Source organism: Pelodiscus sinensis, chromosome 1 (genome assembly GCF_049634645.1).
Source record: "Pelodiscus sinensis isolate JC-2024 chromosome 1, ASM4963464v1, whole genome shotgun sequence".
In the NCBI taxonomy this organism is placed as follows: Eukaryota; Metazoa; Chordata; order Testudines; family Trionychidae; genus Pelodiscus; species Pelodiscus sinensis.
In genome coordinates this window covers 217,700,408-217,844,586 of record NC_134711.1, presented here as the reverse complement: position 1 = coordinate 217,844,586, position 144,179 = coordinate 217,700,408, and the positions used below count along the sequence as shown (strand labels likewise).

The 144,179-nt window shown below is 40.3% G+C and overlaps 2 long non-coding RNA genes across 2 annotated transcripts; one reads left to right on the top strand and one right to left on the bottom strand.

Moving 5' to 3' along the window:
* Positions 1 to 37,748: 37,748 nt before the first annotated feature.
* LOC142827024 (uncharacterized) lies at positions 37,749 to 38,648 on the bottom strand. The gene is made up of 2 exons (XR_012901366.1): positions 38,515 to 38,648; positions 37,749 to 37,974 (listed from the first exon to the last, which is right to left on the bottom strand). It is a non-coding gene; the product is annotated as an uncharacterized LOC142827024 (long non-coding RNA).
* A 6,210-nt stretch (positions 38,649 to 44,858) lies between these two features.
* Positions 44,859 to 131,037, top strand: LOC112544282 (uncharacterized). The gene is made up of 3 exons (XR_003087610.2): positions 44,859 to 44,979; positions 91,717 to 91,798; positions 130,601 to 131,037. It is a non-coding gene; the product is annotated as an uncharacterized LOC112544282 (long non-coding RNA).
* The last annotated feature ends 13,142 nt before the right edge of the window (positions 131,038 to 144,179 follow it).

The following is a 144,179-nucleotide window of genomic DNA, read 5'->3' as shown; positions in this document are numbered from 1 at the left end:
TATTTTGAGAAGCGTGTTTCCAGATATGAGCATTATGTATTTTCTTAATCACTGTATATTTCCATATTTCAAGACTTTAAATTAAATCCAACCTAATCTCGAGGAGGCCTAAAAAAATCTAATTAATTCCTATTTTAAAACTTTTAGAGAGGGTGAATCTTCAGTGGAAAGTAATAGAAATATCTGGATTTTTCCTGTGAAAAAATAAAAAGACTGACTTTTGACTTTGGAGTAAAAAATCTTGAGTCTACAGGTAACTGGGCAGAGAAAAGAAGTACAATGTTCAGAGTCACTGATATCAGTTAAATCTCAATACTCTGTAACATTCATGGCACAGATCAAACATATTAAGCCCTGAGATGATTGTTTACTTACACTCACATAATGAGATTCCAGTGCTTATGCCTGTATAATTCTACAAGACATTCTGCAATAAGTCCCATTTTCCAAATCAGTGCATGATGTCAAAATGAAGTTTCTTGTAATGGAAATTAAAGAGAGACAGACAGACAGAGAGGAATGTAGAAAAAAATTTGTCTTGTGTAAGATTTTTATACTATACAAAACCTACAACATGATTCTTCATTATTTGCAATTCAGCTCTCATTGGAGGGCCTGGTTGCTTGCTGAATTGCATCTTACATCAATTTAAAAAGAAATAACCTTGAGCATAATGCTCTCTGTTGTATAATCACAAACCTAAACCTGAGGAAATATTATTGTTTTTCTCTTATGTAAAGCAGTGCTGCTGCTTAAGACTGCCTTTATATTTTTATTTCACGTAGACAAAGTAGTGGGATCCCAGAACCTTGAGCTTTTTACCTATATAATAGACATCTATTCTCAAAAAACTTAAAAATAGCAAATAGTCTTGCAGCACCTCAGAGACTAACAAAAAATGTAGATGGGATCATGAGATTTCGTGGGTACAACCCACTTACACGGCTACCCCTCTGAATCTTTTAAACATCTATTCCCAAGCTATCATGAACAATATGGTTCACTGGCTCTTTTTCATTCCTTTGTTCCAAAAGTCTAAAACAATGTCACATTCATGCTGAAATAAAATTTGCATTCCTTAGTGCATAATATAGTAAATCACATTTCAGAACAAACTGACACTTAAAAAAACAGCCTTTCCTTTAAATACAGAGGTGGATTAAGACTAATTGGAGTCTTATCAATCAGTTATTTCCCTACCCCAGGGTGTTAGCAACTTTTCCTGCCTTTCCTCCAACAGGCATTTTCTTCTAGTCAGGTGTTCCCTTGATTCACTTTTCCTCCCACTTGAGTCTGGCATCTCCCACTCCCACTTTCCCAACCATTTCTATTGAGGTCCCAAGCTTGCAATCCGAAGCCTGGATTAGTAAGAGAATATAGTCAGGATCATATATTTTGAATGGCCCATAAAAGTCTATTAATCTACTATGAACCATTTGTACTGTGTGTCTATAATACATATTCCCACCATAAACAATAAAACATTGTTGACTTTGAATTAAGGCTATCAGACTGCATATTCCAACCATTCAGACTGTAAAATGCAAGGATATAATGAGTAAGTCACATGATGTGACATTTATGCTCCTGTTCTTATCCTCAACTACTTCTCTTCCACTAGGCACAGGCCACACCTCCACTTTCATATTGATTCTAGCTGTAGTTTTCAACAACTTATCTGCTTCTGTCTTGCTATTGATGATATGTGTTTGTGTCATATGTACTCTAGCAAACTTTCCTCAACATTAACATTGTTGTTTATAACATTTTCCCAGATTTTGATCTTCCCATTTCTTTAATCTATCCATCTTTTTTTTTCTTTTTCATTTCCTCACTTGAGGTATTTTCTCCTTTTATATATTTCTCATCTTCACCCCAATTTATCTTAGGATTGGTCCACACTACATGCCCTCCCCGCATCAATCTGAGATACGCACCTTTGGCTACACAAATAGTATAGGTGAAGTTGACATTCTTAGATCTATTTACCATTGTTTCTTCCATGCAGTCAGGTTGGCAGCTATCCAGTCGACTCCACCTGCTCTTCTCATCCTGCTGTAGTACTGGAGTTGATGGGAGAGCAATTGGAAGTCATTTTATTGAGTCTAAGCAGAAACAATAAATTGACTACCAGTGGATCAATCACTGCAGTGTCAATCCACCGTATAGTGGAGACTAGTCCTTAGTCTCTTCTTCTCTATTTTTGTCTTTCTTTATTCCCCATCCTCAATCTCATGGGAGAATTATTTTCTATGTTCTCTATTTTACCTCATATTCTTCTAAAATTGTCCCCTCGGTCTCTTCCCTATTTGTCAGTCTTTGCACACAGACACCTGTCTTATTCTTCATCACCATACAACCACCCATCTATTTATTCATTCACTCCTATCCCCAATATCCCCCTAACTATCTTACTATAATGCATTAAATGAGGGAAAAATTTGTTGTGGCTTATGTTGGTGATGACAAAGAGGAATGTGTTCTGCTAATGGACAAGTCCTCGCATGTACATAAGCATGAAATGTTTAGCCTGCTACATTATCCCCATGTGTCTATCAAACATACAACTAAATTAGATTGTGACAGGATGCCTGGTTGTTCACTGTTTAGCATAGCATTTCATAGCATAGCAACTATTAAGATTGGACTTGAGGTTAGTGCCATATCTGTCTTTGACAGCAGGGCTGCTCTTCTTTAACTGAAATTATTCACTGAAATACTCCCTTCTTGCTTGTAGTCTGAGTTGTATCATTCATCCTTCTAGAAAATTAAAATGAAATTCAGATAAAATACACATAATTTACAGTATGATTACAACCTCCAAATATCTTCCCACATAGTTTCTTCAACATTTAAGTTCACCTAATCTGGTGAATCCATTTAGCCAAAATGGGTAACAGCAAAGAGAGCATCTTGAGAAAGGTAAACTGGCAATACAAATTCATGTTTCACTTTAAGTTACAGGTCTAGATAGAACATTTTTCTTGAATGATCTAGTTCCCTCTTAATTTTGAACCACTATAAGCTTTTCTCAATCTGTGCTGCAGATGGCAAGATGCTCTTATTTACTCTAATGTAAAGTATGAGTACCTCTGCTGACATCAGTGTTGTTGAGAACTCAAAGAGGAATCTGGCCCAAAGTATGTTATAAGATCATAACTCATCATCTAGCCTCTTATTGTTGTAATTTATCTATCAGTTTGTTCATTGACTCAGAAATGCATACTGTTTTCATATAATTTCTAACTGTAGTTGCAATAGACTTCAATTTGGCACCATTGCCTTCTAAATTATACTGTCAGTTTATAATTAGAATATTCAATTATGTGAATGTAGCATGTTTTCTTTTTTCTAAATTCTCTTTCCACAATAGCCCACTTGAAAATGTGTGAGGACTGCACAGTTGCACTATTATCACTTACAAACCAGGTAAATATGTATGCAGATGGCCAGGTAGGTGAGTAAATGGACATTTCAATATACAGTTACTCAACTAGAGCATGTAGTTACCGTAACTGCGTGTGGGCAGATTAGAATATTAGGTTTGCTTGTTGCTACACACAGTCAGTAACAAGAACAATGGGGCCATCTCAGTTTGTTTGATTGGATCTGCTACCTTTTTGTAGTTCTCAACAAACACATAATTCTCCACAGCCATTAGATCCAAGGATTTTCAAATCAATCTCTATTCCCGTCAGACATTGAAAAATGTTACCTTTGAATCAATATTAGCTATGCCCCTGCCATCTTTCCTGAATTGGAGAGCACCCTTTCATATTTGAGTTGTTTTTCTCTCATGCATCTGTCTCTTTATTTTAAATCTGAGTGGAGGGAATGTAATAAAAAATGAGTCAAACAAAGTTTCCTCAAAGGAAAATTCATACAATACTAGGTCAAGTGAATGTGTTGTGTTTGAAAGCTAGCTGCTCACCACAGATGCTTCAGATACAGATGAAATGACCTCATTCACTTTCCAATAATGGCTTTTGAGTCTCCAGAGAATCAGACTTATGTCAAGGCCCTGGGATTGTCAAAGCATTAACACAATGGAACATCTCCCAATAATAACTATTATTGTCAATGTTCCTAGCTGCAACTATCAGAGTAAAATAAGGCTCATAAATCAATTTAAACAAATACTTCAGTGTTCTTATAATCACAGAGAAGTGATTAGGTCATTTCTATTCATTCTCAAATTTGGATTAATATTCAATGAGAAATTGACACTAAATCAGATCCAACTTTGTGTCATTCTATTTATTTTTTGCCTTTTTCTTAGTTACAAATGTGAGTTATAATCCAGGAAAAATTGAAATACAAAGAAAATACAATACTTTCAAAAATACATGTTATTGATTTCTTCAAAGAAAATGTGCTTTAATACAGAGGGTATGAAATAAATATATTTGAATTGTCAAAAATGATAATGAAACTCTAATTGGTTTGAAATATGATTATCTGGATGGCCCAAGGCTAGGAACAGTGTCATGGGAAGGTACTTCTCCCATCTCAGCCTTTGCTGAGTGGAACAGAAGATGGAGTATATTTTGTTGTTCTCTACACTTTTAACATTTATTTTCAGAACACTCTCAAAAGCAGTCTAGTAGGATATACAAACGATGGTTTAAATTTCAGACGGAAATATCAGCATTAGCAGCCATCAACACTCTAAACAGTTATATGAGAGCAGAGTTATACATCCCAGAATAAAAGAGACACATACTTGATCTTGCTTTGTGGTGACAAAGTTTTATACTGAGAAACCCATATACTAACAACTCTGTTTTGGTTAGTCAACTTTCAGATGACTTTTTGTTCTTAACCTGTTGAGAATTCTTAAAAGAAAAAAAATGTATAAAAAGTTTTTGAAGGAAAACTTGGAGTGGTTATCTCACCTATATTATGACCTTATGCTCTGCAAACAAAAGACAGATTTTCAGGCTTATAGGCTAGAGTATTAACACTTCAGTATCTAATACTCTGCCCCAAAAGAGAAAGATTCATTCACTCAATTTCCCTTTATTTTTAATATTGTGTCTTATACTATGTGTTTTAAAAACGGTTTTATCTTAGGATATTAAAATTATTTTTGTGTATGATTGATTAAAACATATTTTTAAAGTGTATATTCTATGCAAGAGGTACAGAGCCAGAAAGGAGTTAGGCACCACATGCAATTAATTTGAGATGAGTCTCCAAAATTAATTTTAGTGTTTTCCCATTATTAAATGGCACCACTGAGTTTGGCCAAGAGTGGATTTAGGAAAAATGTAGATTAAACAGTTGCTTTCAGCTTTCGGAATGCATCCAGAATCTGACAAATGTTTCATTTTTCTTAAATTTTCTAGCATAGGCTCAGATAAGTCAACTGTGAAATGATAGCATTACCAACTCATGAGAGCTCCTTTACTTTTCTCCAGCTGTGTTTGGTTAAAAATTGCACTGGCTACATCTGTAACACCCCACATGCTAATAGCTATTGCTGTCTACCTAATGTTAATATGAACATATGTTCTTTCAGTAATAACTCAGTGATTGAAGTTTACATTTATCTGAAGAGAAACAGACACCAAGAATTTCATGGGAGTTAAAATGGAACTAAAGTTGCAGAGATAGCATATTGCACATCTACAATACAAGACTTTATTTCAAAATCATGTTGAGCTGGATGACTTTTTACTCTGACTTATGGTAGCCCTCATTTCATGAGGACTAAGGAAAGTTGAAGGAAGAGTGTTCTTCCTTCGATTTCCTGCTGTGTAAACAACATCAAAAGCCGAGTTAAGCTATTTCAACTTAAGCTATGCAATTGACTTAGCTGAAGTAGTGTAGCTTAATTTGACTTTAGTCCTGTTGTGTAGGGGTGAATTCCTGGCATCATTATCAATACCAAAACTCCAACTGATTTAAATAAAACAAGAATTTCACCTTAGGAATAAAACCATGTCAAATAAACCTTTCTAAATTCCTTTGAAAAAAGCTCCTGAACTCTTTATGCTGTTTGCCTTAGGCCAAGAGGTGACAAATCAACTTGAAATGGTCCATTATTTACATTGATCAAAATAGCTTTAAATCATCACAAACAGGGGCTTGTTAATTATCCCTTCTCTCTTTTAATTTCAAAACAGCAAAATTAATGCAGATGGAAGGCACTTCATTTCAGATAAGATGAATAATAAGATTTCTTGATTACTGAGTCACAATACAGGGACTTAAAGGGCCACACTTCTGACGGCCTACCAGGTTACAAATGGGATGTACAGCCTCTCTATTGTAGGTTGCCTGGGGGTGCTTCTACACTTCAGGGCTTAACTTGAAATAAGCTACACAAATTGAGCTACGTCAATTGCATAGCTTATTTCAAAATAGAGCACTCATCCTCTGACATCCCTTATTCCTCATACAATGAGGGTTGCAGGAGTCAGAGTAAGAAGTCCTCTAGTTTGACAGTTGTTTGACACTATTTTGAAATAACTGCCTGCTGTGTAGACGCGAACTAAGTAATTTCGGAATAGAGCTAGTATTTCGAAATAGTGTTGCAGTGTATATGTACCCCTGTTCTAATCTTGCGCATGTCAGTAATCATTAAACATAGATACCACTGGATTGCTGCTTAGTTGGTGGACCCAGTCAGTTTCCTTCCAGACACAGGTCATATCCAAACTCACCACCAAGCCTGGCATCAATTGATGTTCTTGTTGACTTTTCCAGCTGAAATTGCCAAGCATTGAGTAAGTCAAGCCAATTAAGTTATCCTTTCATCTACAGGGGTGGTGTCTCCAAGTTTGGGTTCAAGAAATTAGGGAAACCAGAGCTGCTGTTTCCTCTACTTTTAATAAATACAGGATGTAAGAGATTTGAATGATCAATCATGCACTGCATCTGCTAAATATTAATGAATAGATGCTACACAGGGAGGAATTATAGAGAAATTTCTAAGGGCATGTTTTACTCACCGCTCTGGAAATCTACATTTTGGCACTTGATTTATCAGGTCTATACTACATTTGATTTATCAGGTCCAGCCAGCATTTGTACTCCTCACAGTTGCAGGCATAAGGGAAATGGATAGGAGCGTTTGCATCCATTAGCCTCCCATAGTGGGATGGCACCAAGCTCTTATTAAGGTAACCAACTACAGCTATATATTTTACCTAGCTAGAGTTGCATACCTTAAGCTGATCTTCCAGGTCTAGTGTAGTCCTGGCCTAAGTGATTTTCTCTCTCACCATATGCAACTCCTTCTGAGTTCAGTCTTCTGTTTTTCAGTGTACTAATGGGTTGAAGTAATCTCCCAAAGGAAATTAATCTTTAACTCTTGCTTTAAAATGGGATCTGTGAGAGCTGTATGAAGCTGACATTTGGGCATGAAACAAAATTCCAGTTTTCAGTCTCCCCAAAACTTTGATGGCAGAGCTGAGGAAAAACAGAATTCCCATCAAAGCAGAAATTCAGAGGTTTCAAAATTTTATTTGAAAGCTTTCAATTTTTACATTTTAGTGTTATATTGTGTTTTAATAATTAAGTGGAATTGAAAGATCTAAACAAATATTTTGAGTAGAGGTGATGGAAGAATAGCAATTCTGTTTTGCAACAGCTTTCAATGTTTTGAAATTTATTTTCATTCTACTTTGGAAGAAATATCTTTTTGCAAAATAGAATTATATTTAAACATGTATTTTTTATTTTTTTTAAAGTCAGATTTTCAGTTTGGGCTTCTCTCTCAATGATTGGATAGTCTATTGTGGACCTCAGAAGCCTCTGTTTGGGAAGGGAACAACTTGAGCAATATCAGCAAAGGAACGGTGTATCAGATATCCTCTCTCAGCATAGAAGGTAGCCTTCCAAGTAGTTCATGAGCTGCCAAAGAAGTTAATGTAGCCTGAACTGACCTCATAAGTCCAATGACAAATTTGTTTTGCTATTTGGCATGAGGTTTGCATCATTAAAAATGTAAAAATGCTCACTACACTGGGAATGGAATGCTGATTGATAGTGATCTAATTAATTATGAGAGATAAGTTGTTCCTCCCACCCCCAAGAACATGAGCAGTTATAAAGAAAAAACTTTTGAAAGCCCAGACCAAAACAGCATTTTAAAATACTTTTATTTGTTTTCCTTAAAGATTTCTCCATTGACTTCATTCATTCTGTCTTCTTGTGCTCAGTGCACTTGGAGGCCTTTTTGTTTTCTGTAGACAGTTTTTGATCACCATGAAGAATTTTTTCCAGTGTGTTGCAGCTCAAATTTATGTTCTTTAAAAAAACATGTTAAAGAAACAGGGCTTTTACTTCTTGGGACACTTTAATGCTGGCAGATATAATTATGGTGTTTAATGAAATATTTATTGAAAACAAAATCCAGGATTTTATTTTCCTAAAATAGTTATAGATGTGCACGCTTTGTGGCAATCACAGCTATTATTCAAGAACTATGGAAAACAACCTCCCACACATGAAGGAACAATCAGTTCATGCTGAGGAATTATAAAGGCAAAGGACATGACTGCAATTTTTCTCCATGGTACGGAAGCAAAACAAATGGAGTCTGGCTTCCCTTTGTGTGTGTGTGTATAACTCCCAGAGGAACAAATGTGATTTATTTGCCTCTGTAAGACAAGATGAATAGACACTTTTTGTACTACAGGTTGGACCTCCCTGGTCCAGCACCCTGGGGACCTGACCGGTCCTGGGTGAGGGAATTTGCCTGACAATGGGAGGCCCCTGACACCAGCCCGTCAGCCCGCTGTCCCTCCCTGATTCCGGCTCCTTTGGCCTGGCCAGGCTGCCTGTTAGCCAGCCCCAACCCCAGCTCGACTGTCAGGTGACACGTGGGCCTGGCTATGCTTCTTCTGCTGGGCTGCCAAAGCCCCGGCCCAGCTTCCATATTTGGGCTGCTGTGGCCACAGCCTTGGCCCCGTCATTACTTCCCAGGATACTGTGACCCTGCCACCACCACCACTCATGTGGTCCCAGAAAGATTTCCCCTCCCAGTCTGCCATGGTCCCAGCCCCACTGCTGAGTAGCAGGCAGCCTTGATCGCTCTCTGCCACTGCCCAGGCTGCCCCAGCACTTCCGCTGCCCAAGCTGCTGCGGCCCCACTGCTACCAGACTTGCTGGGCTGTACTGGGTTCCTAGCTGTTGGTCCCCTGCTCCGGGGCTCTCTCATCCAGGAACATGCATGGTCATGCCAGACCACGGATGTTGCCAGACCAGAGAATCCCAAATTTGGCAGGTGCAACCTGTATATGGTAGACAGTTTGAATATGCTTAGTTTGTAGGTATGCTTAGTTTGTGTAAAATTTTTGATCCGTCTTACCTTAATGCTTAGATTTAGCAAGCAGAAGATTCTCTTTAGTTTAGTAGTGGGCCAAGGAAGCAGTGTTCAAATCTGGACATTCATTAAGACTGTGTTAATGGTAGTGCTCCAATTCAAGTCTCAACCAAGGTGAAGTTTCCAGAGCAAGCATGAGTTTCACCCCGATTGGTAGAAATAATATAAGATCAGCTAGGTGGCTGTGAAATGTCTGCAAGGTTGACTGGTGAAAAATTCACAATTTTAGCTAACCTCATGAGATTGCCATTCTCCATGAACTTATCCATGTTTTTAATCCAATTATATTTTGGCCACCACAACTTGCCATGACAATAACTCCAACAGGTTAATAACATCTGCTCTCAAATACATACATGCAATAATATTGGTGTGAACTAGGGACAGGAAGAAGGGAGGAAGTATATATCCCATTGTTTGGGGGTTGTATCTTACATTGCATTGCTAATATCATTTTACCATGTAAATATATCTATGAGCTGAGAATGATCAACTGTGTGACACTGTGTTGAGTTTCAAGCTGCTATTGTCACTTTTTTGTGCCTAAGATCAGGTATGCCATCAGTTTAACATTTGATGCTTGCATTATTAGGAGACTGCATCCTATACTTGGAATAACATGAACTCTGTTAGCCAACTGTCCACCCCCTATGACTATATTCTCCAGTTGTGCAGCTGTTACATGTTTTGTCAAGGATCATTTAATATCTAAGGTAGCTTGATTTAGAAAAATGTAAACATAAAACACAAAACAAAACTAAGGTGCAAGATCCACATAGACAGTAAATACTGTAGTATTTCAGAATATGCCTAACTCCATGAACACAGACCAAAACCCTAAATCAGGAAGCATATTTGTTTGTGTCTGTTATAAAACTAACTAACTAACTAACTAACTAATAACGGCCGTACTGGATCAGACCAAAGGTCCATCTAGCCCAGTACCCTGTCTGCTGACAGTGGCCAGCACCAGGTGCCCCAGAGAGGGTGGACCGAAGATAATGATCAAGCGATTTGTCTCCTGCCATCCCTCTCCAGCCTCTGACAAACAGAGGCCAACAACACCATTTTATCCCCTGGCTAATAGCCTTTTATGGACCTAACCTCCATGAAATTATCTAGCTTCTCTTTAAACTCTATTATAGTCCTAGCCTTCACAGCCTTCTCTGGCAAGGAGTTCCACAGGTTGACTACACAATGTGTGAAGAAAAACTTTCTTTTATTAGTTTTAAACCTGCTACCCATTAATTTCATTTGGTGTCCTCTAGTTCTTCTATTTAGGGAACTAATAAATAACTTTTCTTTATGCACCCTCTCCACACCACTCATGATTTTATATACCTCTGTCATATCCCTCCTCAGTCTCCTGTTTTCTAAACTGAAAAGTCCCAGTCACTTTAACCTCTCCTCATATGGGACTCGTTCCAAACCCCTAATCATTCTAGTTGCTCTTTTCTGAACTATTTCCAAGGCCAAAATATCTTTTTTGAGGTAAGGAGGCCACATTTGTACACAGTATTCAAGATGTGGACGTACCAGTTTTATACAGGGGCAGTAAGAGATTCTGGGTCTTATTTTCTATCCCTTTCTTAATAATTCCTAGCATCCTATCTGCCTTTTTGACCACTGCTGCACACTGTGTGGAAGTTTTCAGAGAACTGTCCACGATAACTCCAAGATCTCTATCCTGATTTGACGTAGCCAAATTAGCCCCCATCATACTGTACGTATAGTTGGGGTTATTTTTCCCGATGTGCATTACTTTACACTTATCCACATTAAATTTCATTTGCCATTTTGTTGCCCAGTCACTCAGTTTGGTGAGATCTTCTTGGAGTCCCTCACAGTCTGCTTCTGTCTTGACTATCCTAAACAGTTTGGTATCATCTGCAAACTTTACCACCTCACTGCTTACCCCTTCCTCCAGATCATTTATGAATAAGTTGAAAAGGATTGGTCCCAGGACTGACCCTTGGGGGACACCACTAGTTACCCCTCTCCATTCTGAAAATTTACCATTTATTCCTACCCTTTGTTTCCTGTCTTTTAACCAGTTCTCAATCCAAGAAAGGACCTTCCCTCTTATCCCATGGCCATGTAATTTACATGAGAGCCTTAGGTGAGGGACTTTGTCAAAGGCTTTCTGAAAATCTAAGTATACTATATCTACTGGATCCCCTTGGTCCGCATGTTTGTTAACCCCTTCAAAGAACTCTAAGGGTATGTCTACACTACCACCCTAGTCGGAACTAGGGTGGTAATGTAGGCAACCGGAGTTGCAAATGAAGCCCGGGATTTGAATTTCCCGGGCTTCATTTGCATCTTGACGGGCACCGCCATTTTTAAATGTCCTCTAGTGCAGACTCCGTGCTGCGCGGCTACACGCGGCACGGAGTAGGTAGTTCGGACTAGGCTTCCTACTCCGAACTACCGTTACTCCTTGTTTCAGTGTTGACTTTTGTCCAACAAATTAAGTTCTTCTACATGCTTCACAATTTTATTCTTTACTATTGTTTCGACTAATTTGCCCGGTACTGAAGTTAGACTTACCGGTCTGTAATTGCCCAGATTGCTTCTAGAGCCCTTTTTAAATATTGGTGTCACATTGGCTACCTTCCAGTCATTAGGTACTGAAGCTGATTTAAGGGATAGGTTTCAAACCACAGATAATAGCTCAGCAATTTCCCATTTGAGTTCTTTTAGAACCCTTGGATGAATGCCATCCGGTCCCGAAGATTTGTTAACATTAAGTTTTTCTATTTGTTCCAAAACCTCCTCTAATGACACTTCAATCTGGGACAATTCCTCAGATTCATCACCCACAAAGAACGGTGCAGATTTGGGAATCTCCCCAACATCCTCAGCCATGAAGACTGAAGCAAACTAACTGCTACTACCATTGTATTTGGTCTTTTCTAAAAGCATACTGTGTTGTGTGCTCACACATACAATCCTGAGACATTTGCTATTCATTTAGCAAGACCTTCTAAGTGCAATGCTTTTGCTCAAAACATAACGGTGCTACCTTAATTAAATCACTACCCTGCTTGATCTCAGAGGAGAGTCCCAATACAAACAATGAAGCTCTCAACAGCTCTCTCTCCAAAATGTTGATGAAGGTAAGTGGGGGTGACAGCTCTAACAGCAGTAGGTTTCATAGGTCCCTAAAGCAAATTCTGGAGGGAAATAAGGGCTCTTTTACAGATGACTTGTTCCTAAGTGCTGTTCTTTCAGAAGCATTCTATACAGCATCTTATGAGTACCACATGAAGAGACAGCTGCTGTGACCATTACAGTAGCTGTGTGTGTGTGGTGGGGGAAGAGGGGAAGTTTCAGCCCACTCTCCCATGTTTTACTGAACAGAGCTGACAGTTTGGTTCATCTTCCATTTTATGTGAAAAGCCTGCCCTTTGAACCCCTGTGGGAGATAGAGGATTTAATTAATCTGAAAATTTGGAAATTTAGTCATTTCATGTGCAATTTGGAAAACAAGACAACAAAAACAGCAGAGGCAAACAAAGACTATGATGTGAATTCAGGAACTTGTTTGCCTCATTTTCACTGCAAGTGAAATGGCTACTGCAAAACAAGTTGCCATATATGGCATAGAAAATCATTGTACATGATAAATAAGCTCTAAGAGTGAAATCCTGGTCCCCTGAAGGTCTCATTGGCTTCATTTGGGGGGAGGACTTTTATCTAAAGTTTTCTTTTAACTTTAGCTGGAAGAATTAGAAAGCTCTGGCCCTAGAAGAAATAACCGAGGGTATGTCTACACTACCACCCTAGTTTGAACTAGGGTGGTAATGTAGGCAACCGGAGTTGCAAATGAAGCCTGGGATTTGAATTTCCCGGGCTTCATTTGCATCTTGCCGGGCGCCGCCATTTTTAAATGTCCGCTAGTGCTTCCTAGTCCGAACTACCATTACTCCTCATGAAACTAGGAAGCCTAGTCCGAACTACCTACTCCGTGCCGCGTGTCGCCGCGCGGCACGGAGTCTGCACTAGTGGACATTTAAAAATAGCGGCGCCCGTCAAGATGCAAATGAAGCCCGGGAAATTCAAATCCCGGGCTTCATTTGCAACTCCAGTTGCCTACATTACCACCCTAGTTCCGACTAGGGTGGTAGTGTAGACATACCCCTAGAGAACTAGTAGTGAAAGAGAGATGCAAACACATTAGTTCTAAGTCTTGGGCTACGTCTAGACTGGCCCCTTGTCCAAAAGAGGCATGCTAATTTCTAACTTTGGAATAGGGAAATCCGCGGGGGATTTAAATATCCCCCGCGGGATTTAAATAAACATGGCCGTCGCTTTTTTTCCGGCTTGGGGAAACCCGGAAAAGAGCGTCCAGACTGGAGCGATCCTCCGGAATAAAACCCTTTATTTCAGGTAGGAATAAGAGATCCTCCGGAAAAGGGCTTTATTCCGGAGGATCGCGCCAGTCTGGACGCTCTTTTCCGGCTTTTCCCCAAGCCGGAAAAAAAGCGGTGGCCATGTTTATTTAAATCCCGCAGGGGATATTTAAATCCCCCGCGGATTTCCCTATTCCAAAGTTAGAAATTAGCATGCCTCTTCCGGACAAGGGGCCAGTCTAGACGTAGCCTTGGAGTCTGGTGAGAAATTTCTGATCTTCCACCCACAGTATGCTTACAGACTCTCGTAAGAATAAAAGATAAAAACCATGTAATTGATTTGGTCTTAGCATGAATACGGTTGTACAAGCCCAGAGCCTGGTTTAAACAGTGGTCATGAAAAAACTGGTCTGGTCTACCCTAGAGAATTGAGTTGGTTTAACTATGTTGGTCAAGGTGATGGAAAATCCACATCCCTGAGTGGCATAGTTTAACTAGTGAAAGTCACCCCGTGGAGAGTTCTAGGTCAATGGAAGAATTCTTCCATTAATCTAGATACCAACTCTCAGGAAGGTGGATTACTTACATTGATTGAAGAGATTTCATTATTTGGAGATACTTGATCACTGCTCTTATTTCATTCTTCTCCATTTTTTAGATCTTCAATTACTAACACACTTCAACATATCTTTATACAAGTTTCATGAAGATAAAAATGACTGCTAACAAAAACATGAAAATATCTGTAGAATGGTCACCTTTAATAATCTCTTTAGCTGGCTACGCCAGTTACCAGTGTATAAAGACTTTCAGCAAACTAACAAAAAAATGTAATCTGCATGTATCTCTGTTAAAATTCATACTACTCTATAAAAAAAAAGTTGCCAGTTTGTCATAGCCACCTTTGATCTGTGAAATCTGTTGGGCCTTAGTACACCATTAATTAGGTCAGGCTACATACCGGGTGTGTCTAAACTACAGGGTTTTTTTGAAAAAAGTAGCCTTTTTTCAAAAAAACTTCACCTGTGTCTAGACTACAGCCATGTAGTAATCAAAAGTAATCAAAAGAACGCGGCAGTTTTTTCAATCACTGTAAACTTCATTTTACGAGGAATAACACCTTTTTTCAAAAGTACTCTTTCAAAAAAGGTGCTATTGAATGCAAACTGCTTTTTCGAAAGAGAGCATCTAGACTCTTTCGAAAAAGCTGCTTGCTTTTTCAAAACATTTGCTTGTTGTCTAGACGCTCTCTTTTGAAAGAGGCTTTTTCAAAAGATTCTTTTGAAAAAGCCTCTTTTGAAAGAGGCTTATACTCTAGAAATACCCAGAGAGTATGACTACACAGCAGTGTTATTTTGGAATAACTGATGCTATTCCTAAATAACACAGTGTGCATCTACACTACAAGCCTTTATTTCAAAATAATGTCAAGCTGGAGGACTTCTTATTCCAACTCATGGTAACTCTCATTTCACAAGGAGTAAGGGTGTTTTTCCTTCAACTTTCTGCTGTCTAGACAGCGGCAAAAGCTGAATTAAACTATTTCAACTTAAGCTACGCAGTTGATGTAGCTGAAGCTGTGTAGCTCAATTTGACCTTGCCCTGCTGTGTAGACATTCTTACTACATAACCCAGCAGTGAAAGAATAAAATAAGACACTAAGAATACAACAACTTTTTATTGACCATCATTTTATTCCAATAATTTCAGTATTTCATTATTAATAAAATTATCTGCCACATGATCACATGGCAGGAGCAGATGACACGAGTAGCTTGCCATCTCTGTCATCTTTGGCATTAGAATTTTCAGTACTTTAGGATGGACTTGGAAAGTGATAGGAAGAAAACACAAGCTTAGATCCAGAGGACAAGATCCAAACTTACATCTAACCTCCCTGATTTCATTGAACCTCCCTGATTTTTGTCTTGGTTTCAGTCAGGCTTGGATAACACATTTTTCCTTACAATGGAGGCTTCATTTTTCATTTTCATTTTATTTTCTAACCTCCTAAGTGGCTTCACTTTTTTGGACAGGAAAGGGGAAACAAAACCATCTTCATTCAAGATATCCTTGAAGTCAAGAAAAATACCTGCCATCTGACCATACTATACTGGTACAGCATGACTGACTTACTAGCACTCTTGAAACTAAATTTAGTTTTAGAGCTGTAAGTATTCTTGATGAAACTGGCCAACTTCATTCCTAGCACCAAGTTGAAACATCTCCCTTTTATGCTGCATTTCAAAAGCCCATTTCAACATTTTCCCCAAAGAAAACTCAAGTGCCAGTTTTTTGACAGTACTACAAAACATTTTATATGTTTAAGTCATAAAAAAATTTATTCAGAAGAAATCCAGAGATTATAAATGTGCATTGAAGCCTTCTGACCACTTGGTGTCATTGTTTACTCCACCATGCAACAGTCAATTCTTTGATTGTAAACATCCCTGTGAATACCAGGGATGCAGGTGGATTTGATTGTACCTCAGATCACCAATTTTGAGCAGCAATCTGTTCACTAAAAGCTAAAATTAAACCATTGTTGCTTTGGAACTTATCCAAAACTACAAAAGAGAAATTTAATGATTTCTTTGAATGTATAAGTTAAAGTTCTTTGTATGTATAGATGACTAGTACTTATTCAATATGCTTAAAAACTAATCAAACCAAGAAAACCTTCTGTTTTTTCAATCAATTTTACTTCTTATGGAAGGGGATGATAATAGATCACAACCACTGAAAACTGCAGTCCGCATGCCAGACACACAGTCAGAGAAGTCAGTTTCCACACCTCCATTAGAGTGCTTCATTATTCATTTGTAGATGCCAATCCATAATGGTTTATAAAATGTTGTCACATTTAAAGATGATTGTGGATTTAGCTGAATTAGTGTTGAATCCATGATTTTTGACAACAGCATGGCCCAGGACAAATTGTGCTTAACTTCATGTCAGCTAGTCATGATTAAAATGTGAGGTCCTCAGCGTTTAATCACAGTTGGCTGGAACATGACGTGCCCTGCTTTATGTTGACCTCAATGTCAGAATGTCACATCAGCTAAATCAATTATTTACAACTACGTCCAAACATATTAATATTTTTTCATTTAGAACAGCCCGTACGGTGAAAGGAGAATTCAATCTCTGTCCATTTAGTCCTTGTTTTCCCTGCTTCAATCGCCAAACATGACTACCAGCATTGTACCAGATCACGACAGAACATCAGACTCTTGATCTGTCCATTTCATGACAGTTACAAAATTAGTAGTGCATTAATCTCCATCAAAGTCATCATTTGCCAACCATCAACACATAGTAATCACAAATATACTCATACTTAGAATAAATTACTTCAGTCCTTCAGTTCATTTGCTTACTTATGGTGTTAACTGTTGATTTTTTTTAATGGCTGTGACAATATAAACCCAACAGACTCTGGTCATCAGCAGGAGGGATTGAACCTGCAACATTAGGGGCTAAAACCATGTGCCTCTACTGCCTGAATTACAAACCTTTTCCCCTGTCAGTGAACTCAGGGCCTCTGGGTTACAACAATATTTCATTGTTATTTCCAGGATGGTGAGATACTACATTACCATCAGTCTGGATACAAAATATAGTTTTCACCAAAGCAAAGAACAGCCAGAAGGTTGATGGAGCTTTGGTTTTAAGAAGATGAGAGGAAAGGATGGGTAAGCATCATCACTCTGTTACAGAATCAGAATCAAGGAACAGTGAAGTTAGTGACTTGCCCAAGGTGAGTGGAAGAGATAGGACCCAGGTCTCTTGATTCTTAGTCTAAAGTCCTATTTTGCAGGACCAATGGTCTTCCATTTTGAAGAACAGCAATAAAAACACCGATTTTGAGAAAAGAGTCTATAACCAGAGATTAAACAGAACTTTAAGAGTACGGAAGAAGGAAACAAAGAGCAAATTCCAAGTACATTGCCTGAAAATCCAGCCCCAATAGATAATCCAGCCAATAGCCTGCATGTCTGCATATTTTGGTTTATTCTCTTCAAAATGTAAAACGATCTATCTATTAAGAAAAATATTACATTCTAAATAGTTTCCCTTGTAAAAAATTTCCCTAAATTGCAAATGACTGGCTACACACCAGCATTTTCTCTCTCTCATCTGAGACGGGTTTCATGATGCACTATCATGAACAGTTGGGTTTTTTTCCTTTTCAATACATACATATACATATCATTTTACAAAAAAGTATCATGCTCAGATCAGGGAGAAGGTGGAATTTCTTTAAATGCACAAGCTGTATGAAAATACTTAAATAGTTTTCTATCCCTCTATTCTTGATTCCTATACTTCATTTTGATTATCTGAGCACAGTTTTGAAGCCCGTCTTTTATCTATATTTCTTAGACACTCTTAATGCTCCTATCCCCTTAATATCTAAAGGCATTAGAAGTCTGATACATTCTTGCCCTGTACTTTGTGTTGGCCTGAATCCACTTAGCCCTCACTTTGCACTGCTGAGTGTGGCTACACAAGGTATAAAATAATAATAAATCAGGCCCCACATACAAGAACAAAAACCTCTTCACTATCCCTCTGTAAGATTAGTCTCTGAATTAGATGTAGGAAGACTGAAAAGAACCTTGATTGTATGACAAGTCTTCTAGCACTCCTAAAACAAATTTCTAGGTGTTCCTTATAAGATTGTTTGGACCTAAAAAACCCAAACAGCCTTCCAACTCTATGTGGGTCTCCTCTTTGTGTAAGGAGCACATCCAGCCACATCCATATCACCATTCTGGACTTCCAGAATAATTATAAACAATCTCTCCTCTGATGATTGCAGTGCAACAATCTTAAAAAATGGCAACTAAATGGAACAATGCCATACAAGAACATTAAGACAATAAGCAAAGAATAACTATGACTAATATGAGCTTTGGTTCCCCAAACCGGAGCTTGGTGAGGACAATTAATAAAAATTCCGTGATTTCAATGTTATGTCATATCTGTTTCATCCAGAAGATTCACTGATTAATTTAAAGAAACAAAAATTTACTATGAAACTCAAAGGTACATAGATATAAAAATAAAAACAAAATAGACAAAATAAGTCTTAGCGCAGAAATATTAAAGGCCAAGTAATTAAAAAAGAGCAGAAATAATTTCCACTATTTTCCAGTTCAGACTGACATGAAAGAAAACATACGGAGGTATGAGATGAATACTGCACTCAAATCAGAGATAACCAGAACATTTGATTCTGCATTTCTATCAGCCAGATATATTCAGTCATCTCTGAACCATTGTGCTATCAGATAAGAATTCACTAAATGCATCATGCTGCATCCGACCTGAGACTATGAGACTGAGGGTGTCCCACTTCATCAGCAGCCCATTCTTCTGGGATTCAAACATTGCCAAAGTGGACAAATGGAAGAAAATGATCTCTATAAGCATTTCAGTCAAATTCCCAATGGAATTCCCACCTCACAAAACAAACTTTAAGACTATTCAGGGGGTAGCTGAATTAGTCTGTACAGGATAAACTTAAAAAACATCAAATGGTCAAATGTTTTGTTAGTCTATAAAGTGCTACCAGAGCATTTGTTGTTTTTTAAGTTTATTAAGACTATTGGTAGCAACAACAGTTGCTGTTTGTACATTCTAACAATTTTGCACTACTTTAAGAATATATTCTTATCTGTAAAATCCTATGAATGCATATGAAAGCTCCTACAGAGCTGTTCACCATTACATTTCACTGTTCTGCTGCTGAATCCTAAGCATGGCATGTGCAAGCAGTTAAATATTGCTCTCTTTAATTTTTCACTCATCAGTTCCATTAAAAGCACACAGGAGACTTTCAGTCTGGAACTTCTGTATATGAGGAAGGGATGTTTTTCCATGCCAGTTCAATGCATTTGTCATGGATAGTGATTGAAATACCAGGCCCTTGGAAAGACATGCCCTTTGTAAATGTGTTTTTTTAAAAGTATGAATAGAATCATAGAATACCAGAACCAGAAGGGACCTAGACAGATCATCAAGTCCAGTCCCTTGCCCTTGTGGCAGGACCAAGCACCATCTAGATCAGAGGTGTGCAAAAGGGCTTCTGTGGGCCTGATCTGAGCTGTAGAGGTCCTGCTGCCCCACCCCCAGGCCAATCAGGGCCTAAGGACAGGGGGGCATGCAGCTCTTAGAGTCAACCATGATGGTTGACTCTAAGGGTATGTCTACACAGCAAAGTTATTTCAAAATCACTTTCCTAGCGTCTACACAAGCCAACTGCTATTTCAAAATTAATTTGAAACAGCAGAGGGCTTACTTTGAACTAGGTAAACCTCATTTCACGAGGAATAGCACCAATTTCAAAACTGCTATTTCAAAATAAGCACTGTGTAGACACTTATTTTGAAATAGGAGGCTCCCAGCCCTTCCCAGGGTGCCCTGCTGGCCGCCCTGGCCACAAGGTAACTTCTGACCCGTTCCGGCTGGCTTAAATGTGATTCAGCATCCAATCAGTGTGGATGCGCTATTTTGAAATAGCAAAAAGCTATTTCAAAATGCAGTTTGTGTGTAGATGCATTATTTCGAAATAAGATATTTCAAAATAACTATTTTGAAATTAGATATTTCGCAATAACGCTGTAGTGTAGATACAGCCTAAGTGCTGCGTGCCATAGGGAAGGAAGCGAAAGACTTCACGCTCCCCCCTACACCCAGGCCAATCAGGGTCTGGGGGCTGAGGGAAGTGCATGAAGTCTCCTGCCCCTGCCTTCGTAAAGATTGCGTGGTGCTTAGGAGTGCTGCATTCTCCTTGTAGGACAGGGGCAGGACAGGAGGAGACTTCATGCACTCTCCGATCCCCAAGCCCTGATTAGCCTGGTGGCAGGGGAAGCATGCAAAGTCTCCTCCCACCTTACAAAGGGCTCGGAACTTAGAGTCAGCCTCCAGTTGCTTCTCAGCTGGGGGGTGACTAAAAGTGCAGCGCTCCCTTTCAAGGCAGGGAGCAGAATTTACGTACTCCCCTGCTCCCAGGCCCTGATTGACCTGGGCGGGGGGGAGGGAGGGAAGTGCTCAAAGTCTCCACTACCAGGGGCACAGGCACCTGGAGGGAACTGCCAGCAGTTCAGAGCAACTGGTGGTTCTCTCAGGGGGTGGGGGGAGAGCAAAGACTTCATGTGCTTCCCCACACACAGATCAATCAGGGTTTGTGGTGGGGAAAGCATGGAAGTATCCTGGCCCTGCCACTTCCACCTGAGGCCCCTACCCTTCTGTGGTGGCCTGGAGCCACTTCAAAAATTTCTGAAGTGGCCCCTGGTCAAAATTTATTGCCCACCCTGATTTAAATCATCCCTGATAGATGTTTCTCCAACTTGCTCTTACATATCTCCAGTGATGGAGATTCCACAACCTCCCTAGGCAATTTATTCTAGTATTTAACCATTCTGAGAGTTAGGAAGTTTTTCCCAATGTCCAACCTAAACCTCTCTTACTGTAATTTAAGCCCATTGCTTCTTTTGCTATTATTAGTGGCCAAGGAGAACATTTTTTCTCCCTCCTCCTTTTACCACCCTTTTAGAATCTTGAAAACTGCTATCATGTCTCCTTTCAATCTTCTCTTTTCTAAACTAAACAAGCACAGTTCTTTCAGTCTTCCCTCATAGGTCATGTTCTCTAGACCTTTAATCATTTTTGTTGCTCTTTTCTGGACCTTCTCCAATTTCTCCACATCTTTCTTAAAATGTGGTGCCCAGGACTGGACACAATACTCCAACTGAGGCCTAATCAGTGAAGAGTAGACCGGAAGAATGACTTCTTGTGTCTTACTTACAACACTCCTGTTAATGCATCCCAGAATCATGTCTGTTTTTTATGAGTCACACTGCTGACTCATATTTAACTTGTGGTGCACTAGGACTTCTAGATCCCTTTTCTGCAGTACTCTTTCCTAGACAGTCACTTCCCATTCTGTATGTGTGAAACAGATGGTTCCTTCCCAAGTGGAGTACTTTGCATTTGTCCTTATTAAACTTCATCCTGTTTACCTCAGAGCATTTCTCTAGTTTATCCAGATCATTTTGGAGTATGACCCTATCCTCCAAAGCACTTGCAACCCCTCCCAACTTGGTATCATCTGCAAATTTAAAAAGCGTACTCTCTGTATCTACATGTCTGTGTATTCTCATGCATGCATGCAAGCATGCACACGAATGAAAGGAAAGACTAATAGTTGAGTCCAACTATTGCTTTTGATTCACAGATTTTATTTGATTCCTGCTATGTCCCTTATAGGCTTACATATCTCAGAAAAAGCTTCAATGAGTACTATTTATTTAGCACTAGCATTGTGCTAGGTGCTTTATTACGATGAACTGAAGATTTGGATTTAGGGCTGGTGAACATGATTGATTAGTACTCTATTAGCATGTGATTTCTAGAGTATGCTAACATATCTAACATTTATTAACCTGAGGATTCCCTGCTGGTGTACACTAAAGATTTTCTAGTGTATATTAATGGTAGTGCTTGAAACAGATGGTTAAGTAGCCATTAATTATTATTAAGGGTGCAAGAGCAAACTATTCAGCTGTGTAGAAAAGGTAGGACGTATGGCAAGAGACCACCCTGGCTTAACTAGGAGATCCTAGAGGACAGGGTAAGACCATTTAATCAAAAGGGGAAAAACAAAACAGAAAACATGGACATAACAGAAGTGCTTAATGATTTCTTAGTTTCGATTTTAAACCAAGAAGTTTGATTGTGATTTGACACCAAACATAGCGAATGCAAGTGAAAATAAGATAGGATCAGAAGCTAAAATAGTGAAAGAACAAGTTAAAAATTACCTAGACAAGTCAGGAGTCCTCAAGTCACCAGGGCCTGATGAAATGCATCCTAGAATACTGAAGGAGATGACAGAAGAGATGTCTGAGCTATTACTTATTATCTTTGGAAATTCATGAAAGACTGGAGAAATTCCAGAAGATTAGAAAAGGGAAAATATAGTGTCCACCTATAAAAGGGAAATTAGGACAACCCAAGGATTTCCAGACCAGTCAGTTTAACTTCCATACCAGGAAAGATAATAGAGCAAATAGTTTAGATCGCAAACATCTAGAAGATAATACAGTGATAAATAACACTTTACTAAGGCTTCAGATGGTCTTTCTAGACCGTTTCATTAACACACTAGGGCCGTGTCCAGACTCAGGGGTTTTTTCCGAAAAAGTAGCCTTTTTCCGAAAAAACTTCACCTGTGTCTAGACTGCAGCCGCGTTCTTTCAAAATTAAATCGAAAGAACGCGGCTTTTCTTTCGACGGTGATAAACCTCATTTTACGAGGAAAAACACCTTTTTTCGAAAGTGCTCTTTCGAAAAAAGGCATTCTTGAATGCAAACAGGGGTTTTTCAAAAGAGAGCATCCACATCCAGACTGCCTTTCAAAAAAGCGGCTTGCTTTTTCGAAAGTTCCGCTTGCAGTCTAGATGCTCTTTTTCGAAAGAGGCTTTTTCAAAAGTATCTTTCAAAAAAGCCTCTTTCAAAAGAGGCTTGCAGTCTAGACATAGCCTTGGGAAATAAAATCTAGATAGAGATACCATAATGTTGGTGCATAACTGGTTGGAGAACCATACCAGAGACTAGTTATCAATGATTCACTGTCATGCTAGAATGGCATAATGAGTGGGTTTCTATAGGGATCAGTTTGGGGTTCGGTTCTGTTTGAGATTTTCAATGATTTATATAATTAATTATATAATTTATATAATTAAAGACTACACTTACAAAGTTTGTGGATGACACACTAGAGCAGGGCTGCTGACACGTGGGAATTAAGGGGGTGATTACACTGAGCTCTGGGAGAATTAGACGAGTCTGGAGCTCCCAGCCACTGCTGCTGCTGTGATAGCAATGGCCTATTTGTATATAGGTGGACTATATAAACCTTCTTACTATAGATCATACACAAACATTGTTTCCAATGATTTTTGCTAATCCTAAGTTTTTGGTTCTTAAAGTTTTAATATAAAATATTCACTTCCAATATCATTGGGGCAAACAAGGATTCTCTGTGAAATTTCTCATTTGGAAAAATAACCCACAAAGTTCAGTGGCTGATGCTATAACTTATGCGCATCCCCTTAAGCTTAATGGAAATGGTAGTTCTTATCTTGAAAATAAATGTGCTAGCAGCCAGTGAAATCCTTGAATAAGCTGCTCAAAAAACCCAACGTCCTTGGGTTTTATGCTCTTAACTGGGGACATTAAGAGTATACATCATGGATTTCCTGATTATATATCATTTTCCTTCTAAGTTCTATAATGTTCTTATAAAATAAATCAGTCAAAGCGAGTATTTATCTCTTGTATCATCTGGATGAAACAGATGCAAATGAAAACCAAGTTCTATTGTAGACCCTTAATTGTTTTTTAAGCAGGAAATTAGTTTAAATGTAGAATAGCACCTACATTTGATGTGCATTAAGGAACAATCAGACTGCAACATGCCATTTGAATCCCATATAGAGAAATGAGTGCAATGGCAATTTAGGGCTTTAAATTATATTCTGTTTTACTCCCACTGTCTTGTTGTGTCACATTGCCTTTACAGTGGGAGTCCTGCTGCATAAAGCTGTCTTATTCAAAAGCTTCAGACTGCAAAGCTTTATCTGAGGGGGAAGGGAACAGAGATTATGAAGGATAAAAGGATGATCCTTCATATCAAGTCTTTATGGCCTTGAGGTCACATGATGTGACCTGCAGATGTTTTTAGTTATATATGCAGCAGGGCAGAAGACAGTATTGAGAGAGTATGTGTTTTCTAGTTTCACCTGATAGAATGAGAAGAAACTAGCCCAGTTTTCTGGGTAGCTAGCAAGCATTTGGCTTGCTTAGTTACCAGATTTTAAGAAGGGCTGTATACATTTATAACTGATAACAATATTTGCAATTATGCAAACTGTGGATTGGGGAATGAAATCTGATGCTTCAGTGTGAAAAGTGTGTTCCTCTTTGGATCAGGAAATTGTACCCTCTGTAGCATTGCATACCCAGCTGCATGTAGTGTCGGGTATTTTTACTTCTCTCTCAAACTCTAGGGCTACGTCTACACTGCAGGCTTTTTGCGCATGAACTGTTTTGCTCAAGAGTTCTTGTGCAAAAGGTCTTGCACAAGAGCGCATCCACACTGCTATGTGCTTTTGCACAAGAAAGCTCTGATGGCCATTTTAGCCATAGGGGTTTCTTACACAAGAAACCCTGTTGCCCATCCACACTGCCTTCTTGCACAAGAGCTCTTGCTCAAGAGGGCTTATTACTCATGGGCAGAGGAATAATTCTTGTGCAAGAAGCCCTCTGTTCTAATGCCTTACTGTAAATATACTTGTGCAAGAATGCGCGTGCAATGTAGACTCACTGCAAATTTTTGTGCAAGAAGGGCCGTTCTTGCGCAAGAAGCTTGCAGTGTAGACGTAGCCTAGGTGTTGGATATGGCCAGAGGTGGGATACTGGTCTAGAGTTGACAAGTTTCCAATGAACTTATCCATTACAACATAAATAATATAACAAATAAGGACTTAAGTTTTTAGTTTAATAGAGTATTTTGCTATCTATCAAGATCCTCAGACATTTAAAGATAAGGGCTGATTCTCCAAATTTTGCTAAGATCTTTACAGCATATAAGCAGCATGAAATGGCCTTAAATCTGCTAGAGATTGCTGGAGGTGAATTCCTGCTGTCTAAGGGGACTATGCTGCCTCCTGTGGCCCCACTTCCAACCCACTTCTGGGCGTAAGGGGGAGTAGGGAGAACGTCAGGAAGTGTCATGACAATGGTGCTACATTTTCATAGGAACCATCTTCTTAAAAAAACCCCAACCACTTTTCCTCTACCCTTTCTTCATATTCTATAAGTGTGTTCATATTCTATGAAGAGAGGTTGTCTTCCGGTATTCCACAATGGTTCTTCTGATGTTAATGAGCTTTCATTTGTTGGACAAGAGATAATACATCCTGTGACAGAGTCAGGCCAGAGGGCAATAGGAGAGTAGTCCTATTGGAGTCCTATGGGGAGGATCCACAGAACCCGAAACACCAAATGATTCTGGGGGACAAATAAAGAGAAAACAGGCATGAGTGTGGAGGTCAAAGGACTAACTGAAGGGACCAGGTAGGAACACTGAGCAGAGAACTCTGGACAGTGCCCACTGTCCCTTGAAATCCTTATAGAAGAGTTGTCCTATTGGAGTCCGGGAGGTGGGCGGGCCTGCCCACATCTAAAGGACCTCCCCCCAGCCTATGGGGAGGACCCACAGAGCCCAGCACACTGAATGATTACTGGGGTCAAATAAAGGGAAAGCAGGGACAGGTGTGGAAGTCACACAGTCAGAGGGAGCCAGATGAGGACATGGAGCAGAGAACTCCGGACAGTGCCCACTGCTCCTCAAAGTCCTTACAGGAGAGTAGTGGAGGGAAAATATATTAGCCCCAGATTAAATAGGTCTCTGTTCTCAGGGAGACTAACAAGGGCTTATCTGAACCACCAAGAACCTGCTAGAATCAGAGTAAGCAGGCCAATTAAAACACCTGGAACCAGTTAGGAGGCTTCCAGACTCAAGGGACCCAGACTCATCAGAACACCTGGGGGCCAATTAAGAACCAGTTAAGGCTTCCCTTCTCTTTGCTCAGAGTGTGAGGAAGGAGCTGATGAGAGGAAATGTGGTGGAGAAGGAAGTGTAACAGCTATAGGAGAAGAACTTGTGGTAAGGAAGGTACTGGGGAAGTGACCCAGGGATTTGTAGCTGTTCAGTTGTTACCAGAAACATTACAGATTGCTGCTATTACAGGGTCCCTTGGCTGGAATTTGGAGTTGAGGGCAGGCCAAGGTTTCCTCCTCCCCGCCCCTCCCCTCCCCATACTCTTACACACCAACTCCCGATTTCAGTACTAAAGAGACTGGTTTTAGTACAAGGGTTTGTCCTACTCTGTACCACTGGGAGGAGCTGCAGAGACTAAGAAATTTGGTTTCCTCCCCCCCCCCCCCCGCACCCCCTTCCCCTTGTTGGCCAGTGATATGAGTAGCTCAACAAAGAGCATGCTGGTGTCCCAACTGAGGGCTGCAGTGAGCCTCTGAGGCAAGTAATCTGGCTGAAAGCACAGAACCCACCAAGATTAAGGGGGTGGAAGCTAGTATTTTGTGTATAGTAATTATTTTCTCCTGTTTGGTCCCTTTTAATGTGGGACATGAATATTACAAATGTGATTGATGAATGCAGCAACTTACAAGTTATTGTTTCATTTACTAATTTTATATGTATTATTCTCATAGCAAATTGGCCAATTTATTTAATCAGCTAAAATTAGCATGATAAATTGATTGATTAATCAGTGTTTTAATATCATATGCTGCACAGAGCCACAGGAGACACATTAAAGTGCCACGTGCAGCTCAGAAGCCTCAGTCTGAATAGAGAAACACAAGAACAGTCATACTGGGTCAGAGCAAAAGTCCATCTAGACCAGTATTTTGTCTTCTGTCAGTGGCCAATGCCCGGTGCTCCAAAAGGAATGTTGGGAACAGATAGCTAGAATGTTGCTCATTCCTAGATTTTGGCAAACAGACTAGGGATATCCGCCCCACCCATCCTGGCTAATAGCCATTGGTGAATCTGTCCTCTATGAATGTATCTAGTGGTTTTTTTATTTTTTTTTTTGAACCCTGTTATAGTCTTGGTCTTCACAGCATGCTCTGCTGAAGAGTTTCATGGGCTGTCTGTGTTGTATGAAAATGCTTGTTTGTTTTAAATGAGCTGCCTATTAATTTCATTGGGTGACTCCTAATTCTTCTGTAAGGAAGAGTAATTAACACTTTATTGTTTGTTTTCTCTGCACCCATCAGGACTTTATTGACCTCAATCATATTCCCCTTTTTTATCTTTTCTAAGATGAAAAGTCCCAGTCTTATTAACCTCTTCTCATGAATAAACTGTTCCATACCCCTGAACAGTTTTGTTTCCCTTGTTGGTATCTTTTCCATATTATAATTTTGTTTTTAAAATAGGGTTGAGCTCATCCACATGCAGCATTCAAGATGTGGGCCTACTAGGGATTTACATAGAGAAAGTATGATATTTTCTGTCTTATTATCTATTCTTTCTTTATTGATTCCCAACATTGTTTGCTTTTTTTTTTTTTTTAAACTGAAGCTGAAAATTGAGTGGATGTTTCCAGAGAACTTTCCACAATGACTCAAAGATCTTTCTCTTGAGTGGTAACAGCTAATTTAGACACCATCATTTTAGATATATAGTAGAGATTGTTTTGCAATACACATTAATTTGCATTTATAAACACTGAATTTCATCTGCCATTTTGTTGCCCAGTCTCCTAAATTTCTGAGATCCTTCTGTAGCTCATCACTGTATGCTTTGGATTTAATTATCATGAGTAGTTTTGTATTCTCTGTAATTTTTCCCACCTCACTGATTACCCTTTTCCCACATCATTTATGAATATGTTGAATAGAACTGGTCCCAATGCAGAACCTTGGGGAACACCACTATTTACCTGTCTCCAGGCTGAGAACTTATAATTTATTTCTATCCTTTCTTCCATGAGAAGACCTTTTTCCTCTTAAACCATGACAGGTTGCTATGCTTAAGAGCCTTTGAGAGATCTTATCAAAAGCTTTTTGAACATGTAAGTACACTATCTCCAGTTGATCCTTCTCATTCACATGCTTGTTGACTCCCTCAATGAATTTTAATAGATTGGTGATGCATGATTTCCCTTTAAAATATCCTGTAGACTCTTTCCCAATAAGTTATGCTAATCTATGCATCTGACACTTGTTCTTTACTATAGTTTCAGCCAGTTTACTCGATATGGATGTCAAATTTGTCACCTAAAGAAAAAGCTCAGTTTCAGAATTGCTTTTACATCCCCAGCCATAAAGACTGATACAAATAATTTATTTAGTTGTTCCCTGGGGGTCTGGTCCTCATTGAGCACTCTGTTAGCATCTTGATTGTCAGTGATCCCATTGTTGAGTAGCAGGCTTCCAGCTTCTGGTATGCTGTGTCCCCTCCCTCTTTTTTTGTTTGGTTTTTTGTTTTTGTTTTTTCATAATCATATTTTTGTACTTAACTTTGCTGGAGTTTATGTTCCTTTCTATTTTTCTCATTAGGATTTAACTTCCACTTTTTAAAGGATACCTTTTTGACTCTCACCACTTATTTTACTTTGTTTAGCAACAGTTGCATTCTTGATTCTCTTATTTGTATTTTGGGTTATACATTTAAATTGAACCTCTAAATAGTTTGCATGCATCTTGCAGAAATTTCACTTTTGTAACTATCTTAATTTCTATTTAACTCACTTCCCCCCCCCCCCCCCAAAAGTTTTTCTTAATTAAATGCTACTGTGATGGGCTGCTGTGCCATTTTCCCTGTCATGAGAATGTTTATAAATATATTGTTTTCTGTTACTAAGAGGTCATACTATCAGATGAGATCAGATCCTGTGCTTTACTTAGCATCGAACCAAGAACTGCCTCACCTCGTATGGATTCCAGGACCAACTGCTCCAAATAGCAGTAATTGAAGATATCAAGAAACTTTCTCTGTAACTTGTCCTGAAGTGATGACAAACTCAGTCAATATGGGGATAGTTGAAATCCCCAATAATTACTGTGGTTTATTATTCATTTGCAGCCTTTCTAATCACTAAATATTTGAGTCACTATCACCATACCGGCTCATGTGGTTGGGAGTATCTCTCTAATGTTATGATTTTGTTGTTCAAACATGGAATTATTATCCATAGAGATTCTATGGTACAGCTTGGTTCACTGGCCTAGGTAAGGACTGTATTGCAAGATAGGACAGATAGCAATGCTCAAATAATCTAACTTCTACCTTGAATGGCCATTCCAAATTAAGGACCCAATTCAACCAACCTTATCTTGCAGAGTAGTTGAAAATCCCACAGAGTTCAATAGCACTAATTGTTAAATATTACATACTCACTCAAAGTAGGGTTGCCAAACTGGATCCTTATAATAGCAATGCATAGGGTACCCTGTTCATTCAGTCTATGAAGTCAATCCTTTAAACAGTCAGGAGGTCTCATTTTTGAACAATCTAACAATGAGAAGGCTAAAAAAATACAGTCCTAAATGTGCTCTGATGAATGAAGTACAGTTGATACATTTAAACAATTTTACTGATTTAGGTAAATATATTCATTATATCAAAATAAAGAAGTCTGTAGACTAGGAATGAACCTGAAATGTACCCTCTGTCACTCTAAATTTTTCTGGTATTTGTTGTAAGATTATGAGATGACGCTACATTTGATAATCAAAGCTCATCAAAAATCTAGTCTGACAAAGAGAATAACAGCTAGCTGAATGTCCACACTCTTATCAAAATAGATTCTAGAATAGAAATACCAGAAAAATTGCATATGGTTGCAGAGGAAATTGTTTAGCATTTTGGAATGTTTATATGAATTACTTTGTCAAGTGCAATTTTATTTTGATGTGTCTGATCTTCATCAATCTGTCACTTCATTCATGGTATGAAGCATAAAGAAAATATTTGGAGAGCAAAACCCTATATTGGTTGATAAGCCACTTTGCAACATATTTCACAGATCCTTCCCATTTTGATTATTCAGATTACTCCTATTGTTGCTTTTAATTTATAAAGTTTACAAACTACCTGATTTTACTAGAAGGAGTATATTTGAAAAAGTTTAAGTGTGTCAACCGTACTTCATTTATCAGAGCACAGAAGGCCTTATGTAGTTATTTTTTAGCCTTTTCATTGTTAGATGTCTCTACAGCGAGACCCCTTCCCCCTCCGACAGTTTATAGTCTAGACTTCATAGCAGGCAAAACGAATCAAGGGGCCAGATGCATGGATTTAGCTCTAGGCCAATGAAATATCCCTCTTCAAATATCCATGCCAAAGAAGATTTTCATCAACCTATTTTCATCAACCTAATGTTCTTTCTTTCAGAATGTCCGTTATGTCAGCCAGCCAACTTGTCGAAGTTTTTGGGCTCAGAGATTTTACAGTTTACTAAGGAAGTGTGGATGAATGAAAACCTAGCTTCACTGAAGTCCAGCGCGAAACTTCCATTGACTTCAATAGAATTAGGATTTCACCTAAATTTTTAAGTATTTTAACCCTCTTATCAAAAATATTCTCCTACACAAAATTTCTTGGTCACTTAGTTGGCACTGGCTACGTTGTGGCCTTTCCAGTCAAGTTTATGTATGTGCTATTTCTTTGGACATACTTCATCCCTATATCTTTGGCACAAGTCACAATTTTTGCTGGGTTAATTTTTCCACACAGAGGGTATGTCTACGTTACAGAGTTTTGTCAGAAAAACAGCCATTTTTCCGACAACTTGAGGAACGTCCACACTGCAATTGCATTCTTCCACTGGAAAAATCAAAAGAACAGAGGGGTTTTTCTGGCATCGATAATTCTCATTATATGAGAAAGAAGCCTTTGCAAAAAGGCATGTGTGGAGGGGGAAGAGGAAGTTCTTTCAGAAGAAGAGGAAAAAGCAAAGGTGCCCTGGTGGCCATTCTGTCCATTGCAATCACAGCTGGCTGCTCTCTTTTGAAAATGCAGATTGCTTTTTTTTGATGCACTTTTGCAGTGTGGACGCTCTTTCAGAAGAAGTCCTCTAGGTTTACAAGCCCAAATTTCTTCCTCCTAGGGAGCAACTTTAGAATCTATCTTTCTTGGTCTTCATTCCAGACTCCATAACCATCCCCTTCTTTCATTGTCTTGTAGACAGTAATTGCAGATCTCTTCTGAAAAAAGCTTCTTTTTCCGAAAGAAACCTATAGTCTCAACGTAGCCTAAGATTATTTCTGCTTCTATTAATTGTTCTATGATGTTTTGTGAATCACATCATAATACTATTTTAGAGCTTTAGAATGTTTTGGTATGGAAGTTATTATGATTTTGCAAATAAAGATCTCAGAATATAGCAGTGTAGCTTCACGGCAAATGTTAGATGATCTCATAATGACAGTTTAGTCAAAAGGTAACAGTTTGGCATTCTATTGGAGTGGACAAATTGGAGTAGTGCAAAGATAAGCTCATCAACATGTGGAAGCAGGAATAGGGGATTTGTGTGAAGCCATCTTAGGGTTTCTCAGTAGCAGAGCAAGAGTCAGGCTAAGTCTGTGGCCTGACAATGTGAGAGCTGTAATAAGATGCTGCCTTTGCCTTGCTTTAGGAGAGAAAGATTGAATGCTGACTGAAGCATCAATCTTGAGATAAAGAAGCATCTGTGTGGAACTAAAATAACTGTTGGCCATTGGTGTTTAATGGGAAGAAGACTAATTGCTTACTGTTATTATATGTAATGGACAGTATATAAACTGCTTCATAATTGCTTGTATTCGAAGATCTGTCTTGAGGGGTGCTCCCCACCTGTCTGAATCAGTTTTTCCCTTGCTGCAGCTCATAATAAAACTGCCTCTGGCTACTTGTTGATTATAAATGCAGAGTGAAGGCTTGTTTTCTTCCACAAGGACAACATTGTTAGACACTACAACATTATACTGGCATGTACAGAAGTTATAACAATGCGTAAAACATAATCCAGTGCTACTCATGATCACTCACTAAACTGATTAGTGACCTGACACTTATACCTCAAAGTAAATATTGAGAATATAGCTAAGCTGTTTAAAAAAAATAGCTAAATGAATATATCTGTCACGAGGTTTTACTACCATTGAGCTTCTTGTGGTTGTCTTTCTGTTTGCAACTCAGCCCTCCTACCAGCTCATTCTATTCCTTCCCTTCTAGAATATCAACATTCGCCTATATGGGTATGTCTACACTACAGCACTAATTCGAACTAAGCTAATTCGAACTAGTGCGTCTAGACCTAAAAACTAATTTGAATTAGTGTTTTCCTAATTGGAACTAGCATGTCCACACTGAGTGTTAGGGCTGGCTGGAACCAGTGCCAGCAGAGCATCAGGTTAGGACTTAGAGTATGGAGCTGCTGTCTCAGGCTAGCCAAGGGCTGTGCTTAAAGGGACCCAACCCCCACCCCGGACAGACAGTTCTCAGGGTTCCCCGCTTGCTTGTCTACTTCGATGAGGGATAGCAAAGCAGTCCTTTTCTTGGAGTGCCATGAGTGCCCACACTCGGCACAACACAGCACTTGGCACATCACAGCACTTGCCGCAGGCTGCCATCCAGGGGGATCAATCAGGAGGGCTGTCAGAATTCAGGAGGCCCTGCAGGAGAGCTTCCACTCCGAGGAGCCCTCAGAGCCACCCCAGTCCTCCTCATTAAGGGGCTTGTGCCCCATTCCTCGCTCACCTCCTTCCATTTATTCCTCCCTAGCCCCCCTTCCTGATTTTAAAAAATAAAGGACATGTGAGTTCAAAAATAGAAAGGCTCTTTAGTTAACAAAACTGGGAGCGGGGGGATTAACCTCTGGGGAGACTGGGAAAAGGAGGTGGGAGAGGGGAAGAGAGAAGGTGGAAGCAGGGAGGAAGAAACCTGGGAGGAGGGAGCTGGAAGTGGGAAGCCAGGAGAAGGAGGAGGGGAAGTATAAAATTATGATATGCCATATCTTCAGTACTGTGTACAGACACGGTCTCCTCACCCCAAAGATGTTTTGGCCTTGGAAAGGATTCAGAAAAGGGCAACTACAATGATTAGGGGTTTGGAACAGGTCCCCTATGAAGAGAGGCTAAAGAGACTGGGACTTCTCAGCTTAGAAAAGAGGAGACTGAGGGGGGGATATGATAGAGATCTATAAAATCATGAGTGGTGTGGAGAGGGTGCATAAAGAAAAGTTCTTTAGTTCCCATAATATAAGAACTAGAGGACACCAAATGAAATGAATGGGTAGCAGGCTTCAAACTAGTAACAGAAAGTTGTTCTTCACAAAGCAAAGAGTCAACCTGTGGAACTCCTTGCCACAGGAAGCTGTGAAGGCTAGAACTAGAACAGAGTTTAAAGGAAAGTGAGGTAAAGTGATGGAGGTTGGGTCCATGGAGTGCTATTAGCCAGGGGGTAGGAATGGTGTCCCTGGCCTCTGTTTGTGGAAGGCTAGAGATGGATGGCATGAGACAAATGACTTGGTCATTGTCTTCGGTCCATCCCCTCCGGGGTAGCTGGTTTTGGCCGCCTCCGGCAGACAGGCTACTGGGCTAGTTGGACCTTTGGTCTGACCCAGTACAGCCATTCTTATGTTCTAAGCTCAGTGCTCAAGGTCAGGGTTCACATGTGGCCTTTGGTGGCCAGGCTGGCAGCTATCCTGCACTAGATGGCCACTTTTCTGTGCCTAGTGCAGAGATTGTGGATGTTGGAGGCCTTCCCCTCCCCAAACCTGGATGAAGTCCACGATCTCCGCACTAGACCAGGTGGGCGCCCGCCTCTTGCAGCTCCGGGCAGGCTCCTGGGAGCCGTCAGCCTGGTCCTGGGACGAGGCGGAGGGCTGAGTGGCAGTGGGTGGCTGGCTCATCCCGTGCCAGGTGCAGCATCTGCTGGCTGGGTGCTGGCAGGCTTGCACCTAGCACAGGCACCGTAGCCAGACCACTGCCCTTTAAGGGCTCCAGGGCTGGGAGGGGGCAGAAGAGTTTCCCTGGCTTGTCCCAAAGTGGCCCCCAGGGCAAGCTGGGAAGGGCTAGCCTCCCACTAGTTTGAATTAAGTGGCTACACAGGCCTTAATTCAAACTACAGTAAAACTCCGATGGTCCGGCATCTGTTGGTCCAGCACTCCTGATGGTCCGGCACCATCAGGAACCTGGAACTGCTCCGGGCAGCCAGACCATTGGAGCTGCTCTGCCCCCAGCTTCCCTGAATCAGCAACTGCTAAAACTGACCAGCGGCTGAATTGGGGAAACCGGGGGCAGAGCAGCTGGAGTGCTGCCAGGTAGGTCCCATAGCGCTGCCCCTCGGGGCTGCGGGACCCAACCCGGCGGCACCCCAGCTGTCGCCAATTTAGCCGCTGCTGAAACTGACCAGCGGCTGACTCCAGGAAGCCCGGGGCAGAGCAGCTCTGCCTCGGGCTTCCTGGAGTCAGCTGCTGATCAGTATCAGCAGCGGCTGACTTGGGGACACCTGTGGCAGAGCGGCTGGGGTGCTGCCAGGTTGGTCTCGCCACGCCAAGGGTCGGCGCTACCGGACCAACCTGGCAGCACTCCAGCTGCTCTGCTGCAGGCGTCCCGGATTCTGAAACTGACCAGCAGCGGCTGAATCAGGGATGCCCGGGGCAGAGCCGGACTATCGGAAGGGGGGGCACCCCCCCACCCCACACCACCCCAGGCCCCTTCTAGCCCCCCTTCTGATAGTCTGGCAAATCTGATAATCTGGAACCCCCTGGGTCCTAAAGGTTCCGGATTGTGGGAAGTTTACTGTACTTAATTCGAACTAGGCGTTAGTCCTCGTAGAATGAGGTTTACCTAGTTTGAATTAAGCACTCCGCTAGTTCGAATTAAGTTCGAACTAGCGGTTTGTATGTGTAGCGCCTAGGAAAGTTAATTTGAACTAATGGCTGTTAGTTCATATTAACTTTGTAGTGTAGACATACCCTATCAGAGGTCCTCATGCCACTCTAGCGAGTCGTCCAGTCCACACCCAGCTCCTGAGCCATTATCCAGGCCTGCATAATACTCTGTGTTCCATTGCAGGGATCCTATCTCTAGGCATTCTGATCTGCTTGGTCACAGATCCTATCACTGTTGTCCTTTCTCTGTCTTCTGGTTCCCACTACTCTAGGTTTAAAAGCCCAAATTTCCTCCTCCTAAGGAGCAGCTTTAGTCTTTCTTTCTTTTTGTCTTCATGCCAGACTCCATAACCCTCTCCTTCTCCCACTTTCTCCTAGAGGCTAATTGCAGACTGCAGTTCTTTTCTGTTCAAGCCCTGTTGGCTTTATACAGGCTTAGGCTTCCCCTGTCCAGCTGGGTTTCATCATCAATTAACCTTTCGGGCTTTGCCTCTCCACCAGATGCTGCTTGCTAATTGTCCTGACAACCTGATCGACTTTGAGATGAACACCACATCCTAGACTCTTTCATGTCTCAAAGGAAATGACATTTGGTTTCGGATGGATTTCAAGGTGCAGTGAAAAGCAAAATCAGTACCCTCCATTTAAGGAGCTGAACCCTTTCAACATTGCAGTACTTAACTTTTAGGTTTCCCCAGAGAAATAATTTCAGCAAAACAGCTTTCCAGTTCAGAATACCCTCAGGCCAGTAGTTAAGGTACACTCCTAAAAGGTGGGAGAACTACCTTCAATTCCCTTCTCCTCATCAGAGAGAGAAGGAACCTGAATATGTGTCTGTTACACCCCAGCTGACTGCTCTAACCTAAACACTAAGGGAAGTTGCACCCATGGCTATTTTGTGAGTTTACTCTGGTCATTCCTACCAGATGAGGCCCTGAAGGTGAGACAGGCAGTCTGTTAGGTGGGAGATAGATGTTATGTCCATGGTGTACATGCAAAGAGCTTGGAGAGGGAAAAAAAAAAATCAGATACTCCCTCAAAGGCTATAAGAGATGCTACTTATTCTTAGAAGCCAGAATTTTCACATCACAACCAAAACAAAGGAAGTTGTTCCTTAAGACAAAGAAGCTAAAGTCAGCCTGCCTTGTTCTAGGGTTACTTTTTCCAGACTGGCTGCTGCACCAACACCTCACTGCTGAGCTCCATGCCTGCAACTCTCTAGAGCCAGCTTGCATTTCAAACACAGTCCTTAATACATCACAATAGGTGCAAGAGCAGCTGGACTGAAGTGGTTGTATGGAGACTTACTACAGCTGCTTATGTATGTTGGTCATTTCATCAACAGATTAGGTACCTAGGGAGTTTCAGAATCTGCCAGGGTAGGCAGTAGCTGAATGGGGATTTTGGGGATCTCAGTGGTATCTAAATCATGGAATCTAAATATTGGACTTAGGCACCAAGTAGCATTTTTCAGCAGTTTAGCTTTGGTACAAAATTTTCACAGCGTTCTGGAGTCAAATACCAGATTATGTTGATCAAAAGTGAAGTATAATCTTTCTGGAGCAGGAAAAGAAACTTAAATCCTGAAGGTGTGAGGGACTGGATTTCTCAGAAGACTGATAATGAGATGAGAACTTAATTCCTAAGTTACTGATTCAAATTAATTCCAGGGAAATAATGACAAAGTCATTAGTATTTGTTTACCTGATAGCTGAACTATGACTACATGAAAAGACTATTTGTCTCAAGTGGATAATTGCACCCTTCAGTGAAACACAGCCAGCATGTCCGACTGTAGATGAAATCTTCAGTACAATATCAGTAAAAACGCATGGTTAAAGGGACATAAGTTTCTTCCATTCCTTAAAAGAGTATTTCCAGCCCAAATCATGACACTTTGAAAAAGCAGGTCCTACTTCTGACACTTCTACACCTGTTTCCAGGTGAAACAGAGGACTTTACTTATTAAGCTGTCAATCTGGCACCTTGCATGAACACAACATTTATAATGTCTGGTGAAAAACAAAGAAAGAGACTTTGTACCAGATTTTCAGGTGTGTAAAGTGTCTTTGCTCTGCTGAATTCTATTGGACTATGCCAATGTACAAGAGCTAAGGATCTGACCAAAAGCTTGTTTTCCTTACAGATACCACAGCAGTAAACCAATGACAACAAATGAAGAAAATATGCCACATGAGCAAGTAATTTTAAATATGTCCATAGATAGTTTCTCAGTTTTTATCAGAGACTCATTCATTGGGCCAGAGTTGCTTCCACTGATGTCATTGTTGGCTTTGCCATTGATTTGAGAATAACATTAAGTTTGGGCCCTTTTTAGGGATTGTCCACAGAATTACAGATCATTTTAAATAAAGGTAAATACAAATTCAAATCAAAATTTAAGTCTTCAGAAAAAATACTGTTACGTTAGACTTTTGTTTTCTTTTCTAATTATATTTCACTTTCCCAACTTTATTAAATGAATGAAGCAGATAAACACCTACCCTAAAAGTAGAGTTTAAGAATTAGCTTGTCTCCTTTATTAAATGGTACCAGAATTGCTGAAAATAGGAATACAATTAATTATTTTATTACTTCACCTCAGAAGTTATTTTCAAATCATTCCTTTTCATGGAGTTTCAAACAAAGCACAACAACAACAACAAAAGGATCCATTCATCCTGCAATATGGCAGCTGTTACTGGAGACCACATCAATTGAAACGAAAGAACAGTTCAGGGTTTTGTAAAACCATTCTTCATTTCTATGTTTTCTGTTCAGCTATTTCAACTACAAAAGTCTGAAATAACAACCATAAAAAATGTAATAGTTAACAAGTCAAGCCACTTGGCACAACATCAAACAAAACACTTCAAACATTCTTCTCTGTGCAGCTTTTGCCATCTTATCAAGGTCTCCAAAAGATTTTGCATTTATATGGTTATGATTTTAGGGTGGATTTTTTTGTTTTGGGAGAGGTCTTTTATTTTGTCAAGTTGTTCCTAATAATAAGGAAAGCAATAGTAAGCTTTCCTAATAAGCAAGCATGTTGAAACAGTCAGTAAGGGAAAATAATTTTGCATACGCCCTATATTATGCTTCACAGTTAATATAAAGAACAAATATTAACCACACTACCTACACTTCTTACAAGGCTTTTACAAACACCTGTATTTATGACAATTTTTCCCTTGGGCATCTGAAAAAACAGAGCAGCGAGGAAAAAGAAAAGGCTGTAAAGTGAATAGAAGATTAATATTATATTAATTATGCAGCATCTGCTCTTTGTGAGAATGCAATATAAAATAAATGTGCATGAGAAGAAATACTACAAATTTACCTTTGCCATCCTGTGAGAAGGCGACATAAATAAAATCTCCCATGAATTTTTATATTAGTTTCATAATAGAGATCAGCAAAGTCAGGAGAGAAACATAAGTGTATTTTCTCTTATCAAAGGAATATTGAGCACCTAAAAAAAAAAAGTCCTTCTACAGATAACAAAATAAAATACCTGAACATTATAAGGTCAAAAAGCTGCAGATACTTAATGCAAACATGTCATTATGCTAGAAGTCTGAAGATTTTTTTTTTTTAACAGCTTAGGCCATTTTTATTAAATATAAATTATTATTTCCATACCCTACATCATCACAGTACATGAAGTGTTTTTTTTAACTCTAGTAATGAATCATAAGCACAAAGACAAATCCTGAAGGCACTTCAGATACCTGGCTAGGCAGGTTCTGCCACTTAAAAAGGAATTTTAATCAATGTGACCAGAAAGGAAATGAAGACGATACTACAGGGCTACGTCTACACTGGCCCCTTTTCCGGAAGGGGCATGTTAATTTCAAAAAAAAAATTTAAAAAAGCCGGAAAAGAGCGTCTACACTGGCCCCGATCCTCCGGAAAAAGCGCCCTTTTCCGGAGGATCTTATTCCTACTTTGAATATAGGAATACTTTGAAGTAGGAATAAGATCCTCCAGAAAAGGGCGCTTTTTCCGGAGGATCAGGGCCAGTGTAGACGCTCTTTTCCGGCTTTTTTAAAAGCCGGAAAAAAGCGGCGGACATTTTTATTTAAATGCCGCGGGGGATATTTAAATCCCCCGCGGATTTCCCTATTACGGCTTCTGAAATTAACATGCCCCTTCCGGAAAAGGGGCCAGTGTAGACGTAGCCCAGATGTAAAGACCGAGATTAAGTCCTTGCTCTCTTGAAGTCAATAGCAAAATTCCCATTGATTTTAGATTTTCACCTTAAGTAGTTTGTGGCAATAAAGACAAGGCCAGATACAAACCTGTGTGAATTGGCATAGTTCTAGTGAAGCCTTTCATTCTCTGTCTATATTCTGTTCATCAACAGTAATTTAATTTTATGTTCATACTAAAAGAATTCTGGAATTCCAGAAAGCTATCCAAAAGTATAGTATATAGAGCAGTATAAACAAGTCATTGTCTATATGAAATTTTAGTTTGTAGTAAGTTGGCTAGTGTTTTTTCATGTAGCCGCTGCAAAACAAGGCAAATACCTAGATGGGTTGGTGTACCCTCTGGAAGGCCAAGGGCTACTCCCAAGGGTACACACATCCTTGGTTGAGAACCACTGTGTTGCATTGAACAAAAATATATGCTTATGGCAGAAATAAGCCTCGTTCCATAATGTTCAGATACTTTTTTGTGATTTCTTTTGTTTTCTACATGTAACCCCCTCTATTGCATATTGTAGAGCAGTCCTGCATAATTGTCCTAAAATTTACTAGTCCAGATATAAAATAGACTCCTTCATGTTTACCATGATTATGATGGTCATGCAACAACACATTTACTTGCTTTGCATGAATTAAAGAGTAAAACTTTAGAAGACTGTTATAGAATGTCTACTTTATGGTTTCTTACTCCACCTGGTACATAAAACCATGGCAAAGAATGGTATCCAGCAGGATTTGCATGATGAGAAACAGCAGGTGATCATATGTCTGGAAGAAATAATATTTTGTTTTGGTATAGATTGAATCTTTCATACTAAAAGTATAACAAAAAAACTTTAAGTTAAAATACTAGTAGTTAAGTGAATATGTAGGCAGGTCAAGTGACCACTATTCTGTTAGTAATACCAGAATATACAACAATGGACATTAGACTCTGTTTGAGTGAGTGAGAGAGAGAGTGTCAAGATACCAGAGTCATTGTTGACTTCTTGAAATGTCACAGAATTCTATGATTTCTATGAGACACAAGAACATAAAATCACATCTGAATATACAGCACCTTGGACAGCACTGTGGCAGTCTGAAACCAAGGTCTTCCATGGATATTTTCTACAGAGGAGCTGGAGGTGTAATTTCCAGTTCAGGCAGCCATGCCCACATTAGTTCTGGTCAAAGTAGAGTGATAAAAACAGCAGTGTATCTTTGCTGCATAGGCAACAACATGGACTAGCCCCACCAAATACACACCTATAATTTCCAATAGAATTAGATTTGGGAGTAGCTAGCCCTTCCTTGCTGTTTGTGCAACTGCAACTACACTGCTATTTTTAGCTTCTTAGCTTTTTTTTTTTTAAGCTGCCTGAGCTGGAAATTACATCTCCAGTTCCTGTGTAGAAATAATATGTATCAGTGGTGAAATGCCTATAAATAAGCCTAGGCAATCACATTTCTAGAAAGTAAAGTCCTAGGTTCCTCCATGGAAACAATATCAAGCTTCCTTTAGACTGCAGTAACTTAAAGATCTGGGAACCAATGGGAGGTCAGCAAAGCATCCCAAACTGCCCTTCTGTGTTTTAGTCTCCAGTTCACCATTCTTCTACTTTAGAGAGATTCAACCTGTACTTCAATGTATTACTAGTCTCGCACTCTCTGGTCCAGCAACATCCATGGTCTGGAATGATTTTTGTTATCTGGATATCCATTTATCATGAGTGTGGCCAAGTTTCCCATGGTTCCATAAAGTTTGTGGACAGCCACCAGTTCTGGCTCTCAGTGTTCTGTGCTGTAATTTAGCTCTAATTTTCCCCTAAATGTCTTCTCAGGCTACGTGCACACTGCAGCCTTTTGCCAGCAGAGAGTATGCTAAATAAGCACCCATTAGCACTTGTTATGCTGTCATTTGCATATTTTCTGTTGATGCTTTTTGCACGAGAGAGTTTTGAGCAAAAAAAAAGGAGCGTAGAGATGTCCGTTTTGCACAAAAAGCCCTTTTTGCACAAGATCCTTATGATTCATAAAAGGAGGTATAAGGATCTTGTGCAAAAGGGTTTTTTTGTGCAAAATGGACCCCTCTACACTCCTTGTTTTTGCGCAAAAAACATAGAGAATATTCAAATGACAGCAAGACAAATGCTAATGAGCACTTCATTAGCATACTCTCTGCCGGCAAAAGGCTGCAGTGTAGACATAGCCTCAGAGTCCAGCTAACAGTGGAAGTGTTGGCAATGCTGCTGGACAATACTGATCTCCCATGGTTCGGCAAATTCTCTGGTTTAGCACCTATCAGGTTCTCGGGGTGCTGAACTAGAAAAGTTCAATCTGTAGCACAGTGGTGAACAAAGTTCCAAAATGGAACTGCTCTGGTTAATTTCCCACAAAGCTTCTGTCCCATTTAGGAACCATAGAATTGCTGTCTGCTTTTGCTCAGAATTTGGACTAAAAAAATTATGGCAGCTTGAATCCTGTCATTTCTTCCACTTTTACATAAGTATAGCTCCAAGGTGAGGTTTTCAAAAAAATTGCACACCCTTAGCTTAACTCCACATGCATTAAAATCAGTGTTAAAACTCCTGTTGACTTTAATGGGAACAGAGTTGGGTGAATACTGTGTGAGTTTTAGATCATCATAATATATCTCAGTGCAATGACTACTAATTAGCACCAGTATCACTAGTAAGAGAATAAGATACAAATCTTGATCTCACCACTGCAGTTGAAATGAGAATGCTGTATTGTAGCAGTTGTTCCTTCAGATCTTTTCCAACCCAAACTTGTTTTGAAATAATTGGAAGTTTGGGCTGATTAAAGTTGTGGAGTTCAGGTCAGAAAAAAAAGCAGTACTGAGTAGAGAACAAAAAAGAGCATAGAGAGAAGAGAGAAAGAGAGAGAGAGAGAGAGAGAGAGATTACCTAGTTAATTGTAAGCTTCCCTATTTATCCTTTAAATTCACATCAATATTTGCAATGGAAATATGATTCACATACATTCCTACCTCCCTGCTGTAATTAGAATATCTATTTTAGGGTCATCATTTGAAACATATTTAACCTCATTTTTGTAGGCCTATATTTGGAATTCCCTCAAATTAACTATCTGCTACCAAAAAGAATAAAAATATTTAAAAGGGTTTTCTTCCTCTCTTCTGTTTTAAAATATGTCAGGCTCTTTTTAAAATGCTTGAAAATTGTAAGATGCTAATAAAAAGGAATTTAAACTTTAAAAGGCCCCAGAAAAGTTTAAGTTGCCATTGATAATCCTGTAGACACTTATGTGCTTGAATAAATATAATGAATAAGAGGGCTTACATGCATAAAGGTTTGTGGTTTCAGGGTAAGTCTCCATGTGTTTTGGAGTTTGTTTTTGTAAAGTAGCTTACTTTTTATATTTAAAAAAAAAAGCCATGCATAGAGCTGAGTATAGATCAGTGATTCCCAACCTTTTTATACGGGCAAAACCCGTTCGCAAACTTGCAGCAGACTGGCAACATTTTCATATTTGCATGTTCATTATGCAAATAATAGGTATACAAATATGCAAACAAAACATTTCCTGTTTACCAAAATATGTACCCCGACTCCCTTATAAACTCCAACCCTGACTCCTGCAGCCTCCCATATTATTTTATTCAGCCCCAGCGGCCAGAGTAGCTGCCTACCAGATGGAGCAGATCCCAGCCATGCATCAGGTTCTGTCCTCCTCCACCCCGCAGCAGGTCCCAGTCCCCTCCAGCAGGCCTCAGCCTCCCCTGCCATGCTGCCACTGCAGGTCCCAGCCTCCCTGTCAAGTGGCAGGCTCCAGCCCCCTCTTCTGTCCCAAGTAGGAGCAAAACCCAGCCACCCACCATGTGGCTGTGGCACAGGCCCCACCCCAGCTGCCAGAACAGGCCCTGGCTACTCACCACATGGCTGGGGCTTCCTCCCCACCCCCGGCACAGCAGCTATTCTCCACACGGCCCTGCCAACCAGCCATGTAGCAGCTGTCAGAACTGGAACTGGAGCTACAATAAGGCTGCTCCAGTAGGGACAGCGTCACTGTAGCCCTGGCTTTGGCTTCGGCTTCGGCTCCAGCCCACAGCCCCACTCACCCAGCTGCTGTATGATGAAGTGGGCAAAAGGGAATTTCCTTATGGGGAACCCCAGCAGAAGGGTCTAATCAAAAGCAGGGGACATGGCCGGGCAATGTGCCATGGCCCATTAGTCAGAGGTTCGCGGCTCACCACTGGTCCATGGACCGGTGGTTGAGAGCCACTGGTATACTGGTATAAATCAATGGCATTCCATTGTAGTAAATGAAGCTATTCAGATTTACAATAGCTAAGCACTGGCCAAGAGTTTTTGCATATTTTTATGCCATTTTCACCAGAAGCTGAGTTTTCTTTAGTGATCTCATATGCTGGGAGACCGAATTAATGGGAAAAAAGATATGTAGGTACAAATTTGTGTATCCTGAAAGCGTACTTATGTGATCCAGTCTGTAGAACTTTAATTTAGTTGTGTTCATAGGTTCCTGAACTTCTCAAAAATACATTTGTAAGACTTTGGCATTTTAAACTTTCTTGAGTGACAGTTACTATTATTGAATTTGTGAATGGTTCATTAGAAAACACATTTCTCCCCTTCAGTATTTTTTTAATGCTTTTTTTAGTTGTTCTAGCTTTGGTTTTCTAATATATTCTCTGCTGTTCCCACTATGGATCATATTCCTAAATTCTTGGCACTGTGTAGGTTGAGAACTATTTTTTATACATAGTTGGAGTGATTACTTACAGCCAAGGGCTTTTTGAAGGATTCTAATTTACTCAGGAGATCACATTTTGGTCTGAGCACTATCAATGAGATCAAGAACCTCTGCTTGTAGTTGTGACTAGGCATATATTTGAACTGAAGACACAAACTGTGTTAGTTGGATAATTAAATTGTCCAAAAAAATCTGCATTTTTCAAAATAACCTGGAGGATATAAAAACAATTCTTTACCATCACTGAGTTTGGTTTGTTGTTGTTTTTCTCTTGCTTTCTGTACAAAGATTAGTGTATATATAACTACTGGAAGCAAAGATATATTTATTATTCCATCATATGCTTTTGATTACTGATATCTGGGCATTGTTAATGGAAAAAAAACCCAAGCCCAAGTAACTGCAGTAAATGGTTTTAACATTATTTAAACTCTGTGCTTTTTGTAGCCAAAGTTGTATTCGTAATATACTGTTAGTTTGAATGAGAATGAATTTAATGTGTATAAGTTTGAAAGACATGATGACAACAGGTCTTTTATCAGGTAAAGAAAAATGGCCAGATCATAAATACTTTGTGCACCCAAAACTTCCGTTGCAGTTAGAATGGGGGGGAGGGAATTATTCATTATTAACACAGTTATTTCAGCAGTGAAAGTGCTTTGCTCCATTCTTTCTTTAAAATATATTTGTTGTTGTTTTTTCTTATGCACAACTTCTCTGCACATTCATTACTCATAGACTGAAGCTACCCACCTGTGAACTTTGAAGGCAGTAAAATGTTGTTTCCAGAGGCTCCAGGAGTAAAGTGCACCCTTTTGCTCAGGCCACCAGATCTTCTGAGTCCAGCAGTGGAGCAGGTAAGTGATTCAGCTTCTCCAGACTATTTCATTTGAAAATATGTATTGTGTCAGGCTGCTGGCTAAGCTGGCGCTGTGCCACTACAGCCTGGCTGAAAAGGTCAATTACAGCTAGACGAGCAAGCCCTGGCCTGAAAGGCTAATGGAAGCAGCTGTGGGCCTCATTAGCCAGAGGGCTTTATAAGGCAGCCAGAGGGGACGTGGAGTGGTAAAAGTAGAGAGCGAGTCTGGGTGTGCCTGCCTGTGCCAGAAGGTGATGGTGGCTGAGTTAGTTGCTGGGGAAAAACAAGCTCTGTAAATAGAAGGTGGTGGGAAGTTGACATAAGCAATAAAAAAGACACAGGTGATTGCACAAGAGAGGGCCTCCTGGTGATTTCTGGCTGAAGAAGGGGTGCCTGGGCAAGGACCTTGCCATAGTATTTTATTCTATTTTGTGTAGTTTTAGGCTACATCTAGACTGGCATGATTTTCCACAAATGCTTTTAACGGAAAAGTTTTCCATTAAAAGCATTTGTGGAAAAGAGCATCTAGATTGGCACAGATGCTTTTCCACAAAAAAGCCCCGATCGCCATTTTCGCCATCAGGGCTTTTTTGTGCAAAACAAATCTGAGCTGTCTACACTGGCCCTTTTGCGCAAAAGGACTTTTACCCAAACGGGAGCAGCATAGTATTTCCGCAAGAAGCACTGATTTCAGACAGTAGGAAGTCAGTGTTCTTGTGGAAATTCAAGCGGCCAGTGTAGACAGCTGGCAAGTTTTTCCGCAAAAGCAGCTGCTTTTGCGGAAAAACTTGCCAGTCTAGACACAGCCTACATATATAGCCTTGCCCCCTCCTCCTCTGGAGTGGATAATTAGCAGCATGGTTTTTTCAGCCACCTGAATCTACCACTGTAGTGCCTCTTTCCACACTTCTTTGTCTCCAATCAGGCATGACAAAGCTGTCCAGAAAACATCAGCCTTAAATCTCAGTGGTGTTCCCTCTGTCAGGCAGCACTTACAGGGTGAATTATGCCCTGCCTGTTGGCAGGGGGCTGAGAGAACAATGGATTTCAGCTTGGTGGTTACTGGCAAGCAATGGGTTTCAGCTTGGTGGTTACACCCATGAATAGCCATTTTTCAACCTAACTGGATCTCTTATGCATGCAAACTTGTCAATGAAGAGTTATTGGGAAGAATGTTAGAGAATTTACTTACTGACATTACTGAGGGGCCTTAATCCTGACTATCAAAGCCAGCATCATTATCCATTAGTTGCTTCCAGCACCTTGGGTATCCAATTTGGGAGAATCTGCAGCACAGGATTCCAAAAGAAACCTAGATAATGTTTCCTTCCAAACCAACGTAATCCTCAACATGAGACAGACAAAGAACATTTACACATTTCCATTGCGAGGCTCTTCCTTCTAATCTGTCCTTTGCATACAGAATCTTAAGTGGTTGGCAGTAGTCACAGGTTACACATAACACACATATACTCATGCACAAACAATGTCACAATTGGTACCTTATCCAAACAAACTGAGCCATTCTTTTGGTGGATGGTGCTTCTGAATTGGTTCCCACAAAGCTCTAGTTTTTAAAGCTTTGCCTTTATACGGAGGAACTTCCATTCCTTCCTATCATTCTACTATAATCATTAAAGTCTACTTAGCCTTTCCCTCCCTGCTTGATACTTCCTATGAGCAGTGACTGAAGAGACAAGCTGTGCAACATAGTGAAAAACTTCTGGCCTGATCATTTTTTCTCAGCAGCTTTTCTTCAAATTCAGCCCACACTCATAGTCTTGTAAATAATAAGAATATAAATTAAACATTTTCTCTAATGGGAGACTAAGACATATATTGTCTTAAGGCTAAAAATTGGTTCCTGAGGTGTTTCTACAGCTGGAAGAACTCTTCTGGTGGTCTGAGCTGAAAAGGAGAGCTCAGTCCTGAAACCTCCAGCAACAACATTGGCTCACCTCTGAATTCCATGATTAATGAATTTGGAGAGCAGAAACAGAAAGTAAACTATCATGATTTTATGAATGCATTCACTAGCCTGTATTATAATCGATAGGTTTATTTCACATTCTCTTATATATTTTTACATCAGTGCTTATTGGATAAATACTGCTCGTCTCAGTAGTTCAAAGCACAACTTAATGGTGAAGGATGCTATAGGGATCCTTACGTCCAACTGTCAGATGGTTTAAAATGGAAACCTTAGTGCCCATAGGTCTCTCCTACCATTCCCCCATTCTTCCCCTCTCTTTACCTCTAAACTCAACAGAGGTGGCTGCACTGACCTGAATTTTTGGTCCATGTGATCAAGTTGGTTAAGTAAAGAGAATTTGACCCGGTTCTTTATTCATAAAAACAGAAAAATTGAATAATTATCCTTGTTTTTAATTATTAGTGGAGAATGATTTCCATCCTATTATGATTTTTAAAAAACCCTCTATCTGTAACCAAACAAATAAGCAAGTCCATTTAGCTGTCTGTCAAACAAAAATGCTTTGATTAGAATAACTGCAGTGTAAAGAATAAGGACATCTCAGAGACAAAGAGGTGACAGATAAGCATATTCAGAGAGGTGTTCTTATAAGCCATAAAAAGGATAACTTATTACACAAAATGAATTATAAGGAATATAAAGACTTGCTGATTTTCTCCTTCCCAGGGAGATGCTGAGCTGTACTTGTTGATATATGATATATGGTTCTCTGTGTGAAACGAGGTTTGTTATCTCATTCCAGTTTTTGTGGAGTACAACATCATATGAACAACCACCACAACTAGCATTTATTGACATCCTTGTAAAGCAAACTCATTGGAGAAGAAACCCAGACTTGAATGAGTATGAATAGGGAAGACAAATGTACATAGGTACTCCTGGAAATGCTCTCTTGTGGTCAGAATAGAAGCATATTGTTGGAGCATTAGAACAAAAGTTAAAGGGAGGACTTCTGTGTCCAGAGCTATAATTGAGCACCCGTCACAAGCAGCTAATTCAGAGCCAGAATTCTAGCTTATTTTTAAATAGCTTTGTTGATCTAAAAAACTATTCCTTTTTCATTGACACTGTTCATTTTACTAAGTGTTTTCTGGATACTAAGCAGAACAAATCAATGGTTTATCTCTAGTCAGAAGAGAGTACTGGGGAGAAGATGAGTGATTTGATTAGGTGCAAATTACTTCTCATAATGGAATGCTTAGAAGATAGAACCAGGTTTCAGGTTGCACTCTGAGTGGAATAAAGTTAGGGTTAAAGGTGACCAGCAAAGATTTTGGTGAAAATTAAAATATTGTTTTGTAAGATCCCAGAAGAGGAAAGAAGACTATTATAGATGCTGTATTAAAAGTTAATGAGTGCTATCTTTTAACAAAAATGGAGGCAGTCATTAGCTCCTTCAGATGCAGAGAAATGTGATCTGAAATGAGACTGAGTGACAGCACTTTTTTTCTTCTGGAGGTCTTCCGTCTACTGTATTTGGAAGAGTTCTATGCTAGTCGATTACTCTCTCCCTCCATAAAAATAAAAGTTTAAAACATATTTCCAGTCAGTCTGCCTTTATTCCCAACCTGCTTGTTGACTATTGGTATCTTTAATAGTTTTTCTAATGCAAGGGATGAGAGCCACCTGTATGGGAATTTTTTATTCACTAGTACAAAAATTTCTGTATGGTTTTAGCCTTTGAATAGCTAATGAGGATTTCAGTGATGTCTTTAAGACTACAAATTACAGCCTTATTACAAGGGCAATTGCCTTCCCCCCCTCCCCCCCCACCACCATTAATAACTTTTGATTTACGGTAGTTTGGCTTTCAGTATGCCTTTGATTGTTACAGACAGCCAGAACATGGAAATCTCTTTCAATGAGAATGTTAGCATTTATGAGGTGGAAAAAAATCACCATCCTGAATCAGGTGAAAACAGCCAAATTTATTTAGCAATTGAATGAGTGAAGAACAAGAGATTTCCAGAGAATTTTCAGTTTGGGAAATCAGAAATGTAATTTTTGGCATACCAGCTGCCTGCCTGGAAGGTGTAACAGAGAGAAAGTAAATCTGACAACAGCCTTCTGTTAAAAGTAGTGAGGAAACCACCCTTTTGGTTATCTGGACAAAGAAATCCTGTCAGGCTGATTGACTGCCTTATAACCTTTTGTCTATATTTAGGGCACACCCTTTGGATATGAGAGACTCAAGTTCAACTGTTTCCCTCTCTGATGTGGAGAAATGATATGAAGTTGGATCTTCCATCCCTACAGTTTCTCTCTCTCTCTTTCAATCTGTTGCTCAATGTTTATTTACCTATTTATAAACAGTAGAACAGCTTCAGCAGGAAAGATAAGTGGGCTGCTGAATCTGAGCCTCTGAGCTGCTTGGGAGTGTCAGGACTTTAGCTGCTGAACGTATGTAAAGTTGCCTGAGTTACATGCCTCAGAGATGATAACAATGGAAACCTAAGCATTCCTAGGGTTGGCTGACAGAAGAGCAGGGTTTTTGTGAATACCAGTGGTGTTTAAATGCTGGACTTAGAGCCTAAAATGGCACTAAGCTTCTAAAAATACTCAGCTTGAAAAGTCCTTTCATTAAAACTTCATTCTTTACTTTGTCTAGGTAGCAAGTTACAGTATCCACAGTCACTACAAAAATCAGAGTTCTCTCTCTCTCTCTTTCTCTCATATTCCCCAACAAGTAAACAAACACAAAAACTCTTCAAAACATTTCTGAAATACACTAACCATTCTATTATTTTCCCATCCTGTCATATTCAAAGGCAAAACAACTGCTGTTAGGAAGACTGGGATTTGTTTCTGAGACTTTATCTTGAAGGGCTGTGCCGTGTGATTATAGGGGAAATTATGGGAAAGGCCCCTTCAGAGTTTTTCTTGAGGTATTTCCCAGTACACCTCCCCCCCTCCAAAAAAAAAAGATGTAGCAATGGTTGTCAAAAATGTATCTAATGTAACAAGAGAATTAAAGAAAATTGCTACGTGGACCAAAAAGTGCCAAAATATCACAAGGAAGGTGATTCTCACTGTTCTTCATTCCCACATGGGAACATGAATTAATAAAAACCTTATTTATTAACTTTTGAACTCAGGTATCAGACATTCAAATGGTGTAACTAAAGTTCATATCCTTATCCAATCATTTGTGTTCATTGCATTTACATACATACTACCTTGGATTTTGGAATTATGTTTTTTTTCTAGTTTTGCTGGGGGCTTATACATAATCCAAAAGTTTGGATAATTACATGAATACATGTGTGTCTGTTTAAACTCTTTTGGTAGATTTAATTTAGCTTTCTTGTTTTACTGCACCAATCCTAACTTTCTATGGTGCATATTTTAGCAATGTGACTTTTCTTTTTTGAGTCTTCATATTGTCCTATGGTAGCACTTTCATACTTTTGTTGTATATTGGGGTAAAAAAGTGTCACTAGGGGGGTAGTGAAGCACTGGAATGGGTCACCTAAGGAGGTGGTGGAATTTTCATCCCTAAAGATTGTTAAGGTCAGGCCTGATAAAGTCCTGGCTGGGATGAACTCCTGAGGAGCAGCTAAAAAAGGAGTTTTTCAAGATGAAGGAGGAGTGATGATGTGACTCAGCTAAGTGGTTGTCTGCAGTGTGTGTGTTCATGGTGTACTTTGCTGCTTCCCTGAGAACTTTAAAAAACCTGCTGCTAAGCAGCCAAAGGAGCTAGCAAACAGGAGCCGCTAACAGGAGTTTTGTGGGGGAGTTTAGGGGAGGAGTTTGAAGATACTCTTGACATTCTTTAAACTTATTTAAACTAAACTAAAGCCCAAACCATCTGATTAAAAATAACTATAAAAAAAGGAATTAACTCAGAGTAAAAAGAGAATGCAGGCAGAAACCCAGCAGCAGGGTGAGGCTATCCAGTTTATTGTACCCAGTGAAGCATGTATGATTATCTTCCCTATGGACAGGTGGTATATGTGTGCAGTCAGTGCAAGGAACTCCTGGCCTTCAAAGCCCATGTTGAGGCTTTGGAGACCAGGGTGGCTGAATTGGAGGAGCTAAGGGAGTCAGAGAGGTTCATAGATGAGACTTTCTGGAACACAGCAGAATGACCACATCCCTGGTCACACACATCAGCCTCTGAGCTTTTGAGGAGAGTGAAAGGCTCAGGGAAGGAGAACATCCAACTGGAGCGGAGGGAAATGATCCCATAGTTGGGACCCTCCTTCCAAATGATGTGGTATCCTCTCGTGCTGAGGATACCGCTACAGTAGAGTGAACTCCAGTAATACAGGTGTTAGTAATGGAGAATTGGATCACTATAAATAAAGAGAGCTGGATTTATGATGACCAGGAGAACTGCATTGTGACTTGCCTGCCTTTTGTGAAGTTTGCTGATTTGACATAGGGAAGCATAGGAAAGAGATCCTGGAGAAAATGATGAGATTTATTAGGAGGTGGGGACCTTTTGAAAAATGGGAATCCTATACAGGTAGAATGGGCTCCACTTAAATCAAAATGGAACCAGACTGCTGACACTTAAAATTAAAAAGGTTGTACAACAGTTTTGAAACTGAAGGCTGGGAGAAAGTCAATAGGTGCAGAGGAGCACATGGATCAGACCACAACATCCCTTAGGGGCTGACCTATTAATAGGGATTTTCTATGTCCTAGTAAAGAGGAGAGAGAATGGAAGATGATAAAATATGGGTAAGATCTGATGAGAAACAGTCAAATGAAAAAGAGCCCTCGTCAATCACATCATGTAATGGCAGACAGTGAACTAGAGTACCTCATATGGAGTGAGGATGTTGATATAATAGGCCTCATGGAAATTTGATGGACTGGGGATAATCAATGAGACACAGTAATACCAGGGTACAAAATATATCAGAAAGTATAGGTGGTACTGGTGGGGGAGTGAAATACTATATGAGAAATAAAGCATAGAATCAAATGAAGTAAAAATCTTAAATAAACCAAACTATTCCATTGAGACCCTATGGATAGTAATTCTATACTCCAATAATAACTGACTTTAGCAGTAGAAATGTATTACCAACCACCTGACCAGGATGGTGATAGTGACTGTGAAATGCTAAGGGAGATTAAAAGGGCTATCAAGATGGGGTGCAAAAATAAAGTTTTTTGATACCTTAAATAGCTACTTCATGGAACCCACAAGGAGAAGCAATGCTGGATTTTAGTCCTAAGTGGAGCACAGTATCGGGTCCAATATATGAGTATAGCTGGACTGCTTGGAAATAATGACCATAAAATAATAATATTTATCATCCCTGTGACGGGAAAAACACCACAAAAGCCCAATACTATGGTGTTTAAATTCAGAAAAGGGAGCTACACATAAATAAGGCTAATTAAACAAAAATTAAGAGGTACAGTGCCAAAAATGAAATCCCAGCAAACGGCATAGAAACTTTTGAAAGATACCATAAGAAAAATTCAACTAAAATATATATCCAAAAAAACAGAGAACTGAAGAAGTTCCGCCATGTCTTAACAAATAAGTAGTGAGAGATAAAAAGGCATCATTTAAAAAGTAGAAATTACATCCTAGTGAGAAAAATAGAAAGGAGCATAAACTCTGTTAAATAAAGTGTAAAAATATAATTAGGACTGCCAAAGAAAGAATCTGAAGAACAGCTAGCAAAAAACTCAAAAAATAATAGCATTTTTTTAAGTATATCAGAAGCAGGAAGCCTTAAATAACCTGGAGCCACTGGATGATCAAGATGCTAAAGGAGCACTCAAGGAAAAAAATTAATGAATTCTTTGCCTTATTCTTCACTGATGAGGACATGAGGGAGATTCCCAAACTTGAGCCATTTTTTAGGTGACAAATCTGAGGAACTGTCCCAGATTGAGGTGTTGTTAGAGAAGGTTATGAAACAAACAGGTAAACTAAACAGTAGTGAGATACCAGGTCAAGATGGCATTCACCCAAGAATTCTGAAGGAACTTAAATGTGAAATCAAAGAATTAGTAACTGTGGCTTGTAATCTATCTTTTAAATCATATTCTGTACCAAATGACTAGAGGATAGCTAACATCATGCCAACTTTTCAAATGGGCTGTAGAGGTGATCTTGGCAATTACAGGCGAATAAGTCTAACCTCAGTACTGGGAAAATTGGTTGAAACTATAGTAAAGAACAGAATTGTAAGCCATATAGATGAACGTAATTTGATTGGGAAAAGTCACCATGGTTTCTGTGAAGTGAAATCATGCCTCACTAATCTTCTAGAATTCTTTGAGGTGGGTCAAAAAGCACATGGAAAAGGGAAATCCAGTGGATATCGTTGTAGTCTCCCTACTAAAGGTGCCTCTGCTTATTTTCTAGGAAGATCCTGTATGCTGCAATCTAGCCCCAGAGACTACAATTCCCATGAGCCCTTGAGGAAACCAGGAAGGAAGGGGTTTTTTTGGAGTGAGGGGTGGATCTGGGTTTCTTTATGTGTGTGGAGAGAGACTCTCAGAAGTCTGTGGACTCTTTTCTTTGTTTTTGGAAAAGAGGAGCCAGGCTGCTGTGGAGGAGTTTTAGCCAGTCCAGGAACTGTTAGGTTGCAGCTACAGACTTGGATTCAGAGCCTTTGGGACTGGAATCTAGCAGGCTGCTTCTGATTGCCCTTTGGTTATACCTGAGGCTAGAAGTACTACTCTGCACCGAGCACACAGAAGGAGACTAGAATCATTCACTCCAGTTGCAAAATCTTCAAGCATGCCCATGCAAGTGAGCGTATGGTACTGTGAATCCTGAGGAGTGCATACTCTGGGGTGTGATAAACAGGGGCAGTGCAAATGCCAGATAGATACTTTCCTATTATTTCTGTGTACTTTGTTAGTGTTATTCACTGTTAATCTGTTAAACTCTGTTTCTTTAAGTAGTTAAGTAAAGGTCATTCTTTCTACTGTAATCTATCAGATGTATATTATTTATGATTTGTAATTGTTGTTCTGGAGCTAGATCCAGATTATTGCTGGAATAATTTTATTCCTGGAGGCTCCTAAGGCACACCATTAAGTGTATACAGGGCCAGCCAGGTGGAGGCACTGCCGTTATATGTTCTTTATGAGCAAGGAACATCACCACTGGGGTACTCAGGATCTCCTTTTATGTTAAAACCATCAGGCACCCAGGAACATCTGTGAGTGTGACCAGCTCCCGAGTAACTCAGGGAGGAAAAAGGGGGTTACATAGTGTACTTAAATTTCCAGAAAGCCTTTGACAAAGACCCTCACAAAAGGTTCTTAAGCAGGGTGAGTGATCATGGGATAAGAGGAAAAGTCCTCTCATTAACTGATATCTGGTTAGAAGATAGGAAACAAAGGGCCAGGAGTAGAGAGTCAGTTTTCAGAATAGAGAGAGGTATCTAGTGGTGTCCCACAGAGGTCCATACTGAGATCCATCCCATTAAACAAATTAATAAATGATTGGAGAAAGGAATAAAAAGATAGCAAAATTTGCAGATAATCCTAAATTGCTCAAGATTGTTAAATCCAACACAGAACATGAAGAGCTTCAAAAAGATCTCACAAAACTAGGTGACTAAAGAACAAAATGGCAGATGAATTTCACTATTGACAAATGCAAAGCAATTCATATTGGAAAATATAATCCCAAATATGTATAAAATGATGGGAACTAAAATAGCTGTTACCACTTGTGAAAGAAATTTTGTGTCATAGTGGACAGTTCTCTGAAAACACCTACTAATGTGCAGAAAGTAGTCAAAAATGCAAACTGAATGTTAGAAATAATTAAAATGGGATAGAGAATAAGATAGATAATACTATAAATTCTTTATAAATCCATGGTACACCTGAATCTTGACTATTGCATGCAGATGTGGTCATCTAATCTAAAAAAAGGTATTTTGGCATTGGAAAACTTTCAGAAAAAGACAACAAAAATTATGAGGGGTATGGAACAGCTGTCATATGAGAACTGGGATTTTTCAGATGGAAAAAGAAATGACTAAAGCGGGGTTATGATAGAGAGCTATAAAATCATGATCAGGGCTCGACAAATAATGTAATCTACTTGCCTGTGGCGAGTAGATTACAACCTGGAAGAGCCGGTGCAGAGCCCTGATCATGACTGATTGGAAGAAAGTAAACAAGGAAATGGTATTTACTTGTTGCCATAACACAAGAACTAGGATGTCACCAAATGAAATTAATAGGTAGCAGGTTTAAAACAAACAAAAAGTAGTATGTCTTCACATAACACACAGTCAACCTGTGGAACTGCTTGCCAGAGGATGTTGTAAAGGCCAAGATTTTAACAGTGTTCTAAAAAGACCTCATGGAGGAAAGGTCTATCAATGATTATTAGCCAGGATTGGCAGGAATGGTGTCCCTAGCCTCTGTTTGTCAGAAGCTAGGACTGTGTGACAGGGGGTAGATCACTTGATGATCACCTATTCCGTTTATTCCCTCTCAAGCATCTGACATTGGTCACTGACATTCCAGCCCTCATCTTCTACGATTCAGTTAAAGTATGATTATGCAGCCTAGACAAATATTCACTACTTATGTGATTAGTCCCATGTGTCTAATGGGAACCTTTCTCTGAGAACCCATCTGAAGGATCAAGCTTCACTTCTCCATTTCAGGAATAAGTCCTTTTATCTTCACCATTTCTTCTCCACCAGTGGCACATCCACGTATGATGTGAAACAAAGAGCTGCAAATAAAATCACATTAAACAATATTTCCTTATAGTCTAAAACAGTGTTTCTCCAACTGTTTCTGGACGGTGAAGGGTAGCCAATGGAAGCTGCAAGTCTCCGTGGCTATGAAACCTTTAGATAAACAAACCAGAGCAGCCCATTAGCAGGTTTCCACAAAGTGGGCCTGAGAGTTACTTTGAAAAACATTGGCCCATTTTGAGAGAGACTGATCTAAAAAACAGCAATAGTGAGGCATATTTATTTTCTTATCCACTACAGTACTGATCAGAATTCATTAAAATCTGAGTCTGAGAGTATAGATCCATGGATGTGGATTTTCAGCTGTATGAGTAGTATACTTACTACTGAATCTGTCTTTTTTGTGTGTGTGTGTAGGCCAGAGTATCTTTTTGGTTAAGATATTTATGCATAATTTAAGCTAATATTTATTTCTCCAGTCCTTCATGATTTTGAACTCTTGCCAGCCTTTTCAACTGCCTTTTTGGTTATTTCTAATGGTATTAATCAATGCATCGCCAGCTCAACAGTTTGGAAAGATGTTCACTAAAAACATATAAACTCAATAACCACAACAAAATATTTCACAGCATTCTTCTGTGGTTTGACAATGGAAAGGCATGTTCTATTTTACCACATACAGATTTAATGGAAATGAGCTTCATCGAAATGTATGAGAACTAGAATCAGATGCATAGCTATTATCAAAGCTTAATGTAGAAATATGGCCATTTAACATTGATCTTAAACACTCTGTCTGGACCAGAACGAGTCTGAGAGTTTCCAGCAAAATAAAAAAAGGCCTATCTTGGTTTAACTGTGCAGGAGATCAAAAAATAGCAGTAACTTCTCCAGTTCTTTTGACGTGGAGACCTTTTTATAATGTCAATTGTTTGATTAATAAAAAATCTTTATCTATTGTATTCCTTTGCATTGTCACTAGGAAAACACTCCAGATTTAAGAACTTATTTTATTCATTTGTTCTAATGTAAGCAAATGTGAACAGATACTAAAACCACAGAATAATACTTAAACTTCAGAATAACTTCATCTGGATTTTTCTTTGTTTTTAACTTTTTAGACATTATGTGATTTATTTTAACAAAAGCCTTCAGCATTTTTATAAATTAAACAAGAGGAAACAAGTACAGATTTAACAAATTAATAAGAACAATAAAACTAATAATGTTTATATTTTGGTAGAGAAGCAGAATGTGTTTTAACTTTTTTTTGATGTCTTCTTTCATCAGTTTATAATGGAATAGGTTTTTTGCTCAAAAGGTATACAAAAAAATGTAATGCCACATGAAACAATATGACAAATAATCAAAGCAATGTCAGCTACAATAATGGTACTGTTTTTAGAGTTATTATATATTGTTGTTATTTATTATATGTTAGTAGCCATGAGTTCCAGTGACAATCAGCAACTGTTTTATGTGAAGTGCTATGTAAACATGGAAGTAAGCACAGTTTCTGAGTTTGAAGAGTTTACTATCTAATGAATATAAAGAAGAAATAACAAAGTAAAATTTTAAGTAAGGGAAAAATAAAAGTTTCCCATCAACAGTAAATAAAGTATAGGGGGAGATAAAACAGAAGGATTAGAAGATACTAATTTTTAAGATAGAGCTTAACATGTAGTGTGGGCAGGATTTTTTTTTTTTTTTTTTTTTTGTCATAAGAAAATAAGAACAGTGACATTGCGTCAGACTAAAGGTTCATCTAGCCCAGTATCCTGTCTTCCGAGAGTGGCCAATGCCAGATGCCCCAAAATGAATGAACAGGACAAGGAATCATGAATTCATCCCCATTCCCTGCCCTGACAAAACAGAGGCTAGGGACACCATACTTGCCCATCCAAGCTAATAGTCATTGATGGACCTATTCTTCATGAATTTATTTTGCTCTTTTTTTCAACCCTCTTTTTTTGTCTTCCAATCAAACTTCCACTGATAAAGAAAAATGGGTGATAGGAAGCAGAGATATTCAGAAACCTTCACAAACAAATCAATGTTAATAAATAGGTGGGTAAACAGCAATGAATTTAATATTGAGCTGAACTGATGGATGAAAAGACAGGAAGGCCCCCCCCCTCACTTTTTGAAGAGAGACTGTAGCCTGGCACCAACATTTTAGCTACCCTGAAGATTTCACAATAGCATATTAGAAGATAAAGTTGCAGAAGTAAAGCTGATGAAGATGTGAATAAGTGAGCCCTTGCAATGTTCCACAGGTGATGAGAGAGAGAGAGAGAGAGAGATTTCAGACGAGGGAGATGTCCAGGAAAAAGATGCTTCAGAGCTGAGCATGATTCCAACATCAGCTTTTCAGCCTAAGGCATGTTAAAGCTAGTGCTTGCATGTCTGTCATCAAAGTAAATGCTGTATAACACACATTCACAAAACCTTATTGTCTCCTATTCCTGTATTCAACTAATAAATTACGGACAAAGAATTGGCATTAAATAGTTTGTTTTCATAACTTTTTCAGTGTTTTACTTCACATGATATTTTTTTTCAAAGCATTTGTTGAATTTAGCAATTTAGTTTTTTAGAAGAATCAACAATCTCAGTTTTCCTGCTTCCCAGGCAGATAGGGCTCATGCAGCAAGCATGATAACATAATACAACTCTCCCCTCCAAAACTCCTGGGGGTAATTTATACTTAAAGGATAACTTTATCTTTGGAGAGTGGGGGATAGCTATAAAATAGGGAAATATAAAAAACACGATTCAGATACATTTATCTTTTTAAATATGTGCACATGTCTCTCATTGACATTTACAGGATATTGGGTACTATTTTAAGCTCAATGGAAGCTTTGTGTGCACATGCAAGGACAGAATTGAACCAAAAAGTGTAATCATTTTTGTAATGGATTTTCCCTGTTTCTAATGTTTTATATTTTTATATAATACAGTTATATGATCACAGCCATGTATACAAGAACAGCAGAGCCAAGGGGCTGGTCAGGAATACTATGGAAATATTGGGTGGGGGGAGAAGGTTTGAAATCTATATTTCCATTCTCAGTTTCTCAAAGAGGCAAGAGTAACAGTGGTGGAAACTATTGTGATGCCCTTTCCTAACTTAGAGCTGGCTCATCCCACTCCTATCCCGTGCTTCCCTGCACCACATTCAGAGGAAACTTCCTTCCCTCTAGTAGTGTAAGCCATCTGGAATGTGTTCATACAACCAAGTGCTTGTCTGCACAGTGTGTTTGTCTGTGCTACAAGCATGTGGATCCCAGTGCTCTCTAGAATTCTACATGCAAACTGGCTCATGTTGATCCTGCTGCTGCACATTAAAAGTTTCCTACTATGGATTAAAAAAGTACTCCTTGAAAGTGGACTGCACCAATGCATACTGGGGAATTTTTAGTGCAACCAGCAGAGTCCACATAGGTCAGTCAGTGCATGGCACACAGGTGCATACTACAATACACACCCTCTAGTGCAGATCAATACACCTCGTAGCAGGGGCACTGGGACAATACACCTCGTAGCAGGGGCACTGGGCTCTCAGTGGGGGTGCTGAGAGCCATTGAACCAGGTACATGACTGAAAGCACTTCAAGCCAGGGTGTGCGGAAGCATCTCTAGAACCTTTAGTTCCAGCACTAATGCCCTGTAGACAAGCCTCAAGCTTCAAATTAAACGGAGCTATATGATTGCCTGCTTTTCAATCATACAATGAACTTCTATCCCAAGGATGACAATTGCTTTTGCAATTTTCCCTGTGTTCCCTGGAAATCAACATTCCGCTGATTTAAAAAAAAAAAAAAAAAAAAAAGGAAGGAAGGAAGGAAGGAAGGAAGGAAAAAAAAGACTAATATCACTAATTCATTGAAGCAAAAATCTGTACTAATATAACTTAGGAGGCAAGTAGCAATGCCAAGATTATGCAGAATTTATCCAATAACAAGAGATGGGGCTCTTACGTATTCTAAACTAAAGGTAAAATACAGAGCATATTACAACTTGGGACTGAGCCACCAACTTAAGTTCAAAGACTGAACTCCCACCATCATGTCTATGAAAAGTTTCCTTTGAGACATTATTTCCTTCAGTACCTTAAGGTATGTCTACATTACAAGTTACAGCAGCACAGTTGTAGTGCAGACACTTGCTGTAGCAATCGAAGGAAGTTTTCCATCACTGTGGTAAACCCACCCATTCAAGAAGTGTAGTTAGGTTGACAGAAATATTCACTGATCTAAGTCTGCCAGGGTATGTCTACACTACAAAGTTAACTGGCTACAGTGTTTGTGCCAGTTGCAAGCCTGCCAGCACCCAGCCAGCAGACCCTGCACCTGCCACAAAATGAGCCAGCCACCTGATGCCACCCAGCCCTCCCCCTCTTCCCGGGACCAGGCTGGCGGCTCCCAGGAGCCTGCCCGGGGCCGCAAGAGGAGGGCGCCCGCTTGGTCAGGTGCAGAGATCGTGGACCTCATCGAGCTTTGGGGGGAAGCCTCCAATGTCCACGATCTCCACACTAGCCACAGGAACGCGGCCGTGTACAGCTGCATGGCGGCCAGCCTGGCCGCCAGAGACCACCAGCGGAGCTGGGAGCAGGTCCGCTGTAAAATCAAGGACCTGCGGCAGTCCTACTCCCGGGCCTGCCAGCCAGTGGCCAACCTGGAGGCCTGCCCCCACTTTCAGGCCGTGGACCGCATCCTGGGGGCTCACGCTGTCCATGCCCCCCGGGTGGTGATCGACCCCGGGTCAGAGGGACACGTCCCTGACACCGAGGAGGAGCCAGAGGACACTGAGATCCAGGAGCCTACCCAGGACCCCGAGGAACCCCACAGACCACATTGCCTGTGTCGTCCGAGGCTGGGGAGGGCTCCACATGTGAGTACCATCATGCTCCCCTTATGTGTACGGGAGGGTGGGGGGAGAGGGAGCCCAGGGACCGTGTGCCTGGGCCTTGCCCACAATGGAGCAGCAGCTGGGTGTCATGCAGGGGCCTTGGCCTTGCAGAGGGGGGCTGGGTTTCCCCACCTTATCCCCAGGGAGAATTGACTGCTGCTCTTGTTTCACCACAGCTGCAGCACCTGGGACTGCAGGGCGCACCACCCCGCCTGCAACAGCCACCCGCGCCCGGGCCAGCAGGCGTGCCAGGAACCAGGAGGACTACCAGCAGCAGCACCTCCGGTTCATGGAGCAGCTGCTCCGCAACCAGGAGCACTGGGTCCAGGAGGACCTTCGGCTGTGCCAGCGGAGTTTGGAGGCACTGGAGGAGCAGGGCCGTGCCCTCAGAGCCCACCTCCAGACCCTGGTCAACCCGTTCCTGCCTCCTCCTGCTCCAGCTCCTGTGGCTGCCCCAGCTCTCGCTCCTCCTCCCACCCCTGCTGCCCCTGCTCCCCCTCCCGCTTCTTCCACACCCCCTGTCCCTCCTTGCCCACCCTCCACACTCATTACCCCCCGATACCCCCGCACCCACAGTGCTGCGAGAAGGGAGAGCCAGCCCGACCCCCAACCCTGAGCTTTCCCTTCCCTTCCTCCCCTTCCACCCCCTTCCAGCTCCCTCCTCCCAGGTTTCCCCCTCCCCTCTCCCACACACACTCCTCCCTCCCACCACCCCAGTTACGTAAAATAAAAAGAGATTTTTTTTGCCAAAACAGGTGTCTTTATTTGACCTTAGGAAGTGGGGTTAGAGAGGGGAAAGGGGAAGGGGGGAGGGTGGAAGAAGGCCCCAGTGGGGCATGCAGGGAGAGTTCAGTCCTCCTCCTCCACATGGAAGCTCTCCCGCAGGGCTTCCCGGATCCGGACGGCCCCCCGCTGGGCTTCCCAGATGGCGGCGGTGCAGGGCTGAGCATAGTGGCCAGCCATGCAGTCAGCCTCAGCCATCCAGGCTGGCAGGAAAACCTCCCCCTTTCGCTTGCACAAATTGTGCAGCACACAGCATGCTGCCACCACGGGAGGGATGTTGTGCTCTACGAGGTTGAGATGGGTGAGGAGGCATCTAAATCGGGCTTTCAGTCGCCCGAAGGCCCCCTCTATCACGATGCGGGCCATGGTCAGCCTCGCACTGAGGCCTGGCAGGAGGGGTTGAGGTGCCCTGTGTAGGGCTTCATCAGCCAGGGCTGTAGGGGGTAGGCCACATCCCCCACCAGGCACACGGGAATGTCCACGTCCCTGATCCTGATGTGGCGGTCGGGGAAGAAGGTCCCGGCCTGCAGCCTCCTGCACACGGAGGAGTTCCGGTACACCCTGGCATCATGTGCCTTGCCGGACCAGCCCACATTAATGTCCGTGAACTGTCCCCAGTGGTCACACACGGCCTGCAGGAGGACGGAGAAGTACCACTTGCAGTTCACATACTGGGAGGCCTGGTGTTCCGTGGCACGTCGATGGGGATGTGCGTCCCGTCGAGGCCCCACTGCAGTTGGGGAAGCCGAAGGCGCCGAACCCCCGGATGATGGCATCCGGGTCGGCAAGGCGGACCACCCTGCGGAGTAGCACACGGTTGATGGCCTTGACCACCTGCGGAGAGACACAGCAAAGCGCCAATCAGTGGGGCCCCCGGGTGGCTGGGACTGTTCGTGCCCTGGCAGTGCCCCGCGCCCCACACCCGGAAGCAACCCCCCTGGGCGGCATGTAGTATGGCCAGGAGAGACCGGCCCCTCCGGTGCGGGGCACTTTCGCCTCCTCCCCCTAATCCCGCCGTTTTCCCTGGGGCGGCCCATCCCCTCCTTGCAGCCCCCCTTTGCCCCTGGCCCTGTGGCCGGCGAGTGCCGTACCTGCATGTGCACTGCTCCAACGGTGGATCTCCCCACGCCGAACTGGTTCCCGACGGATCGGTAGCTCTCTGGCGTGGAGAGCTTCCAGAGGGCGATGGCCACACACTTCTGGAGGGGGATGGCGGGCCTCATGCGAGTGTCCCTTCTGCGCAGAGCAGGGGCGAGCCACTCGCAGAACTCCAGGAAGGTGTCCCTCTTCATTCGGAAGTTCTGGGTCCACTGTTGGTCTCCCCAGCGCTCCAGGATGATGCGGTCCCACCAGTCGCTGCTGGTGTCCAGATGCCAGATGCGGCGGGGCACGCCGGCGCCCGGGCACCACCGCAGCTTTTCCATGGCCCCCAGAGTGGCCAGGCGGAGAGACAGGGGGCTGACGTGCACCAGGTGGTGCCAGGCAGCCTCCAGCCATTGCTGGCAGGCTTGCAGCAGCAAGTCCAGAAACTGCACCAGAAGGTGTAGGGAAAGCTCTGGCTCCATGTTGCCACCTGCGGCGATGTCCCCGAAGGGAAGCACCGAGACAGAGCGGGCACAGACAAAAATGCTTTGCTGTCCCTCGGCAAGGTAGGCAAGCAAGCGGAAAAGCTGAGAACCGGCTGTCCAGGGGGGTCCCTTTAAGCACGAGCCTCAGATAGCCTCAGACAGCAGCCACACAAAGCAACTACTGACCTGATGCCCTGCCAGAACCGGTTTCAGCCACCCTTAAGTTCTCCCCAGAGTCCAATCAGTGTGGATGCACTAGTTCAAATTAGCAAAACGCTAATTCGAACTAGTTTTTAAGTCGAGATGCGCTAATTCGAATTAGCTTATTTCGAATTAATTAATTCGAACTAAGTTAGTTTGAATTAGCGCTGTAGTGTAGACATACCCCCAGAGAGGTGAATTTTTTACTCCTGGAGCAACATGGCCAGATCTATCCAAATGTAAGATGGAGACTAAGCCTTAGTGGGACTAATCTGTTAAAGCAATTATTTATTTAACAGGTATAAGCAAAAATGTAAACGTTAGAGCATTGTATATCTCAAATGAAAACTCTGAGTTAGCACACAAGAAATATGCCAAGCATATCAAGAAATGATTTTCAGAAACTATTAAATGACAGTTTACTTGACAGTAGGATGAAAAACTACTCTTGATAATGTAGAATTGACACTAGACATATAGGAACAATACATAATATATTTAACAATATGATTTCATTCTCCTGATAATGAATTAAATCTGTTGACATCATCATTATATATAGGACTGCCCACTCTGTTTGCATAATAATATATACTGTTGTGATGCTGAATTGATGAGCACTGTTATGTAAATTATCAGATTACAAATAAATACTAAGGACAAACCATACTTGAGCTTTATGATGAACATTAACCAGTATACTTGGTCTGATTCTGGGTTCCGGGGCAGCAATTTGATGTCACTGTAATTCTGTTGAAGGTACACTCCTGCCATGAGGGCAGGAAACTGGACTCAATGACCTCTCGAGGTCCCTTCCAGTCCTAGTATTCTATGATTCTATGAAAACTGCTCTAATGGAGTGAAGGATCGATCCCACTATATGGCTATGTTACAATTTCGAAGGTGGATCAGATTTTGATTCAATTTACATTTATGTGAATCTACAGTAACTTCACCGATAGCAATAGAAATGTATGTTGTTGTAATTGACATCAGAGTCTGCTCCAATATGTCATAGCTTATCTGCTTCTAAGGCAAATTCAATCCTTGGATGCCTACATTATTCCCATTGTCTGAGTTCTAGCTAATTTTAATTGCATAACATCAGCGTTTGTACATCAATTCAGGCTAGCATGTGCCAAAACCTCTTAAAGGTGCAGTTCCCCACATCCATTCCAACTATCTGATGACAGGATTCAGCCCTTGCTATTTTTTAAGGCCCAGTTTTCTAAAATATTCATGCTGGCATCTAAGTTTATAGCAGATGACGTTAAATCGGGATCAAATTAAAAAATTTCTTTCTCAATCTACCTAATTTGTTTAATTTACTTTGAATTTCAGATGCAGAATGACATCAGAAAGCACAAGGCTGTTTTTTTAAGAGGTCCCTTGATTAACACAAGTTACAGGAGCCCTTAACATACTAAGACATAAAAGGATACCCCACAGCTCACCTTGCTTTATCTTGGGTAGTAATGCAATGGGGAAAAAGGGGAGCTTTCACTATCATTTTATTACCCAATCAGTATCAGCATCTGCTCTGAAATGAATTCTGGGGCCAAAAGATGCTTAGCATCAGCTTCCCAGTTTCTCTGGAGAACTTATGAGGTCATCTTCCCAGCACCGTGGCACTTGGCTGGAATGCTACACTTCTCACCATTCTTGTGGTAAGAAACCTCCTTCCAGAGTTTATTAATAATGCTTCATGTTATTAATGGGTGCACACCAAAACCACACAAAATACTCTCTTCCCAAGTATAGTGAATTCAAGCTTTGTTTAGCCATGAAACTTGGTAATCTCAATTTAAATCTGTTGCGAAGAAACGAATGCATATCTCTCATAATGTGTCTTTATCAAGTACATATTTTTTGAATTATGGTATTGATTTTAATATATTTTTAGAGAAATATAAAAGTTCAGCACTGAATGCTTCAGGCCCCTGCTTCAGCAAAGAAATTAAGCAGATGCCTGACTTTAAACACATCAGCTGTCCCATTGAATTGAATGAAATTACTCATGCACTTAAGTAAGAATTGTGTTTAGGAGGCTACATGAATCAAAGCCTAGTTTAATTGTTATATCTAAGACTCAATCCTGAGGTACATTTCTATTCTAACTAGCCAACTACTTAAAATTAATTTTGAAAAAGATAGTTGGACAACAGATTAAAGTAAATAATGATTTTAATAATCGAGGAAGAAAGTTGCAGTGCTTTTCATAGAATCATAGAATCATAGAATAATAGGACTGGAAGGGACCTCGAGAGGTCATCGAGTCCAGTCCCCCGCCCTCAAGGCAGGACCAAGCTCTGTCTACACCATCCCTGACAGATGTCTATCCAACCTGTTCTTAAATATCTCCAGAGAGGGAGATTCCACCACCTCCCTTGGCAATTTATTCCAATATTTGACCACCCTGACAGTTAGGAATTTTTTCCTAATGTCCAATCTAAACCTCCCCTGCTGCACTTTAAGCCCATTACTCCTTGTCCTGTCCTCAGAAACCAAGAGGAACAAATTTTCTCTTTCCTCCTTGTGACACCCTTTTAGATATTTGAAAACCGCTATCATGTCCCCCCTTAATCTTCTTTTTTCCAAACTAAACAAGCCCAGTTCATGAAGCCTGGCTTCATAGGTCATGTTCTCTAAACCTTTAATCATTCTTGTCGCTCTTCTCTGTACCCTTTCCAATTTCTCCACATCTTTCTTGAAATGTGGCACACAGAACTGGACACAGTACTCCAGCTGAGGCCTAACTAGTGCAGAGTAGAGCGGCAGAATGACTTCACGAGTTTTGTTTACAACACACCTGTTGATACAACCTAGAATCATATTTGCTTTTTTTGCAACAGCATCACACTGTTGACTCATATTCAACTTGTGGTCCACTATGACCCCTAGATCCCTTTCCGCCATGCTCCTTCTTAGATAGTCGCTTCCCATCTTGTATGTATGGAACTGATTGTTCCTTCCTAAGTGGAGCACTTTGCATTTCTCTTTATTAAACCTCATCCTGTTTACCTCTGACCATTTCTCTAACTTGCTAAGGTCATTTTGAATTATGTCCCTATCCTCCAAAGAAGTCGCAACCCCACCCAGTTTGGTATCATCCGCAAACTTAATAAGCGTACTCTCTATCCCAATATCTACATCATTGAACAGTACGGGTCCCAAAACAGACCCTTGCGGAACTCCACTTGTTATCCCTTTCCAGCAGGATTTAGCACCGTTAACAACAACTCTCTGACTACGGTTATCCAGCCAATTATGCACCCACCTTATCGTGGCCCTATCTAAGTTATATTTGCCTAGTTTATCAATAAGAATATCATGCGAGACCGTATCAAATGCCTTACTAAAGTCTAGGTATATGACATCCACCGCTTCTCCCTTATCCACAAGGCTCGTTATCTTATCAAAGAAAGCTATCAGATTAGTTTGGCATGACTTGTTCTTCACAAACCCATGCTGGCTATTCCCTATCACTTTATTACCTTCCAAGTGTTTGCATATGATTTCCTTAATTACCTGCTCCATTATCTTCCCTGGGACAGACGTTAAACTGACCGGTCTGTAGTTTCCTGGGTTGTACTTATTCCCCTTTTTATAGATGGGCACAATATTTGCCCTTTTCCAGTCTTCTGGAATCTCCCCTGTCTGCCATGATTTTTCAAAGATCATAGCTAAAGGCTCAGATACCTCCTCTATCAGCTCCTTGAGTATCCTGGGATGCATTTCATCAGGACCTGGTGACTTGCTGACATCTAACTTTCCTAAGTGATTTTTAACTTGTTCTTTGTGTATCCTATCTTCTAAACTTACCCTCTCTCTGCTTGTATTCACTACGTTAGGCACACCTCCAGACTTCTCGGTGAAGACCGAAACAAAGAAGCCATTGAGCATCTCCGCCATTTCCAAGTTCCCTGTTACTGCTTCTCCCTTCTCGCTAAGCAGTGGGCCTACCCTGTCCTTGGTCTTCCTCTTGCTTTTAATGTATTTATAAAAGGTCTTCTTGTTTCCCTTTATGCCTGTAGCTAGTTTGATCTCATTTTGTGCCTTTACCTTTCTAATCTTGCCCCTGCATTCCCGTGTTGCTTGCCTATATTCATCCTTTGTTAGTTGTCCTAGTTTCCATTTTTTATATGACTCCTTTTTTATTTTGAGATCATGCAAGATCTCCTTGTTAAGCCAAGCTGGTCTTTTGCCATATTTTCTATCTTTCCTACACAGCGGAATTGTTTGCTTTTGGGCCCTTAACAACGTCCCTTTGAAATACTTCCAACTCTCCTCAGTTGTTTTTCCCTTCAGTCTTGCTTCCCATGGGACCTTACCTACAAGTTCTCTGAGCTTATCAAAATCTGCCTTCCTGAAATCCATTACCTCAGTTGTGCTGGTCTCCCTTCTACCTTCCTTAAGATCATGAACTCTATTATTTCGGGATCACTGTCCCCTATACTGTCTTCCACTTTCAAGTTCTCAACTAGTTCCTCCCTATTTGTTAAGACCAAATCCAGAACAGCTTCTCCTCTGGTAGCTTTTTCAACCTTCTGAAACAGAAAGTTGTCTCCAATGCAGTCCAGAAACTTATTGGATAGCCTGTGCCTCGCTGTGTTAGTTTCCCAACATATGTCTGGATAGTTGAAGTCCCCCATCACCACCAAATCTTGGGCTTTGGATAGTTTTGTTAATTGTTTAAAAAAGGCCTCATCCACCTCTTCCACCTGGCTAGGTGGCCTGTAGTAGACTCCTAGCATGATATCACCCTCATTTTTTACCCCTTTTAGCTTAACCCAGAGACTCTCTACACAGCTATCTCCTACGTTCATCTCCACTTCAGTCCAAGTGTGTACATTTTTAATATACAAGGCAACCCCTCCTCCCTTGTTTCCCTGTCTGTCCTTCCTGAGCAAGCCGTACCCTTCCATACCAACATTCCAATCATGCGTCCCATCCCACCAGGTTTCTGTAATACCAATAATATCATAGTTGTATTTATTGGTTAGCAATTCCAGTTCTTCCTGCTTATTACCCATACTTCTCGCATTTGTATATAGGCATCTAAGATACTGATTTGATCTTGCCTCTCTGTTGTGCCCTGACCCTCCTTTCTCCTTTTGAAGGAAAACATGACATAAATAATTTATGTTTTATGTACTATAGTGCATGTAAACACAGAGTTTTAATCACTGGATTCTTAACAAATAGGCCACCATACTTATTCAGAATTAAGTCATTATTTAATGGACCTAGAAAGTGTGGGGAAGTATATCATTTGTATTGAAACAAGTGGACACACTAATAACACATACCTATATTTTATTTTCCATGGTAAAACATAATTCATAAAAAAAATGTAAGCCCCAGGACAAAGAACAACTCCTTCATGTATTTTAACTAGATGGAATATTTAGTATGGACTGACATAAAATATTTATTCTTTCCTCTCTGGACTGTCATAATGGTGTGACACAAATGTACTGAACAGCTTTAGGAATTAAAATGTTTTGTTGCTAGGGTCCACTCTGAAAGTAACTCTAAATCACAGCCCTTTTTTTGTAGATAGTGTCTTCTTAGCAAATGATGTTTTATTGTGCTCATAGTATGAGTTTAGCATTAAAAAAATAGAACTGTTGATTGACATGTACTTGATAACCACTAGGCAGAGAATGTATTGACAGCTCCACTTTGCATTTTTCAGGATTTTGTTTCATGTCTTTGTTATACATCACTGCAACAGAATGGGAATCAATCACCTAGGGGCCATTCAGCAGAAATGGGAAAAGAGGCTTTGATGGCACAGGACAATGTTTGCATAAGCCACAAGTTGTCATCTGAGTGGCAAAAGGACCGCCACTTAGTGAAATGCGATCAGATGTATGAAATGCAGTTTTCTAGCTCTGTGGAAGATGGATTCATTCTTTGGACCAACCAGGCAGTGAACTGTGACTAGTAACAGTTAACATGTAAAGAAAACACTACAGATAATCTATTCTTGTTGAATAGGAATGCCAATAGTAACCATTAAACACATTTTCTTGTCATCAACTAGACATTCAACTAATGCCTTACATAAAATGGTCCTATTATTAGGAAAATAACATTTTCCTTTGATGTAAATCCCATTTTCCTTATCTATATTTAATAGAGAATGTTATGCAATTTTTCTGTGGAAGAAGAACATATCTAAAATCTGTTCATTGAAACACACAATTATTATGTAATTAAAACTGCTCCTTTGCAAAATATACTTCCCTTCAGCTATGCAATATGTATAGTTAGTGAATGTGAGCCACATAAAGAAGTACATAGGTTTGTGGTAGGATTCTTGAACACCCCAAAACAGCTTAGGAATCTTGGCAAATCTCACATCTTTAGGTGCATAAATACCTTTGAAAAGTTGGCCCGTAGTCCAAATACCTGCTACATGAGTGATCTTATGGCTTTCAAATATAGTAAATACACAATTTTTACAGATTTAACCCTTTAACTTTTTAAGATTCATGAAAGATAGTCACATATATGAGTTTAGTTTTGTCTGATACCGAGAAAAAGTATTTGAGAGATTTTGTCTCTTCATCAGGTTACTATTGTATTGTACAGTGCCTCTTTGTTAAAGAGGATTGCAGGTTTCCCAGAGTTCTCAGCACTTAGAACTGGGGTGAGATTTTCAAGAGAGATCAGATCCCATCTGGGCACTGAAATGATGTTGCCAAAATTTAAAAATTCAGAATACTTCTCATCCTTCAATGAAACAACTTCAGTAATGGTTGTCATTTCTACAGTCATGTGTAAAGAAACAGGTGAATTTCAGGTGCATTGTTCACTGTGAGTTGGAAACAAAGAACAAAAGGATGAATCTGTTCTGTCTGGGGCCATATTGCAATTTAAAAATATTATCTTGTGTTTATAAATAAATGTCGATTGGACTCCGCCTAGAAATTTGACAAAAACAGCTTAGCTGTTTCTGTAGCCAACCTGAGGCTATGTCTAGACTACAAACCTCTTTCGAAAGGGGCCTTTTCAAAAGATACTTTCAAAAAAGTCTCTTTTGAAAAAAAGTGTCTAGACTACAACCCGTAATTTCAAAAAAGCAAGCCGCTTTTTCGAAAGAGAGCACCCAGGAAATCTGGATGCTCTCTTTCAAAAAAGCCCCGTTTGCATTCAAGAATGCCTTTTTTTCAAAAAAGCACTTTCGAAAAAAGGTGTTCTTCATCGAAAAATGAGGTTTACTGCGGTCAAAAAGCCACCGTGTTCTTTCGATTTAATTTTAAAAGAACTCGGCGGCAGTCTAGACACAGGGGAAGTTTTTTCAAAAAAAGGTCCCTTTTTTTGAAAAAATCCTGTGGTCTAGATACACCCTGCATGTCTGTTGGAGCTTTATCTGAGAAAATAAAGGATGAATATTCTTGACTGAATATTCTAGACCAAATACCAAATTCTCAATATAATTTCATTGGCTGTCATGCAATATCCTTTCTATTTTGAGAGATGAGTGGTAGCTCAGGAATGAGCGCTCTGGATGGTGGATTTAATTCCATTGACTTCATTGGCCTGTCCAGCAGATCCTAAAAATCTAGGACTCTTGCATGCCTTTTTTGGAACCCATACGTTAAAACCACGTACACACGCAAATTTTTTTTGCATTTTTTGCCTCTTCTAATCTTTCATAATGAGTGTGGGCAAGGACATGGACTGAGTGAACCAAGTATAACACCTATTTAATGATTCATGTAATTAGTATGGAGCCCCCATGTTGGATCCACATCCCTAAGGATATGAAACTGCTCTAATTAATCATCATTGTCTAGCTGTGCTGGAAAAGGGGCATGAGAGACTGAATGTGGTTTTATTAGGCTAGAACTTTAACTTAAATGTCTGGTAGAACCCCACAGATAAAAGTGTACAGAGCAGGTAATTCCATAATCATTTTAATATATTCTTTTGTCGGCCTGGCCCCAGCCAATTTGCTACTGGAACATCACCATCCTCTCCTTGAATGAGCACTAACGGGTACAAAAAAGGAAAGTGTTTGCTCTCTGCCCTGTCAGTCATGGGATCCCTGAATCCCATCTAGTTCCACTCCTTTAAAAATGCCTCCTTTAAATCTTTTGCCAAGCCATTTTATCTGATCACTGTAAGCCTTCCCTATGGAGTGCCTACACTGGACATTCGCCCTATGCTTACATAGTGGACTGTCTTATCATAGCCTAACTTATGCACACACACACTTTGCCTTGGCCAATGAGTCCATGAGGGAAGAACTCATTCCCAGCCCCTTGAGAAATAAATGACTAACAACATGACCACAACAGATTCTAACAAAACCCAGTGTTTCACCACTTCCATGCATGAGAGTGTGGGTGCTGTTTCTCCATACAAGGCAGGTAAAAGAGGGTTTTTCTTGCGCTACATCTTGGATATCTCTGATATCCTTGACACCTAACCAGTCCCAAATGAGGGAATTTGCTGGACAAAGGGCGGTTCCCTGCCACTGGCATCCCATCCCCTCCACACACACACACACACACACACATGCTGTTGCTGGCTCCTTCTGGCTTAGCCCTGGCCCAGTGACACGGGCTTGGTCTTGGGGGCTCTGGCCCCAGCCCTGCTGCCATTGGTTGGGGCACACCAGGGCTGAGGCTCCCCAGCTGCTGTTGGCCCCACTGCTGCCAGCCTGGCTAGAACTCCCTGGAGCCAGGGCTCCCCAGCTGCTACCAGCCCTGCTGCTGCCAGTCCGCAGGTTCCTGGTTGCTCCACAGGACTCTTGGCTCCACAGGTTCCCACTTGCACCACAGAGCTCCCTGCTGGACCATGGCTGTCACTAGATCAGAGAGTCCTGGTTTAGGAAGGTACAACCTGTAGCATAGACCTATATGTCCCTAATCTCTTCTGGTCAACTTGGGGGACAGAGAGGAAAAGGGACCAGCATGCGGAACAGTCACTTCCTAGTTCTCTAGCCCTTAAAAGGGCAAACACCTTTTCCAGCAATAGCTGCCACAGCTTAATGTGAGGTTAAATTATCTGGTTTAACCCCTTAGGACCTAAGGTGTTTTGGAAAGCCTGAAGAACCCCATTTTATCCAAATGTTAGGGAGGGTTATTGGAAGAGGAAAGGCAACAGACAGGAAGAAAACTGTGGTTCTCTTTCAATATTTAAGCATGGAAATATCAGAGAGGCTGGAATGGGAGAAATTTAGAATGGCTGAACTAACAAAGGCAAAATCCCAGAATAAAGCACTGAACTGGAAAAAAAATCTGCTTCTTTCATGTCTATTCTTAACCAGTAATATTATGTGGGCAAAGGGAATGTCATAACTGTACCAAAGAACAATCTGGCCCATATTATAGGGACTTGATAGCTGGTTCCAAAGAATAGTTATACAGTTCTGGGCCTGGGCCTGGTTCTGCCTGTTAATACAAATATTCTTCCTGATTATCCTCTTTTGACTATTGTGCAAAGCCCAACAAAGAGATGAAATGGGGATATATCTGAGATAATGAAGTCTCAGTAGACTCAGTTTTGGATTTAAAAAAAAATTAAAAAGATCACCATTGATTAAAGATTATTGTCTGATTAATCTGACTGTCTGATGTTGAGGTTTCCAACAGATAAATGCAAGGCAAGAATGTAATCAACAAACTGTATTGTATTTGCATCCCTTCCACATTTTCTCTACTTAGAAAAATAACAGATGCAAACTCAGCAGGAGTCAGAAAGAAAGGAATCAATGGGGAAATACACTATTAAGAAGTTTTTGAATTTATAATCCAACCTTGACCTAAATATAAATAAGATTCTCAGTCTGAGAGTTCCCTGGAGCAAGTACCCTCTGAGTCCCATGTTCTCTTTCCCTATTTGAGATCTCCTTTACTGACATTATGAGTGTAAATGAAATGATGGAATAGTCTTTTTCCCTCCGCCCTCATCTTTCTGACATATGCTGGTACAGATGTTACATCTACCTCTGTTGTTTTTAGTTAGTCTACAGATGCTTATAAGGATTTACATAGAAAAATAAAGAGTTTAGTCACTAATGAATTTCTGTGCACTCCAGGGCATAAGATAATCATTGGAGACCTGTGACCTCGACAGTCATTGAGTATTTGTTGAACATTGGTAACCTACAGCAAGTGTAAGGGCATTTTCCTTCAAATTATTATATTCTCTTATTGATAGGTATTTATGTACTCAAACTCTGGGGCTCACCGGAAAATAAAGTTTTCAGCTACCTATGTAAGAGAAAGATTGGATGGCTAAGTACGATTCAAGGTAGTTGCTGTTAGCCATCCAATCTTTCTCCTACATTGGTAGCTAAAAACTTTATTTTTACTCTTTTGGTGCGCTTTTAGAAAGATTGTCTTTTTTAAAAGTTTTTATATAGAGATATTTGTCTTTTTGGTCTTTTCCCTCCACACACACCTGTCGGATTGCTGGCTTTCCCCCCACCCCACCACACACACTCTGGGGATGCTGGCTTTCCCCCCACCCCACCACACACACTCTGGGGATGCTGGCTTTCCCTCCACCCCACCACACACACTCTGGGGATGCTGCCCTCCCCCCAGCTCTGGGACTATTGCCCTCCTGGCTCTGGGGCTGCCCCCTCCCCTTGGTCTTGGTCTGCTGCTGGGGGGCTGAGAGCCGGAGTGGGTGGGGGGGTGACCTGCCTTGTTGGCAACCTGCCGGGGGGTCCAGGAGCTGGAGCTGCTGGCACAAAGGTAGGTAGGCCTCCTGAAAGAGCTGGCATGGGTAGCCTGGCGGGGGGCAGCGAGGGGGAGTGGAGCCGGGAGCTGGAGTTGGCTAAGGCATGCCTGCAGGAGTTGGCGAGGGCGGCCAGCATGTGCACAGGAGGGGCAAGTTGAAAATCTTGTGACAGACAGACAATAATGATGACGGCTTAATAGAAAGTTTGTCTAAAAAAGGTTGTTGTTATGTATGGTTTGGTTCAGTTCAAATACATGTCCAAAAGTTTGGACGACTCTTTAGTCTGCAAAATTAAGATTAAACTTTCAGAAATATCAGAAGCTTAAGTAAATCTGATCAAGGTGGATGAAGATTCGTATTTTTTTCTACATCAATTCTACACCATTACAATATTTTGGTCCATTGTCTTCAATTACCCTATTCAGCAGCTAGTATCTATGTAACTTCAAGGTTCTGTGAGTGTGTGAAAGAGTGAGACCAAGATTGAGAGAGACCATCCTTCTAGTGATTTCTTTCTTTTGATGAACAAAATATGTGGCTGAGTGTATAAATCAGGCCTCATTATAAGTTCAAAAGTTTCAGAGGGGTAGCTGAGTTAGTCTGTAATAGAAAAAACTTAAAAAAACAACTAATAGTCTGGTAGCACTTTAAAGACTAACAAAACATATAGATGATATCATGTGCTTTCGTGGGCACAGCTCAGTTCTTCAGATGACTTCTTCATTACATTTTAATTACATGTTGTTATTGTCATCCTCTCCTCATTTCAGTATAAAGATAAAGTATGCCCTTCTAAATGATACTGGTATATGTCATAAGTTTCTTTTTTCTTGTATATTTAACATATGTTATTTGTAGAGCATTGGATAGATTCCCTTTACTTGGGAAAAAAGACCATTAAATATGTAAACATCCAATTCATGACTCTCGTGTCAAAAATGCACCATTAAGATGCAGTTCTTTTACCAGTAAGTTCAGGAGAAGACTTCATTTATTTCAGTTGAAGCTGCATCTGTCCTTTTGTTATCATGATGGATACACCTGTTGGGAATGTGTCATTATGGACAGCTAAGGTTCAATCTAATTCAAAAAGAAAAAACTCCAGCATCTTAGCCATTTCAACCAAATGCCTAAGGAATAACGCCCGAAGATACAAAAAAATCAGCCCCACAGATTAAGCATTCAGACTGCTGTCTGCACCCTCAGGGATAAAAGGATAATAGTCCCCTTATGGATAATTTCCCCCCTTGTCCTTTTTATCACCATTGTGAATGATTCGGGAGAGGGAATAGCAGAGGGGTTGGTGGGTAGACAGGAGTCTATGGACTCCCATGCCACAGCAGGGGAGACATAAAAACATTTTGCTATGATCTATGTGCCATTCCATGATAGACCACAAGTCCTTCCCACCCATCTCTGACACTAGAGTAGAACATTAGGTTCTGGGGATCGTCTGTGGACATTTTTTCTGTCACTTTTTGGGACTAGAGAGGAATTTTTCCCTCACAGCCAGGTGGACTGGGGCAGGGTGGTTTTTTTTGTCTCTTTTTGTTTTTCTTTTTCCATGGCATCTTAGGGACCTGATAGGTAGGACAGAAGATAAAGTTCATAATGTCAATGGTGGGCAGGTGTCCAGTTTGAGTATTCCACAGTGAGCCTGGTTCCTTGATAATGGGAATTGGATGTGATCTCAGGGGAAGGCTTCCTTTGAAAAATCTAGGCAATGTGGGTGGAGCTCCTAACATTTGGTACAGAAATAAGAAACACCCCCTTAATTTCTATATGAGGGGATGGCCATGGAGGCCCCAAAATGTATGTTTCTGGTAGCTCTCTAATGGCGTATCTAGACTATGCCGAACAGTCGAAAGAGGATATGCAAATTCCGTGGGAATATGCATATCTTCTTCCGATCGCACTTTCAAAAGCAGAGCTTTCGAAAGTGAAAGTAGTTAAGATGCAGCTCTTTTGGCGAGCCGGCCCCTTCATCGAAAAGTGGCTCTTCCTTAAAAAAGGAGGTTTACATGGCTTTTCGACAAAGGGGGTTCACTCCTCTTTCAAAAGTGCGATCAGAAGAAGATATGCAAATTCACATGGAATTTGCATATCCTCTTTCAACTGTTTGGCATAGTCTAGATATACCCTAACAGGAAGGAAAGAACTTGCACTATATACTTTTGTTGATAAGCTAGTTCCCAGATGAATGACGTTAACCAAAACTGTGGCCTAGTTAAACCATACCCATTGCATGTGATCCTTATTCCTGCTTATCCAGAACAATGGGCATGTGACTTTGTTACTAACAGGGATGACTTTGTGAGAGGGAGGTAAATTGGTATTTTACTTAATATGCACATATAAACTCTCTTATTCTGATACACATCAGCCTCTACTATACAAAATGGATAAATAATGGAACATATGTATTAGAAATAAACTTTCAGGGATGCAGACTTCATTTTATATATTTAGAAACAGCATGCCATTTATAATCCATGCAAGTCAAATAACTCAGCATACTTTTTATAGTTATGCTGTTAAACTGAATCACAGGTGAGAATTGTTGTTTCAATATCCCTGTATTTCCAATCAGGTACTTATATAGAGAACTGGAAATTATGGTTTTCTTAAAGGAGAACACTACTAACTATTCTCACATTTAACTATGTGTATTTTAAAAAGATTGATTAAATTTAAGAATATGATGCAATGTATATAATTTTTAATTTTTTTTATGAAGAACTGCATGGAGGAGAAGCTTCAAGAGGCTATTATGCATCATGTTAATCAGTCCTAAGTAAAATGAAAAGCTCATATATATGCATTCCATCTCATTCAAAAGCAGAACCAGAGCCATGTGTTATTAATATAAATAAAAAGAAGTAACTACAGCCCTTAGGATGTAAAGACACTGTACTGTACTTCCAGTTGTCTAAACATCTGTTTCTTTACATAGGTATAGTATTTTACCATGGAAAAATTCTTCCATATAGTGTTTTTTCCCCAACCCCTATTAACATACTCCAAAATGCCTTATTTATATAACTACGGCAGGGAATGCAGTCTGAATATTTTTTCTATCTTAGCCTTTAAGCATCTCTTGACAGAGATGGCAGTAGATTTAGTTAATCCCTTTTTAATTTGGGTGTTTGTGTTTCTTTCTCCCTTTTTTTTCATCCTCAGAATGTAAAATTGTTGACGCATGAATGATTTTTGGCTTCAGAAATAATGAAGATATTAGTATCATAACTTGAAATACCTACTTGTGTCCATGAATCAAATAAAGGTTAGTCTCAATAACAGGTGAGAATGATGCTGTTGAAGAGCAGAACCTTAGTCCAATATTCTACATTTATAATAATCCTCATTTCCTATTTCAAAAGCCATCCCAGGGGAACTTAATATGAACTACTCAAGGGCATCTCAACATGCTGACTCGGTACTTCAGTATTATTGGGTTGCGCTGATAGTCTACTTGACCTATTGATGTACCTTAAGTACATCATCAGATTAAAATGAATGCTTGAATCTAATCAATAGTGGGCGATTTTGTGCGACATCAGCCTTGATGAGGACTTTAGCACTGCAGTATATCCTTTTGACAGGTTAAAGAAAGTGTATTCATAGATTTTGTCGCTTTGAAAAACTAATCACTGGAAAGTGAATTATATAATTTCTGGATTCATAAGCTTTTTGCCATTGATCAGTTACCTTCATGCACTAAAGTAAAGAAAGCTTCATGTGTAATACCTGAAATTTTATGTCACCTATGCTATCTACTGTTCTGATAAAAGGTAGTTTTTAATAGTATTTTTATTTAACAAATAATAAACTCTTACTGAGATTAAGTATCATCTACAAGATAGCTATGACAATAAGTAATTGAATTATAAATTTATGACTGTTCAAGAAGAAGACTTTGATTTCCAATTAACTATTTTCCTGGTGTCTGGGCTAACCAGCCCTAAAGACCTTTGTTTACAGCCATGCCTTCCACCGAGGGAAGAAAGCTTGATTCTAGAGCCTTGACGTTGTCCACAAATTCAGATCAAATGATTAGAACAGAAAGTGAAAAAGCAAAATTGACAGATTATATCCAGACTTTACTGCTAGAAGGTTAAGTCTCAGATAGAAAAGTGTACTATATATAGTTTTCCAGCTTTATGAAATGAAGGGGCTCTTAACTTTAAATCATGTATTGACTTGTAGTTAAGAAGGTTTGTTTTCAATTAAATAGACATTTTCTTAAGGTAGTTTATGTGGGTGGTCTTGGAATGCCTGTTCTTATTAATTAGGAACATTTTTTGCATGAACAGACTTGAAAGTATTTCAAAAATAAAACTTTAAAAAGACAATCTGTGATTTTTACAAGTCCTTATCTAGTGTGTATGTGAAAGACTGAACTCTTTTTTTGAGAGCTGAATGGCTCATAGCACCGAAATAGATGGAATATGAAGTGTTAAATTTAGTATTGGTTCGACAATTTTACTTCCCTTTTATTCTCTTATAATAAACCCAGACATTTAAAAGGTGATTATGTCAAACCAGGAATTAGAACCTCAAACAGAGGATATCAAACTTTAAAATTTTTAATCTCATTAATATCTGATGGCAACAATATCTGAAACAGTTTTCAACCAGGTGTGGGACTATATTTTAACTGCTTTGCTTTTAACATTTTTAAAAGATAATATTCTTCTTTAGGCCTCCTCTTTACCACTCAGCCCATATAGATAGTCAGAATAGCTTATTTCCCACTTGTAGAAATAGAAGAGATTTGAAGGATAGTTTTGTGATTGAGGAACTGAAGTTGGATGCAGGAGATCTGGTTTTATTTCCCAGCTTTGTCACCGATATCCTGCATGACCTTTGACAAGTCATTTGGTCCCTCTGGGTGCATCTACACAGCGCCCTAAATTCGAAATAAGACACACAATTTGTGCTATGCAAATTGCATATCTTACCTCTTATCAATTTTGAAATACAGCACTATTTAGAACCATCCCTTAATCCTCGTGCAACTAGGTTTATCAGGGTGGTGAAATAGCGTGCCCATTATTTCAAAAAATATTTCAAAATAATGGGCGGCTTGTTTAGACGTGGGGTAGCTATTCTGGGATACCTCTGGTATCCAAAAATAGCCATGCTATGTAGATGTACCCTTTATGACTCACTTTCCTACTGGTAAATGGAGATAATTAGCCTTTCCATTCTTTTTTCATGTGTTGTGTGGAGTTGGCCAACATACTAGAGTTTTTTTTTAAATAAAATTAACCAATTTTCAATTTAAAAAAAAATTCCAATTAAAATCTTTGAAAAACCTTCAGCCTGCGGAAACGTAATCTGTGCATGTCCACTGTTTAGTACAATGGGGCCCTGATTTAATTTGGGGCTTTGAGGCACTATTGTAACATAAATACTACTAAGAGATATGACTTATTACTACTGTTCTTTGAGAATAGCTTGGGGTATGTCTACACTACAGCTCTAATTCAAACTAACTTAGTTCGAATTAGTTAATTCAAACTAAGCTAATTCGAACTAGTGCATCTAGACCTAAAAACTAGTCTGAACTAGCATTTTGCTAATTCTAACTAGCATGTCCACGCTGAGTGGACTCTGAACCGGGGTTAAGGATGGCCGGAAGCAGTGCCGGCAGGGCATCAGAGGAGGACTTAGAGCGTGGAGCTGCTGTCTCAGGCTAGCTGAGGGCTGTGCTTAAAGGGACGCGACCCCCACCCCGGACAGACAGTTCTCAGGGTTCCCCGCTTGCAAAGCAGTCCTGGCTTGGAGTGCCCTGAGTGCCCACACTGGGCACATCACAGCACTCGGCCATCAGCCCGGCTGCACTTGCCACAGGCTGCCATCTGGGGGTAGGGTCAATCGGGGGGCTACAGGAGAGTTTCCACCCCGAGGAGCCCGCAGAGCCACCCCAGTCCTCCCCATCGGGGGATCGTACCCCATTCCTCCCTCACCTCCTTCTACTTACCCTTCCCTAGCCCCCCTTCCTGATGTACAAAATAAAGAAAACATCTCTTTATTGAACAAAACTTGGGAAAAGTAGGTGGGAGAGGGGAAGAGAGAGGGTGGGAGAGGGGAGGGCAACTAAAATGGTCAGGGGTTTGGAACAGGTCCCATATGAAGAGAGGCTAAAGAGGCTGGGACTTTTCAGCTTAGAGAAGAGGAGACGGAGGGGGATATGATAGAGGTCTATAAAAGCATGAGTGGCATGGAAAGGGAGTATAAAGAAAAGTTCTTCATTCGTTCCCATAATAGAAGGACTAGAGGACACCAAAGGAAATGAATGGGTAGCAGGCTTCAAACTAATAACAGAAAGTTCTTCTTCACAAAGCAAATAGTCAACCTATGGAACTCCTTGCTGCAGGAGGCTGTGAAGGCTAGAACTAGAACAGAGTTTAAAGAGAAGTGAGATCAAGTCATGGAGGTTGGGTCCATGGAGTGGTATTAGCCAGGGGGTAGAAATGGTATCCCTGGCCTCGGTTTGCGGAAGGCTGGAGATGGATGGCATGAGACAAATGGCTTGGTCATTGTCTTCGGTCCATCCCCTCCAGGGTACCTAGTGTTGGCCGCTGTCGGCAGACAGGCTACTGGGCTAGATGGACCTTTGGTCTGACCCAGTACAGCCATTCTAAGCTCAGGGCTCAGGTTCGGGGGTCTCACTGGACCACCTTGATTTTCATGCAAACCTGCTCCTGGGTGGCCAGGCTGGCAGCTCTCCTGCCCTAGACAGCCACTTTCCTGTGCCTAGTACGGAGGTCGTGGATGAGGTCCACGATGTCTGCACTAGACCAAGTGGGCGCCTGCCTCTTGCGGACCTGGGCAGGCTCCCGGGAGCTGCCAGCCTGGTCCCGGGAAGAGGAGTAGGGCTGGGGGGGCAGCGGGTGGCTGGCTCGAGCCGTGCCAGGTGCAGGGTCTGCTGGCTGGGTGCTAGCTCGGGAGGGCTAGCCTCCCACTAGTTCGAATTAAGTGGCTACACAGCCCTTAATTCGAACTAGTTAATTCGAACTAGGAGTTAGTCCTCGTGGAAGGAGGTTTACCTAGTTCGAATTAAGCGCTCTGCTAGTTCGAATTAAGTTCGAACTAGCGGTTCGCATGTGTAGCGCCTATGAAAGTTAATTCAAACTAACGTCTGTTAGTTCGAATTAACTTTGTAGTGTAGACTTACCCATAGAGGGCAGAGTTGCCAATATAAAAAGCTTGTAAAACACAGAAATGAGCAGATGTACTCCATGACTTCAATGTTTCAATTTTCAGGTTACATAGCATTACTAACTAGTATAAAAATAAAAAAGTGACAGGAAAAACGAATCTGCTTGTCAGACCAGAAGCCTATAGTCTTCAACAGACAGTAAGTAGTCTGTTATGGACGATGGTTGGGACAACATAGTTTCCTTGATCAGCAACTTATAACTGAAATGAAGATAGGGAACAATATTTCTTACATCTGTTTTTACTGTTTCCTGAATTATAGCCAAAAAGTTCCTTAAAGTTTCCATAAACTAAAGCACAGCATGGAAATGATTCTTATTTAAACTCATACTGTAAGTGATAATGGAAATTATATTATAATCGTGACTCGACCAAACTTCTTAACTATTAATTAAAACACATTTGGGTATTCCTGTCCATAGATATGATTTTCCTATCGCAATTCTTCAATGACATCCTTTGTAAGCTATTAAGAAATTCTTTATAGTATGGTTATACTCCAAAATATAAGTCTGTAAAAATGTCTTTATGGCCATTATAAGTTCTCCATCCCTGGCTAGTCACTGTACAATGAAGAGACAATCCTTTCCCTGAAAAGCTTACAATCTTAAATAAAACAGAAAACGGCTGAGATAGAAAACAGAAGCACAAAGAGATAAAGTGACTTGCTAAAGATGATATAGTGTCAGAACTGTGAACAGAACTTAGATGTCCAGACTCCCCAACCAATGGTGTATGCCTTACATTATCATACCTCTCAAGGGTCCATCTTTCCTTATATCTAAATAACTTGTAGATAAGATGTGCTCAATTTATAACAGTTTATAGGGTTTAGTGATTTTGTAAATGCTGGGCCTGCAACTTCAGACTCACCTGAAAATTAGTATAGATTCTTTCCAGTTTGAGTCGCATCACTAGGCCTGACTGCCCATAGCACAGTCAGCTAATATAACTCCCAAATAGCTTTCTTTAAATTCCTGGTGGGTAATTTTCTATTTCCTTCAGAGGAACCTTGTGCTTGAAAATTAATAAATAAAAGGAAATGATTATTTCCCATTCCTTCATCCTTATATATTTCCCAGCTGCATTTATTTGATATATCTGCTGTTACAATTTCCAGGTCTAGGCAGGAAGAGCTACCATCTGCTGAAAAATATCATTGCTTAAAATGGTTAGATGGTTTACATTAATGAACTTTTCTAAGCATGTGCCATTTTTATCAATTGTCTTATTCACCTGCAATTTATTTTGACCATTTAGATCACTGTAAATAATCTAATATACTGTATGTTAGCATTTGTCACTGTTTATTGCGGTTCTGAGCTTTCTCAATTTCCACACGGGTTATAGATATAATAATAAATCCTTAAATAAATATTTATCTCATCTGCATTTCTATTTTGACAATATTATTTTATAGACTTATTTCTTTATTCTCAGTTATTATGTAGTTTTAATCTTTCCCTTATCAAAGTATAAATGCCTCTACCTCTTCCTAGTTTTTGGTCTTGCTTAAAGGAAATTTACCCTGGCGTTTCAAAAGCAAGCTTTGTACCAACTGTATTGCCTCGGTACATATGATATCTGGTTTAGTTTTCATTTCCAGGATATTTTCTTTTAGTTCTTGACCACATGTTATCAAATTGTGTGTTCCAGCAAAAGACTTGTGATCTGCATACAAGTCATATTTCACCATTAGCTCATTCAAAATTGCATGAACAGGATCCAATGACAAATTTCTAACATGCAAGTAGTTTTATGCTATCCTTGCTATAATTTATTTTCTGATTTTCCTTGCTTGTGATGTACAATTTATTACCTCTATCATCAATGCAATAAATCCCTTTAAACTACTAATATATCATTGCCTATTCTTTCTGCAGTTTTTACCATATTCTTTATAGAATGAATCTTGAGTCTATATTTTCCCTTTTCCTGTCCTGATTTTCACTTCCTTTTCCTCCTGATGCTTGGAGAGTCTCTTTGTAGCTTCTGCATAAGATATATTTTTAGCAGTTTTTGTGCCTCTTTAGCTTATCTTACTGCAATACACCCTCTCTTTGCCAGTCTCATTACCAGCCTCTGTCTCTCCTATACAATTTTCATAAAATTGTTCTCCCCTGTGTTTACTACATCTTGTTTTTCTTTTACAAACAGTTGCCACAAGCCCATATAATGACATTTATAACACCTTTTGGGAGGAGGGATATTCAGAACCAAGTCAAATATCTAAAATCCTAGTGTTACTTCTTTAGGTAAAGTCTCATCCTTAAATGTAATCAGAACTGCTGTTGATGACGTACTCTCATCTCCTTGCTTACTCATCAGTTGTTAACTTACTAACACTTCTTCTGTGCTTTTGATAATTTCATCATAGTCAGTTCTAATGGAACTTATAAATTACCTAAAAACTAAAATGTTAGGGAAAATTAAAATAAAATGAAAAGGAGGGTATTTATCACCTGGCTTGTTAATGCCTAGCTCATAAGAACGGCCATATTGGGTCAGACCAAAGGTCCATCTAGCCCAATATCCTGTCTGACAACAGCGGCCAGTGCCAGGTGGGTGGACCGAAGACTATGATCAAGTGATTTGTCTCCTGCCACCAATCTCCAGCCTTTGTCAAACAGAGGCCAGGGGCACCATTCCTTACCCCCTGGCGAATAGCCTTTTATGGACCTAAACTCCATGAATTTATCTAGCTCTTTTTTAAACTCTGTTATAGTCCTAGCCTTCACAGCCTCCTCTGGCAAGGAGTTCCACAGGTTGACTGTGTGCTGTTGTTATACCAATAAAAGCAAGCAGGATCTTATGACGGGGATAAGGCAAAAAGCCACATTTATTGTAAAGATAATAATAAAAAAATAAAGAAAAGATAGAAGCAAACAACGTTGTTTAACTACTTATTCCTATCACTACTTAACCCTTATACACACACACACACACACACACACACACACACATATATATATATATATATTATATATATATATATATATATATATATATATATATATATATAAACATTCATTCAAGTTCTGTGTATAGTTACCAGCCTGGAAGTTGCTTGTGACAGAATACTGGCCAGGTACTCTGTACACAAATGATGGTAGTGGGGAGCGAAGTCCTGATCAGATGTGCATCTGAAGCTCCTGGTGGGCTGGCAGCAGAACCTTGGACTCCGATTCCATAGTTTTTTAGTCCAGTTCTTATAGGAATGTCTTCCTATGCCCGTCTATGGAAATTGCTGCATCATGCTGATGTCTTCAGGGTGGCTGCCAGGTGCTCGTCAGTGATCTCATCGGGTGGACCTCCAGTACTTGGTTTTCTCCACTTGACACCTTTTGGTTGCACTGGCACCTGACGCCTTCTTCAGCCCTTTGTTGCTGTATTCTCAGGCTGGCACCTCTCAGAACCATTCATTCATGATACAAGCACTCTCTCTCTTACATACATTCCCTAATTAATGTTTCCCATACAGTATTTTGTATAATAACTTTACATATTCAAGAGTTGTAGTCACAAAAAAGTCAAGTTTCTGGGTGGCATTTCTTGAAACATTCTCTGTCTGAGTGCTGAGTTAGTTACAGTTGTTTTGAAGAGAACAAGCTCAATTATGTAACAATGCCCTTAGTCAATTACAGGGCTTGGCTCCCATAGCAGAGTTAGTGGCTTGACAATGCATTGTTACAATGTATCTCTGAAATGTCAATTTCAAGCAGCCCCTTGCACAAGCTTGAGCATGCCCTGGGACACAGAGGGGGGACTGTTTCTGGCTACATAGGATTATATTAACAGTTCTAAGTTACATGACCTAATACATTATATTCTAAAGGGGCAATAATAATAATAAATCTAAACATTTAACAATCTTAACAAATAATAATAATAATAATAATAATAATAAGAAGAAGAAGAAGAAGAAGAATTAATAGTAAATCTAAACACTTTAAGTTGTGGGGAACAAATTATGGGGAGTCACTTCCATTTGGGGGAATCCTTTTCAATATATTAATATGTTATCCCTACCCTGTCTGCAGCCTTATATTATTGTATCCCTCTAGGTTTTATTTTTTTAATCCAGTCAACTACTTTCACAGGGTTAGCATTGCTTAACTTTATTTATTTGGTGAGAGATCTTACAATTATAATATTTTTGGTTGATTTCCTTCCTCACTTTTGCTTTTTTTTCTGATATCATCATCTGATTCTAAATCTACTCTATTCTTCCTTTTCGTACTTTGTATCCATTCTCCCTCTGTCATAGGGTACGTCTAGACTACCGTGTTTTGTCGACGGAAGTTTTGTCGACAGATACTGTCGACAAAACTTCCATCGACAAAGAGCGTCCAGACACATTGAGTTCTGTCAACAAAGCAAGCTGCTTTGTCGACAGAACTCCATAGTCTGGACGCAACGTTACAGGCAATAACACCTTCTGTCGACAGAGTTCTGTCGACAGAAGGTGTTATGCCTCATAAAATGAGGTATACCATCGTCGACAAAACTGCTGAGTTCTGTCGACGTTATGTCGACAGAACTCAGCGGTAGTGTAGACGCTGGTATAGTTTTGTCGACAAAAGTCCACTTTTGTCAACAAAACTAGGGAGTCTAGACACACCCATAGACTGCAGTTTCCAGAGTGACTTCATTTGGGTCCAAAGAATCTTCTAGCGCAGTCCTGCTCTTATCTGCTGTGCCTTCTCCCTCCACTCAAATGACTTGTGGCAAACATGTCTAATTAAATTGGGTACTCCAGCTCTTAAGAGGGAACCCCACCTCATTTCCACCCTCACACCTTATGCCTCTGCTATCCTTCAGAGGGAGTTAACTGAAAGCTACATTTGACCCCTTAACAGGCACCTAATCAATAATCCTATTGATGACATTTAAGCTGCAATAAAGCCCAGCTCTCTCTGTCCCTGCTAGGGTGGCTGTGCAGGCCTACTCATTGGGGAATATTTAGATGTGTTTAGGTAGGAAAAAAAGATAGTCATTTCCTTTTCAGAAATTATGTCTTTTCTAATATCTGCTTCTTGCTCAGATCTTGCAAAAGAAGCACATAGCAATGTCCCACTGAGTACAAAAGCATGGTGACCATCCAGTTTTTCTTGATGAGTATCCGAAGGGCTATAAAATAAAAGAAAGGGCTCAATGTGACTGTCTTCTGAATATAAAATGAGCTTAGACTGAATTTAAAACAAAATACAATATAAAAAACTAAAAGCATGTTGAGAGCTAAACATCATAAATCCAGCTGAATAATTAACATGGTTGAAACAATTTCTGAAATGTATATAACTACTGTGTTAGAGGAGAATCTAGAGATATTAGAGATTTTCTTCTGGAGTGGTGGAAGAAGCAGCAATAAAAGCTAATAATACATTGCCCTTTGAGTGTGAGGCTGACAGAAACACTCTTGGGGTATGGCTATACTAGCCACCCTAGTTCGAACTAGGGTAGCTAGTGTAGCCATACCCTCAATGTAGTTTCACAAAAGCTATGTGCTCATGGGGTATTTTAATGACAAAGGATGCAGTTTACTATATTCCTCCAGGGTATGTCTACACTACAAAGTTAATTCAAACTAACAGACGTTAGTTTGAATTAACTTTCATAGGCGCTACACTAGCGCTCCGCTAGTTCGAACTTAATTCGAACTAGCGGAGCGCTTAGTTCGAACTAGGTAAACCTCATTGCACGAGGACTACGCCTAGTTCAAACTTACTAGTTCGAATTAAGGGCTGTGTAGACCCTTAATTCGAACTAGTAGGAGACTAGCTCTCCCCAGCTTTCCCTGGTGGCCACTCTGGGCACCACCAGGGAAACTCGTATGCCCCCCTCCCAGCCCCGGAGCCCTTAAAGCGGCACGGGCTGGCTACAGTGCCTGTGCCAGGTGCAAGCCTGCCAGAACCCAGCCAGCAGACCCTACACCTGGCATGCCATGAGCCACCCACTGCCACCCAGCGGGAGCCTGGCCAGGACCGCAAGAGGTGGGCACATGCCTGGTATAGTGCAGACATCATGGATCTCTTCCATTAACTCCACATTACGCACAGGAAAGTGGCCATCCAGGGCAGGAAATCTGCCAGCCTGGCCACCCAGGAGCAGGTGTGCATGAAAATCAAGGTGGTCCACTGAGACCCCCAACCCTGAGCCCAGAGCTTAGAATGGCCATACTGAGTCAGACCAAAGGTCCATCTAGTCCAGTAGCGTGTCTGCTGACAGCAGCCAACCCTAGGTACCCTGGAGGGGATGGACCAAAGACAGTGACCAAGCCATTTGTCTCGTGCCATCCCTCTCCAGCCTTCCACAAACTTTGGGCAGGGACACCATTTCTACCCCCTGGCTAATACCACTCCATGGACCCAACCTCCATGACTTGATCTAACCTCTCTTGAAACTCTGTTCTAGTTCTAGCCTTCACAGCCTCCTGCAGCAAGGAGTTCCACAGGTTGACTATTTGCTTTGTGAAGAAGAACTTTCTGTTACTAGTTTGAAGCCTGCTACCCATTCCTTTCCTTTGGTGTCCTCTAGTCCTTCTATTATGGGAACTAATGGAGAACTTTTCTTTATGCTCCCTCTCCACACCACTCGTGCTTTTATAGACCTCTATCATATCCCCCCTTCGTCTCCTCTTCTCTAAGCTGAAAAGTCCCAGCCTCTTTAGCCTCTCTTCATATGGGACCTGTTCCAAACCCCTGATCATTTTAGTTGCCCTCCTCTCTCCCAGCCTCTCTCTTCCCCTCTCCCACCTACTTTTCCCAGTCTCCCCCAGTTTTGTTCAATAAAGAGATGTTTTCTTTATTTTGTACATCAGGAAGGGGGGCTAGGGAAGGGTAAGTGGAAGGAGGTGAGGGAGGAATGGGTACGCTCCCCCAATGGGGAGGACTGGGCTGGCTCTGCGGGCTTCTCGGGGTGGACGTTCTCCTGCAGCCCCCCAATTAGGCTTCCTAATACGAACTAGCTGTACTCCTCGTGGAATGAGGAGTACAGCTAGTTCGGATTAGAAAGGCTAATCCGAACTAGCTACTCCGTGCTGCGTGTAGCCGCGTGGCCCGGGGTTCGAACTAGCTGGGATTTAAAAATGGCGGCGCCCGGCTTATGCAAATGAAGCCCAGGAAATTCAAATCCCGGGCTTCATTTGCAAGTGCGGTATGCCTACATTACCCTCCTAGTTCGAATTAGGAGGGTAGTGTAGACATACCTCCAGATATTTGTGCATATGATCACAGTAATCATAGACTCATAGAACACTAGAACTGGATGGGTCATCAAGCCCAGTCCCCTGCCCTCATGTATATGTACATGTCTTTTTTAAAATTAGACCTTAAACCAGGGAGTAGTTGCAGAAGATACTAAAAACCCTTACAGAGCGAGAACATTTAATTAAGAACAACAAGCAGTAAGCCAAGATAAATGCTATTTGAAGTGATGGAGTTCTAATCACTCCAGTTATTCAGAGATCCTACATTTAAATCCTAGAAAATGTAACAGAATTAATTGGTATAAAGGGTCAAAGTAAATTACATGCATGCAATCACAGAAGAAGGCCATACATCTACAGCTCTGTAGGAATGATTTGCAGGTGTCATATTATTCCAATTCTAAGGGGAAAAAATGAAAAGTCTGTTTCACAATTAAACTTGAGATCAGACCCTGATTCTGAGTTCCCCAACTCTTCAATGTCCTTGTGAGCTTCCATTACTATCTGGCTCTCCATCTAGTTCCATCTCCCCTTTCCACCAAATTAAATGCCTCAAGGAACAATCAAGTTAGTGTATGGCCACCCTTAGGGTGTGTCTACACAGCACCGTTATTTCAAAATAACTAATGTTAATCCAAAATAACAAATGTGCATGTACACTTCAAGCCATTATTTCAAAATAATGTTGAGCTGGAGGACCTCTTACTCTGACTCCTGTAACCCTCATTTTATGAGGAGTAAGGAAAGTTGAAGGAAGAGTGTTCTTCTTTTGACTTCCTGCTGTGTAGACAGCACCAAAAGCTAAATTAAGCTATTTCAACACAAGCTATGCAATTGACATAGCTGAAGTTCATAGCTTAATTTGACTTTAGCCCTTCTGTATAGAAGTACCCTAAGGCTACGTCTACACTACATGCTTCTTGCAGACAAGATCTTCCACAAAAACGTCTTGCACAAGAGCATGTCCACACTACAAAAGCACATTGAAAAAGCGATGCACTTTTGTGCAAGAGAGCATCCAGACTGCTTGGACACTCTCTCGAAAGAAAACTCTGATTACTATTCACAGAATAGCCACCAGAGGACTTGTGCTTTTTTCTATTCACTCTTTTTGCACAAAAAACCTCTGTTACCCATCCACACACACCTTTTTGTGCAAGAACTCTTGCACAAAAAGGAGTTATTCTCTGTAGAAAGAGAAATACCTACACCACAAAACCCCCTCTGTTCTTTTGACTTACTGTAAATTTAATTGTGCAAAAATGTGCTTGAGGTGTGGATGCTCTTTGGGTTTTTGCACAAAAACAACTGTTTTTCTGCAAAAAAAACTGAAGTATAGACATAGCCTTAGTGTGTGGCCTTCACTGGCATGTGTGGGAGTCCTCTCAGGTCTATAAAAACACAATTCAGTTGCTGAACCTTGCCCATATATAAAACATTGAAGTGCACAGGTGGGCAGCTTTCAGATATAAATGTATTTCCGTTAGTTTTCCTTTAAACTATATTGGAATGGAACATATGAAAAATCCAGAATAGAAACATTATTTTTAGGTTTTAGAAGCCAAGCCAAAGAAAATGTAATCTTAAAAGCAACAAACTGGGTAATTTCTGCACCTTTGGGTTAATCTTGCCCCTTGCCTCTATTGTCACAGGAAATCGCCTGACAATAGAACTGAAATCGTTCCTCTGTCCAGGGAAAGGAACAGGATTCTGAAGAGGGCCCAGTACAGCAATAGACACCTTTCTGTGTCACCGGCAGATACATGCTGGCTGTGGAAAGGATGGGGCACTATAAATTGATTTCTCCTGGATCTCTGATGATGGAATCATGTCTGAAGCTACTTCTGCTTAGGGATGTAATAGTGTAGCTGATTAACTGATTAATCGATAAGCAAAAGTTTATAGGTTAATGCTATAGACTACACACATCCCCTCCTCCCCCCAGCCAGTAAATTTTGTAGCAGGCTGTCTAGCAGCCCAGCTCAATTCTGGCTTGTGCTGGGTCTGGGACCTACCCCCATTGTGGCTCTGCATTTAAAGTGTATTAGGAACCAGACAGGCAGGCAGCCCAGCTCAGTTCTTGCTTGTGCTGGGTCCAGGAGCTCAACCCCCTCCCTCTCCCTTGCCCCAGACAGGGTCTGGTTTTAAAACTGGCTCCCTTTGCAGACCAGCTCCCTCCTAGCACCCTGCACTGCTGCCTCTGATATGGAGGCAGCAGCACAGAGTGGCAGGGGGCTCCTCAGGAGTGGGGCCGGAGCACACTGGCTGCTGGCCCCACTCCCGGTGACTATAGAATAGTTGACTAACCGATACGAATTCATGAGGTTGATCGACTATTGAATTAACTGATATTTAACGTCTTTACTTCTGCTCCACTGTCACGCTGCCGTCTCGTAAGGAGAATCAACAGAGAACCAGAAACTTTACCTTTCACAACAAGATCACAGCATTCTAAAAGCATTTGATGTCTCATAGTACCTTTAATTTATTGGTATGCAGAATTTTAATTATATCAGTCTCATGCTCAACAGCCCTATTACTTCAGAGACTTTGGGAGTGAGACTTTCTTTTCCTACCAATCATAAAGCAGGGATTTTTCATGAGTTGTTAAGCTGGCAAAGTCTGGGGAAAGACAATGAACAAGGTGACAGCACATTCTGTTAATATGGGTCCAGTGTAGATATCTGGTTAAAGAATCACATGCATCTTATGTAAATCTGAGCACCAAACCAAAAAGAGGGATGGATCCCCCCTATAGATTGTGGAACAAATGGAATGCAGCATGCAGTAACTGATACACCTAGGAACCTCTCACCACTTTACTTGTACCCTTAACTCTTATGCAAAGGAAGGGTGGCAGGGGAGTTCAGCAAAAGATGTTGATATGCTCTGCACTGACCTGGAGGGTGGACTCAACTGGGCCAAATCTTCCTGTAGCATGTAAGTCAATATTGCATGTTAAACAATGCTTTACGTCTTATTCTACCCACTTCACATGGGACAGGGAAAGAAAGCAAGAGGGAGGTGCACTAGTTCTTTTTAAATTCCATCTGCATTGTGTGATGCTTTAAATGTAGACTCAGCAGTTCTCTCGCTCAGTAGATTTCAGCAACACTATTCCTATACACAATGTAATTACAAATATATCACTAAAACATATCTGAGGCATGCACTACTTACCTGTTTGCAGTAACCATGCACATTTATCTTTTGCTTATAGTTTAATATGGGGCTAAGAGAACATTATTTTTTCCCAAGAATACCCTATTCATTCTCCCCATAAGTCAATGGAGCTTTTGGGAATTAGCTGTTTTCTGGGTGGATGAACAATACTGTCATTTTTTTTTTAAGATCAAGATGAAAAGCGAAAAATAAATAAAAATGGAGAAAAAGAGCATATGCTTCAGAAATAAAGATTTATTGCTGCAACATTATGCTCAGCGTTGTTACAGACCTTATGATCTGTACATTTTTTTATTCCTTTGCAGACAGATCCTTTGCCTTGGCACCCTGACATCTGTGTTTAATAAAACCACTGTTTCCAGGCATCTTCTGAAGAAAACATTAAAAGTAAGTAAAGACAGAAGATGTGCATTTAAGAACTTTTCTGTTCAGCTTGGGCAAGTGAGAAGAGAGGGTGTGGGGATGGTCATTTCAACAGTGGCAGAAACGTGTTTGTCATTATTCTTAAAGTACTCCCTCCACTCCCACCTCCCAGCAAATGCAGACAGTACATTTGTTCCGTTGGAAAATGATTTATGGATAAGTGCACATTAGCAATGTTGGCACCAGAATTATTATAAAATATTATGCTGGGTCTAAGAGATTAAAAATTCCAACCCCAGCTTCTCTGGCAAGCAAGTCACATATTTTGGGACAAAGATGTAAAATACTCCGAGAGACAGATAAATAGTGTGTATTAAAACCTCCGTTTGTGTTCAAAATCTGACAAAATATTTAGCTCAGGATTATTTTTGTGTTTTATCAGTTACTGATTATTTAATTATTTTTCAGTTTAAACATGTTTTTCTGATCATTTGTCTATATGTGCATAGCTTGCTACAAACACAGAATATTTTACATCACTGGTAGAGATTTAAGTGTCAAATGCTGTTCACCATTTCTTATCAATGCTTGTTCTTCCCCTGCTGTGCACCCAATCCTGCACTCACTAGCTTGTTCTTGAAAATCAACTGAAAATTTTTCTGAAGGTCCTGATTCTTCAAGTTGCTCCCTGTTGGCAGATCTATGTGAAATGAAAGAAACAGTGGTCTAGAAGTTACTAGCCTAGGACTCCAAAGATGTAAGTTTAAGTCTCTGTCCTACGACAGAGTTCTTATATGATTGTGGGTAAGTCACATAGCTTCTCTGGGAATCAGCTTTCCACCTATAAAATGGAAATAATAGCACTCAGTCTCTCTCTCATACTGGGGTATTTTGAGGATAATTTTTTCCCATTTTTCTGAAGTCATATATTTATGTAAAATAAACTGAGCAAAATGTCTCTTTGTGCTTGATGGTTTTACTCAAATGAGTGTTGTACATATTAGCTAACTAAAAATAAAGAAAATGAAAACCATGTGATGATAGCACCTAATCTCCTCTACTGGAGAAAAATGTGAGGGGTGTTCTGGATCCTCAGGTGAATAGAACATAATTCTGAAAAATGCGCTATGCAAACAAAAATATTATATAATTCTCTTGGGAAGACTACATGGTATATTAAGAAAAAAAGTCAGTAAGTTACTTTGAAAAAGAAACATGAAACTGAGGTGAAGAATGTTCTCATTTAAATTTCCATCATATCCCCTGAGTCTCTTATAAATGTTTGCTCCTTCACACCTGGTTTCCTTCCCTCTGTGATGAAGAAGAGCACTGGCTGATTTAAAATTCTATGTCCCTATTACTTTTTATTCAGCTCGGTTAGGAGGCAACTGGTTTCCATTCCATGAAAGAGTCAATTTCACGTATCATCACACTTGGTCAAAGCATAACTAAAGACCTATGGGTATGAAAACTGCAATAGTTTCACAAAGTGATCCGTTTCAAGTATGCAGAATATGCACCTGGCCAAACAACAATAGGATATCATTCCTTTTCTTAACTAGAAGAATATTTTGCAATTCTGAAGTGCTAAAGATGTAACGGCCTGCTTGTTCAGGGTGGTGCTCTGTCCCCCCTGGTGGTAGCAAGGTCGGCTAGAGATTGATGAGTTTGCTATAGCCTTGACTCAGAGTCTTTTAGCTCAAGCAGTGGAGGATCAGGCATGTAGTTCAGGAATTTCTAAGTCTGATCACCAATGTCCCTGTGCGGGTGGGCATTACAAGTAAAGATTGAACATGGGATCTCTTGGGCTAAATGCATAAGCCTCTGCTTCCTGAGCTAAAACACACTTCTCTTACCCAAAGCTGTGGGCACATCAAGCTCTAGTTAGCAAAGCCACCACTAGAGGGGGACAGAGTGTCACCCTTAGCAGGCAGTGGTTACAAATATATAGAGCCTTATCCTGAGCTATGCCTTAATGCTGATGCAATCAAAGGTGGGTTTACACCATCTCTATGTCTCTTCACATTTCTGAGTCCACTGCCTAATGAAGAACAACTCCATTGAACATGGCATATTGGGACAACTGCATGACTAAGGACATAAACATGAATAAGGGTTTGGAATACCAGGTTTCTCATTCTGTAGCAAATGATAAATATATTCCCAGCTTTGAAATTAATAACATGACTATAATACTGTACAGGACACCAGGTTTTGCTTTTAAACAGAGGCTATATCTAGACTGAAGGCGTCTTTCGAAAGAGGCTCTTTCGAAAGCATCTTTCGAAAGAGCCTCTTTCGAAAGATCGCGTCTAGACTGCAGGCGGATCTTTCGAAAGAGCAATCCGCTTTTTCGAAAGAGAGCACCCAGCGAGTCTGGATGCTCTCTTTCGAGGAAGCCCTATTTACATTGAAGAACGCCTTCTTTCGAAAGAGGAACTTTCGAAAGAAGGCGTTCTTTCTCGTGAAACGAGGTTTACCGCCATCGAAAGAAAAGCCGCGTTCTTTTGAAATAATTTCGAAAGAACGCGGCTTGAGTCTGGACGCAGGGGAAGTTTTTTCGGGAAAAGGCTACTTTTCCCGAAAATCCCTGAGTCTGGACACAGCCATAGATATCAAGTGGCAATTTCTTGCATTTATAGATTGAGCAATATAGCTTAAGTTGTTGTGATTATATGAAGTGCTGGGTGGCTAGCTTCACAATTGATAGTAATGTTGCTGAAAAATAGCCTAGAAACGGGGGGGGGGGGGGGGGAGGGTTCTGCTGTCCATAGAGGAGAATAAAACAACCCCTAAGCAAGAAACATCAGCTTTTCTAATGGACTTTGTCAGCCTAAATCCAGACTCAGTTCACTGTACTTTCAAAGGTTGGGTTGTTTAAGGGGTTTTCTGAAAAGTTTGTTTTATTATATTTCATGTGCTTGTGCTACAGATCCATGCCCTTGTGGCTGCAAACTGGTCTTTAAGCCATCAGCTGTATTATCACAGAGCACACTTGTCTAAATAATAGTTCTCTTTGATTCAATACAATGAGCTTGTATGACAATGAAGTGAACATCAGGTTGAAAAAATAGCCAAGCTCTCAAGAAACTGAAATCAGCACAAGGAAATGTTTCTTTTCCTTTCTTCTAAAAAACCCCACAACCCTATCTTTTTGGAAGTGTCTCAGGGAGCTTTGTAGCTTTCAGCAAAGCTACTACCTTTAATAAAGTAGCTGGTACTCTAAAGAACAATCGCCACTTTCCTTGCAAAGTGAGAAGTCCTTTTAAATATTTCATAACAATCTGGGAGCTTTAAGCACAAGGCAGCAACAGCACTAGGGGTTATGTCCTCAGCAGACTTTAGTGCAGGAGAGGTGCAGAGGGGAGCGAAATGGCTCTACGTTCCAGAGTCCCTTACACTGGTGTCAGTCATTGCCTAGTGTGCTCTAATCCCCCACCTTTAACTCTGGGGAATCCACAGCTACCTCTTTAAAGTATATTTTTGACCTCTCTGTGCTGCCCAATCTCCACAAAAACAACTAGAATGAGACCCCAGGGTTCTGATTCCAAAGCCTGACATGTCACAGATTGACAACAAGTGAGTGAAGAATACTTTTTTACCATATGTCCTTATTTAAATGGTTAAAAGCTTAACCTGGAAAGTTTTTTAACAAATCTAGATCCATCTTGTATGCAAAGCATTTCTAATTACAGATAGTGGAAAAGGGTAAATTAAAAAGTATTGAAAACGGAAAGATTTTGCTGATGTGACCTACTTATAGTGTACTCAAAAATGCATTTCTTTTCTGCATTTTTCACTAGCTCAGTTTTTAACCCTGGCAGGGCTCCCCACTCCATTCCCCATGCACAATGTTCTCTGCCTCTGAATGAAGGCAAGCAGTTTCTGAAATCGTTCAAAGATCTTATCTCCATCAAAGTTCATCCATCTAGTCCTGTACTGCAATACAATTAAGGATTCACATTCTTAAACATTTCCCCTGTTTTAACTGTGTGAATGTTATCTACAGTTTGCACATGCCATTTAGCCACAAGTGAAGGGTGGAAGTCAGGTAGGTGTGGGCACAGGAATTCAGATTAGAGAATTCAGGAATTCATGACTGCTTTGTGATAGTCCATGAATACTTCATGTGGTCTTAGTTATTGGGGTGTTTATTGTTTTAGTTTACTTGGTTTAGTAATACGAAGGGTTGCTGGTATTAAACAAGCTGAAAGGGAAATTGTGTATTAAGATAAGCCACCCCTTTGCAGACTCTTGAAGACTGTTAAGAGAACCCAAACTATTAACTATGAAGATTCTACCTCATGGGTCCATCTAACTTACAGAACTGGTTTTGAAAAGAAGGGCCAATATCTAATAAGAACAGAAGGAACAGTTTTAGAAGGAACACTTTCTCAGTAGGGGTATGTCTACACTACCCTGCTAGTTCGAACTAGCGGGGGTAATGTAGTCATCTGCAATTGCAAATGAAGCCCAGGATTTGAATTTCCCGGGCTTCATTTGCATGAAGCCGGCCGGCGCCATTTTTAAATGCTGGATAGTTCGAACCCCATACCGCGCAGCTACACGTGGCACGGAGTAGCTAGTTCGGATTAGGCTTCTAATCCGAACTAGCTGTACTCTTCGTGGAATGAGGAGTACAGCTAGTTCGGATTAGGAAGCCTAATCCGAACTAGCTACTCCGTGCCGCGTGTAGCCGCGCGGCACGGGGTTCGAACTAGCCGGCATTTAAAAATGGCGCTGGCCGGCTTCATGCAAATGAAGCCCAGGAAATTCAAATCCCAGGCTTCATTTGCAATTGCGGATGACTACATTACCCCCGCTAGTTCGAACTAGCGGGGTAGTGTAGACATACCCTAGGTGGGAATTGTTCAGTGTTGTCAGATAAGGGGACCAGACAGACACAAGACCAGTGAGGTTTCTAAAGAAGTTGAGCAGATTGGTCACAGGAAGGAGCCAAATGGATTGCCACCTCTCTTCCTTCCTCGTATGGGGAGACCTTGCCCCCTTCCTGCTGTGACTGCTGCTGGAGTGGGTTGCCTTCATACAGTCCATTAGGTATAAATAAGACAAGTAAATGAACAAAATCTAGACCACATCCTGTATTATGGAATATACACAGGGCCTTATTCCAATCTCTCCACTGTAACTCCACTGATGAAAGATCAGATTTGCATCTTTCAAATTTGGAATGAGTTGTTCATTTTCCTATTATTTCATTTTCAGCTATGCACCATTCTTGTTATGGTCTGTATTACATATGCAGGGCTGAAATCAGCAGAAGACAGACAAGGCAACCAATCCAGCTCTCATTGAAGAGAATGACAAAACTCCCATTGTTTTCACCTAGACAAAAATCAAGCACATGAGTTTAGTATTTGGTTTGCACTCCCCAGGCTTCCACTGTGTATGAGGATCTTTCATTTTCTCTAAGTAGAAAGTGGAGGGGGATTATTTTTAGTCATTGCAAAAATTACATCAGGGTAATAGCTGAACTTTTCACCTTTCTGCTAAATGAGCCAACAAAAAAGCCACATTTTGCCCGCTTTGTTCCAAGAAATCTTTGCTTTTAAATGTTTAAGCTATTTTTGTATAACCTAGCAAATTTTATCTCTCATATTTTGCATTTGTGAATCATCAGGGAGAGAAGAGAGAATTTATGAGCACAGGACAAAAATAAAAGGAGAATTTATAAGTGTGTGTTTTCTTTACTTTAGGATTTGCTGTTTTACTGTGTCTAAATCCCATCAGAGGGTTTACATTACCCATATTTTGAGTATGGTCCAACTGCAATTTTCAAATGTTAACTTGGAATTGGAAAACCCAATGTTTAAAGTTTTCAGAGATAGAGTTTTGGTTTGAGTCCATATCTGATACTGCGCCAGCTCTACCTACAGTGGTACAATTTACAATGCAACGATGGTCCAGTGGTGAAAGCATTATCTAGTCACTGTGGAGCCTTTCTTTCAAGTCTCTGCTCTGTCACATGCTTCTTGTATGACTATGGGCAAGGCGCTAAAGTTAGTTCTACGAAGGTATATGGATGTCTAAGTCCCTTAAATGCCATTGAGATACACAAAAAAAACCTCTAATGATGGGGTGAAGAAAAGCTGCTAGACACAAATCAGAAAAAAAGATCAGCTCTGGCCTGAGAAGGACTTTGCCTGATATAAGAACTAGAGTGAGAAATTATGATTTGTAACAATTTATTTTAGGGCACATCTACAGAGCAGGGCAAATTAAGCTATGCAATCTCCGCTACATCAATTGCGTAGCTGAAGTCAAAATGGCTTAGTTCAGCTTTTGGAGCTGTCTACACAGCAGGAAATTGAAGGAATTATACTCTTCCTTCAACTTTCCTTACTTCCCAGAAAATGAGAGTTACATGAATTGGAGTAAGAAGTCCTCCAGTTCGCCGTTATTTCAAAACAATGGCTTGCTGTGTAGATGCGCTTTTTGTTATTTCAGAATAATGTCAGCTATTCTGAAATAATGCTGCTGTGTAGACATATCCTGAGTGTATTAGGCTTAGCTGGTGTGTTTTAATTTATTTTAGCTTAGTAACTTACTTTGATTTGTTTGTTTATCACTTGAAACCACTTAAATCCTACTTTTTATACTTGGAAAGGAATCCATGAGAGCTGGCTGTATTTTAAAGAAGCCTTAAGCCTGGAGGCACAGGAACAAACCATTCTGATGTGCAGTAAGAAAAGCAAATATGGTAGGCAAACAGTTTGGCTTCTCAGGGAAATCCTTGGTGAGCTTAAAAACAGAAAGGAAGCTTATAAAAAGTGGAAACTTGAACAGATGACTAGGGAGGAGTATAAATATATTGCTCGAGAATGCAGGGGAGTAATCAGGAAGGTGAAAGCACAAATGAAATTGCAGCTAGCAAGGGATGTGAAGAGTAACAAGAAAGGTTTCTATAGGCATGTTTGCAATAAGAAGGTGATCAGAGAGGGTATGGGGACCTTACTGGATGGGGAAGGTAACCTAGTGACAGGTAATATGGGAAAAGCTGAAGAACTCAATGCTTTTTTTGCCCCTGTCTTCACAGACAAGGTCAGCTCCCAGACTACTGCACTAGATAACACAGTATGGGAAGGAGGTGGGCAGCCCTCAGTAGAGAAAGAACAGGTTAAGAACTATTTAGAAAATCTAGACATGCACAAATCGATGGGTCTGGATTTAATGCATCCAAGGGTACTGAGGGAGTTGGCAAATGTCACTGCAGAGCCTTTGGCCATTATCTTTGAAAACTTGTGGAGATCGGGAGAGATCCCGGATGATTGGAAAAAGGCAAATGTAGTGCCCATCTTTAAAAAAGAGAAGAAGGACAATCCAGGAAACTAGAGACCTGTCAGCTTTACCTCAGTCCCCGGAAAAATCATGGAGGGGATCCTCAAGGAATCCATTCTGAAGCACTTGGAAGAGGGGAATATGATCAGAAATAGTCAGTATGGATTCACCAATGGCAAGTCATGCCTCTCCAATCTGAGTAGCTTCTATGATGAGGTAACTGGTTCTGTGGACATGGGGAAGTTAGTGGATGCGATATACCCTGACTTTAGCAAAGCTTTTGATACAGTCTCCCACAATAAAGTTAAGGAAATATGGATTGGATAAATGGCCTGTAAGGTGGATAGAATCCCAGCTAGATTGTTGGGCCTAAAGGGATCAATGGCTTGACGTCTGGTTGGTGGTCAGTTTCAAGTGGCATGCCCCAAGGATTGGTTTTAGGGCAAGTTTTATTCAATATCTTAATTAATGACCTGGATGAAGGGATGGATTGCACCCTCATCAAGTATTCCAATGACAATAAGTTAGGGGGAGAGGTAGATACATTGGAGGGCAGGGATAGGGTTCAGTGTGACCTAGACAGATTAGAGGATTGTGCCAAAAGAAATCTGATGTGGTTCAACAAGGACAAGTGCAGAGTACTGCACTTGAGATGGAAGAATCCCAAGCATTGTTACAGGTTGGGGACAGACTGGCTAGGTAGCCATTTAGCAGAAACAAAACTGGGGATTACAGTGCATGAGATGATGGATATGAGTCAACAGCATGCCCTTGTAGCCAAGAAGGCTAATGGCATATTAGGTGTATTAAGAGGAGCATTGCCAGAAGAGCCATAGAAGTGATTATTCCCCTTTATTCGGCACTAGTGAGGCCACATCTGGAATATTGCATCCAATTCTGGGCCCCCCACTACAGAAAGGATGTGGACTCATTGGAGGGGGTGGGGGAAGGGCAACCAAATTGATTAGGGAACTGGAGCACTTGATCTACAAGGAGAAGCTGAGGGATTTGGGCTTATTTAGTCTACAGAAGAGAAGAGTGTCAGGGGAGAGGTGGGATTTGATAGCAGCTTTCAGCTTCCTGAAGGGAGGATCCAAAGAGGATGGAGAGAGGCTATTCTCAGTAGTGACGGATGGCAGAACAAGGGGCAATGGTCTCAAGTTACAGTGGGAGGAGGTCTAAGTTGGATATTAGGAAAAACTATTTCACTAGGAGGGTAGTGAAGCACTGGAATGGGTTACCTAGGGAGATGGTGGAATCTCCATCCCTAAAGGTTTTTAAGTCTTGGCTTGACAAAGTCCTGGCTGGGTTGATTTAGTTTGAATTGGTTCTGCTTTGGGCAGGGGGCTGGATTTGATGACCTCCTGAGGTCTCTTCCAGTCCTATGATTCTATGACTCTATGAAAGTATTGCAGCAAGGGAGGTTTAGATTGGACTTTAGGAAAAAGTGGTTAGGGTGGTTAAACACTGGAATAAATTACCTCGGGAGTCTGTGGATTCTCTAATCTCCAGAGATATTCAAGAGTAGGTTCGACAGACATCTATCAGGGATGATTGAGACAGTGCTTGGTCCTGGCATGAAGGCAGTGGATTGGATGTGATGAGCTCTTGAGGTCTCTTCTAGTTCCAGTATTCTATGATTCTATGGTTCTATAATAAATACATGGTATTTTAAATTAATTTTTCCTAAATATTGATAGAGACAACTGCATTTTTCCATTCACTGTAAAAATTAACACAGTTTTTACATCTTACAAGGATATTCTGTTGTCTCCAATGATAAATTTAATTTCAAACAGATGACAGAGTAGGAATACACAAAAAAGCTGCTTGTACCAAGCACCATCACATTTTACTAGCAAAACAATTAATATATAGGGGATTTTGCAAGCAAAAACATGGAGATTTTCAGAAAGTAATTTCATTATTATCTCCTGGACTTCTTTCCATTTTTCAGCATCCAGTGCACAAGTTTTGGAAAGTTAACACAGTACTAATTCAGCCACTTGTGCCACATAAAATGGGAGTGTGATAAAGCTTTGGAGGGTTTGGATTTGATCAGTTAACATATGTATTCATGCAGAACCAATATGGCCATGCTCAAGGACTATGAAATCCCTTGTCAATCATTTAAGTTTTATAATAAATTCAGTTTTGTAAGTGGTTTGCACTGTTACATGTTATAAGTGGTTTGCACTGTTATATGCATCTAGCTTCAATCAGGGAATCCACTCAACCATTTAGATGTGTCAAATTGGATAAATACCATGAATGTGCTCAGGCATAGTTAGACCTGCATAGTGACAATCAATATATTGTTAAAACATTTCAATAGTATCTGTCCAAAGAATCTGATGAAATTCCCTGTGACACAGGGTTCCACTCCACCTACTTACAAGTACAGATGTTTTAAAGAAGAAAGAGCTTAGAGAATGTAAGAAAATGCTGTATTTAGCAATCAGTATTACAGTGGAAATATGATGGTGTTTACCTCTTACATCACCTATTTCACACCTTTGCCCAATCTCAGGAAGAGACTTTGATCAAGATCTGGCCTTCCAGGTCATGCATCTGGATGAGTCCTTCCATCATACATGAGAAAAGATTGAAGCTGAAGTTTGATACCATAAAACATTTTGCAGAGACTACACAAGATTTGTGGCAGAGTCAAAAGATGAGGATAAGCCTACTTTTGTTAAGTAGTTGGACAGGAAATCTTTAATTAATGGAGATTGCCTATCTCCTAGAATGGGAAGGGACCAAAAGGTCATCAAGTCCAACCCCCTACCTTCACAGCAGGACCAAGTACCATCCCTGGCAAATTTTTGCCCCAAATCCTTAAATGGCCTCCACAAGGATTCAATTCACAACCCTGGGTTTAGCAAGCCAATGCTCAAACCACTGAGCCATCCCTCCCCTGGAGAAGCTTATATGATTTTCTGTGCCATTGTCATCCAGAGTTCTCACAGTAGACTGGGATATGTTCTAGCTGAAGATATTTGTAAAAAGCATGGAGGTCTTGATGCTTCATATTATAGATAAGTACAACACTGTATTGGCTGACATTTTCATAATCATTAGGCACAGTCATGCTAGAGACAAATGGAAATTTAAACCCAACAGCATTTTTAACCTTTAAGTTTGTAGGAAATCTCCAAGAATCAAGACATTTAACACACAGTGGCAAGACTCATGCTTTACAAATACAAGCAGTGTCACTGTGGACACCTTTGGTTTTTAGAAATCATGCATGCTTTGGTATTACTGAATTGAGATATTAAAATATTGTCTGAAATGCGGCTTTCACATGTCACACCTCAGTAGTGTTATTGAACATGTTAACATGTATGACAGCAATCAGAGGCAGGGACAGATACAGAGACAACTTTGAGTTGTCTTGAGTTGTTAGAAGCTAATTAATTCTCAAACGTAACTGGATCTATCATGCCATAGATCATCAACAGTAAGTTTACCAGCTCCTGATGTGCAGTCACTTAGCAAACTACAATTCCTCACTAATCAATAAGTGTACATTGGATGACAATCCTGGAATGAGTTGATCTGGGGCCAACAATATCAGTTGATGCTGCAAAGTCTGTCCTGCCAGTTGAACTTTACAACTTGATTCCCTTGATTACTGGAGCATCGAAGGCACCAACACCGTGGCTGGCTATGCTGTTGATCTTTCAGATTATATGGTCCTTAAATGCATATCACTTTACTAATACCTTGCATCCAAGAGCTGAAAATAGACATCTTACCCTTAGCCTTGTATTGCCAGGTAGACACTTAACAGGATCTCCTCCATCATTCTCCATGCTTAACAAACTGGGGTATTGTTCATCTTGGACAACATTAATTAGCCATGATAAAACCCTTGCATGATAGAACCCTACAGCATGTTAAAAGTGCTGCTTCAAGTAAATTAAACTACATTGCATTAAGGCCATTTTAATTCTGAACGTGGCTATGTCTACATTGCCAGTTTTTGTGGCAGAACATATGCTAATGAGGGACTCATTAGCATGAGTCGCAACATCATTAGCATATTTTCTGCTGATGTTTTTTGCGCAAGGGGTTTTTGCGCAAAAAGAAGCAGTGTAGTTGCTTCCGTTTTGTGCAAAATGGGGATTTTGCACAAGATCCTTATGTCTCTCTGGGACATTGGCAGAATTGGCAGAAACTATGCTAACGACTCGTACTAGTGAGTCCCTCACTAGCATATTTTCTGCCACAAAATCTGGCAGTGTAGACAAAACCTCATGAGAGTTTCCACACAGGATATGTCTGCACAGCAATGACAGGACTATGATTGACCTATGTGAGCCTGGAAGTTTCCAAAGCATTGAAACAGACCCACTGCCTGAGCCCCATATGCCAAGGGCCAGAAGCTGTTTTATTTTGCTGTGTTGACATACAAAAAGGTTGTAACAAGATGGAGGCAAAAAATGGTTCTTCTTAACATCTGAAACTAAGACAAAAAGCAATGGGCTTAAAATGCAGCAAGGGAGGTTTAGGTTGGATATTAGGAAAAATGTCCTGTCAGAGTGGTTGAACACTGGAATAAATTGCCTAGGGAGGTTGTGGAATCTCCATTGTTAGAGATTTTTAAGAGCAGATTAGACAAACACCTGACAGGAATGGTCTAGATAATATTAAGTCCTGCCATGAGTGCAGGGGACTGGAGTAGAGGACCTTTCACAGTCCCTTCCAGTCTTATGATTATGCGATTCTATAGCCACATAGATTCAAAGCAATTGATCTAATCCACTTTAAAATCACACCTTTTACTTAATTTAGATGAGCTTTTCTGAGTGCCTCTGTATAGACAACCCTGTAATGTTTGTTCCTTTGAGGTAATAAAGTGCATCCTCAGAAAGATGCAATTCAGCACAAACCTAATGTTTTTTTACCACCAATTTGTAAGGAAGAAAGAAGATAGAGAGAGGGCAATGAGATGAAAAACTCTTAGTCTGTTCATTTTTTATCTTCAGTTACTGCCCTCATTTATTTAACATTTTCCCTGAGCTTCTATGCAGGTCTTCAAAGCTTTATGTGCTTTCTTCCCAGGTAGTTTCTCCCAGGCTCCCACAACTCTACTTTTAAATAACATTGATACATTTCCCACTACTAACAAAGTCCTCTGGGTCTCTGATTTTTCACAACCAGCTCTGATCTGTATGAAGTCGTGTTATTACTACCACACATTTACCACAGAATTCAATCAGCCTTATTGCAGAAATTGGTTCTGAAGTGTTATGGGGTGCTCAAGCCTAGCTAGAATTAGGTGTATAAAATATAATCATTGGGTGCTTCTGAGGTGCTGAATGCCTTTGGAAGTTACAGCAAATCCTCCTACTGACATAAAATACAATTGATTATGAAGTTTCTGCCTAAAACTTGCTATCCTCTCCTTTCTTTCTACAGCTTTAATCTTTGATTTAAACCTAGAGCTCTTTATTCTGTTACTTAGAATTCCTTAAGTCCCTTTGCTCCTGATTTGTTCAGTCATTCGGTCCTATGCTTCAAATGACTGATTATAATAAAGCAGAAAAAAAAACCCAACAAATGTTAAATTGTCAGAGGGACCATTCCAAGCTAATTTAGATAGTAAATGTGCTCTCTAAATTAGTTTCCCTTTAAAAGAAAAGAAAGGACTTGTTCTGAGAATGGTCGCACTTACTATCCACATTTCTGTTTGTGTGTGGAATAGAAAGTAATTTGGTTTCCCACCAGAGCAAATCATGCAAGATGCTGAATGCCTCCTGCAAGTGCTGAGCACTTTCCACTCTCATTGGTGTCAACAAGTGCTTCCCAAAGGGAAAGAACTGGATAGGATGGAGAAGAATTGTGTTATGGAATGCTTTACTAAGTGAACAATGCAAGTGCACCCCTGTTGTGCCTGTGATAACAAAAATAGGAATGTCCATACGTGTATAGATCCAAAAAGGCTCAATGAAGCAGTAAAGAGAGAAACCTGTAATCTTCTCACTGTGGAAAATATATTCTACACATTGGTTGGGACAAGCATTTTCTACTGGTAAGATGAAGCTAATGGGTTCTAGCAAGTTCTGCTGCACCTTATATGTATGAAGCTAGCAGCTTTTATAATACTATTGAAATTCATTCCTTTCAATTACTCCCAACTGGCAGCTCAAGACTTCAGAAATCTTTTAAGGGAAAACTGAGATTCTGCAAAGCTGGAAGAGAGTGAAAGTTTATACATCTCATGTTAATATGCCTTTATAGAGAGAAAGTGTTAATGAACATATTGGTGTGCAAAAAGTTAACGAAAGAAATACCATGGGTTGTTCATTCAATCTAATGACTGACCTTATCAATAATTGTTATTTGATTCAGTAGCAACCAGTGGTCCTGGGCCCCACTGTGCTAGCTGCTACATAAAGAGATAAAATAATAGTTTCAGTCCAAAAGAGTTTACAATCTAAGTTTAAGATAGGAGACAACGGTGCATTAAACAAGCAGGTGGAGGGTAAAGCAATATACTAATTATAATCAGTATGGTCAGCAGTGGTAACATCACACCTGCAGCTTACTCATTTTGTATTTTGTAGGCGTCAGCATAGTTCCATTTTCAGGAGGGTTGTAAAGGTGGATAATGTACTGGATTTGCAATTTTTAAGGACGAGTCCATGCCACTAAGGAGTGGCATGGGAGAAAATTCAATAGTGCTTGTGGGAAAATGACAAATGAGTAATCAAAATGAGCATAATTTGCAGAGCTGTATCTGAGAAGATGTAAATCTGCTGAATTGGAGAAGCATCTACTAGTGTCCTGCCTCTTCTCAATGGAGTTCTATTACTCACTCAGATTCTCCAGAGGATCTAGAAACAAAAGTGGGTGCTCTGAGTGGCATGGCAGGACACCACAGTTGTAAACATTGATTAAAATAGTCATAAGTGCTGATGTGCAATTGCAAACTGCATTCAAAATTATGAGACCCTCTATGGTTGGTTTAGTTATTTATCTGGAGTCACACATTCAGCCTATAACTTCTGTGGAATGAGAGAAACTATACTACCTGAAGATCTGTTTTCCTGTCAATCATATGATAGCCTGGATGTCCTTGAAGAACAATATATTGGACAGTTGGGTTTCACAAAATACTAGAAGTACAAACACTGGGAATGTGGCCCAGCATAGGAATAAACCTAAAATACAAGGTGAAATCATATACATTTTGCAGTGATCAGAAAAATAATATTTAAGAACCTTCTCAAACATATATGCCTTTGCAAAGAACAGCACTAGAATTCTGCACAAAAATGGACATTCCTTTTTTGAAGGCATTGCCAATGTTTTTGGATTTGTAGAAATTCTACTTCTCACTGGAACCACAATTCAACAAGGTATAGAGAAGTTAAAAGAAATCCCTTTCATTTTGGCATATCTCTGCCCCCTCAAAAGGCCACAACTTGCCAGCTCTGAATTCTAAGCTTTGAAAAGATAGAATGTCTTTTTTTTTTAAGTCCTTCTAGGCCCCGTCATGAACAATGAAATGTGCTGGTGAAGTGAGTAGTAGAATGTAAAGAGATTTTTTTTTCAAAGCAGAAGAAGCCATGCAAAGCTATAGTGCCAAGTTATAGTGCAACCCCAACAGTCACTTGAATAAGCCAATTCAACTGATGATGGGTTGTGAGGGAGTGAGCGGAGGACCTGGCAGTGCAGGGGCTAAACAAAGCCTTTTTGCTCAGCAAGCCTTGCTCAGCTTTACCTGTAGCCAATGCAAGACCTGGAGGGAGGATAAAATAAAGGAGCCTGGCTCAGTTAGGGGCTGACCAGAGAGGAGACAGGAGCTGGTTCTGCTGTCTGCAGGACCTGAGCCAGAACCCATCTACTTGGCCAGCCGCCAGAACATGTAAGCCTCCAAGTCTACCTCCCTGGGGCAAAGGAGGGGGAGCGTACAAGGAACCCTCACAAAGGTGGGAGAAATTTGGACTCTTGGGGCCACACCCCAAGCTTAAGAGCAATACCCAGATAAAAGGCTCGAGTTCCCTGGCCCAGGACAAAAGTGGCAGGGAGTGGCACTGCTTTTCCCCCTGCTAAATCGGGGTCCTAACTACTAGGCCGCTCCGCTGCCAGGGAGACCCAGTCACATGGGTCAACCTCTCAAAGCAACAGTAGCAACCTTAGAAAATAAATGTTAAAGGCCCTTTCTTAAAAGATGAGAGGTTAAGAAATCTATAATGTTTCAGGCTTTCTTCCTTAATAGCTAGAAAACAGCCTAATACTCACCCATGCTTAAACCAAAATAGCTTATTCCAATAAAAAGGGGTGAGGAAAGATACTGGATAATACCAAAAATTGTAACTGGATACCATTGGACTCTGTGATCCTATGTGTTTGAGGATGGCTGGTGCATATTAATAATAGGTTCTTTTCCCACATTGTCTTTCCAGCCTTTCAAAGAAAAGTAATATAATGTTGCTCAAAAACACCAACACTGTGACTAAATCTTCAATTAAATTTAATATATCTGTCTAGTTGACATTCAATATGTGTCAAAGGGCAAAAATAAATATCACATTTAGTTTTCTGGGAACCATTGTCTAAGGAATGAAAACTTTAGGTTGACACTACTAATAAGCATGATTTAATTCAGAGCTCAAAGAAATGTCCAATTTCATACAACTACCGTAGGCTGAGACTCCTTTAACAGCCATATAATTTAAGTGACTCTGGAGTTATGAATTCAATAATTCCTGTTGACCTAGAACACAGTATAAACTATTCCTTTACCAGGTGTGTAGTATTTACTTTTCCTTTTTTAGTCTACCAGGGTATGTCTACACAGCAAAGTTATTTTAAAATAACAGCCGTTATTTCAAAATAACTTTACTAGTGTCTACACAGCCAAACTGCTATTTCAAAATTAATTCAAAATAGCGGAGCGCTTATTTCGAATTTGGTAAACCTCATTCCACGAGGAATAACACCAAATTCGAAATAGCTATTTTGAAATAAATGCTGTGTAGACACTTATATCGAAATAGGAGGCCTCCAGTCTTCCCAGGGTGCCCTACTGGCCACTCCAGCCTCAACCAAGAACACTCTCCCCCCTCCCAAGAGCCCTTAAAGGGGTTGACTCTGGTGACAGTGCCTGTGCCAGCTCCAAGCCTGCCACCTCAGAGCCAGCAGTCGCTGCCCTGACCCAGTGGCCCCAAAACATAAGCCAGCAAGCCACTGGCAGCCAGCCCTCCATCACTCCCCAGGAGCAGTCTGCCAGCTTCCAGGAGCCTGACAGGGCCCGGAGAAGGTGGGTGCCTTCCTGGTCCAGGGTGAAGATCATGGACCTTATTCAGGTTTGGGAGAGATGCCCCCAACATCCATGATCTCTGCACAGAGGAACGCAGCCGTCTATGGCAGGATAGCTGCCAGCCTGGCCACCAAAGGCCACATGTGAACCCAGGAGCAGGTTCGCATGAAAATCAAGTTGGTCTGGTGAGAACCCCAACCTGATCCCTGAGCTTCCCTTCCCCCTTCTTCCCCTTGCTTTCCCCTTCCAGTTCCCTCCTCCCAGGTTTCCCCCTCCTCTCTCCCACCCTCTCTTCTCTCCTCTTCTGCCTCCTTTCCCCAGTCTCACCAGAGTTTCCTTCCCCCTCCCCCAGTTTTGTTAAATAAAGAGAGTTTGTATTCATGAAAATACATGTATTTTATTTGACATCAGGAAGGAGGTTAGGGCGGAAGGACGTGAGGGAGGAATGAGGCACAAGCCCGCAGTGGGGCAGACCAGAGAGGCTCTTAGTACTCCTCAGGGTGGAAGCTCTCCCACAGGGCCTTCTGGTTATTGACAACCCCCTGATGGACCTCCCAGATGGCAGCCTGCAGAAAGTGCAGCCGGGCTCGCAGCAGTGCATCCACAAGAAGCACCAGAGTGCCCAGGGGCAGCGCTGGCTCCATGTTGCAGAGTGCTGTGATGTCTTGGGTGAGGGCAACCAGAGCACACAGAGACAAAATGCTTTGCTGTCCCTCATCAAGGTAGGCAAGCAAGTAGGGAAAGCTGAGAACCGGCTGGCCGGGGGGGTCCCTTTAAGCACAGGCCTGAGATAGCCTCAGGCAGCAGCCACACAAAGTAACTCCTGCCCTGATGCCCTGCCGGACCTGGTTCCGGCCGGCCTTAAATGCGATTCAGTATCCACTCAGTGTGGATGTGCTATTTCGTAATAGAAAAATGCTATTTCGAAATGCATTTTGTGTGTAGACGCGTTATTTCTAAATAACTTACTTTGAATTAACTATTTTGAAATAAGATATTTTGAAATAATGCTATAGTGTAGACATACCCCCACACTAGCCTGAAACACATCTAAACTATAATTAATGTTTTCCTTAACAGCGCATCCTTGAATATAGAGAAAATGCAGGGAAAGAGATAAGTGAAACAGGAAGCATGAGAGGATGGTGATAGCATATTGGTTGCTGTTTGTGTGCATTCCATGTTCTGATTTCATCCTGAGCACATACATCAGCATCTGCAAGAAGTGGACATTGAATATAGGACACGTATTATCCTGTTTGCTTTGTTATGTGCCCCCATTTAATCTGTGGGCAAAAACATAGCTTCCTACTTTTCACAAATGACAAGTGTTCTAAATAGGAATTATACCAGCCAAACCAAAGTAGCTATCTGATAGAGAAATAATGGTCCAGTAGTTATTGTGATACCCATAAATTTAACATCTAGATTCAGTTCCCTGCTCTGTCACTGATTTCTTGTGTGACTGAAATAACTTTGGAACTAAGGCATAGAGAGGGTATCTGTTAAAGAGGGATAATAGCATTTTCCCATCTCACAGGAATGTTATGAGGATAAATAGATGAAAAATTTTGAGGTTCTCAGATAATACAATTCCTAAGAAACATATAAGTACCTAAAATAGATAAATGAATGCTAAGAGCAGGATATTTTTAAAGAATTCTATTATCAGTAGCTGAAATTCCAGCAGCAAATCATTTTATATCTAAATAATACAAACTACTTTGTTTAGAATCCATTGTGCACCTGACTTTTTAATCCATAATATCTATGGTTTCTTGTGCCAAGTGACTCAAAATAGTATGTCACAAAAACACTGAAACTAGCTCTGCCATGATGTCACACGAAGGGCTAATATAAGTGAATCTGACCCACGTTCCAACTATGTTGCAGAAAGGCAATTCCAGAAGAGGCATTGTTGATTATTATCAAATAATTAAGAGTTAGAGGTATTTGTCCAAGAAAAGTAACTGGAGGTACTTTGTTATGGGCGAGTGCAATTTAGAAATCTGCACATCTCTTATTTCAGAAGCCATAGTATACAGTTTGTTCCTGATTCCCTAAACTGTCTGTCACGAAGAGATGTTGTAAGCATGAGTTCCCTTTTTAATGGATTTAAAAGGCTGAAGCAGTGCAACTGAATCCATTCAGTTGAAACCAGCACAACATCTGCTTTGTCTATGTAGTGCTTTCTTGAATACCTTTGCACAGTGTTCTATTGTTCTGGGAGGAGTCTCTCAAGTATGTACATTAACAGCGGACTCCTAATGAGTTAGAATTTATTGTTTCATTTATTTTTTAATGCATTGTTGACCCGTCACAGTTTAGGATTGCGTTGCTTTTAAAGAGCATCATACTTTGCAAGGCACGTTCAACGTATCTAAAGGCTATTTGGAAAGTCAGTATGAGGCAGGTTGAAAAATAGCAGCAAATATATAAATCTCTTGTAGGAAATATTTGTGTTTATTTTAATATGATAGGGATTTCCCTGACCAAGGCTAGAGCAACAAAAAAGAGACTGCCCCCTAGAGAATCCTTACCAGATTTAGTCTGAGCCTAGTGCTTTCTAGAACAGCACTTTTGGGATCTAGTGAGTGTGAGTATCCATACAGTGCATATATGTTGCATCCATCTTAAGCTGCTGTTCCTCCCTGCTTGGTCATGATTCTTTGATTATGGAGTTACAATGTCAGCCCCAACCCTGCAGTTTATAGCACTCATGTGGTTCTCTGCACCCATGCAGAGTTACTCAAAGCATAAGGGCTTATGTTGAAAATAAACTGCACTGTTTTAAACCAATGTCCCCCTTTCCCTCTTCCTTATTTAATGTAAATTCTTTCTGAAAAGCTAGTCTAGTTATGAATTTAGGAGGCTGGTATCTCTTCATCTCATCAATCTAAATGGGTTTTAATCACAGAACTATTCTAGTGTTCCACTCAGCAAAGCCCTTTAACCACATTCTGCTTCATTGGTTGGTCTCTCTTAGCAATTTTCTGCTTTCTTTGCTCATCCTTCAACCCAAAAGGATCTCTGAGATCACCTCTGTTGTCCCCATCTTCCATTCTTTATTCAAGTTGATTAAGTGATTTTTGAGCATATTAATTCTTACTTTGTTATTATTTGATCTATTATTGGCATAATTTCCCTATAAATGCTTCAATATCTTATTTAGGATCTGGAGGCTACTCACTACTCACTAATATTTGGAGCATATGTAGATTCGTCCAAGATAGGTCAAAGATTTTCAAAAGAGGTGGCCAGTGTTCCCTATAAACTGAGCTCTTGGGCAGCCACCCAGGAGAGATTCAAATGCTGCCTAGCTGATTAGCAGGAATGCCCACAGCATTCACAGCTGCCAGCATATGTTTTTACTGCTGGTGAACATCTGCACATGCCTTGATGCATAAAACACAATTTACTCTTCACGTGCTTAGAAAAAATTGGAGGGAACATGGGGGGTCTAACATTGTATATTTCATATTTAGACATCTAAATGTTCTGATTCTTAAAAGTATTCTATTAAGGTTAATAGGAGCTGCTAGCTGTTCAGTTCTAAGCTGACATAAGCACTGTAATGTGTCTGGCTGTACTGACACACACAGTAGAGTTGTTGTGGATTTTAGACTGTGTTGTGTGTTATTCCTTCCCTAATCCCCTGTCAAAATGTTCATTAGTGTTAGTGGTGGAACATATGAACTGACCTCTCTTTCTATGCCAACTTTTACTTCATTACCCAAAAGTTTTTTAAATTTGTGAAATAAGTTTCAAAGAGGATTAGACAGAGATCTTCTGGCAAAGAGAATTTGCTGCAGCTCTGGTGACTCGTCCACTGAGCTGAACAGGAAGTAGCATGCCAAAGGAGCAGTATCCTGTGTTTGTCTAGAACAGCAATCACTAAGGATCAGGGCAACATGACATTTTCTATTGCAGCCGAGCACAGCCATTGAAATGTTATCATGGTAGCTCTTGTTATGGAGGAGTATATTAGCTAATGCAAATGTCCTCCATTTAGGACTTGAGATTGCTACCATTTAATACAGGCAGAAGAGAGGCACGGTATGAATGAGAATAACTTTAGCAACATGCAATGATACTATTGTACCAAAAAGAGATAGGCAAGAGTCAGTGAATCTGAAGCAGTCCAATTACTATATGAAAGATAGTGATAGAGAGTCTGATTTTTATGACATTGACTTCAGGTCAGTTATTCCAGATTTAAACATGTATCCAGGGCAGTAATACATGGATTATATCATATAAGTTCCACTTCAGGATGATTTTTAGTTAGAATTATGCATAACATTTGCACTAAGTCCATATGGAAGTGAATTTCACTCCAAGGCCACAATCCAGAAAAGCACATCCCTCACTTTAAGCAGATGAGTTCCATTACTTCAGTGGCACTACTCACAAATTTAAAGTTAATCACATTTAAATGCTATGCTGGAATGGGGTCAAAGTGATAGAATAACCAGGACCAGAGGATAGATATTAAATGTGTGTCTCAGAGAGTTCCAAAATACATTCTGCTGAAAACAGTTTAAAACAAGAGCGCTGACTCAGATGAATTTGACAAAATTTCAGTTTAAATATTCTCTTTTCCCTTGTAAAATATGTTGATTTACTTGTCTGTTATGCAGTTTTCAGACAGCTATTTATGTGCTGTTTAGAACCTAATTCCTTATTATACTCCCTCTTAAATATGAATAGATTCAGAAGAGGATTGAAATTTTTGGAAGGCAGTAAGATCCTGATCCACAAAGCTATTTAGGCTCTTAATAACTTTGTGGTGGATACCTAAGGCATCCAGCATCTCATAAGGATTTCTCAGAACCTTAGTCCCAGATCTGCACAGGTATTTCAGGGGAGGGGGAGTTAAGGATGTTCAACACCTTGCTGGATAGTGTCCAAAATATGTAAGTTGCTATAGTTGTTCTGATCACTATAGTCCTGGGATTTTCCAGATATTTTGAGGTAATTGTCCTTATTGTATTTTCATACGAACTAAACTGCCTAATAAATCTTTCTAGCTTCCTGGTGAATCCATCGAGTTAAATTGTTCAAGGATTCTTGTATTCGTCTCTCCATGGCTTGCTTTGTAGTAGATAAAAGAAAGTTATTGTTATTGGAAAATTCAAAGCATAACATCAGATTCATCAGGTAAATTCTGCCAACCAATGAATAGAAAATGGAATTATCTTCTTAGCAGCCTACACTGGTGTAGACAATGAAATCAAGTTTATCAAGCACTAGATGAAACATAAGGAAAGAAATTGTATTACCGATTTTCCCATGATGTTGCTCAGTCAAGTGAAAGCTTTGACTTCACATGCAGTTTAATGTGTTGTTGGAAGAGTCAGCCAAAAGTCAAATGGTCATAACCCTTCTCTCTTCAGATCCTGATTATCCAGATATATTAATCCTACTATAATCTTCCATTGTGTTACCTGAAATATGTTTTTCTTTATACAGATTGGAATTTAATAAGCTGTTATTAAGTTAGTCTGGTGTAACTATAGACTATGAAAAGGGAAATCAGCCTTTGAAGTAAAGTGCCGACCTACACCTATAGGATTGTTCAGAGTATATTATTATAATCCAACTTTACTAAGTAAAAATTCTGCCTACACACTTTTTTAAACCAGTAATCAGATCAAGGATATACAATAGTGACAATGAATAGAGTAAATTATTTAAATGCTATTAAACCATGATTACATAAAGTTATTATATGGTCTACAATTATAGGGTCAGATCATCAACACAAAACAGGTATTTAACACTGCTGTGCTGACTTAACCATTTCAGGGCAATATACATCCCTATATTGGACTGAAAAAAGAAAAAAAAACCCTAGATCATGCTAAATCAGGTTTAAAAAAAAACAAGTGGTTTTGTAGCACCTTAGAAATTAACAAAAATTATATATAGTATCCTGAGCTTTCATGGGCACAACCCAATTCTTTAGATGAGTGAAGCAAAAAGCACAAAAAACCCAACATTTAAAGCAGAAAAAAGAGAGAGGGGTAGGGGAAAAAAAACCTGACAATTATAGTGTCCCTGCTAAATGAGTCTAGTAGACTGAACTATAAGTGTCCATACATATCTTTTAAATCAGTGTAATTGATCAAGGCAGAGATTTTCATCCCATTTAGGAAGGTTGTATATCTAACTTTCTAGAATTAATGAAACTTGGTCACCCATATCCCAAAATATGTAAGTTCCTATAATCTTTTTGAGCATTATATTCCTGGGATTTTCCAGATGTTCTGAGATAATTGTCCTTACTGCATTTTCATATGAACTAAATTTCCTGATAAATATTCCTATCTTGTGAAAGAATCCATGACTTTCTCTAATTATATTATAGTATTTTGCATGTCAATATACAGTAAAATGAATTTTCCCTGGTATTTATAACGTCTTCATCAAACTGGCTCAACTTTTGCCTGTCTCAAAGAGACAAATTAGGATTCCGTAACCAAAGAACTGTTTAAATGAATTTTTGCTTTTGGCTGCTAAACTACACTGAAAGATTTCTTTCAAGTGCATTAGGTTGTTGGAGAGCAAGACGAGGAATGCAAGGTTTTTATTCATAACTTTTCTCCCCTCCTCACTAGTTAAAAATATCAGATGATTAATAAAGCAAGTAAAGCTGGCCTTAAACCTAGTGAGAAGAGAAGGAATTTGGACTTACTAACAATGGAAAGAGCAGCCAGATACAGCATATGATACTTTTCCTCTCCTCTCTGTGACAGATTTACTATGATTTGCTTTCATATGACAGAATGCGTAGAAAATCATTCACTCATTGCTTCATTTTTGGGACTTTTCATTCCTTCAGGCCTTATGTGCCATAATCAGCTCTGATCTGGTTGTTCTACAGCTTACAATTTATCAGGGCATGGTCTGCAGAGATCTTTAATGCTCTTTGGTGTAAAAGCCGGACAAGAAAGCAAGACATGGAATGCATTGTAGGCATACATTTTTAGGACCTATTTGGATTTTGAGGCCTGAGCTTGAAATCTTTACAGAGCTCTTTAAATTCTATAGTTTAAATTTACACAGAAAACTCTAACTTTTGCTTTGGTCAATCATTCATTCAGATTTTAAATAAGTGAGAATCTAGGAATAAATATTGCATATCATCTTATTGTTTGCAGTCAGATATTATTGGCCTACTGCTGGATAGGCACCTGGAAGATGCTTGAAATTAAATATTCAAAGCTGCTCTAAGGGATTTGGATGCAAAATTCCTATTAATTCCCAATATGCACCCCCTACAGAGCTTTAACAATTTCAGACCTGGTTAGTACAGACATACAGTTTATTATTACCCCTTCAGATGACCTTACACCTTGATTGATTTTAATCAGTGCTTTAATTTTCATTGATTTTAGGTCTGTATGTTTTAATAAACTCTTCTGTCTTGCCATTCACATCACTTGAAATTTCTTACCTTTTTTTCTTTTAAATGGAAGTTTACTTTGTGTGTAGAAACATCACTTGCAATGTCTGGAATAAAAACATAGGGTTATTATCCAGCATGGCTGACTTAAATCTTTGTGGATTTTGTGAGATGATTTGTGTTATTATTTGTTTCTAGTTGGAGGAACTTGAGTTCTCCAGGAATTAATGTAGTGTTTTGTTATCCAGCTTCCCCTTTGTTTTGGGCAACACAAAAAAGATGCAATGCAGTGGAGAATCAGGACCATAATTCTGAAGCACGTAAACTAATCATGGGAGCTGTAGACTTATATGCAAATACATTATAATACACATAATAGTATACATTATATGGCTACATCTATACTGTAGCCGTCTTGTGGAAAAGCATATGCAAATGAAGCATGGTGTGGAATATCACAGTGCTTCTTTTGCATAAGTAATGAGCAGCCACTTTTGCACAAGAGGCTTTTGCAAAACCCCCCTCTTGTGTAAGAGCCTCTTGTGCAAAAGCGGCTGCTCATTACTTATGCAAATGAAGCATGGTGATATTTCACGCTGCGCTTCATTTGGATATGCTTTTCTGCAAGAAGGCTACATTATAGACATAGCCTAACTGGTGGGGTGTTATGTATTACTGATAGTTGAGGGCTCACAATTTACAATTCAAGCTACTGTCATTTTATACATAACTGGAAACATGGTCTCAGTCCTTCACATCAAAGATTAAATGAGTGTTTACTAATAATCCAGAAGTGGGCTCTCAGAAAGAAGTTTCTGTCTTGCATGAGAATCCCAAGTGCACATTTCTGATGCCACTGTATTTCATAGAATCATAGAACTTGAAGGAACCCCAAGAGGTCACCAAATCCAGTCCCCTGCACTCATGGCAGGACCCAAGCAGCATCTGGATCTGACAGGTGTTTTTCCAACCTGATCTTAAACATTTCCAATGGTGGATACAGTCTCCCCACTCCCTAGGCAATTTAATCCAGTGCTTTACCACCCTGACAAGAAGTTTTCCCTACTGTCTAACCTAAACATGCTTCAATTTAAGCTCATTGTTTTCTGTCCTATCATCAGAGGGTAAGGAGAATCATTTTTCTACCTTCTCCTTTTAACAACTTTTTAGATACTTAAAAGCTGTTATCATGTTCCCTCCCAGACCTCTCTTTTTCACACTAAACAAACCCAATTACTTTATTCTTCCCTCATCAGTCATGTTTTCTCAACCGTTAATCATTTTGTTGCTCTTCTCCAGTTTGTCCACATCTTTGCTGAATTATGACACCCAGAACTGGACACAATACTCTAGCTGAGACCTAATCAGCTCAGAGCAGAGCAGAAGAATTGCTTCTCATGTCTTGCATACAACACTCCAGTTAATACATCCTAGAATGATGTTTGTTTTTGGTTTTTGCAACAGTATTACATTGTTGACTCAATTTAGCTTGTGGTTCATTATGGCTACTAGAACCTTCTCTACAGTACTTCTCGGTATTTTTTTGTTAGTCAAGGTGCTACATCACCACTCTTTGTTTTCCTTTCTAGACAATAATTTCCCATTTTGAATTTATGTAACTGATTGATTCTTCTTAAATGAAGTAGTTTGCATTTTTCTTATTGACCTTCATCCTACTTCAGACCATTTTCCCAGTTTGTCCAGATTGTTTGAATTATAACCCTATCCTCCAAAGCACTTGCAACCTCTCCCAGCTTGGTATCATACACAAACCTTATGATTGTACTGGCTATGCCATTATCTAAATCAAAACCATTTATGAACATACTGAACAGAACTGGTCTCGAAACTGACCCCTACGGAGCCTCAGTCGCTATGCCCTTTCAGTATAACTGTGAACTACTGATAGTTATTCTCTTGGACCATGGATTCTCTTGCCTATTGACAAATATAATCCAGATCTATGTGCAGTGGATATTTTGAATAAGCTGCATTACAAGATAATAAAGGACTTAACTGTTGTATGTTGTCTCTCATTATGGACCATATGTAACACATGCTGGCTACAGATGGAAATTGATCTATATGCCATTTTTATAAGCTGCTTTTCTTATCCATGGATTTTTTTTAGCAAACATTTAAATATGAAAAACATGCTGGTTCTTACACAGAAAGGCTATAGACACTTCAGCCATTCGTTCAAAGTTCCTCATATTTTATAACTGCTATAGATGAAAAACAGCCAATCCTTATATATGTTCAACAGTAAGTAATGACCTCTATAAGCTTGAATGATTTAAACAATACCAGCCTGTTAATGAGGGCATTGCAGTGCATCATTGAGGGAGGTGCTCTGTAGATGACACCCACTCAGTAAATTCTTGCAGAAAACCTGTGCATTATGTCTTGGTCAACACAATGAGAATCAGTACTATTAGACAACTACATGGAAAGTATGAAAAGAACTAAGTATTTATACATTAAGTACATATATATTACTTCATCATGAGAAGAGCTGAGCACCTGTAACTCCTATAAAAAGCAACATGGTTTTTTTTCCCCAGTATTCAGCAATAACAGCAATTAGACACCAACAGATTTAGAAAACTATGGTTTTACAGTTATGTGATATAGGTGAATAACAACTAACTGTATAACTGATCCACATGGTCCTTTTTTGGTTAGTTTTGATTCAAGTGTTCAAGAGAGTAAAACACCCCTAATCTTTAATTTGTAAGCCAAAAGTTTGTAGTGGCTATTACAGTGTGCATTAAAATGCTTCTGGTTTAGGTATCTTTATGATGCTCAGTTTCAGAAACCAAAGCCACTTATGAGACCTACATATAATATAATGAGCTTTGGATGGACACAGAACATCCTCACCTCAGTTCAGTATTGAATATGTATTTGGTGGATAATAATATTATTAATCAATCGTTTATCAGATTACAGTTTTGTTCCATCTTTCCAAGCAGAGTGTTTGCCCTTTTTAATACTTCTCTTTTTGGTTCACCAGCTAAGCATTTCCTGCAGCTTCATATTTTCTGACACTTTTAGGATTTTAACAGAAGACAGCAGTGTCAGAGGCACATTATTGCTCAATCCTTTATCAAAACTACCGTAGTTGCTGTCACCCTCATTTACACCTATTTGAGCTAATTGTCACCTGCCTATGCATGTACATGATGATTACACCTTCCCTTAAACATGGATATTTGATTTTAAAATAGAGAACTTCATTTACATAGTATGTGGAAGAGAGCATTTTATGCCCTATGAAAAATGCCAAGATAAAATAAAGATTAAGGTTAATCAACACCAAAAAGAGCTAGGAACATCCCAGTGTAAAACTGGCTCTACATACACATGTTTCAAGCTACTTCTCATCATAAGAGGGATGGGTATAAAAAACAGTCTTATTCAGTGAGTACATCTTATTATCTATTAAGTACTATATGTGATGGGGTACGGTCACAGGAGACCCCTTGGGAATGTTCCCAGGGTGCTGACAAGGCCGCTGCCGCTCACCTTCCTGCTCTCCGGGGCTATGTCTAGACTGCAGGCTTGTTTCAGAAGAACCTTTTTTTGGAAGAGATCTTCCAAAAATCTTCTTCTGAAAGAGAGCGTCTACATACAAAAGTGCATTGAGAAAGAAGTCTTCTTTTTCAAAAGATAGCGTCCACACTGAATGGACTCTCATTTAAGCTGTGATTGATATGGATGGAGTTGACACCAGGGCACCTGTGCTTTTTCCTCTTTCCTCTTCTTTCAGAAGAACTCCCTCTTCCCCGTCCACACATGCCTTTTTCTGAAAGCTCTTTTGGAAAAAAGCTTCTTCCTTGTAGAAAGAGGTTTACAAATGTTGGAAAAAACCCTCTGTTTTTTCAATTTACTTTCAGAAGAACGTGATTGCAGTGTGGACGTATCTGAGGTTTTGTCAGAAAAACAGCCAAAACTCTGTCCCATACCCTGGGACTTCTAACTACCTTGTCCTTCTTGGCCAGCTCCCTGGTCTCCCCCAGCCATGGCACAGAGCTGAGCTCCCCTCCTTCTCCCCTCCATCCCCCTCCCCGAGGAGCAATACGAACACTGAAACTCTTAGGTTCAAGGAAAATGCAGTTTTGGGCCTAGTTTCACAGTACACCATTCCCCAAATAGGATCAGAACCACAAATGTATTAATTATGTAAGCCCCCTTTAACAATGAAAGGAGGATTTACACACTGATTGCTCCCCCAGGTAACAATTATTTACACTGGGCTTGATAATAAATAAAAGTGATTTTATTAAGTACAAGCAGAAGGATTTAAGTGGTTATAAATGAGAAAAGGCAGAGCAAAGTAGATTACAAACTTTAAATAATCAAACCCCACCAAAAAAAATTAATAGCTAATTCTGAAACTAAAACCTTGGTGCAAACCTATTGCAAACTCACCCTAAAACTGACCTTGTTCCAGTTAAGCATTCAAAACCAGGGAAGTTTGCTTTTCCTGGGGTCTTTAGTTATCCTCCTGGGTGTGCTATGCCAACCAAAGACAAAGAAACTCATAGTTTCCTATTATTGTACAGCTGCCACCTTTCCATGGACAGTTACTTGGTCTATCCCTACTAATTGGGGTGGACATGTGACTTCCTAAGACCAACCACTGCTAAGACTTAAAGGACAAAAGACTGCCCAGACATTGAGGCATCTCAGCACTGGAAACACTGGATGTTTTTTATTTGCACATTTAAAACAATAAAGCATTCCATACTCCATATCTTTAACTTTACATAGAAGAGTGATAAATGCACCAAAAGATATACAGATCCAGTGGATTTAGATATTAGATTGAAAGGTTGCATAAGGCAATTTGTGCAAATCATCTTTGAGTTATGCATATTTGTGTCCATAAGTCCATTTTCTAAATCATGAGGGTTCTGTCATACCATATTGGTGGTGATTCTTACAAACGAAATAATCCTTAAAGAAGAACTAATCTGGAGCAGTAGCCAGGTCTTCTGGAAAATATCCTTGTTCTCTAGCACACTAGAAAATGTGTGCAACATGGTGAACGATATGTCCTTCTCTCCACCATGAACTTTCCTTAGATGTCTCCTATCCAAATGATGTCTGGTCAAACCTCTCAGTCATTTTTAAAATTGCTGTTCTTTCCTTCTCTTGAAAATACCCTTCATCAGCCACCCAAGACAAATTCATACCTCTTTCCTCAGCTTAAGAAATAAGAAGTAATTAATAAGCACATTGCTGAACAGACTAGCAAGGAATTTTGGCAGGATTTTTGTTTTCATTCTTCACAGGCCTCTGCAAATTCCAACAATGCTAAAATAATGAATAGCAGCAAATTCAAGCCCTCTGAGGCCCTCTTCTTGCTCTGATTACCAATCCATGTTCATTCAGTATTGACAAGCCACAGATACTACACATGGTACCAATCTCCTTTTCCCTCAGTCCTAAATTAAAAAGCAATATTTCCCCAAATATCTATGATGTTTAGATTCTAACACAATATTCAGTTATCTAATTCAGTTACAGAATTTATCATCAAAACAATTTGGAGTGTTGAATCGGAGATCCTAGTCAAATTCTAGCAAAATGCAGGACAATGTAGCACTTTAAAGACTAACAAGATGGTTTATTAGATGATGAGCTTTCGTGGGCCAGACCCACTTCCTCAGGTCTGGCCCACGAAAGCTCATCATCTAATAAACCATCTTGTTAGTCTTTAAAGTGCTACATTGTCCTGCATTTTGCTTCAACTACCCCAGACTAACACGGCTACATTTCTATCACTAGTCAAATTCTAGTTTGGGTAGTTACATTTTGGCTGCCTCAGTTTCCTTTGCATTTCAGCAATATACCAATGGCCATAGTGTGGTATCTTGGCAAAATGCACACTGTGCAAATCAGTGGTAAGGTTTGTGTGATATATTTGTGCAAAGGTTGCAGGAAGCTTTTTTGTTGCACTTCCCTGATCCCAGGGCTTGCTGTTTTCTGGGCTAGTTTCACATACTGTGACGAATGCAATCAACCCCATGAGGCTGAGACTAGCCAGGAGTTGCAAAGCACCGGGATATTCCAACCACACCCCACTTTTCTGTCTGTTAATCATTTCTCATGCTATGGTAGCAGCAGGAATGGTTGATGTAATAATGTTCATGTCAGCTGTATGTCATCTGAGGATTCCCCCCTGGGCAGTTAAGAAGGCTCTGGGGTCAGATTCCATTCACAGTGTAACACGTTGTTGCATACACTAACAGACTTGAAGCCTGGAAGGGACTATTGTAACAATCTAGTCCGGTCTCCTCAACATGGCAGGTCACTGAATAACCTCTAACTGCACTACAGCGCTAATTCGAACTAAGGGATCCAGACTAAAAAACTAGTTCAAATTAGCATTTTGCTAATTCGAACTAGCATGTCCACATTAAGTGGACCCTGAACCGAGGTTAAGGATGGCCGGAAGCAGTGCCGGCAGGGCATCAGAGGAGGACTTAGAGCGTGGCGATGCTGTCTCAGGCTAGCCGAGGGCTGCGCTTAAAGGGACCCGACCCCCACCCCGGACAGACAGTTCTCAGGGGTTCCCCGCTTGCAAAGCAGTGCTGGCTTGGAGTGCCCGGAGTGCCCACACTGGCCACATTACAGCACTGGCCATCAGCCCGGCTGCACTTGCCACAAGCTGCCATCTGGGGAGAGGGGGCAATTGGGGGGCTGCAGGAGAGCTTCCACCCCCAGAAGCCCGCAGAGCCAGCCCGGTCCTCCCCATCGGGGGCTCGTACCCCATTCCTCCCTCACCTCCTTCCACTTACCCTTCCCTAGCCCCTTTTCTTGATGTACAAAATAAAGGACAATTGTGTTAAAAAATGGAATCTGTCTTTATTGAACAAAACTGGGGGAGACTGGGAAAAGGAGGTGGGAGAGGGGAAGAGAGAGGGTGGGAGAGGGTAGGGCAACTACAATGATCAGGAGTTGAGAACAGGTCCCATATGAAGAGAGGCTAAAGAGACTGGGACTTTTCAGCTTAGAAAAGAGGAGACGGAGGTGGGGACAGGATAGAGGTCTCTAAAAGCAGGAGTTGGGTGGAGAGGGTGCATACAGAAAAGTTCTTCATTAGTTCCCATAAAGAAGGACTAGAGGACAGCAAAGGAATGGAATGGGTAGCAGGATTCAAACTAGTAACAGAAAGTTCTTCTTCACAAAGCAAAGAGTCAACCTGTGGAACTCCTTGCTGCAGGAGGCTGTGATGGCTAGAACTGGAACAGAGTTTAAAGGGATGTGAGATCAAGTCATGGAAGTTGGGTCCATGGAGTGGTATTAGCCAGGGGGTAGGAGTGGTGTCCCTGCCCAAGGTTTGTGGAAGGCTGGAGAGGGATGGCACGAGACAAATGGCTTGGTCACTGTCTTCGGTCCATCCCCTCCAAGGTCAGGCTACTGGGCTAGATGGACCTTTGGTCTGACCCAGGACAGCCATTGTAAGCTCAGGGCTCAGGATCGGGGGTCTCAGTGGACCCCCTTGATTTTCATGCACACCTGCTCCTGGGTGGCCAGGCTGGCAGCTCTCCTGCCCTAGACGGCCACTTTTCTGTGCCTAGTGCAGAGATCGTGGACGAAGTCCACGATGTCCTCACTAGCCCAGGCAGGTGCCTGCCTCTTGTGGTCCCGGGCAAGCTCCCGGGAGCCTCCAGCCTGGTCCCGGGAAGAGGGGGAGGGCATCGGGTGGCTGGCTCGAGCTGTGCCAGGTGCAGGGTCTGCTGGCTAGGTGCTGGCAGGCTTGCACCTGGCACGGGCACCGTAGCCAGCCCGTGCCCCTTTAAGGGGTCCGGGGCCGGGAGGGGGGCAATAGAGTTTCCCTGGTGTTGGCCAGAGTGGCCACCAGGGAAACCTGGGGAGGGCTAGCCTCCCACTAGTTCGAATTAAGGGGCTACACACCCCTTAATTCGAACTAGCTAGTTCAAACTAGGCTTAATCCTCGTAAAATGAGGATTACCTAGTTCGAACTAAGCGCTCCGCTAGTTCGAATTAAGTTCGAACTAGCGGAGCGCTAGTGTAGCGCCTATGAAAGTTAGTTCGAACTAACGTCCGTTAGTTTGAACTAACTCTGTAGTGTAGACATATCCCCACTTACTTAAGTTTTCAAATCATGATGTAATGACTTCACATTGCAGAGAACCAGCCATTTACTCTACTTTACCTATGTACCTGTGCTCCATGCTGCGTCGGAAGATCAGCTCCTCCCTCCATGGTCTCTGCCAATCTGACCCAGGGAGAAAATTGTTCCCAACCCCAAATATGGTGATTAGTTATGCCCTGAGCAAGACCCACCAGCCAAACATCTGGGAAATGTTCTCTGTTGTAACTCTGGGCTTGCTCATCTAGTTCCCCATCTTTAGCAGTTGGGGATTTTTGCTACTAGCAGTCACACATGGACTACATGCCACCATAGGCAGTCTCATCATAGAATGCCTTCCATACACTTATTAAGCTCAGTCATGAAACAAGTCAGGTTTTGCCCTCGTGGAATGTACTTCAAACTAAGAGTAGCTGCGCGGCAGTGAGTTCGGGCTAGTGAAATTTCAAAATGGCGACTGGACGGGAACATGCAAATAAAGCCCAGGATATTTAAATCCCAGTCTTCATTTGCAACTCCGGTTGCCTCATTTGCCTACCTAGCTCGAATTAATGAGCTTGTGTAGACATACCCTGAGGTAGTTATAAAGAATAATTGTATCTCCCTTCAGCCTTATTTCAATTAATCTAAACAAGCCAAGTTCTTTGAGTCTCCTGTCAGGAAGGTTTTCCATTTCTTGGAACATACTAGCAGCCATTCTCTGCACTGATTTCAATTTGAATTAATCTTTCTTACATGTGTCACCCCAAAATGGCACACTGTATTTCAGATGAGATCTTACCAAAATCTAGTATAGTGATAACAACAAGTGCTTCGTGTCTGCTGAAAATATGTCTCCTGATGAATCCTATGATGGCCTTAGCTTTTTCATGGTTGCATCACTTTGATGGTGTATAGTTATCCTTTGATCAGCCTGTGCACCCAGACTTCCAACTAATACAGTCCCAGATTATAGCAAAAGTTCTTGTTAGTTCCTAAATGCAGCCCTTGCATTTTGCACTATTAAATTTTATTCCATATCTGTTACTTCAGTTTTCAAGATAACCCAGATCATCTTCTATGGTATTCCTGTCCTCCTCTGTAAGTTGTATTGATACACGCCCACTTTTTTGCTGACGATATGAATGAAAAAGTTAAATAAGATTGGTCACAAGATTGATCCTTGAATTCCAGTAGTAACTTTCCTCCAGCCTGACAGTTCATCTTTCAGTGGCACCCATTGTAGTCTCCCCTTTATCCGCCTTCTAGTTCTCATATTAATCCCCATCTTCTCCCATTTATCTAATAATTTCCTATGCCAACCTGTATCAAATGCTGTACTGAAATCCAAGGAGATTAGATCTATTGCATTTCCTTTGTTTAACAAAATCAGGTATCCTCCCAAAGAAACAGGTCAGATTGGGCTGACAAAATCAATCTTACATAAAACCATTTATTTATCCCAATTGCCATTCATGTCTGTGTCCTTAACTACTTTCGCTTTCAGAATTTGATCCACAACCTTGCATACAGTCAAACTCATGGGCCTATCATTTTCCAGAATGCTCTTTTCCCCTTTCTTAAACATAAGTACTATACTAGCAATTCTTCAGTCATAGAATACAACTTCTGAGTTAATTTCTTCATGAAAAATTCTTGTTGTTGGGCTTGCAATTTTATATGCCAGTGCTTTAAATATTCTTGGCTGGAGATTATCCAGCCCCCTTCCCCACCCCCGTTTGACATTAAACTGTTTGAGTTTGACATCCACTGCCAATGTGGTAATTTCTACTTCCATATCCTCAGTTCTGTTAGCTAATCTGCCACTACTTTTAAACTTCTCTTTACCCTTATTAAAAACTGAGGTATTTGTTTAGGTGGGAGGCCTACTTTATTTTTAATCTCCATCCCATTCTCAATGCATATTGGTCCTACTTCATGTTTCCTCGTTTTATTTTTAATTATAGGGCTATAGAACCTTTTACTGTTGGTTTTAATTCCCTTTGCAAGTCTGGCTCTGCTTGCCTCACACTCAGAAATCTGACCATGTGTTTTTATTTAGCTCAGGGAATTTATTCAGTAGAGGATATACGTAAAGCACTTATTTATGGAGCTAGGTATAGCTAGGTGTTGGCACTAGGGTTGTGGAGGGTGCTGAAGTACCCTCGGGTTTGAAGGGATTTTCATTGTATACAGAGATCACAGTTTGGTTCAATGGCTCTCAGCAACCCCACTATAAAAATTGTTCCAGCACCACAGTCCTTTACAGTGTGGTGAATTTCACTCTTCTCGGCCCTGGACTGTAATATAGGATGGTTGTTCATTGTTATTTAGCAACTGTGGTTCTCCCTATAGCTGTGTCTACTCCAGTGAAGGGTGAATTGATCCTTGTGTGTGCATATCAGAGAGAGAGATCAATTTACAACCTAAGATACTGTACTAATCAAAGACTTCACTAGTCTACTGTTATTTTTGATGGGGAAGAAAAGGAGGTTTACACATGAAGGCATGTGAGGAACTGGCCCATATTAAAATGCATTGTTCATTTTCAGTAACTTGACTATATACTTGCTTAAATGAATGGTGCTGGGATTTCCTCAGCGACTTTTTCTATTTGGCTTATCTGGAACACCTGGTCCATTTCTGGGAGAACACTTCTTTCAAGTTTCTGTAATCCAAAACATTCAGGGTATGTCTATACTACAAAGTTAATTTGAAATAACAGCAGTTATTTTGAATTAACTTTAACAATGTCTACACAGCCAAACCACTATTTAATGCGAGGTACTCTAGTTCACCCATCTTATTAGTCAGACTCCTAGCATTTGTGTACAAGCACTTTAAAAATTTGCCACTGCTTATTTGTCTGCCCTTCCCTGATACATTGGATTCCTTTGTATGCAGTTGTTTGTTTGCCCTGGCCCATGGTTCGCCCTCTCCCCTCCTCTCTTTCTGACTACAGCTTAGAGAATCTCTATCAATGGATTCTCCTCTAAGAGAAGTCTCCCTCCGATTTACGTGCATCTCCGCACCAATCGGCTGTCCCCCATCTCTTAGTTTAAAAACTGCTCTACGGCCTTTTTAATGTTTAGTGCCAGCAGTCTGGTTCCACCCTGGTTTAGGTGGAGCCCATCCTTCCTGTATAGGCTCCCCCTCTCCCAAAAGTGTCCCCAGTTCCTAATAAATCTAAACCCCTCTTCCCTACACCATCGTCTCATCCACGCATTGGGACTCTGAAGCTCTGCCTGCCTACCTGTCCCTGCGCGTGGAACTGGAAGCATTTCTGAGAATGCCACCATAGAGGTCCTGGATTTCAGTCTCTTTCCTAGCAGCCTAAATTTGGCCTCCAGGACATCTCTCCTACCCTTCCCTATGTCATTGGTACCTACATGTACCACGACCACCGGCTCCTCCCCAGCACTACACATAAGTCTATCTAGATGCCTCGAGAGATTTGCACCAGGCAGGCAAGTGACCATACGGTTCTCCCGGTCATCACAAACCCAACTATCTATGTTTCTAACGATTGAATCACCCACTACTAACACCTGCCTCTTCCTAACTGGCATTCCCTCCCCATCAGAGGTATCCTCAGTGCGAGAGGATACTGCAACATCCTCTGGGAGGAGGGTGCCAACTACGGGATGGTTTCCCTCTGCTCCCATTGAATGCTCTGTTCCCTTGAGACTTTCATCCTCCTTAAGACCACCTGTTTGTGGTCAACAATGCCTTTTTTCAAAGGAGCTCTTTTGAAAAAAGGCATTCTTCCTTGTAAAATGAGGTTTACTGCTGTTGAAAAAAATACCGCATTCTTTCGATTTAATTTCAAAAGAACATGGCAGCAGTCTAAACGTAGGTGAAGTTTTTTTTGAAAAAAGGCCACTTTAAAAAAAAAAAAACCTGTAGTCTAGACATAGCCACACAGATTACAATAATGATGTCTGGTACAGAATATAGCGAAATTTGAATTGCTTTTATATTGACCAAAGAGGTAAGACTACTTTCAGTTTATTTGCTTAAAAAAAAAAGAACCAAGTCCTCAATATGATACAAAGGAAGAAAACCTGGAAGCTTATTTTGATTATTTGGTCCCAGATGATTCCCATGAGCTCCCCTGAATTTCCTCCAGGAGCTCCGCTGAAGGTTTGTTTATATCATAGCAAAAGAAGACTAGAATTAAGATTCAAGAAAGATTATTTTAAATTGGAACAAGTGTAGAGAAGACCTAAAAGGATGTACAGTGGAATGGAGCATCTCCATAATGAGAGGAGATGGGAAGAGCTTGGCTCATTTAGTTAAAAAGAAAAAGTCTGGGAGGAGATAAGAATGTTCTCTATAACTACTTTGGAGAAGTAAATACAAGAGACAAATTATTTAAACTAAAGGACAATGTTGGCTGAAGAACAAATGGATACAAACTGGCCATGAACAAATTCAGGCAGAAAATTAGAAGAAGGTGTCTAATCATCAGAGGGGTGGAGTTTTGGAGCAGCTTCCCAATGTGAGTCATCAGGTCAAACAAGTTAATCAACTGTAAGAGAGCTGGACAAATTTATGAATGTGATTATCTGATAGGATTGTTCATAATGGCTGAGGGTGGAACTCAGCAGCCCTGGGACTCACCTCTGGTTTCTATCTTATGTTTCAAAAAGCTCAGGCTTCACCGATTTCAGATGACCATCTTCAGGAGTTGGGAAGGGATTTTTTCCCTCTCCCCATATATTCTGTTTTGGTTTTTTGTTTTTTGATTTTTAAATCTCTTTCCTCTGAAGCATCAGCGACGGCCACAGATGGAGATAGGACATTGTATGGGGAATATCAGGGCTCTGAGATGGCCTTGAGAATTCTCTGACCCATGGGCCACACTTGGCTCATCAGGGTGAAACTGCGGGCAGGCTGCTGACAAGTTGTTTATATTGCATCTGCAGTTACATGTCTCCCATAGCTCCCATTGACCATGTTTCCCTGTTCCCACCAACAAGAGCTGCAGGAAGTGGTGCAGACTGCAGGGATTGCTGGCCACCACTTCCCGTAATTCCTATTGGCTGACCATGGCAGTCCTTATATGCAGTTATAAGGTAAACAACCTGTCTGGTGGCCTCCCAGCTATTAACCCTGATGAGCTGTGTCTGGTCTGCGGGCCACAGGTTGCCCACCATTGGTCTAACAGAATTTTTCCCCAGATCAATTGGCAGTGACCTTGGTGGATTTTTACCTCTCTATAGCATTCAGGTTGTGGGTCACTCTACAGGATTATCTTTATAGGGTCCTCAGGCTTTGGTACATCTTGTTTGATTCTATTCTCTGCTTATGGCACATAAATAGTCTAGTCTCTTGTAGAATGTCATACTTTGAACTAATATTGGTTGTTGGGTCATGTGTGTGGGTTCTGGGTGGTGTTGCTGGCCTGTGCTTCACAGTAGGTCAGACTAGATGGGCTGGTGGTCCATTTTGGCCTTAAACTCCATGACTGTTTGATTCTAATTTGAAAAGATGTTCATTTTTATTGCAAGAATGAATATGTTTCTACTGTCCTTTCCTTGTCCCGTATGAGCTCTGATTATAACCCATGTCGTTGTTAAGGCTTTCTTCACCTGGGATGGCGTTTCTTATGATAGATATGGTATCTGTCTGCAGCGTGAGATTCTTTTTTGCTGTGATATCACTATCCCGTGGCATAAAGCTACATTTATTTCTTTGCAGCATACTGCAACTGTTATGCAACGCACTTTGCTTTTTTTTTTTTTCAAGCATGAACAATTACGGACATAAAAACACGACTGAAAATGAGCTAAACTCTGAGACTTTTAGAGCTTTTTGTTCTCTTGTGAAACCCCTCCTTTTCTGCTACTGTCAGTGGGTATTAAAGGTTCTCAGCACCTGGCAGGATTTCTTTCTCAGGATAATAATTACATCCCTGAAATAAATTGTCCAAGTGTATTTTCACTAGGGTGCAATAATTAGAAGGATGAAAAAATGTAAATCTGAAGCTAGTTAAATAATTTCAGAACACTCGTCTGTCATGATGTGAACAGCTCAAAGTGGAAAAATTGTGTAATTCCCTAGATAAAGCAGATGCTCAGAATGTATCACTTTTTACCTAGAAATAATAGGGATAATTTACTCTTTGATATTCAAATGTGTTGGTATCTTAGCTGTTCAGGCAGCTGATAGCTTAATGCCTTTGGTTCATTATCATTAATTTTCAGCAACAGTCATTTTCTCACAGAATAGTGAGATCCTTCCCCCCATTTAAAATCAACCTCAAAGCTTCCCCTACCAATATTAAATCTAAAACTTCAGGTGACTAAGATATGAGAGAGACTATTATTATCTAAAAGGTACCAGCTATCCATGGCTGAAATTTCCAAACAGAAATAGGAAGATTATGGAATTCGTTGTAATGGGGATTTTCTTGTTTGAAACACATATCTTCACACCACCTCATCATAACTCAAAATTGCTACACACTGTGAACACATTGTGGCAATAAATCAAAGTGGAACTGATGCTATGTCACATAATCACCAACAAGCAGGAGACCGTAAGTATTTCCACCTGCAAAACCAGACAGTCACACGGAAAGAGTTTTTTGGAGTTTAGTTAAAATACATCATCTCCTCTAATTAACTGTGTATTTAAGAGAGAGATTTATCTGAGAATTCTATATCATTCAGAACTGCACATATTTATACAAGATATGTTTTATATTAATAGTAACTCCTTTCTTTGCAGGCATAAGGCTTTCTAAATATCAAATAGATACATATTTGGAATGCTTGATTCATCCTTAAATATTCTGGCCTATCCGACCTGTGAAAGGTACATCATTCATCTGAAGAAGTGAGTTGTGCCTACGAAAACTCATGATATCATCTACATGTTTTGTTAGTCTTTAAGGTGCTGCAAGACTTTTTGTTGGTTTTTAAGCCTTTCCAGTTACAGACTAACTTGGCTACCCCTCTGAACCATTTTAATAAAAAGATACAAAACATAAAAACAGAGAACTGTTCAAAGAATCTGGGATAGCAGCAGACAGACACCTTAGAGAAAGCGAAGATTAGGAGTATGGTAAAACTGAAGAAGAGATTGTACAACAAGGATATTATATGGCTGCTATCTGTGTACACTGTTTTCTCTTCACTTAGAATTATAGGAATTTACATATTGAATCAGACCAGTGATCTATTTATTGCAGTATCCCGTCTCCAGTACTGGACAGAGTCACATGACAGGAAGGTGGAAGAAACTCTGCAGTGGGGAGTTATGGAAAAACCTAACCTCAAGAAAGTTTTTTCTACCCATTCATCATCATGAATATTTTGTGAATGACTAATACCTTTTTGAATCTTGCTAAGGATTTAGCTTAAATATCTTTCAGCAAAGAATTCCAAGGGCTACATATATATTGTGAAAAAGTATATCCTTTTTTCGGTTTTGAATTTTAGTCAGTTCAATTTCTTTTAATTGGATGCCCTCTGTCCTTGTTTCATGGTTATGTGTTCTGCATGGTTTTATCACACCACATTGTGATGGGGTTTACCAACCCTCATACTGGGCCTAAAGGAGTTAATGGGAACATGTTGGTACAATGAGCCATGCCTGACTGCAGTTTCAAACCTGGAGGAAGGAGGTAAAAGGATTGAACCTGGCTCAGCTAGGACCTGACCAGGAAGGACAGCAAATCTTTGTTGCACCCATTCAGAAAGATAACTTGACAGGAGACAGAAAGCTTAAGTCAAAGTATCTTAAATCGTGTGTTGGTGCTGTCCATCCAGTGGAATGTTGATGGGAGCACATCCTCTCAATGCGTTCCCTTACTCCTTATGAAGAGCAGGACTATCAGCACCAACAGGAGCATCCTCTGAGTTCAAAGTAGCAGGTCTTCACTAGATAAACAAAATCAAACCCCAGAAGATCTACTGCAGCAGCTTCAACCTTCTCTGTAGTATAAACAAGCCCTTAATCTAATATGAAGTATTCCCTCCCCAAATGGCAGAATGTGCTACCTTCAAATGCTACAATGCTTCAGATACTCCTGGCTTGGGGGTCAAGATTTACAAAAAGAGTTACTAATCCTGGAATCTTAAAACTATGCTTAGGCACCTAAACTCAGATAAGTAATCTGATTTTCTCAGGCTATGGATATGCAGCAATTTCTATTGCGGGGAATGGGAGCAGCTAACCCCAAACTGTGCTGGTGGTTAACAATATCTTTTTACTGCAGTATCTGGACAGGGAGTTGTGTCCATCCCTGTTCTCTGTGGACCATGCCATAGCCATGTATGTCTTTGCAACTTTTGAATAACTGCAATGCAGTGTATATGGGAGCTCCTCTCAATGAGCCCACTTCTAGTGCAGACTGTAGAGACTAGTGGAGTTCCTCAGGGATCTGTTTTGGGGCCAATTTTATTTAATCGTTTTATCACTGACCTTGGCACCAAAAGTGGAAGTATCCTGATAAAATTTGAGGATGACACAAAGTTGGGAGCTATTACCAATTCAGAAAAGGATCGGGATATCATACAGGAAGATCTGGATGACCTTGTAAATTGGAGTGATAGCAATAGGATGAAATTTAACAGTGAGAAGTGTAAGGTTGTGCATGTAGGGATTAATAACAAGAATTTTAGTTATAAGCCGGGGACACATCAGTTGGAAGTAACAGAGGAGGAGAAGGACCTCGGAGTCCTGCTTGATTATAGGATGACTATGAGCCACCATTGTGACATGGCCGTGAAAAAGGCTAATACGGTCTTGGGATATATTAGGCGAGGTATTTCCAGTAGGGATAAGGAGGTGTTAGTGCCATTATACAAGGCATTGGTGAGACTCCATTTGGAATACTGTGTGCAGTTCTGGTCTCCCATGTTTAAGAAGGATGAATTCAAACCGGAACAGGTACAAAGAAGGGCCACTAGGATTATCCAAGGAATTGAAAACCTGTCTTATGAAAGGAGACTCAAGGAGCTTGGCTTGTTTACCTTAACCAAAAGAAGGCTGAGGGGGGACATGATTGCACTCTTTAAATATATTAGAGGGATAAATACCAGGGAGGAAGAGGAATTATTTAAGCTTAATACCAGTGTGGACACAAGAACAAATGAATATAAGCTGGCTAGTAGGAAGTTTAGAGGAGTGAAGTTCTGGAACAGCCTTCCAAGGGAAGTAGCGGGGGCAAAAGATCTATCTTGCTTCAAGATTAAACTAGATGGGTTTATGAAGGGGATGGTTTGATGAGATAACATTATCTTGGTAACTAATTGACCATTCATTATCAGTGGGAAATAGGTCAATAGAGGAATGATACTATAGAGAACTTTCTGGGTATCTGGCTGATGAGTCTTGCCCACATGCTCAGGGTTTAGCTGATCACCATATTTGGGGTTGGGAGGGAATTTTCCTCCAGGGTAGATTGGCAGAGGCCCTGGAGGTTTTCCCCTTCCTCTGTAGAATGGGGTACAGATCACAGCTGGAGGATTCTCTGCATCTTGGGGTCTTCAAAGTATTTGAAGGCTTCAATATCTGAGATAGGGATGAGAGGATTATTCTAGGAGGGGTGGGTGAGGTTCTGTGTCCTGCACTGTGCAGGGGGTCAGACTAGATGATCATAATGGTCCCTTCTGACCTTAAAGACTATGGCTATGTCTACACTGGCATCCCTTCCAGAAAAGGGATGCTAATGTAGCACGTTGGAATAGGCAAATCTGCGGGGGATTTAAATATCCCCCGCGACATTTGCATTGACATGGCTGCCGCTTTTTTCCGCCTTGGGGAATTTCAAGTAGGAATAAGAAATCCTCCAGAAAAGGCTTTATTTTCCTGAGAATAACGTCTAGACTGGCACTTTTCTCCGGCTTTTCCCCAAGGCGGAAAAAAGCGGCAGCCATGTTAATGCAAATGCCGCGGGGGATGTTTAAATCCCCCGCGGATTTGCCTATTCCAACGTGCTACATTAGCATCCCTTTTCCGGAAGGGATGCCAGTGTAGACGTAGTCTATGAGTCTATGAATGGGAAAATGAATTTGTTTTTCCTCTTGGAAAACATACCAAAATCTCTCAAACTGAAAAAGTTTTCAGCCAAAATGGAACATTTATTTTTTTGGCCAGTGGAAAGCAGATATATTGAGTGAAATTTCCATTCTCATTCAAAAATAACTTTGATAGAAAATTTGCAACTAGCCAACTCAGTAAGGTAAACCATGTGGGAAACTCTCTCTGCACATAGCTTCATCTTTAACATCTTATGAATCACTGGTAGTCCTTGGAACACCTGCTTCTGGTCTAAAGAGAAATGACTGGTTGGATAAGGCTAGGCTATCCTCCTTTTTTCCAGCTACTAAACTGAAGTAAAGCAGGTCTGGAAATAGATTGAGGTTCTTTTCCAGTATTGCTTTTTCCAAGTAAGAAATCATTATTCTTGCCAAAGAGATTTTACACAGTCTTGAATGGGAGGAGGTGGTATGTGCAATTGAGAATTGAAAGACAGGTGAGTCCAGGAGACAACCTCTGTACTAAAATATGATCCACACTAAAGTGACAGAAAATCCCCATTTTAATTTATTACACAAGTAAGATGCCGAAAAGTTATAGGGAGTTACTTTCACATGAGAATGAGTAAAGCATTGTGGAGCCATGGTTACCCCTAAGTACATTATCCAGACAATTTAGAGAGTATTATAAGCATATACATACGCTGACTTATACCTATAAAGATCTGTTCCCTGTATTGTATGCTCCCATAAAATCACTTACGGAACCACAGTATGATTACATGTCCACATCTGTGAATATCCAGGACAGAAGATGAGTCAGACCGGGATGATTATTTCTGAAGATAAATGAAATAACATTAGGCAGGAGGCCAGGTGAGCTGTTTGTTTATAGAAAGGCATGCAATTAAAATAAGAGTTTAGAATGAATATTCTGCTAGAGTTTTAATATTATGTCTTTTTAAAATTTCCTTCTCTTTGTATTAGTGAGGAAAATTCTCGTTTCAGGTTTGCCTTTTCCAAAATGCTTGTGCAGAATTTTCTATGCTTTGTAGTTTTGCTCTTCTCATGGCACAATACGTACCTTTGGAGCTCTGTTCCCAACAATGTTAGGGAATATTTCCAGAGCATTCTTCTTTAAAACAAAATAAGTATGGCTTTAATATTAGATTTCTGTATAAATATTAATTAAACTGGACTATTCCATATATAAGCCAATGAATGCTGATAATCGATATTCCAATGCCCGTAAGATTATTTTATCTGAAGTTTTTTGAGTCACATTAAAACTTTGGCAAAGTATCTGTTTTAATTTACCGTTTAGCACCCATATATCAGATGAATCGTATATATATATATATATATGGCTTTTATTGGAGTGATGGATGCAACACACCCTGTACACACTGTTACAACAATTGGGTGAGAAATGACATAATTCTTTTACCACACATTGCATGTAATAAACCCTAACTTCAAGCAAATGCAAGCAATAAAACTCTATTGATGGACTTCCCAGATGTTGCCAGTTGGGCTATATATTAATAGATATCTTTCTTCTTTTAAAACACTTTCTTTATATCCTTTTCCATAAATCCTAAAGAGAAATACTTGTCAGGTGACCAGCAGAGTGTAAATGATGAAGCCTGATCTATGCTTTTACTATACCTTAGATGCAATAAACTTTACATAGAGATCAACTGATATATACAGTGTGTGTGCAGTATATATGACAGAGTAGCAGGGTACTGGTGATGGACATTTGTAAATAAAGCACACTAAATACTTTTCAGTGTAGAGATCAGCAGATACTTTAGGTTCGTATTCCATAACTGGCATGTGTTTGTAATTTGGCCGTTACTCCTTTTCAAAATGCCAAGTAATACCACAAATCTCACAATTAAGTGAAAGAATACTGAATCTGCTGGGTTCTGACTAATTATTTCTGTTTCTTAGTAAGAAAGAAACTTTTTAAAATCCCAGTGAGATAGATGTTATCATATAATGTTCTCACATATGAAAACTTTCCAATATAATCTGGTTTTCGTTTTGTTATTATATAGAAATATGAAAACATTGTATTCGTTGCTAAACTTCTTATATAATGACATAGAAGTCACTGGTTATGTTTGAGAAACCAAAGAATTTACCAAGTTTCATAAACTAAGCTCAATTCTCTAAGTCCCTTTATGGTTTGGTTTTGACCTCCTGTATATTTGCTGCAAATTTGAATACAATTGATTTTGTACCAGAGGAATACCTGAAAAAGACATGAAACAGCTGCATAGCTTGCAGCATAGAAATGGGATTTTAAAACAAATGTAATTATTTGTTTTTTAAAAGCGTACACCCTAGAACCACCAGCAAGAAACTGGCTAGATTGAAGGCCAGCAGACTTATCACGGCTGCAGTGCTCTGTGAAGCTGTTTCTGTCACAAAGCATCCTGTGTACCATTGGTCACCCATAGACCAGAAATCCTCAATTTGTGAGCCACATCTGCGAGGGGGTATGGAAGAACATCTGGAATAGGTGCTAAGGCAGGGTTGGGGGAATAGCCCAGGCCTAGGGCTCCAGCTCCTAGCCTAAACCCCTGGCTGAAGCAACACTCCCAGCTCCATCTCCACACCTTGCTGTGACCTCAGCCTTGGCTCCCTTTTTCCTATCTGTGTGCCCTACTCCTGGCTCCAGGAAAGGCATGGGCAGGAGTAAGTGGAGAGCCACAAAGTAAAAAGGTTGGAGACCACTGCCATAGTCTATTGTTAGTAAAGTACTGACCTAGATAATGGAATAACCTTTAGAGCAGAAGACTATTTTCAAAGTTGGTTCCCTAGTATTAGGCATATTTAGGAGCCTGATTGAAAGTTGTCTGGTTTTCAAAAGGGCAAAATACTTTCCCTACTGAAAAATGCTCACCACTGTTTGATTAAGCAAATACATGTGGATCTAGAACCCAGATATTCAAAGGTAGTAGGCACCAATGCCCATCAATCTCAATATCTTTAAGGATCTGGATGCATGTGTGTGCTCCCTGTTTTTATTGTGTCTATGATACAAGTATCATTACAGGAAAACCCAGAAATATTTAATTCTAGCAGTGTTCCCTCCTATTTTTCCCAACTATAAACACATAAACATACTCCAGACAATTCTGAGTTTCTGAATCACAGTCTTTAAAGGTTTAAGGCATTTTATGACACTTCACAGCTTATTATGGCATTACAATGTTACAACTTACAGGGACATGAACACTTTTTTATAGTGTGAAACGTGTTTCACATTATATTGTGAAACCACATATGGTACACTAGTGACCTACATTGTTGTGTGCAAGTGATACCACATTCACTGACTGGAAGTCACTGGAAATAACAAGGTGAAGCTGCCGTCCCACAATTCATTCATTATTTATCTATTTAATTTCTAATTCTTATGCAGCATGCCCCATGGTTTGTGCAAAGGAGTTTGAAAGTTGTGTTTAGCATGGGAAAGAAAACCAATATCACAGAGAGTACATCTGCACTTGGGAGTAGACTCAATAACTTTCAATCACCAACCCAAAATAACAATGGGAGTCCATAGCAGAGGCAACAAATGGACATGGTTTTCCTGAGGCCAGCCTAATGATTTAACTACAAAATCATCCATCCTCTCCCTGCAGCTAGATTATCAAGGAATTGACAAGGAACTATTTATTTTCTCTTGGCAGTATATTATTTTATTAAGTTAACTCTTATGAGGCCTCCTAATCCCATTACATTTCAATGTTGTCATTTCTATAGCTTCAGAGTAAGTTCTTTGGGCTGTTGATGTATAATTGCAGTTATGCCATTTTATAATAAGAGTAGTATATACATTGTGTTGATGAAATCCATATAGTAAATACAAATGTACTATAACTATGCATGCTACAACTAAGGCCATTTCATTTAATTTTCCTTGAGGTATTCTATATGCATTATCAGTAAAGCAGAAAGATAAGCAGTACCAATATATATTTTCAAAATTCAGTACGTGACTTAAGTGATTCACTCTGTGCTTATCAAGTTCTGGGCTTGCTTCACTACAGCATTACACCAGTATTATGCTGGTATAAATGCAATGAAGTCAATGGAGCTATCCTAGTGAAAATTTGGAGTAACACAATAGTGAATCTGGCATAAAACTGGAGAAAAAATGTCCTGAGCTCAAGTTTAGGCTCAAGATTATGATCTATGTCTTCATCTGACCACATGTCATTTCTAAAAAGGTTTTAAAAGCAAGAGATTATGCTTCCACCACCATTTCACTAAACTGTGGGGATTTTATTATTATTTATTTTTACTGAGGGCACAAAAAGTCCTTCCATATCTTCTCCCCACCACACTCACAGACGCCGGTAAATTTAGAATGATATCAATAGTTAAGTTAAGTAACAGAGCTGGTTGGGAAATTGTTTCCCTATGGCTTAAGTCTTTGAAATATTTTTTCCTTGCCAAATTGGGATGAAAAGTCAAAATATCAAATATTTGTGAACCAAAAAAAATCAATTTTTGTTCTGTTCGAGTTAATCAAAAATGTGTTGTTTCATTTGACCTTTTCAGGGTTTTAACTAGAAAAATAGCTATTTAATTTGTTTGTTTTGAAAATGACCAGTTAAAATGACTGAACGTTTCATTCCAACCTTTTTCACACTTTTCAAGTTGGGAAATTTATCATAGCTCACCCTGTTTCCTGATAGAGTTGGTTTCAAAAGATAAGCATTTTTCAGAAGAGAAAAAAAGAGGGAGGGAGGTTGGGAAGGAAGAGGTTGTTGAAAAGTTCCCAGTCCGTGCTTCTAATCTTACCCCTTGAAATGATCATCAATGGTTATATATTTACTAAATTGATTGGATCAAATGAAACAAAATATAAAATAATGCCAATACATTAAACACATTGGGTGTGACTAGACTGGCAGGATTTTGCACAAAGCGGCCGCTTGAATTTGCGCAAGACCACTGACTTTGTAATGTATAAAATCAGTGCTTCTTGCACAAATACCTTCACACTTGCGCTCAGGGATAAGCCCTCTTGTGCAAGAATACTTGTGCAAGAGGGCCAGTGTAGACAGGCACCTTAATTTTTTGTGCAAGAAAGCCCGATGGCTAAAATGGTCATCAGAGCTTTCTTGTGCAAAAGCGCATCTAGATTGGCATGGATGCTTTTGCACAAAAGCACTTTTTGTGCAAAAGCATCCTTGCCAATCTAGACGCTCTTTTGCGGAAATAGTTTTAATGGAAAAACTTTTCCATTTGTCAGAGAGAGACAAGAAAGAAAAATTGTTTAAATAAGCAGTCAAGGTAACGACTTATTTGCAGGACAACTCTAAATATACCTGAAATAAAAGCAAATTGCAAATCTATCCTCTACTCTGTCAATCACCCTTCTGAAGAAATAACTCATCCTGACTCCTTGTCATGCTTAAACCCAGTTGGGTTTAAGTTGTCTCTGCTCTGCTTCTGCCCTGAACATTCTACTGCTTCTCTAGGAAGCTGTCTAGGAGATTTGGTTCTTGAAACTTCAATCTGCATATGATTTCTTTTTATGGGCTAGATGCCAACACAGCCTGTGCTTTCTGAACTCTGGGACTGGTTGTTGTCAGTTGTTCTGAAACTAAAAAAGATGGCTGGAAGCTTCCTTATGCAGTAACCCCAATCAACCCTCTAATACATCTGGGACTTGTAGGCTGGCACTTGTTGAGCCACTCAGGATGGCAATAAGACAAAAAGCATTTAGCTGAAGCCCAGATCTTTGTAAGGTGGGCTGCAGATCATCCTGCCCATGTACAGGTTGAACCCCTCAAATCCAGCAACCTTGGAACCTGACCAATGCTGAACCAGAGAATTTGCTGGACCACAGGAGGTTGATATTATCTAACACAATTACCAACACTTCCACTGTTTACTGGGCTCTTAAAAAACATTTAGGGGTAAATTAGAGCTAAATAACAGCACAGATCACTGAGAGCCAGGACTGGTGGCTGTAAGCAAACTTTATGGGACTCTGGGAAACTTGACCACACCCATGATAAGTGGACACCTGGCTAACTAGAAATATGCCAGACCATGGATGTTGCCAGACTAGAGAGGTTCAGCCTGTACCAACACACTGTGGCTATTAGCAGAGTCATAGAACCCTCACCAACCTGCATTGTATAGGCAATGGACAACGTACAGCTTTCTGTTTCTTCTGAATTGCAAAATGCCCGTTTCTTTGTCACTGGGGATAATTCAGAATAATAGGTCAGTATTTTTTGTCTCATGAAAAGTACCATCCAGCTTGACTGTCCAGTTTTTTGTTTGTTTGTTTGTTTCTGGTACAAAACCCTATCACTTGAATGCAAAAAATGATTTTGGTGAAGGCAAAACCCAACTGCTTTGACCTTTGATATTGTTTTTGTTGTGTCACTCAATGAAAGTAGGGCATGCTGACTCATCTTGCAGAAAGCATTGTTTCAATTACTATTTTAATTTGGTAACTGTTTTGTTTAATCCAGTAAAATGTTTTCAGATATACTATATATGAAATATAGTACATAAAAGATTCATTGTACATGTGATAAAAAATCATAAATGCATAAATTGTTCAACATGAGGTTAGAGTATTAGTCTGGGAGTCAGAAGTTATTTCAGTCTGTATGCCTGTGTTTCCTTTTTTACCCTTTGTCCATTTACATTAAAAGTTCTTCAGGAAAAGGACTGCCTCTCAGAATTTGTTTGTATAATTCTATGCACCATAGAGCTCCAGTATCAATGAGGCCTGTAAGGCTATGTCTACACTACACTCTAAACTCGAAATAAGATACGCAATTTGTGCTACGCAAATTGTTTACTTATTTCGAGTTTATTTTGAAATAGGCTATTTCAAAATTTGGTGCTGTCGACACAGCACCAAATTTTGAAATAAAGTGCTATTTTGACATATCCTTTAACCCTTGTGGAATGAGGGTTACCAGGATGCCAAAATAGCACACCCATTATTTAGAAAAATATTTCGAAATAACGGGTGCTTTGTGAAGACGTGAGGTACCTCTGGTATCCTGAAATAGTTTTGATATGTAGACATACCCTAAGTGATCAAATAATAATGTGAATTTCTTTTCATGTGGTGTAGTCTTAATACTGTGATTTTCTCTCTGGATTTGTATTTTGCACATAGTCATTTAAAAAACAAAAGAATCAGCAAAAAAAAAAAAAAAAAATTCTTAAGGCCAGATCTAATCTCGTTGATTCATTGAATAGTTAGTTTGTGATATCCTTACAGAGACAGTGATCTCAGACTTGAATTATAAAACACTCACATACCGCACCCATTGTTATTTTGTTTTGAAAAGGTGAGTGTACAACAGAGTGCTGGACAAGGGATATCTCTAATGATAATGTAGGTCAATTTAACCTTACACATTTGTTACAAAATGAAACAGAAATCAATTCAAATTTTGGGAGAAACTAAAGGGAGCCAAGAAAATGATGCATGAGCTTCGACATCCAGAAAGACTCCTTCAGGTTTAGTAATAATTTTTCATGTGTTTATCCTTCCAGCTCTCCAGAGATTAGCTATGCACTGTTTTAGATCCATTAATACGATCCATTGAATGCAGCCTTTAAACAATATTTCTCATTTGCTTTAGAAAAATCCTATTTATTTAAATTAATTTATAAGTATAAATATTTTCTCAATAATTTAATTCTGTCTTTTCTGTTCATATAGATAGTTGAAAATTCATTTCTTACTGCCCCCAAACACAGTTAACATTTTTATTTCCTCAGGAATTGGGTGATGTTATTTTTGCCTTTCAGTCTCTTGAGCAAAAGTACAAGCAAAATATTTGAATTGAAAACACCAAATATTGTACTTTTCTCATTACCAAGTACAGACCTGCAGCAGTGAGGTCAGACCAAAATTAAGTTGATATGATTTATTTAAAATGCTATTGGCATAATCCATTTACTCTAAGCCTGAAAAAGCAGCACAGTTCCCCAGGAGAAGTGTGAAGCCAGTGGGAGTCTTTTCTTTGAATCAGACCCAAGGTGGAGAATGTTGGTTTTGTGCATCCCGGAATGACAGGCCCGGGAGTCAGGCATTCTGAGATCCCCTTTCCTGGGTTTGTCACACATTTTTATATGTGATCTAAAGAGAGTCATCTAGCCTCTGTAATAATAGGATATTAATGCTTCCCTACCTAACGAGTTTGTTGTGAGGTATAAATCATTAATGTTTGTAAAACCCTCTGAGAGATCCAGTTTGAAAAAGGCTGCATTATTGCAAAATATTATTGCTATAGGGACACCCATCATCCACCCACTTATGCTCCATTGACCAAATCTGAAAACTTTGTGAATGAATAGAGCAGACGAGTCAGATTCAGACCTGTCAAAGGAATACATTCAGCTGTTATATAGCAACTTAGTTTCCTATAGAGCCACATTCAGCTGTTATATAGCAACTTAGTTTCCTATAGAGCCACGTATCTCTATAACCACAGAACAGATGATCTGGGATACTGTTTGCACAACTGGCAATGCTGTCTCAAAAAAGGATCCTGCAGAATTAGAAGGGTCAGAAAAGGACAGTGAAAATAATTATGATTATATGAAAACTCTGTCTCCACTGTGTCTACAAGGCAAAGTAAGACTGGCCTTGGACCCGAGATCAAGCCTAATTTCCCCTTCTTCTACATACAAATTGAGTTAACCAGGGTGTCAGAGGGTATGTCTACACTACCCTGCTAGTTCGAACTAGCGGGGTAATGTAGGCATACCGCACTTGCAAATGAAGCTCGGGATTTGAATTTCCCGGGCTTCATTTGCATAAGCCGGGCGCCGCCATTTTTAAATCCCGGCTAGTTCGAACCCCGTGCCGCGCGGCTACACGCGGCACGGAGTAGCTAGTTCTGATTAGGCTTCCTAACCCGAACTAGCTGTACTCCTCATTCTAGTTCGAACTAGGGTGGTAGTGTAGACATACCCAGAGAGACTTGCCAGTCCCATCTGGACAAGGTGGGAATGGACTTGTCTCTGGGCCTCCAGAAGAGTTGGGACCTTGGGTGGAAGGCATAAGGCTGGGTGCTGACCTCCCTCAGCCATCCATCCAGCTCATGCTTCCTATGTCTCCAGTCATTATTTAAAGGGTCCAGTGCTCCTGCTGCTGCCACCACCATAATAATGGTGGCAGCAGTCAGAAGCCCCAGGTCCTTTTAAATCATCAGGCCCTGCACCAGCGGCTCCATTTGTCCCCCTCTCTGCCCACCATATTGCAGCTCCATGCAGGGACCAGGATTCAACAATGCCTTATCTGGGGTTATAAACTAGTGCAGATGCTCAAGTCCTATGTTACCAGATGGCTAACAACCCCAGTGTCTGCTAACTTGAGTTCTACTAACACTGATCTTACATTGCAGTGTAGACATAACCAGGGCCATCTTTAAGATTTATGGAACCCGTCCTCCACTTGCTTTCCCACAGGACTTGTTCCTACCCCTACACTCTCCCCATCCCTTACCAGCCTTGGCACATTACATAGGAAATTCCAGCAGGGAAGGGTTTAAGTGATGCCTGGTTGCCTGTTGCAAAGTCTGCCACTCTACTCTGTGGCTCTACTCTTTGACTTGATGTCAAAGCTGCTCCAGCTCAGCTGGGAGCCCAGGTTGGGTGGATTTCAGCAAGGAGGTAGTGGTAAGGTAACATCTCATATGCATTTACATACCCATGTTGCCATAATTTGGGGCACCACTGGCACAGCAGGAAGAGTGGGTCAGCTGTCCCACTGATAGCCCCCAGTTTTGGATGCCCTACACATAGGCACAGTCATAATAAGAAGAGAGATTGAACGATGGGATTATTTATCTTGGAAATCCGATGAATAAGAGATGGCATGATACAAACCCATAAAATTATGAATGAACCAGAGAAAGTACAGCAGAAGCCTCCATGTTCTAATCTCACAATAGAAGAATTTAGGGACATTCAATAAAACTGAAAGGTAGCAAACTCAAAGCCTGTTTAAAGAAATATTTGTAGCTAGCCTCTGGAATTTGTTGCCACCAAATGACATTGACTTCAAGAGTTTAGTAAAACTCAAAGAGAGATTGGCTGTTTATATAGATAATAGGAATATTCAGTGTTATAATATTTAATGTAAACAAAGTTTCGTAGGGTATACAAATCTCAGGCTTCAGGTTTTAAATCCATGTTAGCTATTAAGGGATTGAGATGAGACCTTCACAAGGGCTTCTAAAAATGCAGAAGTGACAAAAGTGAAAAAAGAAACAACAAGACACAGGTTACACTTCCCTGGTCCAAAC